This window comes from Rhipicephalus microplus, chromosome 6, assembly GCF_043290135.1.
Source record: "Rhipicephalus microplus isolate Deutch F79 chromosome 6, USDA_Rmic, whole genome shotgun sequence".
Lineage (NCBI taxonomy): Eukaryota > Metazoa > Arthropoda > Arachnida > Ixodida > Ixodidae > Rhipicephalus > Rhipicephalus microplus.
In genome coordinates, this window is record NC_134705.1 from 112,181,248 (window position 1) to 112,325,426 (window position 144,179).

The 144,179-nt window shown below is 47.2% G+C and overlaps 1 protein-coding gene across 2 annotated transcripts; it reads right to left on the bottom strand.

Annotated features, from left to right (window-relative positions):
* Window positions 1–21,694: 21,694 nt before the first annotated feature.
* Window positions 21,695–104,430, bottom strand: LOC119167413 (mitochondrial basic amino acids transporter). 2 transcript variants are annotated; one of them, XM_075866441.1, is made up of 6 exons: window positions 104,128–104,430; window positions 50,026–50,069; window positions 38,550–38,633; window positions 28,534–28,731; window positions 22,838–23,160; window positions 21,695–22,098 (listed from the first exon to the last, which is right to left on the bottom strand). In XM_075866441.1, exons 1-6 carry the CDS (start codon window positions 104,159–104,161, stop codon window positions 21,795–21,797), a joined length of 987 nt encoding a protein of 328 aa, XP_075722556.1. In that variant the 5' UTR covers window positions 104,162–104,430; the 3' UTR covers window positions 21,695–21,794. The 2 variants fall into 2 exon arrangements, with proteins under 2 accessions (XP_075722556.1, XP_075722557.1); XM_075866442.1 differs by lacking the exon at window positions 50,026–50,069 and having other exon boundaries at window positions 104,128–104,254.
* Window positions 104,431–144,179: the final 39,749 nt, after the last annotated feature.

The window sequence follows — 144,179 nt, forward strand, 5'->3', positions numbered from 1 at the left end:
GATCCGCTTCCTCCCTGTACGGTGTGATGACGACAGTGCTGACCACTACGGCTGACTGAAGACAAGAAAATGGTCCCGTGCCGCGTTTTCTAAAGCTGACATGGCCTCCGAAACTTGAAATATCATGTTTGCTTTCCAATTTTGGAGGCAGGAAAGGTATTTTAAAATTAAGCCACTAAGCTTAGTCATGCCGGCAGAAAATCCAACATGGCGGCGTCCATACAGGTTTATGGCACGGCTCAAAACAAGCGATTTAGTCTGAAAAATCCAACTTTATGAGGCGAATTCGTACAAAAAACGGTTGAAAGAATGCATTAGCCCTATGGGAACCCTGACAGTGCACTTTTAAAGTCCGAAATATCCAACAAGTCCGAATTTTCGGGGTCCGAAAAATCGGTCGGCGACTGTATGTAACATCCCAATTATTGTTCGGTTTGTGGCTGGTGCCATGTAGCTTCAATCATTGTGCAGCTGCTGAGTTAACTGTTCTAGTGGTGCGCAGTCGTGCGTACTGGGAATAGACACACGGAGCGCATGCAACTTCAGGAGGAAGCCCATGCTTTGTGTACCTGGATTAAAAATCCAGGGAGCTGACGTCTTGTATGCAGCTTGAATAAGAATACGGAAACGTTAGTGTGGGGCCTTTTTTTATTTGATTTGTGCATCCGTTTGTCGAACTGCGCTTAGCGCCGCTATTGTGTTCAGAAACCCTCGGTGTGTGCACTTTTAAAAGTGGTCAGACTTTTACAAACCACGCAAGCCGTTGCCAGGAAAACAGTGTTGTAGGTTTTATCAACGCTGGGTTGCATCTGTTGCTTATTTATGTGGATGTTGTTGGCATCAAATGCATCGTGAAAGGCTTGAGCCAAGATGATGATATAAAGAAAGAAAATGCAAGGTTATGTTGTCATGTGTGCAAGCTATGCTGTTGGGTCGTGGCGCGGCATTCTAGTTCGTAAGAGGTGCTGGCACAGGTTTAAGAAAGCATTTTGTTTAATGCTCAGAGATATTGTCTTGGTAGTCACTAAGTCTGCTTTGCCCCGGCTCCACCTGTGAAAGATGTTTCTGCGAAATGTTTGCTGCTCACCTTTCTCTCGCGCATCGGCATGTGCTCGCTACGCTTACATATATTTTGTTCCATGTGAATATAGAAAGTATGCTGCTTCCTGACGTGTGTTGGCTCTCTCGCCAGTCGTCGGTCATATTTAGCGCATCTCACTGTACATAGTACTCATGGTTTTTGACACCGGTAGTTTGCAGTACCCCTGCCCGCTCTGCCATTTCGTTTGTCGTCCACTGTAGGGGACGGTAGCGTTATAATTCCTCTTCTATAGGCGTGAGACAGTCCTTTGAGACATCGCTTTTGTTTGTTGCTCCTGTAGTCGATTATCAGATTTCGTTTGTCCCCAGCCTCTCTTATTTTACAAAATCAAGACGTGCACCTTACTCAACATTGTCACCGACACCTTCAGCGACGAGGGTTGCATTGGCTGCGGCCATTGCCAAGAGGGCTGCAATGTTTGGGCGCACAGTACAGTCAGCGTTGTCACGCCAGGGTGTACAGGGAGCTCGCGCGTGATTGTTCAAGAAAGCTTTGTGAATCGAGATGTGCATGTTGAATCGTCCAAGATGGCTCTTCACGGGCGGTCGGCGAGCCGGGTTTGCATTGTCGCCGGCATTGTCGACTTTTGTAGCAGAGAGGGGAATATTTTCAGACGGCTTCGTTCGCCGGAGAAGCGTGTACATAATCGTGTAAACAATTCCTGAATGGGCATTGACAGTGTCTATCTATACAGGTGGTGAAATATCGCCAGTTTTTAAGAATGCATGTTCTTGCTTTTGCTTCGGTTGATTGTTTTTTAAGTCTTTTTTTGCTCCGGTGGATCTAGAATTCACCTATCGTAGAAAAACGTTTGAAATTTTGTGTTTCGCAGCCGAGACCTCAGCACTGGAATATCTGTACGAAATGACCATAAATATATGTCCATAAATAACCTTACGCATATATATTGCACAAAAATTTTTTCCACTTGAATGACCAACATGTACCCAGCAAGGCAAATTGGAGTTTGCTTTTGTAAAATCGCTCTCGTTTTGAGTGGTAAATTTGGCAAATAGCAATAGCGAGCATTGGTTCAATCTGGTGCGCTGTTTCGTCCAATCATCGAAATGCCTGGGCATCCCGGTGTGCATCACTGCAGTTTGTCGAGGCGGCAAGAAGACATTGTAACCCCCCTTCTTTACTGTAGTTGCCTTAACCCATGTTGACAGCGAATAGTGTTGTCACAGTGTCACTGGAATGGAATTGTGAGTACCAAATCAGGTGTGCATTATTTCTCCTATGAATTTGTTAATAAATGGCAGCCTGTCACAGTTTTAGTATTAAAGTTCAAATAATCATTTCACTGAATGCTGTGCTTCGAGATTTGCTGTTGGATTTGCATTGAACTGCTTATGAATCATATTCCTGCAAAATGTACCGAGGGCTGCTGTTTTGTAGTGGTGCTGTTTTTGATGCCATTGCATACTGGTCAGAGGGTGTTATCACGTTATCAGCATCACCAGCCATCAGCAAGTGGCAAGTTGTAAAACCTGCACAGAATTCAGCCAAAAGAATTTTTGCGAAATAGCAGCCCAGTAATATGCTGCCCTTGTAGCCTCACAGGGCTTTCTCTTCAGCATTTGAATATTTAACATTTAGCTACTTTATCTAGTGCACATTTGGGTTGAGGCAAAACAAGATGTTTAGGGAGGCTTGCTGTGCGACAACTGTCATGTAAATAAATACATTGTTTTGTGTCCAGTGCTGGGTCTCTCTTCTTGCCTGTGTATTTTGCTTTTTTCACGTAGCAAATTGCTTTTTTGTTGATGAGTAGGTGTATATTGTGGGAAATTCAGATACGAGAGCCTTTGTATTGAGCTTGAGGGAAAAAAAAGTGTATTATTGGATATATGTACATACCATGCGCGTGTAGTCATAGTAAAACTCATCATACATTTTGTTTCCCTTCGATTTCCTTGTCTATTTCTACTGACTGCACACTGCTCGTTAGCAGGGTGTCTGATGCTGTGCTATTTTCTCGTTCGGCGCGTTCCGGAACTTTCTTTAGTTTGGTGTGTGTGTGTGTGTGAAGAGGCACGTTTGTCTTTTTCTGTACAGATTGTTTTGTGCAACAGTAAGTAATGAGGATAATAAAAAACGACTTTCTATTGTGACTGAGTGCTTGGGTGGCCACTTAGCAGGCACGTTTGTCTTTTTCTGTACAGATTGCTTTGTGCAACAGTAAGTAATGAGGATAATAAAAAACGACTTTCTATTGTGACTGAGTGCTTGGGTGGCCACTTAGCTCTTAATAGAGCAGTTGCTTAAGGTTAGTAAACACCGTAATGACAACAACAACAAAAAAACACTTAATCTGCCTTCTGTGAGCTATTCTTCTAAGCGCCGAGATATTTGTTCCACTTACTCGGCAATTCTTTCTACAGTCAAACCCCATTGCTACTGTGTATCATAGCTCACAGGAAAACACATTCATAACACTACATGGCGAGGCAAAGCTTCATTTATATATTTCGTTATGATGTAACCGATTGTTGCACTCATATATATTGTCCGACGTGAAGACAGAGGTCGTATTTGAAGAAGCTGAGAAAACAGCAGTGGGTAAGTCTTTTTATTTGCCCCACCCCAGAGAGTTCCTCGTCTTTCTCGTTGTTGCTTTCTGCATAAAAGAGTGCAGGCAGATGCACTTATTCCTTTGTTTGTAGCCTCTAATCCATGGCTCATACCCAATCTTGGGGATTGGCCAAGAGAACATATAGTACCATATAGAAAAGTTGTAAAATGAAGACACTATATTAAAAAAAAAAAACGAAGATTCAGAGAGTGAGAAAAAAAACAAGAAAATGGACACTAATAACTATACCTCGATTTTGGGAGCCGACCAGACAGCTGGTTTTGCCAAACACGATTAATTTGTTATGTCGCGGATTTATCCACATTTCGAAAATTACTTCTCGACCCGCTATTTCTTTGTATTTGTTAATGTGGGCTTTATGTTGTAAAACGTTTAGAGTATTGAATTGAATTACAGACCGCATCGAATGCATCTCTGTGGCAATTTCCAAAAACAGAGGCACCAAAATTTTGAACATTATCTGTGGTTAAATTTATACCTAGCTTTGCGAATGGAATAGCTAGACGTCGTTTTCTAATTACTGCATAGTTCCGACATCAGTAAAAATAACGTTCAATAGTTTCTGATTCTTCGCAGAACGGACAAAAGGGGGAAAGTGTCAGACCAGCTCTATGTAAATAAAAAATGGGAGAACACGGCACCGGAATCTGGAGATCATAATTTCAAGTTTTTTTGACTGACTCCACTGGGCTTTCCATGGAAATTCGAGGTGCTGATAATTTGTCCATTTTGTGATATTTTCCAAAGTATCTGTAAAAGCAGCGAATTTCTTATATCTAACCCCTGATAAGTATTCTAACTCGGGAAGTACCGAAATTACTGGTCCATCAAGTGATGCTCGCGCCAAGGCATCTGCCAATTCATTTAATTGTAATCTGCAGTGACCTGGGATCCACACTAATTTCAGGAGTTTTGAATGCGGCGGTGCTAATGTGTGAAAGGCTGCTAGGGCACGAGATTGTTCTGAAGTTGTCAGAGCTGCACACACCGAAAGTTAGTCTGTTAGGATGATTGCATTAGTTTCGGTCGTAGGAATTTTTCGAAGAGCTAAAACAATAGCTAATAGCTCGGCTTCAAATATAGCAGTGAAATCTGGAATCCTCACTGAAAAAGACCAGCCGAGGAAATCAGACGCAATTCTTACGCCTGCCTTTTCATTGTTGACAGAAGCATCTGTAGCTATTGCATTCTTTGTTTCTGCATGTACCAAGTAATCTTTTAATGTAGTGGTCAAAAATCTAAGAGATTGCAACTTGGCTTGTGGAGAGAAGATTTCATCGTAATCTATCTTAATGTTGAGGGTTGAGGAATTAGTTTCAATTACCGTGCTAATGTCTACATTTATGCAATCCAGTTTCTTTTTAACAAAAATTATCTGAGGGGTATGAAATCGAGGTTAATGTGCAAGAAAGAAAGAGTGAGGGTCGCTGATAAGTGCGTACTCTTATCTTCGCAATAAACAATTGTATCGGGCCAGTTGGTAAGGATCCATCTTGCTATAGGAAGCGCAGCCACTATTACAAAGAACACACAACACAAGCGCTTACTTCAACTAAACGTTTATTGCAAACGTCAGAGTTTATAAAGGGGGGTGAAAAGAGAAAAATAATAAAAAATGAAAAATGGTAGACAACAAAAAGCACACGTGCCAGTCCCGTACATTACTATCCGTTATTGTCTATCACCCCATCCAAAAAACATAGTTCTTTGCGCGTGAGCGAGATAGAGGGTGCACTAACACAATCAAAATCATCGCGTGTCATTTCAGCCGCTTCTACTATCAAACGGGCGAACAAATCCCTGTCCCGATACAGCACGCACGTGTTATCGAAATAAGGCACATAACCGCACTCCTTACAGTGGATCGCCAAGTGACCATCGGTACCCTTCTGCACTTTATTGTGGTGCTCTTTTAGCCTTTCATTAATGCATCTTTCAGTTGTTCCCACATAAACAAGACCACATGACAAGGGCACTCTGTAAACAACCGACTGCGCACACTCAACGTATTTACTGCGATGCTTAATTTGGCAACCTTTCTTTGTGTTGTGTGTTCTTTGTAATAGTGGCTGCGCTTCCTATAGCAAGACTGATCTTCGCGCCGGTAAACTGTAGAACTTTAAGAAGGTTTGAACCGTTAGGATGCGGAATCGACAGAGGACTGATGGCAATCGGGCTTCTTGATACAATACATTATTCGCCACGAACCTGGAAAGCACCAGGCATATTCGCAGGGCTTCTCACTCTAACATTACTAGCGGTTTGATATTATAACTAGCGACCCCCGAAAATAATACACACCTGAATTCCAATATTGGTCGCACATTCATTTTATATATCATTAACATCGTGCCTCTGCGCAGCCCGTATTTTCTGTTGCTTAGCCTGCATAATAAACCTAACGCCCGTCGTGCCTTTGCTGTTATATATTCTATGTGTGGGCTCCAATCTACAGCATCAGGTAGGTTCTATGTGTGATGTTTCTATGTGTGATGTTTTACAGCATCAGGTAGGTTCGGCCAGTAGTAACTGTTTTGCAGTTGGGACAATGTTCGAGTGTAGCCGAGATGACCGGAGGTGACTTCATCATGGCAGGCTTCCAGAATTTCTTTTCTCTTTCTCTCTCTCTCTCACACACACACACACACACACACACACACACACACACACACACACACACACACACACACACACACACACACACACACACACATATATATATATATATATATATATATATATATATATATATATATATATATATATATATATATATATATATATATATATATATATTAATGAGATCAAACAGACAGTAATGCCAAGTAATGTACAGGGGAAGTTATTAGAAATAATGGAATGTAAATAAGAACAAAGAAAAGTGGATGAAAAAATCAGCTGCCCGCTCATAATAAGTTCACGTGCTACGTGACGCCAAAACATGCGCATAAGAATGTTTTCACACTCGTCGTTTGGCTTATAGATGGCGCTGACTGTCACTCCTACTTCTAAATTCACATATAAACCCAAAAAAAGTGAATGAAGGGAAGGCCGCTGTGGTAGCTTAGTGGTTAGAGCATCGAACGCGTTATTCGAAGGTTGTAGGTTTGATTCCTGCTCACGGGTGGTTATTTTTTCATCCGCTTTTCTTTCTTCTTATTTACATTCCATTATTTCTAATAACTTTCCCTGTACATTCCTTGCCATTACTGTCTGTTTGATCTCATTAATGTTGTGTGAAAACACAGAAAAACGAGCCCTTAGGTATACACTTCTTTCCCTTATATATATATATATATATATATATATATATATATATATAGAAAAAGAGAGAGAGAGAGAGAGAGAATGTTAATGAGATATAACAGACAATAGTGCAAGGAAAGTTTGCGGGAAGTTATTGGACCTAATTGTAATATGCAAATGTAAAGAAAAGTGGATGAACTTGAAGATAACTTGCCGTGGGCAGGAACCGAACCTGTGACCTTTGAATAACGTCTTCTATGCTCTACAATGCAGGTTGGCCCTATGAAAGCGCCGAGAATCACAGAACTGTTAAAAGGCCAAACGTCAGAACAACAGAAAACTGAAAATCCTGAAAAGCGAAATGCCGGAAATTTCAAACGCAGTAGGGACACAACTCGGATACCACGTTAAAACAAAAAAAAAAGACACGCCTTGCGACTCGTTCGTTTTCCGCTGTGTGACTGTCCTCTGACAAGAACTTGTAATTCATTATGCAAAGCTCCGGTATCAGCATATTAATTAAACTTATGTAAACTCCCGTTTTTATTCTGTTGTAAAGGAAGGCGTATCGGTTAGACAATGAAGCTCTTGGGTGTCTGAAAAAAAAAAAAACTGCGCTGCCCATGTTCGGAGTAAGATCAGCAGTAGAGTGTACTTGAATAGAGGAGTGCCCGCAACGAGCTTGATTATATATATAAAAAAAACATGGCCGCCAAAATTACGGGTGTTTGCTGCGCGCCTGCAATCTCGGAGGCCATGCAAAAAGTGAAGCCCAAACAGGGTCAGCCCCTTGTGGCGCTGGGACCGGTACCCTGTCATCTTTCAAGAGTTGCGCGCAGCATGGCTCCTGTGAAGCAGTGCAGAGGTGGAATCCCCTCTTCCCACTCGAAAGGTGCGAGTTCGAATTTCGTTTATAATAGTTAAGGTTTCACTTTTTTTATTCTTACAGCTATGCCGCGGCTTCATTTTTTGCTTAAACTGGCTTCATTCGTTACGTATTGCGACAAAAAGTAACGTGACATGTGATGTAGGAATAGAATATTGACTACGATGCGTAATTAATTGTTGCGCCTCGACACAGCATTCAACAAAAACGCACAAACCCTTGATGACATCCGGTTTCGTCCACCGATGAGCCTCAAAAGCGTCGATGGGCAAGAAAAGCTTTAGAAAATAGCCCGTTCCTCTTGTACACTTTACTTCCATAATTTGGCAAAATATACATAAATAAATGTGCTTTTGAGCTACATAAAAATTACAAGAACTTTACGTACGTTCCTTTTATCTGAATAACTAAAAAAGACTTTCCTTACTCTTGAAAAAAAAAAAAAAAAGAAACTTGAGAACGTGCTTTCAGTTTCGAAGTTTTAAGAATAGGTAAATGAGGTGATCGGAAGCTTTTTTTCGGGCACAACGCTTGTGACCTTGAAACCGTCTATAATACGACTCCGAGCGGAGGCCATACTCGACGTTTTCGTTGATTGTCATGCGGCAGCGCTGCAAATAATCACGCTCACTGTCAAACTTCGTATGTTTTATTTCACATTTCAAGTTACTGCAGCCGTGGCCTCGTGGTTGAGTGTCCGCTTCAACTTCGGGAGGTCGTGGGTTCGAACCCACGTGCCGACACACCGGTTCCACAGAAATGGGCACAGGTGACCCCCGGCTTGACACTCGGCTACTTTGAGGGGCGAACCACCTGGGAAAGAAAGCCTACGCCATTCAAATCCCGTCGAAAAGTGTGGGCACAAAACGATCCCTGAAAAGGGGAGGAGACAGAGTTCAACTCGGTACATGTCAAGTTAGCTTTTGCGGCAATAGCTACCAACTGAAGTTAGTTTTAAGAAAAAAAGAAACACAATAAAAGTTACACTGAACAAAAACCCAACAGCGATTCGAGCCCTGGCTTTTCAAGTGGGAAGCGGGTGTTCTACGTCTGCTTTGGTGGAGCGGCGCGGAGCTCTTAAAACGGGGACAGATTGCAGGCTAGCGATCGCAGCGCCAAGTGACGTGATCCCGTTTGGGCTTAACTTTCTGTACATTGGTGCATCATGAGGCCGTTCCGAGTACTTCTCTGCTTTAGTACACTCTAGCAGCAGCAATGTTCGGCAGTTATTTCAATGGAAAAAAAAACAACAAAAACAAGACGCTGTTGTAATGTGCTCCCGGAAGGGAAAAACAAAACTCAGCTGCAAAGACGGCTATGGTTGCCTGCTTCACAAGAAAGTAGGTTATCGACACTATTGGAAGTGCAATAAGGGAGGTGAATGGGGAGCTAGCGTGATTGCCGACCTTTCTGGAGGAGCTCATCTCGAAGAAAGTGACCAACGCAAGCCATGCTCCTGATGTCTGCAGTGTGACAGCTCTTCGTACTCAAGAACGGATCAAAGCTCTAGGGACGGCTCCAAGCGAGGCCCCCGTGCGAGAAGTCACGGATAACACGTAAGCATCTTTCGCCTAATTACCAGCATGAAAAGAGAGCAGCAGGCTAGAGTCGAAGATGACACCGAGGCAGGGGCGACGCTAGCGGGGGGTCAATTCAGTACCCCCTCTCCCCCCAGAATTTTCGGCTGCCCCCTGAAGAGAATGCGTGAGTTAGCTTTTCTGTCGCCCTGGATGAAATCACATGTCGTAGGTGATTTCATCCCAGCGATTGCACTGTCACGGCCGCTGATGAAAAAAAAAAAACGAAGTTTCCATCGAGTGGTCATATTAGCAGTGAAGGGGTGGTGCCAGCGAAGGGTATAGGGGAGGGGCTGGAGCTGGAGTTCCCGTCTTTAGGCCCTACCCCCAATAGCAAGCATTGTCAAAGCACAACGCATGTGTTCCCAGTATTTCTGTCCGTCTGATGGAACTCACTTGCAGAAAGGGCACCCCCCCCCCCCCCCCGCCACCTTCCGGAAAAAATGCTGGTGTCACCTGTGTCAACTCTCCATCGACATTGCTTCGTGTGATTGTCAAGTGTGCTGTGGATTACAGCACGCATCATGCATGCGCGTAAGGAATGTAAAACGCTATCGTAATCGTAGTTGTGAACTGCGAAGTCATTCTGGTCGCCTGCCAGTATAGTGCCTGCAGATTAGATTTGGTTTCACCAGTGGATTTGGTTCCGCAGTAATCACCGGAGGCCGCCTTTTCGACATCTCGAAACAGGAATAGGGGGTTCGCCGAAAGGGTTTCAAATCTCTCGTTAGGCATGACCGCCTGTCTTGGCTAATTAAATAGTTAATTTATTTTGATTATTTCTCCCGCCCTTATTTACTGTCGCAATTTATGTATCGAACCATTCTAGACGTCTAGCTGCCACTACAGAAAAGGTAATTATTAGAAAATGTAATTAGAAAAAAAAACGACAGGATGAGCGCTAGTCCTGTCGTCTCTTTACTGTGTGTGTGTGTGTTGGCGTTATGCCTCTTTTAAAGCAAACAACCAACTAGCCCAAAAAGGAACGTTGACAAACAAAAAAAAAAAACTACCATCAGAAGGGCCATTACATCCCAATTACGAAAATTGATTGTGTCCACCCGAACTGAGCTCAAGTATAGGCACCTGGTGGACTGGGCTACTTCGTTGACGTGACGGCGACTCTGAGAGAAATAATAAGTATGGAAATATCGTAACTCCGGGAACAGTTACGCATTCAACAGAAAGTGCTATCAGGTATCTGCCGTAGAATTTAGGCGAGCTGCAAAATCACTAAGAGTCCACTAAAGATAGAAAGAAAAAAAGAAATAAATGTATAAAAACAATTAAGTAAATGGATAAGTGAATAAATAAATAGAATGCATTCTGCGCGTCTAGAGCTCGGAAATTGAGGGGTAAGTGCTTTAGAGAAGCATAAGAAAAATTTGAAAAGGAAATGGTAAACAAATTTATTGATAAATAAAGGAAATAACTAAAACAATGTGCTACACAGCTTCACTGGTCCTCCACCTTGAGTGTGTGCAATGGCTTACGATTTTTCCTTTTCTTTTTTTTAGTGTCGTTCGTCTGACTTTCTTTCGAATTTCTACCTGCAATGCCTTCCGGACTGTGCCCGGTGCCTGTGCATTGTGGGGTTCTAGAAATATGGCACGCTCCCGGAACACGCGGATACAGGAGACGCGGTCGAAGCAAACCAAACAAGACATTTATTGAAGTACTCTTACATGGACGATATCTTTAGCGGAATCGAGTACATCACTAGCGATCAACACGCTAAAACACAACCTTATAAAATATTCCAATGCGCTCAATCAACATAACACAAGGTAACGCGAAGGTGGCGCCGCCGATATTCGACGCACTGCTGGGCACCCACCGTCGCCGCATCCAGCGGGACTCCGTCAGGAGACAGTCATCCATGCCCACCGCCCCGATCGTGATCGAAAGTTAGCGCGTGACACCGTAATTAAAGCTAGAAGAAGAAGAAGAAGCGTTTTCCTTGCGCGAGCAGCTGAACTGTCCACAGTGCTCACACTAGGTCGTCGGGCCGTCCCCAAGTCAACATCCTCTCAGTGACCTTATACTAGCCTACCCCTCCCATAAGTTCTCACTGACCGTGAACTGACAAGAATAGGCCATGAGTTCCTCCGGTGAGCCGGACTGGTTTGAGGAGGAAGAGTCCCCAGCTGTCCAGCCCGCAGCTGTCGGGGGTGCCGTTCCGACGCTCGACAAGACTAACGCGAGTGCCGCCCAGCGCCTCAAAATGGACGCGAGCCGAGTGCATCAACGCAAGGTGAGCTTGCTCGTGGGAGCCGGGGTGCTGATCACACTGTGCACGATCCTGGGCGTCACCTGGACGGCGCTGTTCTCCGGCGCCGATCCGTACATCCCGTTCACTCCGGCTACCAGCCGCTTCACCCCCACGGAGAACGCGAGCCGCTTCGTCGACAACGAGACCGTCGCGTATCGGCAGGCGGCTCCCGACGAAGTCTACGATTACCAGGGGGAGAGTTCGCTGATCGACGAAGACGCCCCGAACGCCACCGAGACTTTCTGCGGGACCGCGGCCTGCCAGGACGTGGTTCGCTTCCTGCAGCGCCAGCTGAATGCGAGCCACGACCCTTGCAGCAGCCTTTACGACCACGTTTGTTCCCGCTGGCAGTGGCAGTACAATGACCAGGCAAGCGACGACGGCAGAATCTCCGTGGATGACGTCGTCGCTGGTGAGTACCGGGACAGATTGGCTGCCCTGCTGTTGGGTAAAGGTGACGCCTTTCCGAAAGCGCGTAGCCTGTTTTCCAAGTGCGTGCGTGAAGGCTTGGCTACAGAACAAGACGTGTCGCGCGTCCTCCACAGGATTCAGTCGATTGGCAACGACTCATCGGATGAAGGGTTCGCCAGAGGTATTGCTGGAATGGCGTCATTGGGCGTGTCTCCGTTCTTCGACGTCGTCGCCAACGTCACAAACGACACCGCGTACGTCAGGATTCTCGCGCCGTCGTCAGTGGACGGGAAAATTCCGAACTACGACGTCCCGAATACGAGAAATGGCGAACAAAAACGTGCGTTAAGTGTCGGTTCTAGACGCTCCGTCTTTCTGAGTGCCTTTAGGCGCCAGCTATGTTTCGAAGTCAAGCAGATGGCCAGTGACGTCAAACATTGCGTGCTCACGCTATCTCCGGACGTCACTGTCAATTGGAACCGGCGCTGGTTCGAAACGACTGGTGCACAACGCTTGCGCGAAAGCGCCGTGTCACTGTTTCAGCCAGTTTCACATCACGCAGAAGGGGCTGACATGGTAGACCCCAAAACACCGTTGCGCGTTAAAATAAAGAAGCAACGGTCACTGGCCTGCTTGCGCTTGACGGACGCTTACGACAGTGACTCTCTAGCATCTCTTGCCGCAAATACCGTTCCTTCAGCGTTCAAAGCAGTGGCCGAACGTTCACTGAGCGTTCTAAAGGCGTCTTTGGAGGGGATATTCCCTGAGGCGCCTTCAATTTCCTTCAAACTGGGCCCGCCACCGCCGCACGCATTCGGAAATGAGATGGCGATAACCGATCGCAACGATGTAAATTACGGCAATGTTCCAACAAATGAAGACTCAAAGCTGGAGAAGCTCCTGCGTGGAGCCACCTGGAAGAAGTGGTTGAACTATGGCACCAAGGAACCAGCGGCACTGTCTACGGTTTCGAGCTTCGTGGAAAGTTCATCCACACTGCACGTCCCTCTGCCAGTGTTCAACTGGTCGACTGGTCAAGATCCATGGCTGCAAAGTCTAAGCATGGCCAGGGTGGGGCCTCGAGCGTTGAGGGCTCTCTTCAGAGGCAGGCTCGCCGCGGAGATCAACGACTCCCAGTTGGCACGCTGCGTCTCGAGGCGTCAGACTGAAGGCCTCCTTAAGGTCGGGACGAGCGGAGACTTGGACGTTGAAGAAGTGGCCTCCTTCTACACGTCTCTGCGGGCATACCGTGGGCAGGTTGGAGACGCGGTGCCGAATATAGACTCCAACCTGAACAGCGACTCGCTATTTCTGCTCTTTTACGTTTTCAACAACTGCGAGGCTGTTGCGACTAGACCTGGCGCCAACGAGGCAACGATGGGCAACCGTGCTAGGCGGCGGGTCGACTCTGTCGCGGCGGTGTTCTCCAGTGCCCTGTTAGAGCGGTGCGAGGGACCACAGGAGGTTGAGCACTGTGACGCGTAACTTCAGACGCCGATACTTCTCGCCGCGAGAAGCCATAATAGCAATTAACACGCTTAATAGCACTTTATACAACACGACTACATATACTAATTACTGTTTTTCTATGATAAAGTTTTCAAAACCAATAACAACGCTGCTAACTTTGATAAAGGCTTCTTTAGTATGGGTATATCTAGAGATTTCGTTTGTTGCTTTCATAAAATTACTGAATTATGAAGTGTTGCACTCATTAGGTAAAAAAACATCAAAATCGTTCATATTGCAGACAGTGGGAGATTTACATAAAACATCTCCCAAAACACTTTATGCTTCGCCAGCCCCAACTCGCTTGCTGGATGCGAAGTAATCAGTACGATAGCAGCGAATTGTAATTCACACGAAGTTTAACCTTTAGGGTCCAATGTGGCCTAAGCCTGGAGAATACGGGCGTAACGAATACGGTCGCTCCAACTATATAGCGCAATAGTTTTCGTGCCGTCACCGACACGAAGTGAGCGGTGAAATGGCGAGAGTGCAACCCGTACGAAGGGATAATCGCGTATTGATTTCCTCAAGAGACTTATGGAGCACACGGTCGCAGGCCACAACGTCTGCAACAAGTACAATTGCTCATTTCTGTCGGAAAGCACGCAGCCCTCACCCCAGCTCCTGTACACCTGGACTGGGCGTTTCCTCTTTGCTGGAGAAGCTGTCGACAGCAGCACCACCCGTATAAGGCAATAACTTTGGCGATGTTGTTGCTGCTGCTGCTGATTAGTTGTGCAGGAGTCTTGAATAACGAGTGCGCTTTTAAACCATCTCACGTTGCGCAATTATTGCACAGATTTAGTTAGGGCGTCCGCACCAGCTCTGCGGACGCTGATTGCCATCCATTTCCCATGACAGGCTTTGTCCGCAAAGCTGTTGCGGATTCTCATCTAAATCTGTCAGTTATGTCAGAGGTTTAACGTCCCAAAACCACGATATGATTGATAGGCACCTCAGCGGAGGGCTCCTGGAATTTTGATTATCTGGTGTTCTTTTTACTTTGCGTTCCCTGGCATTTGTGCACTGACATTTCGTTGCGTATTTTATGCGATTTGCTGTCTGGTGTAATTCTACCATGCCGTGAAATACTGAACGCGTTAATGACACTCATCGCATATCTAACGCCTGCACAGGGTTTCTTTCCGAAGCATTTTTAAGCATTAGCGTAACTCTGTGGTTGCTACACCTAGCCACACGGAAGAGCTGTGTTTGAATACCGCTTTGAGGGGGCCCTGGCCAGGCAGAGGAGAACGGGAACTCGTGACCCGCAAGCGTGGGGCGCGGGAACCCAAGTATCCTCGGTCGGGTCAGGTTCAACCCTCGAGTTCTTGGCCCAGTGTTTCTAGGACTGCGTAGACTGGAACATTGCAAGGGTAGACCGCACCCTGCGAGGCCGGAACCTACCTCACGCAGGATCCTGTGAATAAAGTCTTTTCTCTCTCTTTCTGGAACCGAAACATGCGGTGCACCCAACTTCTTACAGTGGTTCTTGCCCGTGGTGCAGAAGACAGCCCACGCTTGCCCACATTACATGGGGATGTGACTTAAGATCAGGGAAAATTAATATGCCTCAGATTCCGGTGAAAAAAAAAATCACGACGGAGCATTGGGAGACCTTGCTCGCCAACAAGGAAAAGGAGGCCCAAGTGGCGCTTCAGGACCAGGCGCGGTGGGTATATAGACCAGGCGCGGCAGGCCAGTGTAGCCCTGTACTAGGGGCACCACCCACCTGCTATTAACCTTTATTTGAATATTTTTTGTAAACAATTTTTTTGTTCTATTGTGGAACCACACGCCCGTCACTTGGCAACGCTGATTCTTCGGTGAAAAGCAACGACTCTGACACCGACATCAGAATTTTCGTGGCGTGGGCTTGTTTTGCGTAACAAAAAGAGTGTTAAGGAAGCGAAAGCTATGCGAAAGGGACTGAAAGCATATAACTCTACATATGCATCAAAACAATCAAAGCGAATGTCAGTGACTAGTGGGCTAATCAGAGGAAGTGAATTGGTGCAAGTTAAAAAAAGAAAACAATGGATGACAAGTATATGTTGCTAAAGCTAACGGAGTACCGAGTTTCGTAGTGGGATATTAATCAGTGATTAGCATTTTTGGGTTACTTTTATATATTCAACGCCGACCTTAAGCGCACGATAAAGTAGCCACGGGGAAGTAGATTGAGGACGAAGCGGTGAACAATGCAAGTGTGTAACCTTAAGGAACGAAGAGACCGCGGAGTGGGTGAGGGCCCGACAGCTGGCCAGAACACGTGATGAGACTCTAGTAAAAATTAAAACAGAGTGAAATAACGTGACATATTTGAAAACCTTTTTCGCATTGTGATTAGGATATTTACTTTTTAATCGTGCTAGCAACAAAAAAAAAAAAAGGGGGGGGGGGGCTCAAGCTTCGCTTTTAAGAGCTGAACGCGATAGCGATATCCTGTGCCCAGTGCGCACTTCGAACACTTCATGCATGAAATCTTTCCGAACTTGTTGTGCACCCACTACGCGGCACACCGTTTGAGCATATTCAGAAAACGCTGCCGATTGGTAGTAGATGCTTCAGAGAACACGCGCGCGAAATACTATAGCGCTGCAAGTGGCCTGAAATTCACAACACATTATCAAAGTCTGCTAGAAATTGCTTTCTCTTCTCTCGAAAAATCACTCGTAAAAAGCCATCTATCAGTCATTGGCTGATTTGAACATGGCGCGCTCAGTAGTTACAGAGATCGCCGTGGGATGTCATGACTTGTCCACGCGTGCACGCGTGATCACACAGAGAAAGTCGCGCATTCGAAGAAAAAAAAAAGAAAAAGAAAAGGTGTTTGAGGTCAAGAGGCGTGTGTGACGCATTTTCTTTTCCCCTGCGATCTCATCCTGCTTAACTTCCGGTGCTTTCGTTGGGACGAGAGAAAAGTATGCGACAAATCTTTGTTACCCCACTCGCACTGGATGAATTCTTAAAATTATTGGGGCGTTGAATTCGGGATTGATTGATTTGTGGGGTTTAACGTCCCAAAACCACCATATGAGTATGAGAGACAACGTAGTGGAGGGCTCCGAAGATTCCTACCTCCTGGGGTTCTTTAACGTGCACCCAAATCTGAGTACACCAGCCTACAGCATTTTTGCCTCCATCAAAACTGCAGCCGGGATTCAATCCCGCGACCTGCGGCTGAGTATTTTACCATCAGCAGCCGAATAACTTAGCCACAATAGACCACCATGGCGGGGCGTCAAATGCGTGAGGCAATAACCTTTTCGAGTGATTTCATTCCATGGTTACTTGAAGAAGTGTTTCAGGGCCCCTTCAAGAAAATAGGTGCATTAACGTGTGTGCCTTTTGTAGTGCTTGATTGGCTCTAAAAAATGAAGTCGTTATGATCACATGTCCTGATGTGACCCGCCGCGGTGGTCTGGTGGGTAAGGTACTCGGCTGCTGACCCGCAGGTCGCGGGATCGAATCGCGGCTGCGGCAGCTGCTTTTCCGATGGAGGCGGAAATGTTGTAGGCCCGTGTACTCAGATTTGGGTGCACGTCAAAGACCACCAGGTGGTCGAAATTTACGGAGCCCTTTACTACGACGTCTCTTATATTTACATGGTGGTTTTGGGACGTTAAACCCCACATATCAATCAACACGTCCTGACACCCTATGGCAATGTACGGTTTATACCACGTCTTATTACGGCAATATTTCATGTTTCATTGTCAAGAATGTATAGACGTGTGTTTGTAAACTATTAAAGTTACTTTCACTGCCTTTCCAAGAAGAGGAAGTTACTTTCACATTGTTCACCGACAGGCGACTGGGGTTTCTCTCAGATTCGAAGTGTTTTATTATTTATTTGCATTTTTCAAAATTTTTCATCGCACAAAATGATTTTTCTCTAACTACCACTGACGCAAACGCCAGAATTTCTGCGAAACAAGCTCTTTAACGCTCTCGCGTCCAAACGGGTATATATACAGTAGGCCAAATGTTTAGCTACCTGCATGAGTTTCAGTTTTAGGGGCGAAGCTCCTTAAAGCGGCACCCGTTCGTCCCTCGTCATAGTCGTAGTGGGTAACCAGTCCTACGTTTTGACCTGCAAGCCTTGGTGCCGTTGGGAGATTTCTCCTGTGCGTTGTTGAACAATAAAAAATTCGCAGCGTGCGCGTTAACTAAAAGCCGAATTCTCGTGTCTCTCATTCCCCATTAGCAGCCATTGACATGTACATTGAGCCCTATCTCACAGGAAAAGGTTGCTATACGTTATACTCGCTTGGCGTAACCTCCTTGATTTTAGAAAGGTTTAGCGAGCGTTGGGCCGCCGTGCCATGAATACAGTGAACTAGTATATACCATGAACTCGAGGTGGTTAAAGTGGGAAGTAGACACGAAGCGCAGGCCGTAAGAAAGTGTGCGTGTGCCTCCTCTCGTTCAGTCCTTGGAATGTCCGCTGGATGGCGGTGCTTCTATGTGCGGAACATATGATGAAAAGATGCGAGATGGTGGTACTTGGAGTGTTGAAAAAATGGACGAACGGACACACAGACAGATACATGGACGGACTCATGGATGGCTGCATGGACGGATTGACGCATGGACGGACGCATAGACGAAAGGAAGCAAGAACGAATGGACGGACGGATTCTTAGCCCCACTCTCCATTATTCCCTACGTGGATATGCTGCCATTTTTTTCTTTGTATATTTTCCATACGACTGAATTAAGTTTCAGTTGAATTAAGGATGAGTAGGTGCCCACAAAGCGCATGTGCACGAAGCAATTTTCTGTAACTTTTTTCCATAATATGGCGCGGAGAGACAAAAAAGCGACAACAGCGCACAATAGCTAAAAGTTAGGGTGATTGTACGTCGCGTGGCCTATAGCGGAAGAGCCCTGAAGAACCCTGGATTATAAGGTCTCCTTTGCTAAATGTGCGTTATAATTAGTCCTGAAGATGGTAGAGCACAGGTATGTATCTTATCTATCACCGTTCTAATTTGTGCTGCTTTCGAGGCAAAAAAAAAAAAAAGTTGCACGACGAGGAGCGGCGCGACATGGCTCAGGAACCGACGCATGCGGAGTGCACGCATGCGCAGCGAATCGCTGTGCTCGAACAACAACCGCTCTCACGCTTACAATGTTTGCGGCACGCGTTGTCACTTGCGTGTATTTCATATTCGCCGTGGATAAAAAAAATAATGCGAATATTTCGGGGTGTTTTCCACGTGGCGATTTCTTGATTGGTCACTGTCACCGGTAAGCTTTCCGTGGCGCTAAATAAAATGGCCTTCATGAAAATTGGTTTCTTAGTCAATAAGAAGAAATGCGCATGGGACGGGTGTGTAGCGTCTTTTACAAAGTTCTAGCTTGACAACCGAAGAATACATTGGTAACGCCATGAAAATTTTACACAATCGATAACGGACGAAGTCGAGAAGAACGTGGAGCACATATTTAGTGTCGCACTTGGCAGAATCAACTTCGTAGTACAAAGACACAACGATGAAACGCAAAACTATGTATCAACTTTATGTAAGCCTTATGAACTCTGGTAGACATGTCACAACCCCACGACAACTGATAAAAGAAAAACAACTCATTTATTCTTAACTAAATTATTCCATGTTAGAAAGGCTTCGCGAAGCAAAGTTGAATCGCAATAAAAATAAATCACATATTAAAAAAGAAAAGGAGCAAGGACACATTAAGAGTCATAAAGTGATATAGGAAAGCACAGACATATCTCGAAAGATGAATAAGCGGACGATCCATCCATCCATCCATCCATCCATCCATCCATCCATCCATCCATCCATCCATCCATCCATCCATCCATCCGTCCGTCCGTCCGTCCGTCCGTCCGTCCGTCCGTCTGTCTATCTATCTATCTATCTATCTATCTATCTATCTATCTATCTATCTATCTATCTATCTATCTATCTATCTATCTATCTATCTATCTATCTATCTATCTATCTATCTATCTATCTATCTATCTATCTATCTATCTATCTATCTATCTATCTATCTATCTATCTGTCTGTCTGTCTGTCTGTCTGTCTGTCTGTCTGTCTGTCTGTCTGTCTGTCTGTCTGTCTGTCTGTCTGTCTGTCTGTCTGTCTGTCTGTCTGTCTGTCTGTATGTCTATCTATCTATCTATCTATCTATCTATCTATCTATCTATCTATCTATCTATCTATCTATCTATCTATCTATCTATCTATCTATCTATCTATCTATCTATCTATCTATCTATCTATCTATCTATCTATCTATCTATCTATCTATCTATCTATCTATCTATCTATCTATCTCTTCCTTTCGTACGTCCATCCTCTTAGCAAAAGTATATTTTTGGAGTCACTTCCTGACGAATTTTAGTGTCTTTCGCCAACGTATCACCAAATCTCGGCAGAATCGCCAGAGGGAAAGAGAGACGAGAGATTGAAGGAACGCAAACTCGTATAAAATCTTTATTGAGCGCACAAAACATTCACCACGATGGGGAAGTCTGTGTGGGAAGATCTGTGGAATCAATCACAACTTGGTGTGTGTTACACGCTTGTAAAGCACGGCTAGCAGGTATATTTTACATTTTGAGAAGCGCAGTTATTAAAACATGCCATGCAAAACACAACCAAACGTTTTCGGCCGGCCCATGAAATGGTCTCCGTTCATGAAGTTGCGCATCCTACAACTTATTATTCTTTTTCTTTAAAATTATTTTCGCGCTACAAACTTCGGGAAACTGTATTCGCACTTCAAGGAATCGAGGTCATGTGACTTGAGCTGAACCATCACGTGTGGCGTCAATAACAGAGCTATTAATCCAGGTGCACTGCCGACGCCGTCTCCGGCCTAATTGAGGCTGTCGAATCAAGGAGAACCATGAAGCTGCAGGGCTTACGTTACTGAGGCCCTAGTAACATGGCCCAACCATGGACACTGACAAATTGTGCTAGTTTGGCACACTAGCCAGAGCCTTTTGAAATTTTACGGTAATCATATGACATCACTCATGGCCTCCCCGCTTGAATCACGTTACCACATGCTGGTGAAATGCACTTTCCAGAAACTGCTACTATGATAAGTTAGTCGATATGAAGCGAAGGGAAACGTACCTTCATCCCAATGTTTTGATTGGGTTATCACATCTCAATGTGGTTCACAGTGCATAGACGTTTTCCAGCATGTGATCTGGAGCAATGGATTGCGTTGCCATCAATGAGGCTGACTTCTCGAATAGCGTGTATGCAGGATAGAGAATAACGCGCCAACGAAACGTCCTTCCATTAACATGCACCAGATAGCCCAAAAAGAGTTGGGCGTGAATAAAGCTTTGTACTACGTGTCGGAAGGCTCCGTAACTATCTTAGTGTTTCAGAATCAATAGAAACGTATAATCCGCAGTTTCTCATAAGCCCCATCACAGTTGGCAAAAATAAAAGGAACTTGTATACGCATCCATGTCCTTTTCCTGGGAACTGTATGTGGCGTCAAAGACGGGCTCTTCATTTACAAATTCTAATATTTTAGCTGAAGACAGCCACCCTCCAAAAACAAACGTGACAAAGCCATGCGTTTTTGACTGCGAGAGTCTTCGTTGCAGTAGGCTACGTCTGCAAACGTCACGTTTCCCGACGCATACCCGCACATAAAAAAACAACAACAATAAAAACAAGCTACATATACATTTTAAATATAGAGCAAGACATGGAATAGGATATAACTGGACGCTTAAGCTCAACACATGCCTCGCACACACAAAAAAGAAAGCCCTTACTTTAGGAATTCTCTTGAAAAAGAGAAGTTCAAACAGTCTTTGTGCTGGGCATATTAGTGGAGGGGCGAGCGGATATCAAAGAGCACTTAAGTATAAAAATCCCCGTGAATTTAACCCCTTGTCTGTGCACAACAGGGTTCGACCACTTGGCAAAATAATAATATATATATATAGCCGGTATAACGCAACTATTCCTTTCGCTATATTCCATTTCTTTCTTATGACCCTCAATTAACCAGCGTTATCTTCACCTATGATAACTTACGCGGAGGGTCACTCTGACCAATGACGAAATGGTAAAAGAAAGTGAAGTTTGAGAAAACAGAATCGTTACATTATTCCGGCCTTGTACACAACACTGAGGGTGAGGCAAGAAGCACCATATCTTATATATTGCAGATAGAGCTTAAGCTCAGAAATGATAGTGCATGTCGTCCCACGCCATGGCCACGACTCTGCTGACGTAAAGCTCGGGGTCGAAGTGCATGACATGTGGATGAAAGTGATGGTGGTGGGGCGTCATGGCCAGATGGGTGACGGGCTCCATGGCGGGCCTGGTGTTCGGGTCGCACAGCCGGAGCACCCACGTGACCACGGTGAACGTGGCGGCGTTGGTGGGAAAGGCCCGCAGGAGGGTGGAGTTCAGGCCACGGGTGAACACTCGCAGGCCTTCTTGGCGGTAGCTCTGGACGGCGCAGTCCCAGAGACCCTTGTATCTGCAGGGTGGTAAACCTGGGTGGTTATCTTTTTTACCCGGACGAGAACGAGGAAGGAAAAGGAAAGACAGGAAGTTCGAACAGATGCGCTTTTGTTTGCTGTTCTAGGCCGGAGGAAAGAAATTACCAGGCAGAATGATGAAAAGAAGTGAGAATATGACTAAAAAATGCTCAACACTACTATGTTCCACGCACTTCGAAGAGGATTGGTTCGTTTGCATCCCGTAAACTTGATACTTCTTGATAGGATCTTCGTCATATCGCGCTCGAGCTGTAGATATTGATACAAGTCTGGCCTTATTATTATAGACAGTGTTGGTCAGCTCATGGTGCCTATTCAAGAGTTTCAAGGACGAGACATATAAAACAGTATAGTACCTGTTGTACGAACCGAGCTCATGGTGATTATAGCTTGCTGATGAACACCAGAATTACATCTAAGAATGATTGCAGCACTGTGACCATGGGCTTGTGTTCTTCAGATAGCTTTTCCTCTGGAAGTCCGGAGTTCAATTTTGCCATGACGCAACTCAATTTGTTAAGCGTGGAAATTTTTCTGACATTCATTCGCCGAGAACCAGACAAGTTTGCTTTCTTGCCGTTGCGGCAACGAACATGCTCACACATTCAGTTCTACAAGTGTGCAGAAGAACTGTCTTCAAGCTTTAAAGACTTCGACGATGGTACCTCCCCCAACCCCCACGTTGTCGAGAGGCGTTATATTTGAGGGTGCACGTACCTTCGTGGTCCTCTCATGCCGTCCACCTGGAGCCTGGATTTGAGGACGTCCATCGGGTAACATGCCATCCAGGAGAACACGCCAGCGAGTCCACCGGCAGCCATCAAAGCGGCGGTACCTTTGGCACCGGTGAAGGTACCGTCGCCACCTAAGCGCACCATCTGCTCGTAGCTGGCGAAGTAGACTGCGAAGCCCGGTGCGTCCCTCAGTAATGTCGGTCCGAATCCTCGGAATGCACCTCGGAGGCCTTCCACTCTGAGTATCTGCCGCAGGCAGTCCACGGGGCCCTTGTAGAGGGCGCGAGCTCCGCTCTGGCCTTGGATCTGCGTTGACGTTGACGCGAAGCGAGCCTATAGTTTGCGAACTACAGGAAGCGCAGGCGCCACTTTACGTCAGTAAAAAAAAGAACTAGTTCGCCCTTGATTATTGATCATTATTATTACGTTATCACGAAAAAGAGAAAGTTACAGTGAAATGTTATTGGAGCTATACGTAATTATTGTTGCACATAATAAGTTACGCATTATATTTAAGACAGAAGTTGAGAGAAAAATGGAAGCTTGAAATTGTGAAAAATTCTTGGGCACAGAGCATCGCTGGACCGGGCGTGTATAAAGGTGGCTCCAGTGACGGGCACTCAAGCATATCTTTTTTTCGGCATTATTGTATGAGCTTGTTAGGTAATTATTCGTGTTCTAAAAAGACGCACAATCAAATTAAACGTCGAACATTGTACACTCGAGTAATGCTCTAATGTACAGGGAAGAATTAAGCAGGAACACCCCTATCAAATCTTCGGTGCCGCTTAAGTGCCTGGATAAGTTATCCGGGATTCCATGGAACCGCTATACATAGCAAAGTCTATAAAATTTGCTAGTGTGAGCGCGACAAGCGAATGACTCTTTATTCTCTTTGATATCATCATCACCTGTACATCTTCTTCATCTAAAAATATCATCACCAGCGTGATTTAGCTCGAGCCTGGCTGAATAAACCGGTTCCTCACAAGTGGTGGAGGTGCTGGGTATCGATCCCAGTACCTCTCGCATGCCGTACATGCCTGGGAATTCCCGTACGTCTCGCCGCAGGTCGCCTTCGCCAAGTCGCCGTTCAGTGTCGTCTCTACGGCCCGCCTCCCATTCCACGAACGCCCACGCGGAAAACTCCCCAATGCAGTTTTAGGAGGGGAAACTGCATCTCTTGGACAGCTAACAATTCCTCCAGAGCGGCCATCGAATTCGATAGCAGTGTTTGTAGAAGGTGTACGCGTTGAGGCTCTTGTAGACACTGGCGCTGCCGTTTTGATTATTCGTGCTGATTTTTGTTCCCGCCTTCGAAAAGTCACCACACCTTATGGCGGCCCACCTCTACGTGCGGCGACCAACACTCTCATTCGTTCACTTGCACAGTGTACCGTTCGTGTCTGCATAGAAGGCATTCGTCATCACATTGTTTTCGCGGTATTTCGTGAGTGCACCCACGCTCTCATTCTTAAGTGGGATTTCTTGTCTTCTGCGCCCGCTTTCATATCATGTCATCAGCGCCTCCTGCATCTAAATGCCACTGACTCTTCTCCGGTTGAACACGATGAACGCATCCGGCTTGTCACCAAGTCAGATTATGTACTTCGGCCATACATCGAAGAAATTATAAGTGTTAATTGCACCGACATTGTGGATGGTGACGTACTAATTCTCCCTTACGGTCATACCCTACGTAGGGGCATTGTGATCACACCAGGGCTTATTCGCTTCTTCGATGGGTCTACGTACCTAACCGCCATAAATCAAACGCCCGAGTGTGTACTGCTCCCCTGTGGCTCAACAGTATCTTGCGCGGTCGACAGTGAGCCTGTTGCGATTGTTACTCTTCCGAACAACAACCACAACGATGTTCCGAAGTCACAATCACTGCCATTCAATGCCTCTGCCACACCTGTGTCCGCGACAATAAGCAATGACTTAACACCTGATCAAACTGAAGATTTGCTCGCCCTGTTAAATAGACACCGTTCTCTATTTGACGTGAACTCGCCCGCCTTCAGCATGACTACCACCGCTACTCACAGCATCCAGACTGACGGCTCTCGTATTGTACATCGGCGTCCATATCGCGTGTCTCAGGTAGAACGTAAGATTATCGAGGAAAACGTCTCAGACATGCTACGACGCAACATCATACGTCTTTCCTCGAGTCCCTGGTCATCCCCAGTTGTTCTCGTTCAAAAGAAAGATGGGACAGTGCGTTTCTGCGTCGATTACCGTGCGCTAAACAAAATAACGCGCAAGGATGTTTATCCCCTCCCTCGGTTCAACGATGCACTGGATTCATTACAGGGCGCAGAGTATTTTTCTAGCCTCGACCTTAGGTCAGGCTACTGGCAGATACCAATGTCGGAGTCTGATAAAGAGAAGACCGCCTTTTCAACGCCAGATGTGTTGTACGAGTTCAATGTGATGCCTTTTGGACTCTGTAATGCGCCCGCCACCTTCGAACGCATGATAGACGGCGTATTGCGTGGTTTGAAATGGAAAACATGTCTGTGCTATCTCGATGACATAGTAGTGTTTTCATCCACGTTCTCGCAGCATCTACAACGTCTTGACGAAATCCTCACGTGCCTTGCAAAAGCCGGTCTACAGCTTAACACCAAGAAATGTACCTTTGCTAGCAAGACAATCAAGGTTCTCGGCCACCTTGTCAGCAAAGAAGGAATTCGGCCCGACCCCGAGAAGCTTGCCGCTGTTCTCGATTTTCCTCGTCCGCTACGTCAAAAGGACCTGCGCAGCTTTCTTGGGTTATCTTCTTACTTCCGGTGCTTCATACGTGGTTTCGCGAAACTTGCGTCTCCGCTCCACCAACTCCTCGCAAAGAACGTCCCCTTCATTTGGTCCGAAGACTGCGAAAGCGCTTTCACGGCATTGAAGCAAGCCCTCACGTCGGATCCGGTTCTGTGCCACTTCGATTCCACCGCACCCACCATCCTTCACACCGACGCAAGTAGTCATGGTCTTGGTGCGGTACTCTTGCAGCGTGACAAAAACTCACGCGAACGCGTCGTTGCTTACGCAAGTCGCGCTCTTACCGCTCCAGAAAAGAACTACACTATCACCGAGCAGGAGTGCCTTGCTGTTGTTTGGGCAGTGCAAAGATTCCGACCATATCTTCACGGCCGTCATTTTACCGTCGTGACCGACCATAACGCCCTATGCTGGCTTTCATCGCTGAAAAACTTAACGGGTCGCCTCGGTCGCTGGGCGCTTCGCTTGCAGGAGTATGATTTCGATGTCGCCTACAGATCTGGGAAGAAGCATCAAGATGCTGATGCTCTATCGCGCTGTCGTTTGCCCAGCAGAAGCCACTCACCATCGATACTCCAAAACGACAGCACCTCTCCGATCGCAGCGCTAAGTTCATCACCTGCCACCCTATCCGTCCTTGTTTCACAACAGCGTGTCGACCCATACTGCCGCACCATTGTTGACCGCTTGACCGGCTCTACTACTCCTCCAAACGCCAGACTCCGTCGACAACTTAAACAATTTAAGCTTGTCGACGATGCTTTATGTCGCTACATTTACCACATCGATGTCAACAAGTGGGTACCCGTCATCCCACGTTCTCTGCAACGTGAAGTTCTGGAAGCCTTTCATGATGATCCAACCGCCGCTCATCTAGGCTATCACAAGACTTACGACAAAATACGAAGTCGTTGTTCTTGGCCTGGCCTCTCTTCAACCGTCGCTAAGTACGTCGCCTCCTGTGTCCATTGCCAACGGCGAAAACGACCGACAACTGCTCCGGCTGGCTTAATGCAACCTCTCCCTTGCCCCGCCTCGCCTTTTGAAGTCTTTGGAATCGACTTGTATGGCCCTCTTCCTATATCATCCAATGGGAATCGCTGGATTGTCACGGCCGTCGACCACCTTACCCGCTACGCAGAAACAGCTTCTATACCATCTGGGACCGCCACCGAGATCGCCGATTTCTTTCTTCGCCACATCTTTTTGCTTCATGGAGCTCCACGCATTCTCCTCAGTGATCGTGGCAAAGTCTTCCTATCTTCCATTGTCGAGCAAGTTTTGCGTGCCTCGAACACTGTTCACAAGACCACTTCTAGCTACCACCCGCAGACCAACGGATTGACTGAACGGTTTCATCGGACCCTATCGGACATTATTGCCATGTACATTCACCCCAACCACACGAACTGGGATGCAATTCTACCCTTCGTGACATTCGCCTATAATACGGCTGCTCAACGCACTACCGGCTTTACTCCATTTTTTCTCGTCCATGGTCGCTCGCCGAGTTTCGCTCTGGATGTCTCTTTCGGCCCCTGCACCCTCGACGGCTCCTTTCTCTGAAGAATTCCTATCTCGTCTCGCACACTGCCATCACCAGGCCCGTGTTAACACCGGCCTCTCTCAAGACACTCGAAAATCTCGCTATGACTCGTCTCGCCGTGTTGTAAGTTTTTCCCCTGCTGACGAAGTTCTTCTATGGACTCCACTACGCGTCCCCGGCCTATGCGACAAATTCATCAGTCGCTTCATTGGGCCGTACACGGTGGTCGAACAGACATCTCCTGTCAATTACCGCGTTTCTCCTCTTAGCGCTAGTCCTGATAATCGTTGCCGAGGAACAGAGATAGTGCACGTATCTCGTTTAAAGCCTTATGCGCGACGCATTTCATAATACTGTTGAGCGACCAGGCAGCCGCTTTCACCGCGCGGGGGAATTAGTGTGAGCGCGACAAGCGAATGACTCTTTATTCTCTTTGATATCATCATCACCTGTACATCTTCTTCATCGAAAAATATCATCACCAGCGTGATTTAGCTCGAGCCTGGCAAAATGAACCGGTTCCTCACACTAGGTATACGTTAACACGGTGACAATTGTCTTGACTGGCTGGGGTTTTCAACAAGCCCTGTCATCTTTTTCTTGCCAAGTCTTCGGTCATAACGGGTCAAGAAGCGTTAGTTGGGTCGCTGTTCTCATGAGCTATAAATTTTCGCCTACTCTGAATGTAATAGGCACTAGTGCTTCTCCAGGTGGAGCTATCTATAAGCCTGGTTACTTTCCTCTGAGTTCTAGTCTTCAAGCGTCCTCCATCTTCACAAACATGGTGCGACCTGGTACCAAAAAAGCCTACGCAGGCAACGGAGGCTTTGATGTGCTATATTATTTAGAATTTATTTCAATTTATTCAGTATTGCAATCTCATGGTTCAAGAAAAGATGATCAATACAAAGAAAAAAGCAGTAGCAATAACAGAGCAACAATGAAAGTCGAAAACCGCTATTTTGCCGTCATCTGCATGGGTAAGGCAGTTCCACTCGCTAGGGGTTCTCGGGAAATATGGAAACGTGAATAGGCCAGTGAGATCAAACTATAAGGTTAGGATGTTATGTTTGTTGTGTCGGGTGGATCTGCTATTTAGGGGTGTCAAATACGGAGGTTGATCTAGAGCTAGTTTGTTATTCAAGAGTTGATAATGAAATGCCAATCTAGATTTTCCATTTTACGCCGTTAAGGTACCAAGGTAAAAATAACTTGTCCGTAAACAGACCTATAATTGCCTTATGTATGGTGCATAAACGGTCCTTAAATGGCCCATAAAGGGCCATGAATGGTGCATGGAGCAATGCACGTTCGCATTATTGGCCTCCGCACGTAGCCTGTATACGCACTTGTAACCGGGTCTTGGCCAACTCTACGGGACTGCTGATGACGCTCTGCACGGCTCCGGCCAGGACACCCGCTGCTGCGTGAGCCCAGATGCTGTCACCGAGGCGCTTCTGGGTGGTGCCGTACACGCCGAACACCACGGCGTTCACCAGCGCCACGCCAGCCATGGGAGATGACATGCCTCGGTAGAGGCCCGCCATCTGCAACAGGGCAGACGAGGATGAAAGGCTAAGGAAAGCCGCCAGTGACCATATCAATGAGGAATAACATACAATGATGCCAAGCGAGTCATAGAGGATGTTAGTAGAAGTAATGCAAATGGGAAGAAAAAAAAAGTGAGCGAAAGGTTAGCTTGCCACCAGCAGGAGCTGCGACCTTCGAATAATGCATCCGGTGCTGATAGTGGGACGTGTTCTTCGAAGGTCACAGGTTCGGATCCCGCCGGTGTCAAGTTATCTTTTCGTCCACTCTTCTTTCTTCCCATTCACATTACTTCTAATAACATCCTCTAAACGGCTCTTGTCGTCATTGTTAGTTCTCAACAGTATTGTGCATAACAAAGAAAATGAGCCATTAAACATACAATTAATCATCACCTGCATAAGGAGTAGTTGATCGTGTGCCACGCAATACCACTTGCTGTTCGGCATAGGCTTCGTTTTCGCGCACTCTAATAAGCGCAATACAACACCCACGAACGGAAACGTGGGAAATTCAGAGCTACACAGTACTCGTACTTTCGTTCGAGCGTTTTCAGATCATGTCGTGTCGGTGTAATTTTTCACTCGAACGCACGCATCAAAGCCGGCAGTTCTTGTAGCGTACACATATACAGCGATATGACGTGGGTTTCACGAGCAATAGCTTGCAGCCAGTCGTCGTACCTAGCCAAACAAAACAAAAAACAAACAAACAAACGAACGAATGAACAAACAAACGAACGAACAAAAATGCTTGTGACAGCTTCGCAGTCACACCATAGTGGTGCCAAACTTGAACGAACGGTGGAGCTGGGTGGACTCGCTTCTTTATTTTTTTTGTTTCTTTCTTTCTCTAATTTTTTTCTCTTTCTCTGTGTTTTTTGAATTTTTTATTGTCTTTTTTTCTTTTTTCTTTCGCCCTTTTCTCGCGCTTTTTATCTTTCGTTTAAGTTTCTCTCTCTCTCTCTTGTTTTTGTTACTATTTTTCCATCGTTTAATTTTTTTATGTGATACGCTTTCTTCTCTGCTCTCCCCCTCATTTTCACTTTCCTTTTTCGCACCCTTGCTATGGAATACTGTACAACGCTGTGTTGTGCTTTGTTTGCCTGCCCGCATAACCGAGTGGTTACAAAGCTCGCCTTCGCATTGTAGTCACGCGGGTTCATATTCCGCCTCGTCAAGAAATTCTTTCTACGCTAATTTCTCACTTACTCTTTGTATCTCTCTTCCTCCCCCTTTCTCTATTCACTTCTCTCTCTCTCTTTCTCTCTGTGCGTGTGTGTACTCGCTTTTCTCACCCATCGAGTCTTCAGAATCGTGCACCGGATAAAACGAGAAAAGCTCTTGCACAGTCTGTGGCTACTTTGTCTCGTATGCTTCGGGAGTGCGGGTCGTTGGGCCCGAATTTGGCCAAGGGAGGGTGGTCACACCTAAGTCCATATGTGAAGACCAAATCATGGCTGGCTGTTCGGCATGCCCGTGGTCAGACCAGCCGGCTAGACCTGTCGGTCCCGTCGTGGGATTAGCCAGGTGCTTGTATTATCGCGTTTTGCTGGACCCAACAAATGTTCGCTCGCTCGCTCGCTCGCTCGCTCACTCACTCACTCACTCACTCACTCACTCACTCACTCACTCACTCACTCACTCACTTGCTTACTCTTTGAGTGAAGCGGAAAAGAACGCGTGAGCCGGTTCATTATGCTGATAGTCCTTGTTCACAGATCACGGACTAACGCTCGTTTTAAATAGCTCAGCTGTTGAAAATACATCCTATGCGAATTCGTCTTCTTCAGAGCCGAACAACTCACAGAAATTGACTATTTGCACAGACGATTCGTTCTACTGCAATCCCTGCATGATACTGAAAACTCCATTGCGCAATACTGCATGCACTCTGTTACTCAGCGGTCGTGGAATCGAATCCCGGCTGCGGTGGCTGCATTTCCGGTGGAGGCGGAAACGGTGTAGGCCCATGTGTTAAGATTTGGGTGCACGCTAATGAACCCCAGGTGGTTAAAATTTCTAACGCTCGTTTTAAATAGCTCAGCTGTTGAAAATACATCCTATGCGAATTCGTCTTCTTCAGAGCCGAACAACTCACAGAAATTGACTATTTGCACAGACGATCCGTTCTACTGCAATCCCTGCATGATACTGAAAACTCCATTGCGCAATACTGCATGCACTCTGTTACTCAGCGGTCGTGGAATCGAATCCCGGCTGCGGTGGCTGCATTTCCGGTGGAGGCGGAAACGGTGTAGGCCCATGTGTTAAGATTTGGGTGCACGCTAATGAACCCCAGGTGGTTAAAATTTCCAGAGCTTTCCACTACGGCGTCTCTCATAATCATATGGTGGTTTTAGGACGTTAAACCCTACATATAAATCAAATCAATCTTTTACTCAGTCTCAACAATATACTGAACAACAATTGGACAATCTTGCGCGCATGTACACTTAAAATAATAGCGAACCAACATTGGCCTGAGGGAAAAAAAAAGACCTTTGTAGCGCCTTCAACGTGACTTCACCAGCGAATGGATGGCATTTGTAGCGCACTTATGACAAAATATCGGAGGACGTGGGACTATTCGGGTGGCTGAAGGCCTCCCCTGCATCTTGTCTGGACCAAAATAAAGTTTTTATCATCATTAGGATCATCATGCTTAAGCTTCTCAATCAAGAGTAGAGCGCGATAGCATAGTCGGGGCCCCATGCGCATCTGGCTCTGAATTGTTAGCCTGGTTTTGGTTTCCCGGTGCATGCTCCGACCGGGCCACGCTTAATCGCCATCCTAGAATGCCTACTGCAAGTACAGTTAAGTGCCCACGACGCCATAATTCTTTCTTTTGCGAGTCACGAAACACGCGGACCTACGCAACTGCTCCTTATGTGATATTGCTTTGGCGGCGGATTAAGAAGAAAATCACAGCATATTCACGGAGTGAATGAGTGGGGCGAAGCGTCCATCAGTCCATCCGTGCTTCCGTCCGTCCATTTGTTCTTCCTTCCGTCCATTCGTCTGTCCCCGCGTGCGTCCCTGCGTTCGTCCATGCGTCCGTACGTCCGTGCTGGCGTCTGCCCATTCATCCATCCGTCAAGCAGACAGGCAGACAGACAGACGACGTACGGACACGGCCAGCGGATGTTTCATGTTTTGCAGATAAAACCCTCCGAAGCTTCGCCCCCCTCATCATCATTCACTCAATAGATATGCTGTGAAGTGTTTACATACATGCATACATACAGGTGACGACCGACCCACGCCTTAAGCAGCTTCGCCCTCAAAATTTGGCCGGACGCTCTGCAGTGGGTCGGTATTTAACAGAACCACTCACTGCAATTAACATTTTCCGACGTTTCGCGCTCATAACCAACGACGGTGACACCAATAGTTACGCCAGAATTTCTGCGAAACAAGTTCTCTGCCTGCTTGTCAGCTCTTCAACGCTATCACATTAATAATTCCGCGATACGGGGAAAACAAAATTACTGATTCCAAAATATCGTACGCTAGTAGAGCAAGAGCCACTTTCAAACTCGCCTCTTTCGAATAAAATACGAATAGTTTATTTCGCCCATATATATCTATAGGTCTGTGTAGCTCGGTCATCCATGACTGAAGCTTTAACTCTAACGATGGCTTCACCCGTCTTCTACTTCCTCTCGAACCACTTGGGAGCATTATGGACTCTTGTGCACTTCCCGTGTCCACGTAGCGTGCTGTTAGAAGTCTTCTTCGTCATCGCGCGCCTTCCACCGTGGCTCTAAAAGGCTCGTCTATGGGGCCGGGCGACGCTTCTCAGCACGCTTCGAGTTCTCGCACGGGGTCGAGGAAGAGCGCCTGTAGAGGCCGGGCACGGTGGTGGTGCTTGCTGCGCCTTTTGTTTCTTCCCCGGCTCCGACTGGACGAGCTTTCACGGAGGGCAATAAGCGCGCGTCCGCTATGGCGACTGCGCGATGAGTGCCACGATCCGCAGCGGCTCACCTTCCTGCTGGGCACTGCGACGCTTCAGAGCGTTGATAGCCACGTCGTCGGTGCTGCTTGCGGAGGAGCTCCTCGAGCGCTTCCTGCGGCTCGCTCTCGGGGCGTTGGTCGCGACAGCCTTGCTGGTGGAAATGTTTCCACTCCTGGGCTGTGCCGCAACCGCTGTCTTCCGCAACCTCCGCGCCGCCGTGGTAGCGGTCGGCTTCGGTGCTTGCGGATCTCCCGACGCACCCTTGGGTGGTCTAGCGCGTGACCGCTTGGCAGCCGGAGCCTCGTTGGAAGGGCCAGTGGCATTGTCAGCAGCAGCTGCCTGGCGCTGCGCTCTCCCGGCCTTTGGCGGACCGTGGTTGGCCTCCGCCTGTTTCTGCACCATGACACCGTCGCTCCGAGTCACGTCAACCTTCGATCCCGAAGAGATCACTGCGCTCCTGAGCGTTGCCCCTGGCCGACAAGAAGGGCCCCAGGCTTTGGTAGAACAGCGGCGGGGGTCCGGAATGAACTGACCGAGTATACTAGACAGAGCAGAACCTTGGAACTGCGGCCCACAGCCAAAAATGGAGGAGTGGCAAAGAACCGAACGGCCGCGTTCGGTTCTCGTGCGCCGCGTGCGTGGGTTTCTTCTTCCTTGTTTCGTGGAGATCTTCAGAGCATTTCAATCCGCGGAGGTGCAACGTGCAATGTGAATAAAAACGTCGCGAAGTTGACTTATCAAAATTAGTGCTATTTATATAACCGACGGCATTTCATTAGCCGAAAACTTGATTTTCGATGCCCAAATCTTCAGATAAGTGGTTTCGGGCTTTTGGAAATCACTGACTGTAGATTATGCAAGTAATTCCAATGCAAACAACTAAAAATGGAACAACCTGAACATTCATGGAAGTAGGACAGGACAGAGTGGCTAACATGGACATATAAGAGGCCGACGAGAAAAAAAAATTAAGACAGCTTCGCTTTAGTGATACCAAGCATGAGGGAAGTTCCGAGCTGGGTGGCTTTTTTTCTCCGCATTTTGCTCTTTCTTTCTCATCTCCTTCCTTTCTTCTCTCTATATTTCTCTGCAAATATTTGCTTCTCTTTATCTCTCTCTATATATACTTCATTTCTTTCTATTCTTAATTCTTTATTTCTACCTCTATCTCATTATTGATTCTCATGCCTTTTGCTTTGTTTGCTCCTCTTATTTCTGTCTTTATTCGCATTCTTTCTCTCCACTCTTTCTCTTTATTTGTACGTTTTGCTTTACTCTCCCCTCAAATTTTCTCACCTCTTCACCCTCACATATTTCCTCCTCGCCCACTCACTACACAGGCTGTGTTTTTTCTCTGCTAGCACACCTAGATGAGCCGAGGGCGGGTTGCGATGCTCTCCTTCGGATAATGGATTTGCGGGTTCCGACCACGCGTCAGCGGGGATTAATTTTTCCTGGGGATTCCTTTTTCTCCTATTGATTCATGTACATCCAGCTCAGACTCTACAAGCGTCTCTACCCTCCCCCCTCATACATCACTCGCAGTGCTAGAAACCCGAACTTTACGGCATACATCAATTCAATAGCCTGATCACCCTCTCTCGTTTTTTTCTCTGTAACTATAAACATGACCCCTGCAGCCCCGAGTGTCCATCTGCATATGCCGACCTGTCACACTGCTTTTTTTTTTGCTCTACTACCCAACTGTTCAGCAATACAGCTTCTACCCTGCCCCTTCCCTCTCCATCACCACCTGAGATCGACGCCGAATGGGAAGAACAGCGGCGACTGGTCGCGAAGTGATCTAAAACCTCGTGGTTTGGTTTGTGGCTGTAATAAATACTACTACTACTACTACTACTACTACTACTACTACTACTACTACTACTACTACTACTACTACTACTACTACTACTACTACTACTACTGTCGCAAGTTGTTTCTGTCTTTTGTTTTCGCTACAACGCGACACTGCGGTGCCTTGTAGAGTGTTGCGGCGAGGGGGTGAACTCTGGAAGGAGGCCTCGCAAGCGACGACTGAAGCGATGCGCGGGAGTGTCGACAAGTGCGTCCGGGTTGGATGAACGGCCCCCTGTGGGAGTGTGGAGCATCAGGCGGGGTCGCGGGCCAGCACCTCCATTAGTGTCGCGGTGTAGCGAGAACAAAAGACAAAAACAAATTGCAACAGTGAAACAGCGTGTTTTAGAATCAAGTCAAGTCAAGATCCTTGACGTTGTGGCACATGCCCACGCTGGAGGATTGGCCAAGAACCGGATAGTTTTCATGAATTTCTTCTTTGATAACAGGTTAAAATTAATCTATTTACGAGAAATAAAAGAAAGATGTAACAAGAGGAGTTTGATGGTTGAATTGTAAAAAATATGTAGTGTAATGAAATAAAACGTCGTATTTGTTTTATTATGAATTTGGAAATTTCAAAATCTACCGAAGAATGTTTTCAACACTTAAACCTCTTTAAACTTTTGATGAACTCCTGCAATGCGTCAACAATCTTCCCGTCGCTGTGGTCGAGAGGCGAAGCCCCGAAAGAAAGCACATTTGGAGCATTTAAATCTATTCCGAGAAGGTGGCAAACGGCACCTACAGTGTTTTTACGTAAGGCAGAGAATCTATTACAATAAATGAGGTAATGTCCAATTGACTCATTAATTCGTCAAAAAGAAGAATGAGGGGAGGCTGCCAGACCAGCCCTGTGTAAATATAAATTTAGCTGGGGAATTTGACAGCGCAGTCTAGTGAAACTGTTGAGCGAAGGCCTTCTTCGTCTTCCTTTTTCGTGCCTCCTGTCCCGCTACCAGGAGTCTGCGAAACACCTCCATCGTCATTCTCTTCTACGTATACACACGTGTCACTATTTCTGACTAAAACAATTTTAATGCCCCTTTTTTAGTTTGTGGCTGAGTCTCTTTAGCAAATGCAACTTCGAGGTACGGTGGTCATTGCTCTGTACATCGCATTCTCCGAAAGGCTCTGGCCATAAAACGTTGAAGGCTTTCGGATGACGCAGTCCAACATATCTTCAGACAACAAAGTTTGTCCGTAACAGTGTTTTGCTGGCCTACATTGGCGGCTGTGTTTGTTGACGGACAACGCGATCTGGTGACAACAGGGCCATCAATGCGGGGAAAGTGGGTGGCCGCCGGTTGTCCGTCTTTGTTATCAGGGACATTTTGCTTCCTCGAACGATAACTGCCGCCGTGACGGCTGACGTGGCGTTTAGAAGTAGCAGCCGGTCGTTTTTTGCAGAACACACACATCGCATTTACGTTAAAGAAAGAGCTGCAGCCCTTTAGAGCATGATTGCACTTAGCTCCTGTGCATTGATTTAATCTCCTGTCACAGTTATTCTCATTCTAGCGCTACCATAGTATCCCATCCTCCAGCCCCTGGTCGAATCCGAAAGACAACAAGCTTCGTAATTAACAAAAAATGAATAAAACAAAGCAATGATTTGCTTCCCGTTATGGGCTGCCTCTGGTCATTGGTTTTCCAGCCTTAAAGACAGGAACTGTTATTTCAGCCGCCACAATTGCCGAAATCAGCGTGGCTTTATACGTACAATATAAAGAATAACAGGACAGGTCCGAGAGAGTAAAAGTGTCGGGAAGAGTTTGCCCCCTTCCCCATCATAGGGAATTAGGGGAGTTGGGGGCAACCAGTGAGTATGCCTTCAGACATCTTCATCCTCATTTCTCTTGCACGCGCCTATGCCTTCTCTTGCATACGGGCTGTTCGGAAGGTCTATGGAAACATGATTTGCCCTAGCTGTGATTCTTCTACGTTCACATAAGAATCCTTGATGAATACAGAGTTCATGGGTGGCACAGATACACAACAGGGCTCTGATTGGTAACTTCGATAAATGTCTGTCTAAAGGAATTGTCTGAGTCTGTCGTAATGCATCTGGATCCGGTGTTTTACCGCAAATTCAACTGGGACAAAGCGTAATTTGTGTAGCTCCGTCTGGAGCAGGAAAATAATAATAACTGGGGTTGAACGTCCCGAAACAACAATATCACTATTAGAGACGCCCTAGTGGAGGGCTCCGGAAATTTTGACCACATGGGTACCTTTAACGTCCACCTAAACTTTATGTACACGGGCCTCAAACATTTTGGCCTCCATTAAAATTGAAGCCACAGCATTCGGGATTGGATCTCGTGATCTTGGGGTTAGCATGTCTAGTGCCATAACCACTAACCCCCTACAGCCGCAGTATGGCCCTTCGGTGCCATACTGCGGCTTGGCAGTATGGCACCGAAGATGATTGATTGATTGTTATGTGGGGTTTAACGTCCCAAAGCCATCATATGATTATGAGAGACGCCGTAGTGGAGGGCTTCGGCAATTTCGACCACCTGGAGTTGTTTAACGTGTGCACAAATCTTAGCACACGGGCCTACAGTATTTTCACCTCCATCGAAAATGCAGCCGCCGCAGCCGGGATTCGATCCCGCGACCTGCGGGTCAGCAGCCGAGTACAGCCACTAGACCACCACGGCGGGGCGACAATAGAGGGGAGCAGCTCGAAATGTTTCGATAGGAAGGCGAACACTTGTCTTTGCCTTTGTATATAGGCATGTCTACTGGACTTCCATCGAATCGACAAGCACAATAGTTTGGATACACACATACATTCATGGTAAATTGGCTTGAGCGCGCTATACCCCCTGCTGGTGCGGGCTACCCGGTTGTCCTTTCAGTTTTATTTATACATGTGGGAGCGACACACACACACACACACACACACACACACACACACACACACACACACACACACACACACACACACACACACACACACACACACACACACACACACACACACACACACACACGCACGCACGCACACACACGAGCGCGCTCATTAAGAATAAAGCTTTGCTCGTTCTGAGAGTGTATGGAAAATATGTGTGCGTGTCTGTGCCTCATGGCCACGGGATAAAACGCGCCGCCGCGGTGGTATAGTGGCTAAGGTACTCGGCTGCTAATCCGCAGGTCGCGGGATCGAATCCCGGCTGCGGCGGCTGCATTTCCGATGGAAGCGGAAATGTTGTAGGCCCGTGTGCCCAGATTTGGGTGCACGTTAAAGAACCCCAGGTGGTCGAAATTTCCGGAGCCCTCCACTACGGCGTCACACATAATCATATGGTGGTTTTGGGACGTTAAACCCCACAAATCATGGCCACGGGATAAAAGAGATGCCACAGTGGTGGGTTTTCAAGAAACCTATAGAGCATACGTTATCTGTTATAGGAATGTCGGCCTGAATAGTGCAAGAAAACTATCTCCAACACTTACATATCACTGTGTAAGCATTTAGTTATCGAAAAATTTATCTATTTCATTAATTCTATTAAAGCAAGACACCCTTGCCTCATTATAGAGGTATCATTATGTAGTGAAGACGAATAGCGCACGACGTCGACTAGCTCATATCTTTTGCGACCAGAATAAAAGCTCTCCCCGCGACTTAACTAGGGAGTCTTCTGAGAAAATAGCAATAGTAGAAAGCATGTGTAATTAAGTACGTGGTAAAAACATGATGTCGCTATTAATCACAGTGGTATACTTGAATGAAACACCGCATTTGTGCACAACGCCTTTGTATAAATGATAGCTGCTGCAATATTTCAGCTCCGTAGAAAACAAACAAAACCTGTATAACAATAGAAAAATAAAGGAGAAGTTATAACACGTTACAAATTTAGAATGCTACAATGATATCCGCAATATTATTTATGCCCCTGTTCTTGCTCCTTGAACTTCACACATGGAAAGGGAAACATGAAAAAGTAAATGAAACTCAATGTGTTTCAATAGGGAAGAAAACACTCACCTTTTCTGTTCTTATAATGCTCCTGAAGCAGTCGATGCTCCCTTTGTACCTATGAGATAAACCATCTTGGGTCTGTAAGCGGACCTGCAGTAAAAGAGGCGAGATGCTATAGAAACGACAAAAAAAGGTTATGGAAATAATATTGTGTTAACTAATGATCTAGCCGGTATGACGGATCTCTCAATTGCGCTTTCTCAATTAGCGTAAATTAGGGTAAATGAAGTATGCCACCAAACGATTCCAGCATGAACACTCGCAAAAAGAGGTAAAATATAGCATTAGAACGGTTAAAACACAGCAGCAGGATGTTGTCGAAAAGTCTGCACTTGGAAGGAACGAAGGAAGAAATATTGAAGGGACAAGACAGGGTGGTTAGCCAGGCAGCAGTCCGGTTGGCTACTCTAAACTGGCAGAAAAGGGAAAGAGGGAGGAGGAGCAGAAAAAAAAAGAAGGACAGATCGATTAGCCATGTTCTCGGACTGGCTGGCTACCCTGTGAAAAGAGAAAGGGGAAAGGTATTGCGTGTAGGTACATGAGAGATGTGTGGTCATGTGATCAAAGTTCCTTCGGACGTTTCGTGCCCAATTTGAATAGAGCTCGCTTAGCGGAATAGCACGACAAAGAGTGCGGGCAGCTTCGGCTAAGTTACCGTATACGATTTCCTCTAACACGAGGCCGATTTCTGGTTTCTGAAATGTCGCTTAGCGGTCAAGTCTGACGCACAACAAATTTAGACGAAGATAGGACGAAAAGTTACCTGGACAGTCAGTGCGAATGAGTTATGGTTAATGACGATGCTAATAAGTAGCAATAATAAAAGAGAACTGAACACAGAAGTCTTCGATACCATTTGGGCTCCGAGATGTATATCGTTTCCTTTCTGAAGCCTTGCGTTGAATCATCTCTTGGACCTCCTTCGCAGGTCTCCCGAGTTTTAAGGTCGCGTAGGTTCGATATGCGCTCTTGTCGCAATTACACACCGAGACACAGTGATACAAGGGAGATGCAAAAAAAATAGCATAGTTGAAAGCAGTCTAATCACATTTGTCGAGTGGTAGCTCGGCGCCCCTTGCTTTGGGAAATGATGAGACCAATGGTTTCTGGAAATCCAACCTTGTTGTATGTCTCGGTTTAGACAAGGAACACGACAGGTCTACACGCCTCGACAAGGGAGCAAACATGTGGCACGCCAAGACAGAACACACGCGTCATCGCCGATCTCGGCTCGAACGTGTTGTGAGCGTGGATACAGCCAGCGTCTCTGGTAGTTGGGCAATGTTAGGTTAGGTTAGGTCAACAACTACTAAACGCTACTACTTGCAAACGACTATGACACTCCCATGCTTGAGTGTGTTCGTTTAAAAATATTATTTTGAAACCTTTCTCATTTTTTTCTTCTTTATTGTTCTGCACCCCCATACCTCTTTTCTGGTGCAGTGTAGCAGAGCGGAAATTCTTTTTTTTTTCCTGCTTGACCTAGCTGCATTTCACTTAACCAATTTTTTCCCTCTCTCTAGTCGATTTATTTATTTAATAATACTGTCAACCCTCGCTTGAGGGTCATAACAGGGAGGGAGTACAATATGAGTACAAACAGAACACCTAAAAAAAAACACTAAGCAATAAACACAGGAAAACAGAATGGGCAGTACTTCAACCATTACCAAAATAAGCATCAATTTCTCTGTCAAAAGTTTGCACATCGGTACTATTAATAACATGTTGGGGTAAAGAATTCCATTGTTTTATAGCATCCGGGAAAAATGACCACCGAAAGATGTCAGTGCGAGTGCTAAAAGGTTCAATGGGGGCATCATGATTCAATCTAGTGCTACGTTTTGCGGGAAGGCGTATGTACTCGTCTTTAGGTATTTTGAATATCCCTTGGATTATACGAAATAATGTTTTAAGTTTTTGTTTCCGTCTTGATGAAGTCTATATGATGAAGTCTATATGGCTAATATTTAAACAAAGGATGAAGAAGCCCGACTAGAAGATTACACAAATAAACAGGATGCAAAAAAAGAAGGACCTTCGGTATTTTCATTCTCGGTTAGGTTAGGTTAGACTTTCTAAAAAGTACTGCATAGCTGTAGGCCTTCTTCAGTGACGTCGTGGAGTGAAAACGTGCCCACACGATCGAGGGGCACGCGAATGCCCTCGGGGACACACGGGAGGACGTGGCCTGCGAACGAGTGCCAGGAAAGGTGGCATAAAATCATTTCGCTCGCACGTCGGTCCCAGCGTCACCGCATGCTTCGAGCGATAAGGAAGCTCGCCTCGCAAGAAAGGATAGACCTCCACCAGGTTGGTAATTGCTTCACAGCTCTATCTTCGAGGGCATGGCCCCTCGCATTTATCGCGAGCTGCGGGAATGCGATAAGGTGATAACGGACGCCCGGACAACAAAGGACGCGATGTGTGCTGCGCGAAAAAGTATGGAACGATCGTCGTCACCGTATAGGCTCAACGGCCTAGCCACGAGAGGCAAGAGGTATTATTGCGCGCTACCAGGAAAAGATTGTGAACACGACTTTGAACTTGCGGGGTATGCGTAAGTTTACGCAGAGTACAGGACAAGAGCATCGACAGATATGAACATATGATATGCAGAAATTCGATATTTAGGGCCTCCGAAGATGTTTTTTGAGTGATGGGCCCCTGGAAGCCAATCTGCAGCCTCTACTTGCAGTACATGCAGGGCAAATAAAGTTCATTGAGCTCCAGTACTCTCTCATGCTATATTCAAGGTCGATTTATAAGATGGGACAAGCTTGGCAGCAAGCCTCCGGGCTCCACCTGCAGTAACCGTAGGACTAATAAAGTTCATTCTGCTCGAGTGCTCTCTTCTGCGATCTTCAAGGTTGATTTATAACATGGGACAAGCCTGGCACTCCTGGATCCACTTGCAGTAAACGTAGGAAAAAGAAAGTTCATTCTGCTCGAGTACTCTTTTCTTCTATATATTCAAGGTCGATTTATAACATGGAAGAAGCCTGGGAGCCTTTCCCCGGGCTCCATATGCAGTTAACGTAGGAAAAAGAAAGTTCATGCTGCTCGAGTACTCTTTTCTGCTATCTTCAAGGTCGATTTAAAACATGGGACAAGCCTGGCACACCGGGATCCACTTGCAGCAACCGTTGGATAAATAAAGTTCATTCTGCTCGATTACTCTCTTCTGCTATATTCAAGGTCGATTTATACCATGGGACAAGCGTGGCAGCCGGTCTCCAGGCTCCATATGCAGTAAACGTAGGAAAAAGAAAGTTCATTCTGCTCGAGTACTCTTTTCTGCTATCTTCAAAGTCGATTTATAACATGGGACAAGCCTGGCACTCCGGGATCCACTTGCAGCAACCGTTCGATAAATAAAATTCATTATGCTCGAGTACTCTCTTCTGCTATAGTCAAGGTCGATTTATACCATGGGACAAGCCTGGCACTCCGGGATCCACTTGCAGCAACCGTTCGATAAATAAAGTTCATTCTGTTCGAGTACTCTCTTCTGCTATATTCAAGGTCGATTTATACCATGGGACAAGCCTGGCAGCCTGTCTCCAGGCTCCACTTGCAGTAAACGTTGGACAAATAAAGTTCATTCTGCTCGAGTACTCTTTTCTGCTATCTTCAAGGTCGATTTATAACATGGGACAAGCCTGGCACTCCGGGATCCACTTGCAGCAACCGTTCGATAAATAAAGTTCATTCTGTTCGAGTACTCTCTTCTGCTATATTCAAGGTCGATGGGACAAGCCTGGCAGCCTGTCTCCAGGCTCCACTTGCAGTAAACGTTGGACAAATAAAGTTCCTTCTGCTCGAGTACTCTTTTCTGCTATCTTCAAGGTCGATTTATAACATGGGACAAGCCTGGCACTCCGGGATCCACTTGCAGCAACCGTTCGATAAATAAAGTTCATTCTGTTCGAGTACTCTCTTCTGCTATATTCAAGGTCGATTTATACCATGGGACAAGCCTGGCAGCCTGTCTCCAGGCTCCACTTGCAGTAAACGTTGGACAAATAAAGTTCCTTCTGCTCGAGAACTTTCTTCTGATATCTTCAAGGTTTATTTATAACTCAAGGCAAGTTAGAGGTTATAAAAAGCAAAAGAAAGGGGCGGTAGCCAAATATTCACCAGTAAGGCAGGTCTACGATTATTGCTTACAATAACGATCATGAGATGAAATACTACGAATGTTCATTAACGTTCCATTTCACATTTTGCGTTCCAATCACTTTTGCGTTTCACTTCTGCGTTCCATTCCAACGATTTTGAAAATAATGCAAGAAACGTATTCGACTTGTTTATAAAATGGTGGTGGTGGAAGGATTTTATTACTGTACATGAAAACATCTCGGTAGCGTTTCTACCATTACGGTGCAATAATGCGTAATACCTTAGTCGTTGGGCGGCTCATCTGGCATAGGAGTTTTATGTGCGTTGAAGCATAGAATGATTCGTCATAACTACTTTGAGCATCATAATCATGTTGGTCTTTTTACAAAGCTTCAAATTATTATTATTATTATTATTATTATTATTATTATTATTATTATTATTATTATTATTATTATTATTATTATTAATATTATTATTATTATTATACGGTAGTCACTACGGCCGGCTGCTGCCTACATATAAGGTCGCCGGTTCGATCCTGCTCGCGGCGGCCGAATTTCGGTGGACGTGAAATGCGGGAGGCCCGTGTACAGTGCGGGGGCCACGTATACTAAGAGCATCACGTGTTCCAAACTTGCAGAACCCTCCTACGTAGCGTGCTTCTTAGTCATATCGCGGTGTTGGCATTAATATTTTTAGTTCGACGCTGCACAACGCCAGGAAAGCACTCTACTCTCCTCTAACTTGTACCCTTTCCACATTATGTGACTGTGCGACCCGTGTTATCGTGTCACTGTGCGATACTGCGGTGCAAGCGTCTGCTCTTGAGCAATGACTATACTGATAACACCTTTTGTGTCTTACTGGAGGTGGAACCTATACTATGAGGAACCTTCCGTGCACTACGGTTGGGAGCAATTGGAGAGCACTTATTTTAGAGAAATTCCTAAGCAGCACATCGAGCATTTTGTCGCGATCTTATGGGGTAGAACCTCTGAAATCGAATATACGTTGGGCGTCTAAGCACAGGTGTGAATTTCAGCAGCAGGTACATTATGGGAAGGCGGATGATGAGCGAATCTGTTTAGCATATCACAAGTTTATTTACTTGATTCGATTTTTTGTGATGACCAACATATATCATTACTTTATTATGTTTGCATTTCTTCTCTTCCTTTTGTATTGTGCTTTAGAATCTGGTGTAGCAGTACTCTATTCTATTCATTGTGTGTGTGTGTGTGTGTTTTAATTCACTGCCTTATACACCTCTGTCATAACTTTTTTTCATTTACTAACTCATTTAAAAGGTTTGAATGTAGAGCCCTGCCATGTGCACATTTTACCTCTCGGCACTTAGTACGTCATGTTTGCCAAGCCTGATCTAGGGCTTTTTTGTCTGTACCTGCCAAGCTCCATTCACTGCCTTTGAAGCTGAAAATAAATCCTGCTTCATTCATTGCATGATTGATAGACTGATTCGAACAGGACGCAGAATTCCGAACCACCACCGATCCCACAGCTTGCAGCTGACCCGAAATGTCTTCCAAAAAGTTTATCTAGAGTTTCGTGCATACTGAAGCTTTGAGGGTTTTCCCTGTGGGCAGCAGCGTCTTTCTCCTTTGGTGGCCTCAGCACACTACGGCATTGGTGTCAACAGCAGAAAATAGAGAACAATTCCTTCAATACAGCTTGCTATATCAACCAAAAACTTTGCAGATGATATGGTTCCACAACTCTTCACGAGCGCAATAGCATAAGTAGTTCGAAAACTCGCGTTTCCCAATAGTGGAAAACCACGGCAGCGACACAGTGGCCTTGAGAGTATCACTTTGATCAGGTGCGTAACCATAACTTTTTCTTCAAGGGGGGGGGGGGGGGGGCACCTATACTTGATTTCGGGACCTCGGAATCGCCATGGCGAAAAAAATTTTGGCGGGGGGAGGGGGCACGTGCTTGGTAACCGTAGAGTACATTTCGTTGCGACCATCGCCAAAGGCGAGGGCACGCCGGCCGTACGCCAGCGAAGGCAGTGGGAAGTCCGATGAGGGGCTATCTATACATTCTGTGATGATGATGATGATGATGATGATGATGATGATGATGATGATGATGTGAGGTTTAACGTCCCAAAATCACCACACCATGTGATTTTGAAAGACGCCATAGTAGAGGGCTCCGGAAATTTCAACCACCTGGGGTTCTTTAACGTGCACCCAAATCTGAGCACTCGGGCCTACAACATTTCCGCCTCCGTTGAACATGCAGCCGCCTCAGCCAGGATATGATCCCGCGACCTGCGGGACAGCAGCCGAGTACCTTAGCCACAAGACCACTGCGATGGGGCATACATTCTGTGAGCTAGTTCAGCGCTGAAATGTTACGCTAGTGAACAGCACATAAGGAAATAAATAAACTGGGGAAGGTACGCAAGAAACTGTACCACGCATAAGTGAGTGGTGCCTCGTTGACCCACAACGCGTCCAACTAAACCCAATCTCTGATTGCAGATTTCCTGGATATGCCCCCCCCCCCCCACATTTATGGCAAGCAACCAACAAATGTGGCTATCAACCATTTAGCCAAGAGTCAGATAATTCAAAGTTAAAGTTGTAGTTAACGTTAACATATTGAAAATTACGACTATTTAAAAAGAATATTATATTAAGTTTTTGATTTTAGTTATTTGCCCCTCCTCCCCTATAGTCGCGCTTCAATTGTCGGCAAGCGTCGATGCATGTGACAATAGGTTTTCGACCCCTTTCGTTCCAAGTTTCGCGACTCGTATAATTTAACCACGGCCATGTCCAACCCATATAGAGCTTCGCATTTAAGGAAAAGTACAACAGAAACAAGCTAACAGTGATGGTCAGGTCAGACAGAGTGAATTAAATGTATTTCAAGGTTTGCGCCCATATTATTATTCGAGTCGACCTTCGGTCAGCGTTGTTAAAGCCTGTCAAGCGTCCCGACGCACCTTCTTGCACCGTGACCTCCGCCGAAGCGCCCTGTCGGAGGTAAACGAAGAAGCCACGATTGCACGATGGAAGTTCTACAGCTTGTTCAATTTCGCCTCATGAAGTGCGAGTTTTTGGCAGAGTGGTGTAAATGTTAGGCTTCCGTAATGAAGGCCCGGCGTTCAAAGAAGCTTTTTTCAACAGTTTAGTTTATATTTGACCGTTGTACACATGCCCTGCGCTGGTGTCACCCCCCCCCCCTTTTTTTTTTGGGTGTGTTCGAGTACTTCGGGTCCCTACTCGAGGCTAGGCAGCTGGTTGACTGCTAAAAATTGCTGAAGGGTAAGTAAATAAATTCTACATGCGTTAAAAATATACATCGGTTTGAAGGGGTCAGTGAAAATGCAGTAAAACTTTGCGAAGTTTTACGTGGCAAGACCAAGAAATGGTCATGGGTACAGAAATAGCACTCCGACAGAGCCGCTCAAACTACTCCGACTGGACGAACACAACAACGTTTCTGTTGTAGGGCTGAGTCTGGGTCGCCTTGTAGGAAACTGCTGTTGTATGAACTTTCGAAACCTTCACTAATGGTCACATCAGAATTCAAACAGTCCATCTATCACTAGAATAGCAAAGTATGTCAAGCTTGAGTAATGGAAGTCGCAATCACCAGACTGCGTTGTTAGACTCCGCAGCTAAATTTATATTTACACAAAGCTGGTCTGGCAGCCTCCCCTCATTTTTTCTTTCTAATAAATGTTTTTTTTAGTAAATGATTCAACCGAACATTACTGTAATAGATACTCTGCCTTACGCAAAAACACTTTACGTGCCGTTTTCCGCCTCCTTAGAAGAGATTTGAATGCGCAAATTGTGCTTTTTATAGAGGGATTAGTCTCTCGGCCACGGTAACGGGAAGATTTCTGATGCATTGCAGAAGCTCATCAAAGGTTCAGAGAGGTTTAGGTTTTGAAATCAATTTTCACTAGATTTTTTGCTTTTCCAAATTAAATCTTAATTCAAATGCGCCACTTCACTGTATTCCATTTTATTTTTTATTCCATTATGAAATTCGTCTTGTTTCATCGTTTTTTTTCTTTCTTGTAAATATACCAATCCTAACTTTTATTAAAGAAGTATTTCATGAACACTACCGCGTTTCATATTCAAGGAACATATTCAAGGAACTTGACTTGTATTCTGTGTGCTCTATGCAGTGTCCCACAATCCTACTTTCCATCGATCATTGAAGTATGGAATAACCTCCCACGTGGTTTAGTTTCCTCAGAATCTGCTCACTCATTCGCTGCCGATCTTGAGATATATTTTGACCAGTAAGTAGCGACGTAGTGTATAACGGCGCAACTGTTCGCGGAATGTACTTTCTTGATTCTATGTCATGCGCAGTTTTCATTCGCAGAGTCGTCAAATGTGTGACTTCCCCTGTTATATAGTCTCTGTTGTGTTTTTTTTTTCGTTTTTTTAAATATGTAGTCAGACCTATCTAGTAGTCTGTGTATAGTTATCCTTTCTCGTTTTTACTTTTACTACCTTTTGTTATTAATATTATTATTGTTTTTTGGTAGATGTGTACATATCTATTACCACTCTGTATCCTTTTGGACCCACACCTGCAAGAGCCTGTTAAGGCTTACAGTATGAATAAATAAATAATCCTGACTGACGACCCCTAAAGAAATATCGTTACAAAATCGCCTGAGGAGGTATCTAAAAATTCAAATTACCCGGGGTGCGTTGATGTGCACCTAAGTATGCAACTAAGCATGGAGGAAGGAAAAACATAGGGAGGAGCACGACGTCACGCACCCAGCCTTGGCAAGCCAACCCGTTTTGAAGCCATTAAAGTCGGCCCTTTTGCCGTGAGATAACGCAATAAACGAGACTTGCCGAGATGTTCTTGCTTGGTTCTCGGTAGTTTTTAGTGGGAGAGCGGCAGTTTGGCCGCTTCACGGAGCGCCCAGCTGATCCGTCCCCGCCTGCACTTCCGATCGTGGTGTCGTTACGTTTTTCTCAGTGATGGTTCCGCTTCGTTCGTTCATGCAAACGAGAAATTCTGGCGAGCCGTGAAAGTATTCCGAACCAACGTTAGACGTGCACTTCAGTCGAATTAGCGAGAACATTGTGAGCATAATACGCATGTATTCCTCACACTTTTGTGATGAATAATATCATTGTGTATCCTTCCCGGTAGTGGATAATCGCCCGGCAGCCGGCAGTTACCGTGACCATTCTTTGCTCTATCTCTAGCGATGCTTGTACATACGGGCAATCAAAACCGGCGTAGCGTTCCGCAACGAACTGCCTTCCAGACGAAGCCAGTTGTTTCGCACGCTAGCTTCAGATCTCTTGTGAGTACTGGTCTCCGCTGTTCCCAGCAGTGGTTTCACTGACAACAGTAATAAGCGGTAGGTCATCGAAAGGAAACAATCCTCATTGCAAAGCCTGCAACATGCATCGGTGATTGATGGGGAAAAGTACACACCGACTCAAGATTTTGTTTGTCGCTACTAAAGGGAGGCTTAGAAACCGCGGTGTTTACCCTCGCTTTACAAGTTAAGAGTTTAACATCTTAAATGGCAACGTACACCACGTACAGAAACACGAGCCACAGCGCAACGTTACCGCAGGAACAACCCCACCTGCAACAGGGCACAGCCACGTAGTAAGACTTTCGCTCTTTAACTTCTCGCAATAATCTTGTGTCTACGTAAGATCACAGGCAGCGGAAATTCTTTTAGCTTCAAGGAAACACTGCGAATCCATGTCGAAGTACAGAAACGTGAGCACAGCATTCACGGTAGTGCTTCTGTGTGTAGCTCTGACTTACTGGACTTGTTCTATGCCATCTACCGATGCCGAAAGGATCTCTCACAGGTGTGCCCTGTCCTCGGACACCAGTGACCGTGCTACCATCTTTCCTATCTCTTCTATCCCCTCAGTTTGTCGTCGCACGCTCTGGCTTACCACCTCACGTCTCTTCCTCTCTTCTCCTTCTTCGGCTTTCCTCTATCTTTACTTCTACCCTTTTTATCCCTCCTCACCCCCATCCCTCGTGAGCTACTGTGGCGGTGTCGCTCACTGAAGCAGACAATAACGGGGCTCACTTTACTTTTCTTTTCTCTTTATAGGAATTACTTTTGTGCTACGAGGGATGAAGCACTTTTCAAAACATAACGAAACCGCGAGATCTAAAACCCACCGCGCGCGCTGACGTTTTGGTCACGTGTTGGGCCGACTTGGTGGGCTTCAATCGCGTTGCGCAACGCTCCCTTTTAAACATTTCCTTCCTCCATGCAACTAAGGTTGCATTGTTGAAAGTTAGCGCTGTGTTTGCGTTATGTGTCATCTTCTTTGTCCCGTCCCAGATGCGCCATATTTCAGATACTAAGTACGTGAGCCCGTATCATTTGCTTCCGTTGAAATGCGACCGCTGCTGCTGCGATCAAAGCTGAGACTTTCGGGTCAACAGCCGAGCGCAGCATTGATAAGAGTGCGTACCCAACTCAGCTACTTGGGGGCCGGGCTGACTCGGTTTACACGAAGTGTTGACACGAAGCTGAGGTACGATAACCACTGGAAAAACAATTAGTGATAGCAAACTGCAGAATAACACGCAAGCAACGGAATTACGACTCGACTACATGTCATCCATCTTGTCTACAGTGGAAAATTTTCCTTTGACGCGATTGGCTGCGGTACAAAAGCAAGTCGTCTGACTCACCCGAATCATTATCTTATCGCTTATGCGGTGGAAGTGAAAATGCGCTTGATAGAGTAGCAGATGGAGTCACGCTATACGTGATTACAGCCCACCAGCCGTAACCACAACATCCTCAGGATGCAAAGTCTCTTTTTAGAAAGAGATAAAGCCCTACGGATAAGTGATCGTCAGCTAGAATGACAGAATAGATATCGAGGGATCGGGACCGTAAGTCACAGGATGTGGGGTGCTGGATGAGTTGATGAAAGAAGTTTTTAAAGATAAAATGCAACCGATTCGTACAGGGCCGATCACATTCGATATTTTTGAGATAGACCTTCGTCTGCTAGTGTAGTAGAGTACAATGACGACGACGACGACGACGACGACGACGACGACGACGACGACGACGACGACGACGATGATGATGATGATGATGATGATGATGATGATGATGATGATGATGATGATGATGACATCTAGGTCTGCAAGTTTTTAAGTTTCAAACTTTCGACCGGGAACAGTGCTACGTGGGAAACATAAGTTCATTAGTTTCCAGACAAGATCACATATATGTTTTTGATAAAATCTAAAGAAATTTCAGGAATCATCCAAGTGCATCCGCTTTTTCGTGAAAACTGATGCATAAAAATTTCGGTGTGAAATATTTCTCACTCACCTTTATGGTGTCGAAAGGATGTCCAACTATAACACCAGCACACCCTGCAATTGACAAATAACAAAGAAATAAAAGGAATATTTCAGTCAATTAAGCTGTTCATTACCTGCACACTATACCAAAATTGAGAATTACACTCCACTGTGCTTTGTATAACCGTGTAATATATAAACGAAGTTTTATATATGAATATATTGTTAGGCTTTCTTTCTGATTACTGAGAGCATATCGTTATAAGACTCAACAATGAAATACTGAGCTGATACTTGAATACGACTGCGATGTACTAATAAGCACTTGACTGGGTGACCAATCTGCGAAATAATTCTTTTTAGCTTATCATAGGTGCTTCCTTTAAAGGTTGTGGCTTCGTTTCTCACGTAGAAATATCATATGTAAAATGCAGGATATTCAGTGTAACAGATGTAACATGTTTGACATTAGACTAATTAGAGTTAAGCACAATTTTTCAGGATTTCGAGACCGTAACTTTTTCCTCCCGTATCAACATCAAGAAGTTGATACAATGGGTAGCCAGACGAAGTCATTCATTTCAAGCCGCGTATATATTGAGCGTGGGCATCGCGAACACGGAGAAAACCATGGCATCGCTAACACATTATCCACACTTCAACCGCGTCGCTCGACCGTACGGGACCACAATCGAAAGCTTTACGTGAGGATGAATCAATTTTCATCTCGTGTAAAAGGTGTTCCATACGTTAAAATGACCCAAAATTTTTTTTTCACGCTCTTGAACGCACGCAGGAAATTTTTTTCTCGAATAACTGAAGTCTCTTTCAAAGCACCACAGTCACGCTAGCAAAGAGCAGACGCTTGGCAAGCAACAACATGCGCAGTAACAAAACGTTGGTCACATTGACACCTTGAAATTTCCGCACCAATCAGTGTGAGCTTGTAGACTACGACGGCGTCTACAAGTGCCTTTGCAGTTTTTATTAGGTGAAAATTTAGTGCATTGCCATCTAAGGGGGCTACAGGCTTAGCATACTAAGCTTGAATGAATATTTTCAAGCCAATGTCGCCAAAATAGGAAAACATCAATGTGAATTTCGGGACATCAAGCACGAAATTTAAAATTGATTTTTTTATCTTGATTTCCTCCCCAAGTATTATGTCTGTGGTGGTGCACTCTTGTTTTCATAGTAGAATTTGTAAATCTAAAACGATCCAGTGTTTTTTCTTAGTGTCCCATTAAGCTTTGTAGAATAGCAAGCTTGAGTTAATCATGCCATTTCTTTTAATGAAGCGTATGCAACAACAGGTTGGTGCCGATTTGTGACGCCGGCAACTCCTCGGCTCTTGCACAACAGTCCTCACCACATGTTAAAAAACACAAGGATAAAAAAGGCACATATTAAAACACTCACGCACATTTGTACTAATGGTACAATATAGTCTCATTTCTAGTTCAGGAGAGCAGATGTTTCGAGAACTATGTTGAACAACACACTTGGCACGCTGAAGGATTTGTTTTTTCCCCTCTTGTTGTCAGTGCGACAAAGCTATCGTGTTGTTTTGCGTGAAGGCATACAGTGCATCGTTATCAGCGCCCACCCCACTGTCGTTGCCGGCTCCTTCCTAAAAAGCCAATAACCAAAGAACACAACGGGCATAAACGATTCTCAAAAGTGCCACGAACTTGTCATTCATCGCAAAGAGCCAAAAATGTGATGCCGTTAAAGGGACACTAAAGACGAACGATGACTTGGTTTGTATTGATAAACTGCACTCTGAGAACTTCAATACCACAGGTTTCTCTGTCATAAGTTCATTACTACCGGAGAAAAATCAAGGTTGAATTTTTTGTTTCAAATATCGCGCGGAAATCTTCGCGTGACATTGAAATTTTGGAGGCGAAGGACGACCAGTTTCGATTTCGACAATCTCCACTGGAGATGCTGTTTGAACGCAGAAAAGGTTCATTACTGTAAATTTCTTGAGTGTTCAGTGATGATTTCTTAGCGGACAGCGCGGATGACTACAGCCATAACATGTAACTGTACAGGCATCTCTAAGCTACTATAACACTGTCAAAGTGCAGTACATGAAAGTTTGTTCAAATAATTATCGTTAATTAAGCATTTTCGGCATAATCCTTGTTTGGGTTAGACGTTTTATGTAAAACATAAATTTGCAATTTAAAAAAGTTTTTATGTGGGTTGCTTCAACAAAAACACATCGATTGAAACTTATCTACGCAGAGTAACGACAGAAGTAACGTCCGTTACTCTTTTTCGGTAACTGTAAAGGTTTAACGCTTTACTTTTTTTCAAGTAACGTAGGGCGGTAACACGTTCCTTTTTTGTTAGTGTAACGAGTGACGTATTTAGTTCCTTTGTTTTCGTTAACGCGTAAAACACTATATATCTGCTACACAGTGTTCCCTTCTGACTTTTTCGGTCCTCAGTCGCAGGAATCAATAATTAATCTATTTGCTTAGCAGCGCTAAACCCAAGGTGGCGGTGCGGAGGGCTCGCAATGCAGCTGCAGCGTGGGGTCGCCGCTAGGGCCTTTCTCGAACTTTCCAATGCACCCTATAATTAAAATTTCTGGCTTTGTACTTTACAGATAACAAAGCCGTTATACTACAAGTAAAACGTTTCTCCGAGCTTATGTGATCCGTTAATAAAATATTGATGAAAACGTATATACTGCATCAGTATGTGAATGTCTGTAATATGGTACATTGATATGTAAACAATAAACATTGTACATATAACATCACACCACAAGAACTCTCGTGTCACGTCTTGATATGATGATGATTGAGCATAGGAACAGGGTATTCATAGTTAAAGGTGGATTCGCACGAGGAAACGGAGGAGGAATGTTTGCAGTGGATGGCGCATCACGTGACGTGCGCGTCATCGAAACGTGCCGTCCTCGCTTCATCCGTTCGCGGCACGGATGGAAACGTGTCACCGCTATTTTGATCCCTCCGCTTGACGGTCGTCTGCCCTCGATCGAAAGGATTCAGCGTCAAATCTGTCAACATTGGTCGGATTGGCGTGGCTAAGAAGCCAGCAGCCGGCTTAAAAGCCACGTGTTTTATACTCGGCGACAACTTTTCTTCGCACTGAAGGGAAACCTATGGAGGCGGAGCTTCTCGACATGTAGCACTACGCGAAGTAGTTCGTTTTGGCACGCTTCTCGAAAAAGGCGGGACTTTCTCACGCTCTCAAAAATGCGAAGTCACGACAGATAAATTAACAGAAATGCAAATATTTTACTGTTGTCAGCTGCGTCTTGTCTCAAATAGCTGCACGTAGAAAATAAAGGCAGAACAAGCACGCTGCATAGTCATAGGAGTCGAGAGTATGCACGAGGATTCCGTGAGCGTAGCTCCGGCTGTGTGCATGCAACGTGTTCTCTACCGAGCAGGATTAAACTAATCACGTGACTATTCGGTCCGCGGAACAACGGGATTTCGCTCTCGCGTGTAAATCTATCTTCACGGATTGAAACTCTGGAGGAAGCTCCTTCATAATCATTCACTAAGTGGAGGAGGAGAAGAAATAAACTTTATTATCAGAAACTAGCAGGTTTAGGTGGCCGGGCTTGGGCCATCGACGAGAGGATGCCAAGGGCTTGCCTCAACGCTACCTCGCAGGCGTGCTGGATCCGCATTTCGTGGATATGCGGGATTTTTCTTTTCTCCCACGCCACTCCTTCCGCGTGCTACTCCTGCGCTTCTTCGTTTTTCAAGTCCTCCTCCTGCCAGAAAGACTTCTGGTGTCACAAGTTATTTTTCCTTTTCACGTTGTTTATTTTTTGCAGTCTCAACAGCGCTATGGAGACTTCGCCGTTGTCGTCTTCAGTTTATCATCGCACGCGTCACGTAACAATGGTAATGTACAGAAATGGGATGCGAAAGGTATGGAGGAGGATGAAAAGAGAGAGCAAAGGATGACGTAGAGAGAAAGAAAGAAATGTACACAGAGAAAAGAAAAGAAGAATACAGAGAAGAAAGAAACACAGAAAAAAAGATAATCAAAGAGGGCGAGAGATATATCGACGGAAAGATAGAGAAAGAGAAATCGAGAAATAAAGTGTGGGAAAAAAAAGACAAGAAACAAAAAAATCACAGCATATCCCCAGAGTGAATGATGATAAGCGGGGCGAAACGTCCGTGCTTGCGAAGTCCGTTCGTTCTTGCTTCCGTCCGTTCGCGCGACCATCCGTGCGTCCATCCATGCGTCTATCCGTGAGTCCATTTATCCGTCCGTTCGCGCGTCCATCCACTTTCTAGTCTGTCTGTCCGTCCATCCGTGCGTCCATCTAGTGAACACTAGAAGTACAGCCATCTTGAATCCCCTGTAGCACATATCCGCTCCGTGCGTCCGTCCATCCCTCCGTCCGTCTGCTAGTCTGTCTGTCTGTTCATCCATGCGTCTGTCCATGCGTCCATCTTGTGAACACTCCTATTACCGCTGTCTCGCATAACCTGTGGCACATACCCGCTCTAGAACGGGTATGTGCCACTGGTGGCTACACACATTAACGGAGGATGGCTAGACCCACGCCGTAAGGAGCTTCGCCCCTAAAAAAACACATATGTATCAGGGTGTAAATCAACACAACAATACAGACGGCCTTCCTCTTCCAACGTGGTGTGGCCCATTGCTGACCCGCCCTCTTGAGGGGATTCGCTCCTCAGGACAGTATATGAATGAAGTTTATTGACTGACGTATCCAAAAAAGAGGCGAAGAATAAAAGAAAAGAGAGAAAAGGAACGAAAGAGAGCAAAAAATAAAAATATACAGAGCCAAACAAGGGCAATCAGCTGTAAACTTCTTATGGGCCTTTCTTGTTTTTGCTTTCTTCGAGCTCTTTTAAGAGCGTGTTAAGCGCTCATTCATGCACCTCTCTGCTTCAATGTTGATTCGAATCGTTGGATAAAAAATTGTTTGCACAAAAATTGCTTACGTTAGGTACAATACCTAATGCCCGAGAGCAATTATCTGCGTTTAGGACATAAGAAATTCAAAACGCCGGAAACTTCTTTAAAAAAACGTCCATAAGAAAATAACAATATTCTTGATGAATCAAAATGGCTCTGCTCTTATTCAATTGTACGTTGCGCTGAGGGTTAATTCTCGAGATCTACCGCAGAAGAGGAAGAAGAAATAAAAGCACGTGCTGCAAACGCTGTGCAAGCACCTTAATGAAACTAAAATAATTAAGCTTTTAATTACGTGATCATTCCTACTGCAGAAATATTCCAACATAAGCAGGAGCTTTGTTTAACCACGCTAATTTCTATTCAAGGTAATTATTACATTGTCTGTTCTGAATAAGTGCCAAACAAATATTGCACTCCTTTCATTGTACCTAGGGTGCCTTTCTTTTTTTTTTTCTGGTGGGGGGTATCGATACTGAATATAAAAAAGTCTCACTGAATAAAATCATCGATTCTTGGCCGATCCCCCTGAGTGGGTACGAGCCATGGCTGTGGAATCATCATCATCAACGCGGTGCACGAGCACCGAACGGGAGTACCAGCTTCTTGGCCAATCCCGCATGCCTGCGCATGTACCACGGTTCCAAGGTTCCCTTTGGTCTACTCGCTCACTTCAGCTCGTTGTTCAATCTGAGCGCTCACCGCTGGTAAGCCTGGGGCCGTTCTTGCCCACGAGCGGCAACGCTGAGGAGCACAACAACAATTTCTTCGTAATCGAAGACTGACGTGGCATCGACACCCAGAGAGACGACGCCATGGCAAAGAAACAAGTGGAGGCCCACCACGGTCTGCCAAAGGCCGGGCGATCGAAGCGCCAGGTAGCTGCTTCTGACGATGCTGTCGGCTCTTTCAACGAGGCTTAAGCGGCCACGCGGTCGACCACCCAAGGGCGTGTCGGTGGAGCCTCTAGCAACGAAGCCCATCGCCACCACGGCGGCTCGGAGGTTGCGGAAGGCAGTGGTTGCGACGCAGCCCGTGACTGAAAACATTTCCACAAGGAAGGCTGTCGTGACCAACGCCGCGAGAGCGAGCCGAAGGAAGCGTTCGATGTGCTCCTCTCCAAGCAGCGCCAGCAGGAAGGTGAGCCGCGGTCGATCAAGGTATTCATCCCACAGCCGCCATGGCGGACCCACGCGTAAAGCCCGAGGCCGCGAAAGTTTAGCCCCGCGGTTGGAATAAAGGCACGGGAGAAAGAAGAGGCGCAGCAGGGTCCGGCTCCATGCCCGGTATGGGAGCTCTTCCTTGGAGCATGCGCTCGAAGTGCGGCAAGAGGCGTCGCCATACCCATTGTCTCACGTCCTCGAGGCACAGAGGAAGGCGCGTGAAAGCGAGGAAGGCTCCAAACAGCGCCTCTTCAACGTTACATTGCAGGCGCTCGAGGGTACGCAAGACCCCAAGGCTCATGGAGAGAATGTGGAGGACACGTGCAAGCATGCTTACAAGCTTCGGTCACGGCTGACCGAGCCGCGCAGCGTTACGCAATAAGGACAATTTGCGGATCTCTTGAACTTTCCCGATAAAGTGGCAAGTGCCTGTTACTGTGGTGTAGGGTGATATTGCGTAATAAATTTCCATCGTCACTTCTATATTGCCGAATGATTGTGTAGAGTAGGCTATAACGTGAATCGTTCGATGGTGAAACTTCGGGGAAGACTTGAGTGTGGTCTAATAGCACCAATTATGGTTTATTGGTAAACCAATATTCATGTACATATGATTGTCCAGTTACTATTGAGTACATTTCTCGGGTGCCGTGAAGTAGTGCATGCCGTATTACATGGTTTTCATAATCGTGGTGATGATGCACAAGGCTCGCTACGTAAATAGTAATTTAGTGTGTGGGTTGGAAGAAAGTGGCTCGCTTATACACAATGTTCCTTTTAAATGCGAAGCATTTCTTAGCGAACTTCGGCGACTTTGAGCGTATCTATCTAGCCCCCTACGACTTATAGCTCTCCTGGCCGTTTCGATAGTGGTATCGATTCCAAAATTGGTATGGCATAAAATATCTGCATGAAAAACATATTTGACTAGTTATAACACGAAAATCATGACATATATGTCATGAATATCATGACTTACATTTCATGGTCGCGCAGTTCTTGCGGTGGTTTCGTTCACATGGCATGTTGCAAAACTGGTATGGTATGGCATGATTGCATGGCGAACACAAGCGACAGACCCTAAGATGAAAATAATGACATGTGTGTCAGGTAACAACATGACTACATGCCACACTGATGATGCGCTCACTGCCGTTTCGATAGCTTCACATATGCCAAATTTGGTATTACGTGACGCCAATAGATGACGAAGGTATGTGACTGGTGCAGATACGATAATCATGAGATGTGTGTCATCTGAGAACATGACTGCATGTCATAGTCAAGGCGCCAATACATTTCGACATAACGAAGTGCACCTGCTCCCCGGCGTTCATTTCGTCGCGTCATGCCGGCGTTGCCACGTCAGGCGTCGGTGCTGCCATATACTCGCAGGCGCGCGCAGCACTGCGTTGATTTAACGCATGGGCGTTTCAGCGCTTCCAGTGTAGCTCTGTCACAATAGAGGGACACGCAGTGTTGTCTGGGTAACGCATCGGCGCGCATGTCGCATTTCACGCCGGTTTCCATCAGGCCGTGCCGACAGACGCTGGTGGCGCCTGGCGTCAAACTATAGAGTGCTCGCGTTTTGCTAACGTTGCGTCGCTGTGTCCTGCGTTCGGGTTCGTCAACGCTACATTGAAAAAAGCTTCTAGTACACTCTAATTGAAGTATATTGGGCCCTTCATGATGCGCTCGCAGCCGTTTTGCTAGCTCCGCATATACGAAATTTGGTGTTACGTGACCTCAATGGATGACGAAATATATGACTGGTGAAAACATAATAATCCTGAGACACGTGTCTTGTAAGAACATGGCAACATACCATGCTTATGGCGCGCTCACGGCCGTTTCGCTAGCTCCACATATACTAAATTTGGTATCACGTGATGTGAGTAGATAACGAAGGTAAACGACACATCGAAACATACATAATATTCATGACACGGAAGTCATGTACGGCATCATTTACCTCCAACTCGTAACGTTGTGCTGATTTTAAAGTTACATATCAACATTGCTTATACGTACTTCGTATATCATCGATTCCAACTGTACGTGGGATCGGCCATTTTTTTTTCTGAAAAGTCGAGTTGTTGAAACCGAGCATCCTAACTCGCACGCAATTTCTTCAGAAGCACCTTAGGGCCGTGAATAGTAGCTTGTCCGTTGTGTGGTGTCCATGCTCAGGGCACAACACCGTGTAACATCCCATAAAAAGTAACATTAGGCTACTGTCAAACATAATTGTGGGAGGATATAACGTATTTCCAAGCACCAGCCCTTAATACTAGCCGGTAACTTCACAGCATATCCACAGAGTGAATGATAACGAATGGGACGAAGCATCCGTCCGTCCATGTGTGCGTCTGCCTGTCAGTCCATCGATCCGTCCTTCCATCAACCATATGAAATCGTTGACAATAGGAAAACCACTAACGCCAACTATTGCTATTACTTCCAAGGACATATACACGCAAGGCCGTCTACTGAGCAATTCACAAAATAGAGGTTGCTACATATCACTACTATTACTACTCCTCCTACTGCTACTACTACTCTACTGCAGATGAGGGAATGATCCACAGCCTAGGGAGCTTCGCCTTTAAAAAATTGGACGATAGATGAACAACAATTATAGTTGTAAGAAAACGACATAAATTAGCTAGAAGCACACACTGTACTAGTCGGTGACTTCAATGTTGTTGTGCCACCGACAGGTTCCTCGTTCGGCAGCATGTCTCACGAGATCGAGCCCTGTTTCGACGAACTGTCTCCCCCCCCCCCCCCTCCCAGCGCCGCCTTCTGTGCAGGAGAACCGTGCAGTCCGGGGATAACGTCGTTTCCTCCGCCGGGCCACTTTGCAGTTCCGGGTATGGCTGGGACCCGCTACGCCGACTTCTACGGCTGGAAAGTTGGAGCGGATCTTGGCAGGCCCGAGGACACCCACGACACCACTCGACGGCAACGACCAGATGGCCGAAGTCACCCGCTCTAGTTGGGTGAGTGCCTGACGTTCGTCTTTTGTCGTCAGACCCTGTTAGCACAGAGTAGCCAAGTATGTTCTTTTAGATCTTTAGGTGGCTAGTGCTTGGCTGGTTCTCGACTTGCTTCACGTCGAAGAATATAGCTTCTGAGACAAAGCTATTTCAGAAAGGAACGTGCACGAGTTGCGGTACACAATGGAGAAGCTCAGAGTGAGGGACCTTCTCGATGTTTGTGAGCAGCTGGGTGTTTCTGTTGCTAGGACGAGCCGCAAAGGAAATATTCTTGATGTCATGAGAGCGGAAGGAATAACTGAAGAGGAGGTAGAAGAGGCTATGGAGACAATTAAAGAAAAACAGCGGGAGGCTGAGGAGCGTCAAAAACGCGAGGAGGCTGAGGAGCGTCAAAAACGCGAACGCGAGGAGGCTGAGGAGCGTCGAAAACGTGAAGGCGAGGAGGCTGAGGAGCGAAAAAGGCGAGAAAAAGCGTCAACATGCTCTTAGAATGAAAGAGCTGGAACTTGAGCAACTTCGCATAACATCGGCGCAGTCTAGCTCGCTATCCGTGGCAGACGAAATGCCAAGACAGAAAATCCAAGATTTGATTCTGCCGTTTAGGACGGGTGGAGACATCGCGCTTTTTTTAGTGAACTTTGAGCGCACGTGCGAGAAAATTGGGATAAATGAGGGTGTCTGGTCCCAGAAGCTTCTGTCAGTCATTCCGGGAGAGGCCGCGGAAGTAATCGCACGGTTGTCTAAAGAAGACTCTGACGACTACGCTAAGGTCAAAGCGGCCCTCCTTCGTAAGTACCGCTTGTCTGCCGAGGCATTTCGGCAGCGATTTCGGCAAGCAAAAAGGGGCAGTGAATCATGCACAGAGTTCGTGTACCAGCTTAAGTCTAATTTGAAAGAATGGCTTAGAAGTGCGGATGCTTACGGTAACCACGACAGGGTGATTGATTGTGTGGCCCTCGAGAAATTCTATCGTGTGTTGCCTGAAGATGCCAGACTCTGGCTTCAGGACAGAATGAAGGGAACAGACATTGACAAAGCTGCTGAGCTAGCTGATGAGTATTATACGCGAAGGAATTTCCAGTTGGATCGCGATGATACAAAAGAGAAGAGGGACTCCTCAAGGCGGCTTGCTGCTCAAAATGCAGCACAAAAGATGGCTCCGCCGCGTAACGAATTCAGTCAGGGAGCGACTAACAATGAGAGGGAAAGGAGAAAGCCAGGAGAGGCACCTGAGTCGACAGCAAGTGCGAGGGAACGCGTCGACACCGCTCGAGCTTTTGAATCAAAACGACCAATTGTATGCTACAATTGTAAAAAGGAGGGTCATATCTCATCTAGCTGTAAGCAAAAGTTTGTTTTCGCTGGCATTCGCGAGTCGGACGAGAACTTGAAGTTACTCGAGCCTTACATGCGCGAAATTGTGGTCAACGAAAAGAAATGCCGGGCACTCCGTGATTCAGCTGCGACGATGGACGTAGTACACCCATCTTGCATCTCCCCTGGCGACTATACTGGCGAATGCGCCTGGATCAGACAGGTTGCAGAAGAGCAAAGTGCCTGTTTGCCAATTGCTGCGGTTGTTCTAGAGGGAAGTTTTGGAAAATTGCGCACTGAGGCGGCCGTGAGCCCTAATTTGCCCCAATATTTTCCGTACCTTTTTTCCAACAAATCAGAGCAGCTCCTTAAAGAAAAGGGCCAGTCATTTTCATCTCCCCTCGCGTGCATGGCACTCACGCGATCGCGGTCCCGCGCTCTCGCGGGGAGACTTGAGGTCTCGGTTTCGAACGAGGAGGCGGACGAGCGTGAGGCAACTCCCCAGGGAGACTCGGGCCAAGAGGCGACTAGTGTATCACCGGACATCGAAGACAGTAGGGCTCCGGATACGGTAATGGCTGCCGAACGCGACGAGCCTGTGGAGGTGGATGAAAGCAGAGCGCTTCAGGAGAGCGTTCAGTCGTCCCTGCTTGGTCCAACATCCACTTGTTGGGAAGAGCTCAGTAAAGTAGACAGAAACACACTCGTCACTGCGCAGGCAAGTGATGATACCATTAAGAATCTGCAGCATAACGGGAAAGAAGGAGTAGCCCGAAAGAACATCTCATTCTACACGAAGGCAGGGCTCATGTATCGAAAGTATCGGGACGCTGAGGGTAGAACGTTCGACCAGCTTCTAGTGCCAGAGAAGTACCGACGACAGTTTTTAGAACTGGCGCACGGAAATGCCTGGGCGGGCCACCTTGGCATCAAGAAAACAAAGGCGAGGCTCGCACAGGATTTCTATTGGCCTGGATGCTGGAAAGATGTAGAAAACTTCGTACGATCGTGCGACACGTGTCAGAGAGTAGGCAAATCTACTGACAAACGGAAGTCCCCGATGAGATTAGTGCCTGTTATCACAGAGCCGTTCCGGAGGCTCGTAATTGATATTGTTGGCCCCCTTCCAGAGTCCCGTTCCGGTTGTCGCTACATTTTAACTATTTTGTGCGTGGGAACGAAATTTCCCGAAGCGGTTCCGCTAAAAGAGCTCACCTCTCCCTGCATTGTGGACGCACTTTTGTCCATTTTTGCCCGCGTTGGCTTTCCAGCCGAGATTCAGAGTGACAATGGGAGCGTATTTACCAGTTGTCTCACAACAGCGTTTTTTGAACGCTGTGGAATAAAAATAATCCACAGCTCTATAGGACATCCACAGTCTAACCCCGTGGAGAGGATGCATGCTGTACTCAAGCGAGTTCTGAGAGCTCTTTGCTTTGAACATAACAAAGATTGGGAGGCATGCATACCCGCGGCACTGTTCGCCATACGGTCCGCTCCCCACGAGACAACGGGACTCAGTCCCGCCGAGCTTGTCTATGGAAGAAACTTAAGATCTCCATTTCGGCTATTGAGAGACTCGTGGGAAGGATATGAAGAAGACCCACGCGTAGTCAGCTACGTTTTAGATCTGTTGGAAAGACTATCTAAAACCAGAGAGCTAGTTGAGGAAAACATGAAGGCGGCTCAGAGTTTAGCGAAGACTTACTACGATAAGTTGTCCCGGAAGCGCACGTTCAACATCGGCGACCAGGTAATGCTGCTACGACAGTGTAAAAAGAACAAAATGGACATGCAGTGGAAAGGGCCAGCTAAAGTAATGTCCAAGCTTTCAGACACAAACTACGAGGTAAAACTGGGCCGAAAGAAAGGTAAGGTTTAGCACAGTAATTTAACGAAGCCTTACATCCAGCGCCATGCCGTGGTTAACATGACACTGAATGCGGCGAACGAAGTGGAGACCGACCTTTTAAGTTTTCCACGTGAGAGCGACGCGCCAGCTAACAGGCTCGTACAGCTTATTGCCGAAGAGCAAAGTCTCACGGAGAGTCAGCGTGATGATCTCACGAAAGTAGTTAGAGACTACGCAGACGTGTTTTGCGACAAACCAGGGAAAACCTCTTTGGTAGAGCATGATATTCAGTTATCAAGTGAAGAACCGATCTCTAGCAAGGCTTACCGCGTATCGCCGAGGCAAAGAGAGATCATGGAAGCCGAGATCCGCCGCATGTGTGACTTGGGGGTCATCATTCCAGGTGAAAGCGATTACACCTCCCCACTCATAGTAGTCGAGGTTCCTGGAAAAGACCCTAGGCCATGCGTGGACTACCGCCGGCTAAATAAGATCACTTTAGATCAGACGTATCCGATACCTAATATCGAGGAGAGAGTAGAAACCATGGCAAAATCCACATATATCTCCCTCTTAGATCTGGTACGGGGATACTGGCAGGTCCCGTTGACGGAGCGAGCCTCTCGTTATGCCGCATTCATTTCCCCGTTGGGAACATTTCGCCCTTTAATGCTTGCTTTCGGCTTAAAGAATGCTCCCTACTGCTTCTCAAACCTCATGGATCGGGTGTTGCGGGGTTTAGGAGATTTCGCCCTGCCGTATCTCGATGATGTGGCGATCTTCTCTGATACGTGGGTCGAGCATGTGACTCACTTGAGGACCGTTATGGCTCGACTACGTGATGCAGGCCTCACCGTGAGAGCGCAGAAATGCCACTTAGGGAGCGCAAGCGTAAGTTATCTCGGCCACATCGTGGGTCGTGGCCAGCGTAGCCCGTCCGAGCTGAAAGTTGCGGCCGTTTTAGAGTATCGTCGTCCCACCACAAAGTCGGAATTGAGGGCGCTTTTGGGACTGGCGGGGTATTATCAACACTACGTCAAAGGTTACTCAAACCTCGCTAGTCCGCTGACGGACTCTCTCCGCAAAACCGAGCCCACCGTCATTTCGTGGGACACAAGAAAAGAGAATGCTTTCAAGAGCCTCAAGAGCGCTCTCGCAAAACGACCCGTGCTAGCGGCACCGGACTTTTCTCAGAGTTTTATTATTCAGTGTGATGCCAGTGACCGCGGCCTAGGAGCAGTTTTGTGCCAAAAAGACGCCGAAGGGCACGAGCGGCCAGTTTTGTATCTCAGCAGAAAGCTCAGTGTCAGAGAGGAAGCTTACAGCACTTCAGAAAAAGAGTGCGCCTGCCTTGTTTGGGCAATTGGTAAGCTAGCATGTTACGTCTCAGGGTCGACCTTCATAGTAGAAACTGATCACTGCCCCTTGACTTGGTTGCACAACATGTCGTCTAAAAGCGGTCGGTTACTTAGGTGGAGCCTGACGCTTCAGCACCATAACTTTAGTGTGCGCTATAAGAAAGGGAAGCTGCACACAAATGCAGATGGTCTCAGCAGAGCTTATTGAAGTGCAGCCCAGCTCCCTCATACAAGTTGAGGCACATGCTTCTGGTTTGACGTGTTTCGCAAAATTTTGGCGTCTATTATTTCATTTTGATTTAAACTGTATTAACAATGTCGCATTGCACTAACAGATGTAATTTTGTTTGAAGTGTACTCTGATATGTTACCAGGAAGCCCAGCCTCTACCATTCTGGTAAATTGTTAAAAAAAATGCACAGAATTGGTTTTGGGCTGCTTCAGCAGGTTCCGACCCGCTCGTATGGCATTGGGGATGGTTTCGCGTGGCCTTTCTTGGCATCGGGACTGCGCAGTGTAATCACAGCATTCGTTAGGGCCAGCGTTTTGAGGTCTCTAAGGGATACGTTTCTCGTGCTTTTTAAAACGTACAATAGTAGAGACTCAATAGATCTCTTTGCTGCCTTGGTCTGGCGCTATGGGAGACGTTCAGAGGGTGCTTGCTTCCACGAAAGTGGTTTAGCTTTGAGTTCAACTCCGTCGTCCCAGTGATTCCCTGCAGGGCTCTGAAGATCACCACGGAGTGGCTACAGCCTCAACGGTCAACCAGCATTCCTCCTTCCGAGCCGCGCTGACGGCTCAAAACTCCGGATGCATTGTCTGGCGGCGGGGGTGCTGTTGTGCCACCGACAGGTTCCTCGTTCGGCAGCACGTCTCACGAGATCGAGCCCTGTTTCGACGAACTGTCTCCCCCCCCCCTCCCAGCGCCGCCTTCTGTGCAGGAGAACCGTGCAGTCCGGGGATAACGTCGTTTCCTCCGCCGGGCCACTTTGCAGTTCCGGGTATGGCTACATCTCCCCCTCCGAGCCCGAGAACTGGTCCGAGAGAATGGACCAAGGACGCTATTTAAGGCCGAGCCGGCCCCATGTTAGAGGATTTTGCCCCAGCCGACGTTGTCGTGCTGGCCGGCTCTGTAAAACGACAACCTGCTACAGTAAACGCTACTTTTGTTGCTGTTTTCCAAACGGATTGCCTCCCTGTTTCACCTTCGGGCTAAGGCTTCATCGAAGTCCGCTCGACGGCTTGCCGCTCTTCGCCACCGCTACCATCGCGACAGAGCAAATTCATAACAATGTAGACATGCATCTTAGGAGCAACCTTTGTCGTAAATCCTTTGACAATCAGTTTACATTATACAAGGCTCGAGTAACATATGTGATACACAAAGAAAGAGATTGAACTGTACATTATTATCAATCATAGTTGCTACAGAACAATATAAAACTCCTACAAGAACAAACCGTTTGTACTAGTCGAAGACTCCAATTGATGTAGACCTTAAGAACCTTAGGACCTAGCTTCGCCACTCAGGATCATTCAATTCGTGAACATGCGTGGATTTTTTAGCGTCATCTGTGTCACTCACGGAATACGTGTGCACATTTGTGCGGCGCACGATTATTTTCAGTCTGACGGGTGAGGAACCAGTAGAGAGAGAGAAAGAGAAAGATAGCGGAAAAGAGAAAGAAAGACATGGAAAGGTGTAGCACAAAAAAAAAAACACTATTGGCACGAGAGTTGCGATGCGGGCTTGTTGGTAGCTCATCTTCAGTAAGTTTTCTTGTAGCGCACGTAAAGAATACAAAAAATTGAGGGCACATGCAGACAGACAGAGCACTCTATCTGTCTGCATGTGCCCCTATTTCTTCCTGTTGTTTACGTGCGCTACAAGGAAACACACTGAACCCTATTGGTATACCATTGCTAGGTATGGCGGGATTCGAAGCCGCGTGGACACAATGAGAAGGCGAGTATGGTAACCAGTCAGCCGGCCAGACACGCTAGCAGAGCGTATATTATATTTTGTAGTAAAGTATAATAAGGTACTGGGGAAGGGAATGAGCACGTAAAGGAGTGATGCGAGGCGAGAAAGGTGGAGTAGGCATATTATAAAAGGAAAGAGTGATCAGTGAGCACGATAGAAAGGGAAAGAAAGAGATACAACCAAGAAAAGAGATAAAAATAAAGGTGCATAGAGAGAAAGGAAAGAAAGACTAAAAGAAATGAAGAGCGAGAAATAGATAGAAAGAAAAGCAGATAGAAAAAAGGGGTGGATGGAGGAAATCAACACTAGCCGCGTAAAGCGAAGCTGTTTCATTGATCTCCTTCTATGTGTGGATGCATCTACTGCAAGAAGCAATCACTAGCCTCCTTATTATCGCGGCGCCTGACGTCAGCCAAAAATCCTTTAGGAGATTGCTCCTTTTGCTGGGGGATGTCCCTCGTGGTGGCGCCGGTGTGTACACTAGTACTCATTGCTCCCGCTAGAGCTGCAGCTATGCTCTTCGTTTCAAGAGCGCTCGCTAGGTGGCGCACCGCCGCTCAGCCGACACTCGCACTACTCTCGGCGCGTGCTCTAGTTTCGTAGGAGACCGCTAGTTGGCCGCGCCTGTAAAGAACACTCGCTCTCAGCGCGCTTCCTTCTTCTTCCGTCTGACATCACTCAGTGCGCATCGACACCGCTACCCACCATGAAGACTGCAGAAGCCAAGTTGGTGGCGTCGAGGGCTCGCAATACGGCTGCAGCACTGGCTCGCCGTCAGGACCCTTCTAGAAGTTTCCACTACATCCTGCAATTGGAGATCGATCCTCTGGCTTTGTACTTTATGGATCACAAAGCCATTATACTAAAGAGAAAACGTTCCTCCAAGTTTATGTGTTCCGCAAGCAAGCTCTTGACCAAAACGTATATTATATATACTGCATTGGTATGTAGATATCTGTATGTAGTACATTGATATGTAATTAAGAAATATTGTGTATATAACGTGTATATAATATCACGCCACAAGAACACTCGTGCCACGCCTTTATATAACGTTGATTGGGCGTATGCACAGAGGACTCATGGTTTACTGGATTTAACCTCTGGAGCAAGCTCATTCACTTCGTGGATATTTTTCTCGCGCGCCACTCCTTCCTCGTGCTCTTCCTCCGCTTCTTCGCTTTTTCATGTCCTCCTCCTGCCCCGAAGCTTTCAGGCGTCGCCCGTCACCTTTGTCTTTCTTGCGTCACTTATCTCAAAAACTCTCTTGAGACTTCGCCGTTGTCGTCTTCACTTCACCATCGCACGTCTTCACTTTATCGTAGCCCAGAAATTGGGCGCGAAAGGAAAGTTAGGAGGAGGAGGAAAGAAGAAAAGAATCGATAGCATAGAAAAAAAGAGAAAGAGAGGAATGCCGAGAGAAAAACGAAAAGAAAAAGAGAAAGAAAGAAAGAGACAAAAAGAGAGAGAGAGATAATCAAATAGTGTGAGAGATATGGACGGAAAGATACAGAAAAAGGAAGCGAGAAGTAGAGCGCGCAAATAGAAAAAGGACAAGAAACAAAAAAAAACAGACGTAACAAGGTATAAATCCACACAAAAATTCAGACGGCCTTCCTCTTTTAACGTGGGTGCGGCCGGCTGGTGACCCACGCTTTTGAGAGGATTCGGCTCCTGAGGACAGTTTTTGAATAAGGTTCATTGACTGACGGATCCAAAACAGAGAAGAAAAATAAAAAAAAGAGGTAAAAGGAAAGCAAGAAATAAAAATCAATGTTACCGAGCCGAACAAAGACATCCAGCTCCAAACTTTCTATGAGCCTTACTTTTTTTTCTTCGGGCTTTTATAAAAGCACACTAAGCGCTCATTCCTGCACCTCTTTGCTTCCTTGTTGATTCGAATTGTTAAATATGAAATTGTCTAATTGTCTGCGTAAAAATTTCTTACGTTAGGAACACCATCAAATGCCCTAAACCAATTATCTGCGTTTAAGACATAAGGAATTCGAAACGCCGGAAATGTCTAAAAACGTTTACTAGATTAGTAACATTATTCTTGATAAATAAAATTGCCTCTGAGCTTATTTAATTTTACATTGCGCTGTGGGCTAATAATGCTCGAGACGTACAGTAGACGAGGAAGAAGAACTATAAGCACGCGGTGCACGAGCAACGAACGCTGCTATTCGATTCTTGGCCATTACCGCATGCTTGCGTCGTTGCCACGGTTCCAGGGTTCCGTTTGGTCCTCTCGGTCAGTTCAGCTCATTGTTCAATCTGAGCTCTCAACACTGGTCCCCCAATGCTTTGAGTCCTTCTTGCTTACGAGCGGCAACGCTGAGGAGCACAACGATTTCTTCGGAATCGAAGACTGACGTGGCATCGACACCCGAAGCGACGACGCCATGGCGAAGAAACAAGTGGAGGCCCACCACGGTCTGCCAAAGGCCGGGCGATCGAAGCGCCAGGTAGCTGCTTCTGACGATGCTGTCGGCTCTTTCAACGAGGCTTCAGCTGCCAAGCGGCCACGCGGTCGACCATCGAAGGGCGTGTCGGTGGAGCCTCTAGCAACGAAGCCCATCGCCACCACGGCGGCTCGGAGGTTGCGGAAGGCAGTGGTTGCGACGCAGCCCGTGACTGAAAACATTTCCACAAGGAAGGCTGTCGCGACCAACGCCGCGAGAGCGAGCCGAAGGAAGCGTTCGATGTGCTCCTCTCCAAGCAGCGCCAGCGATGCGGCTAGCGAGGCTCCCAAGCGTCGCAGCGCCAGCAGGAAGGTGAGCCGCGGTCGATCAAGGTATTCATCCCACAGCCGCCATGGCGGACCCACGCGTAAAGCCCGAGGCCGCGAAAGTTTGGCCCCGCGGTTGGAATAAAGCCACGGGAGAAAGAAGAGGCGCAGCAGGGTCCGGCTCCATACCCGGTATGGGAGCTCTTCCTTGGAGCATGCGCTCGAAGTGCGGCAAGAGGCGTCGCCATACCCATTGTCTCACGTCCTCGAGGCACAGAGGAAGGCGCGTGAAGGTGAGGAAGGCTCCAAACAGCGCCTCTTCAACGTTACATTGCAGGCGCTCGAGGGTACGCAAGACCCCAAGGCTCATGGAGAGAATGTGGAGGACACGTGCAAGCATGCTCACAAGCTTCGGTCACGGCTGACCGAGCCGCGCAGCGTTACGCAATAAGGACAATTTGCGGATCTCTTGAACTTTCCAGATAACGTGGCAAGTGCCTGTTACTGTGGTGTAGGGTGATATTGCGTAATAAATTTCCATCGTCACTTCTATATTGCCGAATGATTGTGTAGAGTAGGCTATAACGTGAATCGTTCGATGGTGAAACTTCGGGGAAGACTTGAGTGTGGTGTAATAGCACCAATTCTGGTTTATTGGTAAACCAATATTCATGTACATATGATTGTCCAGTTACTATTAGGTACATTTCTCTGGTGCCGTGAAGTAGTGCATGCCATATTACATGGTTTTCATAATTGTGGTGATGATGCACAAGGCTCGCTAGGTAAATAGTAATTTAGTGTGTGGGTCAGAAGAAAGTGGCTCACTCATAGACAATCTTCCTTTTAAATGCGAAGCATTTCTTAGCGAACTTTGGCGACTTTGAGCGTATCTATCTAGCCCCCTACGACTTATAGCTCTCCCTGCCGTTTTGATAGTGGTAACGATTCGGAAATTGGTATGGCATAACATGACTGCACGAATGACATATTTGACTAGTTATAACATGAAAATCATGACATATTTGTCATTAATATCTCGATTTACTTTTCATGGTCCTGCAGCTCTTGCGGTGGTTTCGTTCACATGGCATGTTGCGAAACTGCTATGGTATGGCGTGATTGCATGGGGAAACATGCGACAGACCCTAACGTGAAAATCATGACATGTGTGTCGTGTAACAACATGACTACATACCACGCTCATGATGTGCTGTCGGCCGTTTCGCTAGCTTCATGTATACCAAATTTGGTATTAGCGGATGTAAATGGATGACGAAAATATGATACTGGTGAAACATGATCAATATTTGATGCGTGTCACGTAGCATCATCACTACATGCTACGCTTATGATGCACTCGCGGCCATTTCGCTAGCTTCACATTTACCAAACTCGGTATTAAGTGACGCGTACGGACGCATAGGCAAATGACACATCCGATCATGATAATCACGAAATGCGTGTCATGTAACAACCTAAATACACGCCACACTGATGATGCGCTCGCTGCCGTTTCGATAGCTTCACATATGCTAAATTTGGTATTACGTGACGCCAATAGACGACGAAGGTATGTGACTAATGCAGATACGATAATCATGAGATGTGTGTCATCTGAGAACATGACTACATGTCATAGTCAAGGCGCCAATACATTTCGACCTGACGCGGTGCGCGTGCTTCCCGGCGTTCATTCCGTCGCGTCACGCCGGCTTTGCCACGTCAGGCGTCGGTGCTGCCATATACTCGCAGGCGCGCGCAGCACTGCGTTGCTTTGACGCATTAGCGTTTCAGCGCGTCCAGTGTCCCTCCGTCACAAAAGAGGGACACGCAGTGTTATCTGGGTAATGCATCGGCGCGCATGTCGCATTTCGCGCCGGTTTCCATCGGGCCGTGCCGACGGACGCTGGTGGCGCCTGGCGTCAAACTATTGAGTGGTCGCGTTTTGCCAAAGTTGCGTCGCTGTGTCCAGAGTGCGCGTGCGTCAACGCTACATTGAAGTTTATTGGGCCCTTCATGATGCGCTCGCAGCCGTTTTGCTAGCTCCACATATACGAAATTTGGTGTTACGCGACATCAATGAATGCCGAAATATATGACTGGTGAAAACATGATGATCCTGACACGCGTGTCATGTAAGAACATGACAACATACCATGCTTATGGTGCTTGCGTTCGTGTCGCTAGCTCCACATATACTAAATTTGGTATCACATGACATGAATACATAACGAAGGTAAACGATACGTCCAAACATGATAATCATCACACGGAAGTCATGTACGGCATCATTTACTTCCAACTCGCAACGTTGTGCTGACTTGAAGTTACATATCAACATTGCTTATACGTACTTCGCATATCATCGATTCCCACTGTACGTGGGATCTGCCTTTTTTTTTTTTTTGAAAAGTCGAGTTGTTCAAGCCGAGCATCCTAATTCGCACGCACTCTCTTCCGAAGCACCTTAGGGCCTAGTAAAGTAGCTTGTCCGTTGTGTGGTGTCCATGCTCAGGGCACAACACCGCGTAAAATCCCATAAAAAGTAACATTTGGCTACTGTGAAACATAATTGTGGGAGGAGATAACGTATTTCCAAGCACCAGCCCTTAATACTAGCCGGTAACTTCACAGCATATCCACAGGGTGAATGATTACGAATGGGACGAAGCATCTGTCCGTCTGTGCGTGCGTCTGTCTGTGTGTCCATCGATCCATCCTTCCATCAACCATATGAAATCGTCGACAATAGGAAAACCACCAACGCGCCAACTAGTGCTATTACTTCCAAGGACATATACACGCAAAGCCGTCTACTGAGCAATTCACAAAATAGAGGTTGCTACATATCAGTACTACTACTACTACTACTACTACTACTACTACTACTACTACTACTACTACTACTACTACTACTACTACTACTATGAACGACAATTATAATTGTAAGAAAACTACATAAATTAGCTAGAAGCACACACTGTACTAGTCGGTGACTTCAACGTAGACAATATGCATCTTAGGAGCAACCTTTGTCGTCAATCCTTTGACAATCAGTTTACATTATACAAGGCTCGAGTAACATATGTGATACACAAAGAAAGAGATTGAACAGTACATTATTATCAATTATAGTTTTACAGAACAATATAAAACTCCTACAAGGACAAACCGTTTGTACTAGTCGATGACTTCAATGTAGACCTCAGGAACTTTAGGACATAGCTTCTCCCACTCAGCATCATTCACTGCGTGGACGTGCGTGGATTTTTTGCGTCTTCTGTGTCACTCACAGAACACGTTGGCAGATTTGTCCAGCGCACGATTATTGCATGTCGGACGGGTGAGAGAACCAGAATAGAGAGAGAGAAAGATTGAGGGAAATAGAAAGATTGATATGTGAGGTTTAACGTCCAAAAACCAACATATGAATTAGAGAAAGAAAGGCATGGGAAAGTATAGCTGGAAAAAAATTATTGTAACGGGAGTTGCTATGCGGGCTTGTTGGTAGTTCATCTTCAGTAAGCTTTCTTGTAGCGCACGTAAACAACAGGAAGAAATGGGGGCACATGCAAACGGATAGAGCACTCTGTCTGTCTGCATGGGCTCCCATTTCTTCCTGTTCTTTACGTACGCTACAAGGAAACACACTGAACCCTATTGGTATACCATTGCTAGGTATGGCGGGATTCGAAGCCGCGTGGACACAATGAGAAGGCGAGTATGGTAACCAGTCAGCCGGCCAGACACGCTAGCAGAGCGTATATTATATTGTGTAGTAAAGTATAATAAGGTACTGGGGAAGGGAATGAGCACGTAAAGGAGTGATGCGAGGCGAGAAAGGTGGAGTAGGCATATCATAAAAGGAAAGAGTGATCAGTGAGCACGATAGAAAGGGAAAGAAAGAGATACAACCAAGAAAGGAGATAAAAATAAAGGTGCATAGAGAGAAAGGAAAGAAAGACTAAAAGAAATGAAGAGCGAGAAATAGATAGAAAAAAAGCAGATAGAAAAAAGTGTTGGATGGAGGAAATCAACACTAGCCGCGTAAAGCGAAGCTGGTTCATCGATCTCATTCTAGGTGAGCACGCATCTACTGCAAGAAGCAATCGCTAGCCTCGTTATAGCGGCACCTGACGTCAGCCAAAAATCTTTTAGGAGATTGCTCCTTTTGCTGGGTGATGTCCCTCATCGTGGCACCAGTGTGTACGCTAGTGCTCATTGCTCCCGCTTGAGCTGCAGCTATGCTCTTCGTTTCAAGAGCGCTCACTAGACGGCGCGCCACCGCGCAGGGGCTTCAGGATATTCAGTTCAGGCTATCAAGGTGGATGGACGTGTTTTTTGAGCGCTCCGGATCGACTGCGCAGATAAGTGTTGTTGCATGTTTTGAGCTTGTCTCTATAATTATAAGGCAGCGGTTGAAATCTTCGTAGCACTTATTTTATGGTATGGCTTTTTCGGGGGCCAGTCACCAAGTATTTATTAGTTAGTGCGGGTGTGTGTGTTTGAATTTTTTTTTGTTGTTTTATTTCTTTTGCCACCCCGTTGGGGAGGTGCGCGTACATTGAACACGCACATTTTTGTAGTAGAGCTTGGACTTTCTTTTTTTTTTCGTAGTGCAGGGCTCGAGTTTAGTAATTATCGAGTATAGGGTCAATTGGTGTCAGAAAGGCATGGTTAAAAAGACTGTAAAGTGTTCAGGATGTGGAGTGGGTTTGAAAAGACTGTAAAGTGTTCAGGATGTGGAGTGGGTTTGAAAGTGGACCGAAGCGTAGAAGCGGATGGAGAAGAGGCTGACTGGAAGTGTAGGCAATGTGAGGTCGAGGAAAAAATGGAGAAAATGATGGTTGCCCAGAGTGAACTGCTGATGAGAATCGCCAAACTCGAGACTGCGTTGGCGACAGAGCAAGAAAAAACGAGGGCAATGGCAGAAAGACTGAAGTCCGCCGAGGAAGTGCTAGCGAAGCTGAACAAAGAAGCGACCTACCGAGAAAACAGTAGGGAACCGGCAACCAGAACGGTGGAGAGGGAAAAGCAAGCAAGCTTGTAAAAAACAGGTTTAGCCGGTTCAACTGTTGCAAGGCCCAGCTTCAGCGAGGTAGTGCTGGGGCAGGAAGGGAACAAAAGAGCCGGCGTCACAGGTGCAAGTAGCCCCCAGGTGCAGAACGCTCCAGCGGAAAAGTCACAGCATGTGATAATCGCCGGGGACTCAAATTTGAATCGATGCACAGAAGCCATCAAAGAGAGGGTAAGAGGTGACAAGAGGGTTGCAGTAGGGGCGTTCCCAGGAAGCAAGCTGGAAGCAGTCATGAAGCAAGCGAGCGCAAAGCTCAAAACGACAGCTGATAGACGCAACCTCGTGATAATTTCAGGCGGTTTAAACGATGTCCTAAATGAAGATGCAGCAGGACTAGCAGCCACACTGGCGAAAGGCGTCGATGACATGCGCGCCACTTCTCCTAAGGTGCAGGTAGTGATATGCACGATACCGGAGGTACCGGTGCGTGATAGAAACCTGCAAAGAGCGGTGGTCAACGCAAACCAAGAGATATAGCGGATGAGTCGAGAGAAAGGCTTTGAGGTGGTGGAAATAAACAGAGAGGTGCATAGGTGGGGGGGTTTTCAACGAGACAGAATTCACTTCGATGGGCGGCTAGGTCATGAGGTGGGTTGGCGACTTGCAGGACGCGCAGTAGCTTTTTTGGGGGGCAAGCGAGCCCTTCGGGGTGCAGGATAGCTAGTGACGAGAAAAACAACCAGGGAGACTCTTCGACAGGTGGTATGGACAGATACGATTCCAAAGTGGCACCAATATCTAAGATACGTAGAGTCCGGGGCATAAATAGACGTAGCCACGAGCGCCGAGCCAATTCAGACATAGGGTATATTAACATGCAGGGTGGTAGGAACAGGCTGAAGTGGGAAGAGATAGAAAAACAGCTAAGGGAAGAGAGGCCGATGGTATACGGTTTTGTAGAAACACATCTCAGGGACATGGAACAACCTCCGAACAATCCGGACTACGCGTGGGAGTATTGTAATAGAACAGAAGGCAGCAGAAAGGGGGGTGGTATTGGGGCATTCATTCATAAAAGTACAGACTGGCAAAGGGTCAAGCAGGAGTGCAAGGAACATTTATGGCTAAAAGGGAAAGTGGCAGGTCAAATGACACTCCTTGGTTTCATGTACTTGTGGACGGGAGCAAAGGCCAGAGAGGAAAATCAGGCAATGGTAGAGTGTATATCAAAGGACATTCAGGAGTTAGGAAGAGAGTGCGAGATAATTATACTAGGAGACATGAATGCGCACATAGAAGATATAGATGGGTATACCGACCCGACAGGCAAAATGATCATGGATATGTGTGAAAGGCTTGATTTGATCATTTGCAACAGTACCGAGAAGTGTGAAGGGCAAACAACATGGGAGGCAGGAAGGCTTCAGTCGACAATAGATTATGCACTGATGTCACATAGGATGTATGATAAGCTTCGGGAAATGCACATAGATGAAGGTGGCTCCAGAAGTCTGGGTAGCGATCACAAACGTATCAAGCTAAGTTTTGGAAGAGCAGTGAAAGTGGGAAGGAGACAAGATGAGCAACTACAGGAAAACTTTTATCCAGAAAGGCAAATTGAAATAGCCACTAAACAAATTGAGAAAGTAATCACGGAGGATAATAAGACAGTGTGGACATACACGAATCTAATTAGACTCTTTGAGATAGAGCTTGCTAAGACGCGTAACAAGTCACCCCGGAAAAGAAGACACAAACCAAAAAGTTGGTGGGATGAGGAAGTTAAGAGAGCCATAGCAAAACGTCAGGAAGCCTCTAGGGAACACAGACATGCTAAGCAGCGGGGTGAACCGACAGATGATGTGGAAAGAAAATGGGCAACTTTTCTAAGCTGTAGAAGGGATGCATCCCTTCTGATCAATGAAAAGATTAGAAGGAAGGGAGCTCAGTGGCTTGCAGAAGTACAGAAAAAAGATAGAAAGGCAGCTGCAAAATTTTGGAACCATCTAAACTCCCTAAGAGATGAGACGAGCCTAGAGCAGAACTTTATAACTACAGCCCAAGGTGCTAGGCTAGAAGGGGACGAAGCTATTGAATATATAAGTACAAGGGTGACAGAAAAATTTCAACAAAGAAGTATTTTATGCACCAAAATAGACAAAGACGAATCAAGTGGTGCAATGGCTCCATTTTCACAACAAGAGTGGGAAAGGGCTGAGAAAAGGGTTCCTAGTAGTACATCAACAGGCCCAGATGGCATTCCAATTAGGCTGATAAAAACATTAGGTCCGAAGTCTAAGCAGGCTTTGAGAGAGGCAGTGAGTACAATAATAATCGATGGTGAAGTTCCCGATGGATGGAAACTTAGCAGGATGAGCATGATCTATAAAAGAAAGGGGGACAAAGCTGACATAAACAACTACCGTCCTATAACAGTGACATCAGTGGTCTACAGGCTGGCGATGCAGATTATAAAGGAAAGACTGCAGCCATGGATAGAGGATGAGGGGGTGCTGGGGGAACTGCAGAATGGGTTTCGGAAACACAGGAGGTTGGAAGACAATCTGTTCTCACTGACGCAGTGCATCGAAATAGCAGAAAAAGAACACAGGCCCCTGTGGCTAGCATTTTTGGATATCAAGGGAGCGTACGATAGCGTGGTTCAAGGGGAATTGTGGGGAATACTGGACACACTAGGCGTGGAACATGTAGTCACTAATCTTTTAAAGGGTGTCTATAAAGGTAACAAGGTAGTTATAAAGTGGGAAAAACAGGTATCCAAGCCTGCAGAGGTAAAACGGGGGCTTAGACAGGGGTGCCCCCTGTCACCCTTATTATTCATGATGTACCTACAAGGATTAGAGGCAAAATTAGAGGGAAGTGAACTGGGCTTCAACCTCTCTTTAGTCAAACAAGGAAAACATATTGATCAGGCACTACCAGCATTAATGTACGCAGATGATATAGTGCTAATGGCCAACAACAAGGAAGATTTGCAGAGATTGATGGACATCTGCGGTAATGAGGGAGATAGGTTAGATTTTAGATTCAGTAGGGAAAAATCAGCAGTCATGATTTTCAATGACAACGAAGGTAGTGAGCTTAGAATACAGGAGGTCACGCTAGAGATAACAGATAAATACAAATATCTGGGCGTATGGATAAGCAATGGGACCGAGTATCTGAGGGAACACGAAATATACGTGACGACTAAAGGTAACAGGAATGCAGCAGTCATGAAAAATAGGGCACTGTGGAATTACAATAGGTATGATGTTGTGAGAGGAATATGGAAAGGGGTCATGGTTCCTGGGCTGACGTTCAGCAATGCGGTCTTGTGCATGAGATCAGAAGTTCAAGCAAGATTAGAAATTAAGCAACGTGGAATAGGTACGCTTGCTTTAGGAGCTCACGGGAATACACCAAATCAGGGAGTACAAGATGATATGGGATGGACATCATTTGAGGGCAGGGAAGCTAGCAGCAAGATAAAATTTGAGAAGCGATTGAGAGAAATGGGGGAAGAGCGTTGGGCTAGGAAGGTTTTCAGCTACTTGTACATGAAGAATGTCGATACAAAATGGAGGAAGCGAACCAGGAAGTTGACTGGTAAATACTTAGAAAACAGCAGGTGGCCAAACCAAAAAGAACTATCGGTTAAGAAAAAAGTGAAGGAAACGGAGACTGACATGTGGAGAATGGGCATGATTGAGAAGTCCGCACTAGAGATCTATCGAACTTTTAAGCAGGAAATTGCCAAGGAAAGGATCTATGATAATACTCGGGATAGTTCTCTACTGTTTGAGGCAAGGACGGGAGTACTGCGAACCAAGACATATCGGGCCAAATACGAAGGGGTCGACACAATATGCAGTGCGTGTGGAGAGGAAGAAGAAACTGCCGAACACTTGATAATGTTCTGTAAAGGGCTTCACCCTATAGTTCAGTATGATGGCGCAGAGTTTTTCAAAGCACTGGGATTTAGGGACAGCGAGGGCAAAATAGACTTTAAGCGGGTAGACTTAACTAGAAGGAGGTTATCTGATTGGTGGCTAAAGTCAAGGCACGAGTGAAAATAAACCCATCACTGCGAAGTACGAATCCTCAACTTCAATATTTAAAGGAAAAAAAAGATAAATGTAATGGTTAGTTCACTAAGCATTTCGGCTAGGTGGCGTTAGCCGCCGCCCGATCTAAAGGGTACAGCCCAATTCATCCATCCATCCATCCATCCATCCATCCATCCATCCATCCATCCATCCATCCATCCATCCATCCATCCATCCATCCATCCATGCATCCATCCATCCATCCATCCATCCATCCATCCATCCATCCATCCATCCATCCATCCATCCATCCATCCATCCATCCATCCATCCATCCATCCATCCATCCATCCAGCTTTACAGCCGACACTCGCACTACTCTCGGTGCGTGCTCTAGTTTGGTTGGAGACCGCTAGTTGGCCACGCCTGTAAAGAGCACTCGCTCTCAGCGCGCTTCCTTCCTCTTTCGTCTGATATCACTCAGTGCGTGTCGACACCTCTACCCACTGTAAAGGTTGGAGTAGAAGGAAGTTGCAGGTGATGGCATCCCACCGCTGCCACCAGTTGTTAAGTTCGAGTCGAAGGAAGTTGCAGGTGATGGCAGCCCACCGCTGCCACCAGTTGTTGCAGTCGACGAAGGAGGAGGTCCGCTGGAGGATACGGAAACAAAACATGGCTTTATGTCATTATTTACACATATTTACAGAAAAGAAGGGTTAGTGGTTTCACAACCCACGAGCGTGGTGGTTGAACGTTACATAGTTCAGAGCGACGTCCAGCACTCTCCGGCGTCGTTTTAAGCCCTGTCGGGCTCCTCCTCTCCGAGTGGAGCACCAATCACACACACACAACAGGTGAGGGGGACAAGCATGCACGGTCCACATGAAAACTGCACTGTGGTGGCACCAGCTGGGCTCTTCCTCGTCGTGTGTGCGCCGCTATTCGAGGGTTCCCACGATCCTGGCAGCATATATCAAAGGGTCCGCCGCACAGCTCGCCCAATTAGCGGGGCGATCTGCGGTGGCCATTGCAGTCTCTTTCAGGAAGACGTCGTCCCTGTTGCCCTGTTTCGTCGTGGCGTCGCGGCGACACGACGTCTCTTCCTCCGGCCAGCAGGGACAATGCCTGGCGGGCATAGGCAGTCGGCCTGTCGGCTACTTGACTGAGGATTAAAGAAGCGCCGCTCCGCCGTCAGCTCTGTCGCCGGTCACGCCAGCTTTTCCGTTGCCCGATGAGTCGCCGAGTCCATTAGTCACCGCTTCTGCTTGAAGGGACGACAAAAGGGTCTGCATTTGAAGGACGGGAACTCGCCTTTGCTTGTCGCATGGTCTGGGTAATTACTCAAATCTTTGACAGCGTCTGGCAGACTGGGCGCCGAAGGGATTGAGAGCCTTTCCATAGGACCAGCTTACTCACAACGGCGACTGCCCAGATGATTTTCCAGGCCAAACTTAACTCCACCATGAAGACCGCAGAAGCCAAGTTGGCGGCGTGGAGGGCTCGCAATACAGCTGCAGCGCTGATTTGCCGTCAGGACCCTTGTAGAAGTTTCCACTACATCCTGCAATTGGAGATCGATCCTCTGGCTTTGTACTTTACGTATCACAAAGCCATTATACTAAAGAGAAAACGTTCCTCTGAGCCTATGTGATCCACAAGCAAGCTCTTGACCAAAACGTATAATATATATACTGCATTGGTATGTTGATATCTGTATGTAGTACATTGATATGTAATTAAGAAATATTGTGTATATAACGTGTATATAATATCACGCCACAAGAACACTCGTGCCACGCCTTTATATAAAGTTGATTGAGCGTACGCACAGAGGACTCATGGTTTACCGGATTTAACCTCTGGAGCAAGCTCATTCACTTCGTGGATATTTTTCTCGCGCGCCACTCCTTCCTCGCGCTATTCCTCCGCTTCTCCGCTTTTTCATGTCCTCCTCCTGCCACGAAGCTTTCAAACGTCGATCGTCACCTTTGTCTTTCTTGCATCGCTTACCTCAAAAACTTTCTACAGACTTCGCCTTTGTCGTCTTCACTTTACCATCACACGTCTTTTCTTTATCGTAGCACAGGAGTTGGGCGCGAAAGGTAAGTTAGGAGGAGGAGGAAAGGAGAGAGGAATGGATAGCATAGAAAAAGAGAAAGAGAGGAATGCAGAGAGAAAAACGAAAAGAAGAACAGAAAGAAAAAGATACAGATTCAGAGAGAGAATCAAGGATGGTGAGAGATATGGACGGAAAAATACAGAAAAAGGAAGCGAGAAGTATAGTGTGGGAAAGATAAAAAAGGCCAGAAACAAAAAAAACAGACGTAACAAGGTATAAATCCACACAAAAATTCAGACGGCCTTCCTCTTTTAACGTGGGTGCGGCCTGCTGGTGACCCACGTTTTTGAGAGGCTTCGGCTCCTGAGGGCAGTTTTTGAATAAGGTTCATTGACTGAGGGATCCAAAACAAAGAAGAAAAATAAAAAAAAGAGGTAAAAGGAAGGCAAGAAATAAAAATCAAAATGACAGAGCCGAACAAAGATCTTCAGCTCCAAACTTTCTATGGGCCTTACTTTTTTTTTCTCCAGGCTTTTATAAAAGCACCCTAAGCGCTCATTCCTTCACCTCTCTGCTTCCTTGTTGATTCAAATTGTTAAATATGTAATTGTCTGCGTAAAACTTACTTACGTTAGGAACACTATCAAATGCACTAAACCATTTATATGCGTTTAGGACATAAGGAATTCAAAACGCCGGAAATGTCTAAGAAACCGTTTATTAGATTAGTAACAATAATCTTGATAAATAAAATTTTCTCTGAGGTTATTGAATTTTACATTGCGCTGTGGGCTAATAATGCTCGAGAGATACAGCGGACGAGGAAGAACTATAAGCACGCGGTGCACGAGCACCGAACTGCTCCCCGTTTCTTGGCCAATCCCGCATGCTTGCGCCTGTGCCACGGTTCCAGGGTTCTGTTTGGTCTACTCGGTCATTTCAGCTCATTGTTCAATCTGAGTACTCAACGCTGGTCCCCCAAAGCCTGGAGCCCTTCTGGCCCGCGAGCGGCAACGCTGAGGAGCACAACGATTTCTTCGGAATTGAAGACTGACGTGGCATCGACATCCGGAGCGACGACTCCATGGCGAAGAAACGGGTGAAGGCTAACCACTGTCTGCCAAAGGCCGGGCGATCGAAGCGCCAGGTAGCTGCTTCTGACGATGCCGTCGGCTCTTTCAACGAGGCTTCAGCTGCTAAGCGGCCACGCGGTCAACCACCCAAGGGCGTGTCGGTAGAGCCTCTAGCAACGAAGCCCATCGCCACCACGGCGGCTCGGAGGTTGCGGAAGGCAGTGGTTGCGACGCAGCCCGTGACTGAAAAGATTTCCACAAGGAAGGCTGTCGCGACCAACACCCCGAGAGCGAGCCGAAGGAAGCGATCGAGGGGCTCCTCTCCAAGCAGCGCCAGCGATGCGGCTAGCGAGTCTCCGAAGCGTCGAAGTTCCAAGGGTAAGCTCAGCCGCGGCCGATCAAGGCACTAATCCCGCAGCCGCCATGACGGACCCGCTCGTAAAGCCCGAGGTCGCGAACGTTGGGCCACGTGTTCGGAATGAAGCCGCGGGAGAAGGAAGAGGCGCCGCGCCGGAGGGAAGCAAGAGCCGTCACCACGCCGATAGTCTCACGTCCTCGAGCCATGGACGAAGTCGCAAGAAGGCGACCAGGGCTCCGAGCAGCGCCTCCTCAGCTAGACACGGCAGACTCTCGAGGGTCTGCAAGTCCTCTACGAGTGCAAGCATCGTTAGAAGCTAGGTGGGATCTGTCCGAGCTATATATGCTGCTCTACGAAAAAATGGATGGTTGGTGTATGCCTGGAGCAGTCCCAATAACCTCGCAAGTTTGAAGGTGGCTTTCGTTCCCCCAGAGCGTGATATTTTGGAAAAAATTTACTTATTCGCTCCTGTATTACCGAATTGTCTGAAGTGTGCTACAATGTAGTTCACTTGCCGGTAAATGTGCGGGGCAGACGCGGTAATGGTTTCATTTTCAGCCCACCAAGAATGGTTCATTAGTATTGTCAACATCCACGTGCGCAAGATTGTCTAACTATAGAACATCGAGGCTGTGTAAGCGGCGCATACAGTTGCGTACATATTTCAGAATCGTGCCGAGATATCAGAACAAGAGGTTGCCAACAGAAATAAAGTTAACACAATTGGGCGGGTTGAAAGAAAACGAAAAAAAAAACTAAAATGGGTTCGTTTTTCTTTAAGTTACGGAGCTGTTTAACGGAGCTGTTTTAGCCATGTTTCAGTGCGCAATCTTTAATAGCTTTCGCCATCATGAAACGGCACCCGCTCGCTGCTGTTTATTCTTTTTCGCTAACCCAACACGTGCGCCGATTTGTTTGGCATACGGTTCTGTCAACTCTGCTGAGTGAGGGTGAAGTGTTCAATGAGAATTGAAGGGTAAAAGTAAGAAAGAAATGAATAGAGAGATTGGAGTAGTAAGAGTAATAACCACTTCGCTAGAATATGCTTTCTTGGCCAGTCCCCCAGAGTGGATATGTGCCGGGGTATTCAGGCTACAAACAAACAAAGTTGTTTGACAAGGTGTGATTCCAACCCTCGAAGCCATGATCAGAAGGCGAGCATCGTAACGCCTCCTCATTTAAAGCACGGTAGCTGCGCATAACATGGGTGGCGTAAAATAGCGAGGAGCTGGGAAAGGTAAGTGACCTTGAAAAATAGGGAGAGTGAAGCATAGAGTTCTAAAATTAACCAGCGGCGAATCTGGCCCTGCGATTGCTCAGCAACTATGGGAATGATGGATAGTACACAAATTTGCCATGTCTCTCGTATAGTTTTCGTGCTTGCGGGTTTCGAACGCACCCGTGGCTGTGTTTATTGCTGTGCTTAAGTTTCGTTTCGAGTAAAAGAACGGACTGTTTGCGGCTTCGTGACCCGATTTGTATTCCAGTAAAAGAATGAACTGTGAACGTCGTGAACCGATTTCAATCCGTTAGCCTAAAAAGTTCAAAGAGGTGAAGCGTAACTGCTGAACCTTAGCTGAACTTTGTGTTGCGGCAAAGCAGATTCAGGCAACATACAGCCAAATGTAACCGAAAAAATGAAACTAGGCAAATCTGTGTACTACGCATCATTCCTATACTGCGGCTGGCTGAAGCGCCGCGCGTTGCAGTTTGCATATACTAGCGCCAGACTATTCACTGTATTCATATGAAACTCTGTGGAGTAAAACATACGACAAAACAAGAGAATTAAAAAGAGAGAAAGTTAGACAGAAGGAGCAAAATAGTAAGTGAAAAAAAAGAGAGAAAAAATAAAGATAGCGAGAAAGAAGGAGGAAACGAGAAATAAATAGCGATGAAAATCAAGAAAGAATAGATGGCAAAAACATCCTTATCCCCTCCCTTAGCAGAATAGACATAACAGGAAAGTGAAAGGCAGCTTACTGTGCATTGACTTAAGAGGACTGGCACCATTTTTATTGGTGTTAGGCGATTATAGTACCGCATGCACCCACGCTGAGGCTTGGTTGTAGACCTCCAAGCCGACGACTAACGTCCATAATAAATCACTAAGCAAACCATTCGTGTAGCTGTAGTGAACGGTGAGAGCGTAATCGGAGAAAGTGGTGAGACTGTCAGACGAGCATCTCTGATTGGATCCAGAACTGGGGATGAGGTCACCTTGAAGCCAGAGTTCTAACTCTGCCTTGCAGCGGCATGTTGAAAATCTCCATTGATAATCGCATCCATACACTCCCAAAAAAGTTAGAAAAAAGGTAGCAACTGCAAGCAAATAGGTAGTAACTGCCTTTCTTCGACCGTTACTACCCTTTTGCCACCTGTTTACTACCTACGTTAGTAAAGTTACTGGCTGCAACTGTTACTAACTTTTTGCGACCTGTTCACTACCTACGTAAACAGTTAGAAATGAAAGAGGTAGTAACTGTAGCCGTTACTACCTTTCTTGCCCCGTTAATACCTCTTTGCTACTCGGCTATTGAGTATCTATTCTAAAATAGTGTGTGAATGAGATTCTGATAATCGAGAGGAATTGTCCCGACGTAATATCATTAAACGAAATAATGACGCAGAAGGTATCCAGAGATCAAGAAATAGATTTTGTTTTAAATTATGCAATCGAGATATGTAAACGTCATTATAATATTGTCGAAACGGCGAAGTACAAGTTAACAAACCATAAGGAAGTGCTACACGCGTCGTAATAGACAATTACAACAAACTAAGTAAATTACAGCACACATTAACAAGATTGCCAGATAAAAGTAGCCAGATGGTAGCAATTAGCCCCGAGGACAGTCACCGTTAATCCACTGCGGCATGTCTCTAAATATTATCGTTGTTTTGGCGCATCGAACCCCCAAAACGATTATTACCTTTTAAACGCTGATATATTAGTAGTGTGAAGCATTCAAATGCACTGAGAATGAATTCAGTACCATTTTTTGGCCACTGTTCATAATCCCTTTTTGTGGCCATTTTTAAATAAATAAACATAACATATAATTTCTTATAAGTAAGGCTGATTAAATGTCTTGCAAAGTAAGGGTTATATATACCCCATGCTTACTTCTTACTACATGTATACGTAAAAAATAGTGAACTTGTTTGGTCTATGCATTCTTCGAATTCATGGCACAACACCCGAATTTGTCTAGTAATAAGACAATGATTAGCCAACATTAGCAGTGGAGAAATAATATGCCGAGCCAGGTGGTCAAAATTTCCGGAGCCCTCCATTACGGCGTCTCTCATAATCATATAGTGGTTTTGGGACGTTAAAACCCACAAATCAATCAATCAATCAAATAATATGCCGAAATGTATGGACTAGGTAGTATCGGTTACTACTTTTTTCTTGAAACCATTAGAAGTTACTACCCATTGTTGGTAACGGCTAGGGTAATAACAGTTACTAACTGCTGGTAGTAACATCAGAGGTAGTAAGTGTTAACGTCTTCGCCATTACTAACTGCGCTTACTACCAGTGTTGTAAAGTATCTGACATACCATTACTACCCCAAAGTTAGCAAGTACTACCACGTTTTTTAAAGACGATAGTCTTTCTTAGGAACCATTGACGCACAAAAACTTGTCTGTCTGTCTATTTGTCTGTTTGTCCTTCCTAATGGCACCGGACACTTCAAACGGCACCACCGGACACCCCAAAGGGCCGACCTGATCCGCAGCGCCCACCAATGTTGCTCAAGGTTCAGCGTTCGTACTTGTGCAATTGTCAATTAAAATCAATTATCGCGCATATCCGAGGCACTATAACAACACGTATATATTCTGGGTGTGCCATTTTTTACTACAAAAGGCATACATAAGTTAATCTAAGGACCGTAGCATTTAATCGCGGCGCTGACTACGCAACGCTTGCACGATAAGGGAAGTGTTTCCGACGCTTTTCTACGACGACACCTACCCGTCGCCTTGCGTTCTACACCTTAGCGCCTCTTAGACGGGCCCGTTTCACAGACGCGCGTTTCGTTTTCCAAGATAACTCCCAGATATCACTCATGTCTCACATGTGAAGTGCCTCGATGCGCTCGTTCACCTCCGCTGCACGCTCGAGGCACTCGATGCAGCGCCTCCAGAATACCATTCGCCCATTTTCTTGTGCAGAACATCAAATAAACGTTCCGTTGGATCTAGACGCAAGGCTATCATATTTCGACGACATTTGCAGAATAACATGCAGATACGGGGCCAATTTTTCTAAGAGTGTACTAGAGGGAAACGCGATGCGAGTCGTCTCTTTCTTTTTCGACCATTCCAGCGACCATAGCCGGCGCAACGGTACATCAAAACGGTGGACGAAACAGTGATGTCGCGAGCGTTCACGTAAGCGTCGCAGAGCGTGAAGGCGCGTTCATTGGTTCATTACTAGTGAGAGACCGAACTGCGTCGCAGATTATCACCGTGTGACAGCTTCGGAGCACGGCTGCATGGCGCCGCCTGCGTCGCTGGAATGACCGATTAGTCTGGCCGAGATTTTTCTCGGGGTGAGCATAAGAGGGGAATGCGGTGTTACAGCCAGTGGAGGCAGGCGCGCGTCACAGAGATATTTTTGGTATCAATAGACGCCATGAGCGTGGTCGCGTTTGGGCTGTGCCCTTAAAGCCCAAACTCCATAAGCGCGAAAATGCACGCGACAGCGACGAGCGACGCTATGAGCGACGAAACAGGGCGTTCGCGCGACGTGTCGCGTGCTCGTTTTCGCGCGATCGCTCGGTTCTCCAGATTTGGAAACCGTCGCTCATCGCCCGGAAGTGCTGGGCTCAAGCAGCCAATAGCGAAAAACCGGAAAAGACGAAGACTACATAGGTGCACGTGACCCTGCCCGAGTCACGTATGCGCAACAAGAAATAACGCAATGTTTATTACGCATGCGCATATAAAAAATGCTGCAAGGCAATAATAAACACTTTCCGTTCCATTACACAACAATATATCTTATTTTTAAATTAGAAACCGCTCGCTACGCGGTTTTCTTGGTGCGAGTTGACGGCCTCATGCCAGCAACAGTGGAATTCGCTCGCCGAAGTCGTCGCGTGAATGAGGTTTGCCTGCGCTAGCGACTGATCGCGCGACGCCAATCTACGTCGCGTCGCTCGTCGCTGTCGCGTGCATTTTCGCGCTTATGGAGTTTGGGCTTAACGCAACGCCTTTTCGCGATGTGTTAAGGCGTTGTTAAAATTGTACTTAACCATTGCGAATGCGATGCTTTTGATGAATGCGTAGCAACGACACGTTGCAGAAGCTGATTGGGCCACTATCAAATATATTGCATTATTTTATCGCTGCCGAAGGGCGATGAGGCCCGGCCGACAAAGAACGCCGTGAGAGAAAGTGTAGACATAAGAGGCGCTATCTTGTTGTCCGGAAAGCGTGTGGCCGGAGCGCAGTGACTGGCGTGCCGTGCATATGTTGTCGTGAACCATGCGGTATTGAAATCGAACCCAAAGTACGTAAAATATTTTTCCTGATTATCTGACCGTGTCCATATTTTCAACGTCGTTTCCTTGGTGAATATGCGTCGCAGAAGTCTCGTTGAACACCTGGATAAAACACTTTAGTGTTAAAAAGGACGCGTAAAAAGCCAAGAGGGAGAAAAAATTACTGCAGGTTCATCAAGTGAGAGCTGATGATAAAGTGAAGCTACGTCCTGATGTCCGTAATGTCTACGCTGAAGCCATCGACTAGTATGGAGGATAGACAGATGCACGCACGGATGGACAGATACATGCATACGGATGGACGGACACATACAGACGGACATATGCATGGCTGGTGGTCGTTCGTACAGATGTACGGGCAGAGTACAGCCTATTCTTAAACCATAAACGCTCTATGTATTATATATTCAACACCCGTGCTCAGTTCGACAGGAAGCTTCGACAACGGCGCCAATGGACATCGTGGAAACCTAAGGAGCTTCAGTGAGCTAGCGCAAACTAAGAAAAACAGAGATGAGAGAAAACCAAAAAAAAAAGTGGCAGCAAATGATGGAGAGTGGGGCGAAGCATCCGTCCGTCCACTCATTCTTGCTTCCGTCCGTCCATGCATCCGTCTGTGTGACCGTCCGTGCGTCCATTCGTACATCCGTGCGTGCGTAGATCTCTTCGTGCGTCCGCACGTCCATCTGTGCGTACGTCCCTGCGTCCGTCCATGCATCCACCCCTGGGTCCGTCCATGCGTCCATCCGTTGCAGCCATCCGTCGGTGCAGCCATCCGTGAGTCCGTCCATGCATCTATCTGCCTGTGTGTCCGTTGGTTCATCTATTCAACACTCCATGTGCCACCATCTTGGATCTTTTCATCATATATTCCCGATATAGAAGCACTGCCATCCAGCGGACATTCTAAGGACTAAACAAGAGGTGGCACAGGCACACTTTCTTACGGCTTGCGCTTCGTGTCTACTTCCCACCTTTAACCACCTCGAGTTCATGGTATATACTAGTTCACTGTATTCATGGCACTGCGGTCCAACGCTCGCTAAACCTTTCTAAAACGAAGGAGCTTACGCCCGGCGAGTATAACGTAGCAACCCTATCTTGTCAGATGTTTCTCAATGTACATGCCAATGGCTGCTAATGGGGAATGAGAGACAGGAGAATTCGGCATTTACTTTCTTACGGCTTGCGTTTCGTACGTACTTCCCACCTTTAACCACCTTGTGTCCATGGCATATACTACTTTACTGTATTCATGGCACTGTGGCTCAACGCTCGCTAAACCTTTTTAAAACCAAGAAGGTTACGCCCAGTGAGTATAACGTAGAAACCCTTTCTTGTCAGATAGAGCTCAATGTAGATGCATACGGCTGCTAATGGGGAATGGGAGACAGGAAAATTTGGCTTTGAAGTAACACGCACGCTATGAATTTTTTTATTGTTCAACAACGCACAGGAGAAATCTCCCACCGGCACCACTTTGCAGGTCAAAACGAAAGACTGGTTACACATTACGACTACGACTACGACTATGACTACGAGGGACGAACGGGTGCCGCTATAAGGAACTTCGCCCCTAAGGAATCACAGCACATTCACGGAGTGAATGATGATGAGTGGGACGAGACTATTTGGCTTTTATCGGTAAAGCATGAATCCACCCGGCAATTTTTAATCGTGCCGAAATTGTATCGTGTAGAAGTATTTAGGGTGCGTTGCTTTGTGGAATACACAGTCAGCAGCCCCTACTCTATTTTAATGCTTTTAGTGGGCTCCAGTCTCAACCCCAGTGGCAATATTTATCGAGCTGATATTTCGCGATTTTTTTTAAACAGACAGGGGCCCGAGTTGAACAGCAATGCGACGCCACATGGCGATAGGTCTGTTCCGTCCTGAACACGATAAAACACGCTGTCGCGACATGCACGCACAAGGGCAGCGGCGTGATTCTTCTTTGATCAGTCAACACAGAAAGGACAAAGGGTTTTATCGATTATCACTTACGACCGCGATAAATCGATCGATTGCAAACGCGCCGTCAGCATGCGTAGAACTCTTGCGAGCGGCCACAAAAGCGTCATGTTTAAAGTTGGCTATGCTATAATGAGGTATGATGAGGCACACGTACTGGAGTGCAAGGGGAAGGTCTCCCCCCCCCCCCCCCACTACTCCCCGTTCCTGATTATCGAAGGGGGCACTACGTCGGCCCAGCGCCTTTAATCACTCTAAAGTGTCACATCTTTGCTTAAAATGCTTGTTTATAACTCAGGTTTAACGCAGTACCGTTGAAGGGCTCGTTTCATAGAAATTGAGGTCATAATCGACGGTGTTGGCAGTGGTGTCCTTGGTTATGAGACCAAACGAAGCTTTAGCCGAGAGCGAAAATTCGAGAGAAATGCGATTGGGAATTTTATAGCGTGTGTGTGTGTGTGTGTGTGTGTGTGTGTGTGTGTGTGTGCGTGCGTGCGTGCGTGCGTGCGTGCGTGCGTGCGTGCATATCACCATCACGTTCGACTCTCGTGATTCATATGTAGGGTTTAATATTCCAAAACCACGATATGATTACGAGAGATGCCATAGTGGAGGGCTTCGGAAATTTTGACCGCCTGAGGTGCGACCAAATATGAGCACACGGGCCTACAGCATTTTCGTCTCCATTGAAAATGCAGCCGCCGCTGCCGGGATTCGATCCTGCGACCTGCGGGTCAGCAGCCGAGTACTTTAGCCACTAGACCACCGCAGCAGGGCCGTTAGACTCTTAAAAAAAAGCTTAAGCCCCCCCCCCCCCCCCGCCCCAAACTTTTTTTGCACTAAGGGTGGCAGAGTGCTCTGGATGTTAATGGCATTGCAAGGGCTATTCACATAGTTCTACTCGTAAAGCCGGGGACCAATAGGACGTCGTTTTCACATACGTCATTGTTTCATTTTTATTGTTGCATGTATTGCAAAGCTCCTTTTAGGGGCGAAGCTCCTCCTGCTCGGGACGAGGTCCTAGGCGCGGCACGCCTACTAGTTCTCGAGAGCAGCGTTAACGTTGCTCAAGAGAGAGTGAAGACGGTTGGAGGGGTGGAGTTCCTGTTTCGGTACGAATAAATGCTTTTGGCGAGCTTCCTTTCGCATCGCCGGGAGCTCAGTTAGGGCACATCTCCAGGCTGCTACTTATCAAGAACACATTGGAAGTGAAGGCAGCGGCGTGCACAGCTCGAAATTGCGACTTTCTTGCGAACCCGCCGCCAAGACACCGCGGTGAGAGCTCGTGAGACCGAAGAAGGGCGCCAGCGTCGGCAGCATTCGCAATCCAGCACCAGCGTCGATCCAGAGGCGGCGGCAGCGGAAATTGTTCACGCAGATGAAGCTAAGCGGACTCGTCGACAAGCGGATCATTAAGTGAGAGCTCGCGAAGCAGAGGCGGCACGCAAGCAGCGGCAAGAGAACCTCGAGTAGGAGTGGGCGTAAGAAACAGCGGTCAAGCTCCGAAAGCGGTCGATATGTACGTGACCTTAGTGGCACCAACGCGTGCTTCAAGCACAGCGTTATCCTTCTCTCGGTTGCCACAGCTGTAAGGTATGAGGCCACTTGTGGTTTGAGTAGATCTTCACCATTATCACCTTCATTCGCAATGACCAGTTCCGCGCTAGCCCTACAACCTCCCAGATAATCTCTCCACGTACTTGTAATCTTAAAGAAAAACGCGTCCCCTAGCTTAGCATTCACCAATGCGATCCTTGTATATATAATTTTATCGATATGTAAATAATAAGAATTGTTTATATTGTAAAGGGGGTTTATTTAAGGACTCAGCAAGCGGGTGGTAGCTCTAAAGGAAGGCAGGCGAACCCAGATGACGGTGCTTGATCGCCGATCTCGTGCCTTTTTTCTTGTGCTGATGATAGCTGACCTGATGGTATCAACGTCTTTCTTATTCACTACAATTACCCCCGGCGAAAAAGTTGAAGCCATCCTGGCGATCTAACACGTGGGGACAAGCGGGTCAAAGTACGGCTTCAGACGGTTTACGTGAACGATATCACGTCCACGCCGACGACGGTCGCTCGGTGGCGTGAGGGGTTCAATGGCGTAGTTCACGGGTGAAGTACGCTCGACCACGCGGTAGGGACCATGATAATTGGAGAGTAGCTTGGGTGATACACCAGGGGCGCAGGGCGGTACATGAAGCCATACAAGTGCTCCAGGAACGAACGTTGGTGCAGAACGATGGTCGTCGTCACGGATCTCCTTCTGGCGCTGTTGGTCGGATGTAGTAAGGCGCTTGGCTAGCTTGCGGCACTCTTCTGCGTAACGAGCGGCTTCCGAGACAGGCTTGTATTCGGAGGGATCTGGCGAGTATGGCAGTAAAGTGTCGATGGTGTGTGATGGTTCGCGACCGTACAGGAGAAAAAATGGGGAAAACCCGGTAGTGACTTGCGTAGCGGTGTTATACGCGTATGTAACAAATGGGAGAACGAGGTCCCAGTTTGTTTGATCAGAAGCGACATGCGTAGCGAGCATGTCTCCCAGAGTACGATTAAACCGCTCAGTCAAGCCGTTCGTCTGTGGGTGGTAGGCTGTACTCTTCCGGTGAACAATATGGCACTGTTGAAGAAGTGCTTGTATTACATCGGAGAGGAAAACACGCCCTCGGTCACTGAGGAGTTCTCGAGGAGGACCATGACGAAGCACAAAACGATTGAGTATGAAAGTTGCGACGTCTTGTGCTGCAGCTGTGGGGAGAGCAGCAGTTTCCGCGTACCGTGTTAGATGATCCACTGCCACGATAGCCCATCGGTTGCCTGCCGTTGTTAATGGTAGTGGTCCGTAGAGGTCAATTCCTACTCGGTCGAATGGGCGGTCTGGGCATGGAAGTGGTTGCAATGAACCTGTTGCAGGATGTGGCGGGCTTTTCCGCCGCTGACATTCGTGGCAGCCGCGAATGAACTGGCGGACGAAGGTAAACATTCCACGCCAGTAATACCTTTTTCGTAGGCGCTCGTAGGTCTTGAAAACACCGGCGTGAGCACATTGCGGGTCGGAATGAAACGACGCGCAGATGGTAGAACGCAGCGTTCGGGGAATGACTAGTAGCCATTTCCTACCATCTGCTGAATAGTTGCGCCGGTACAAAAGGCCATCCCGAATACTGAAGTGCGGAGCCTGGCGGCGCAGGGTTCGAGTGGTTGGAAGTGTCGGTGCCTCGGATAACGCTTCAAGAAGCGAAGCGATCCATGGGTCATTGCGTTGTGCAGAAGAGATGGTGTCCTCGTCAAGCGCTGACAACGTGTTGTCCGAGGAAACAGATGCGATGTCCGGGGATAGGGGAGATCGTGACAGTGCATCAGCATCGGCATGCTTGTGGCCGGAACGATATACCACGCGAATGTCATATTCTTGAAGCCGAAGAGCCCAACGGGCAAGACGACCCGATGGGTCTTTAAGCGAAGATAACCAGCATAATGCGTGGTGGTCCGTTACTACATCAAAAGCACGGCCATAAAGGTATGGGCGGAACTTGACAAGCGCCCAAACGATCGCCAAGCATTCCTTCTCGGTGACGCTGTAGTTCGATTCAGCCTTGGTAAGAGTTCTGCTGGCGTAGGCGACGACATACTCGGCGAATCCAGGCTTGCGTTGCGCGAGAACCGCACCGAGGCCGACACCACTGGCGTCGGTGTGGACCTCTGTTGCTGCCGTAGGATCGTAGTGACGCAGTATTGGTGGCGAAGTGAGGAGACGACGAAGGGTACAGAAGGCTTGGTCACACTCAGAAGACCATGACGAAATATCAGTGGTGCTGCCTATAAGTTTGGTCAAAGGCGCAATTATAGAGGCGAAGTTGCGCACGAACCGGCGAAAATAGGAGCATAACCCCACGAAGCTCCGTAACTGCTTCATAGTTGTTGGTTTGGGGAAGTCGGCGACAGCACGTAACTTAGCCGGGTCTGGAAGTATACCATCCTTTGATACGACGTGCCCGAGAATCGTAAGTTGCCGAGCAGCGAAGTGACACTTCTTGAGGTTTAGTTGGAGCTGAGCATTTTTCAGGCACGTGAGGACGTGTTTGAGGCGCTCGAGATGTGTTCCAAAGTCTGGCGCAAAGACGACTATATCGTCGAGATAGCAGAGACAGATTTGCCATTTCAAACCCCGAAGAACCGAGTCCATCATGCGCTCGAAGGTGGCAGGCGCATTGCAGAGGCCGAAGGGCATGACATTAAACTCATACAAACCGTCCGGTGTCACGAAGGCTGTTTTTGGTCGATCGGCATCTGCAAGGGGGACCTGCCAGTACCCTGAGCGCAAATCTAATGATGAAAAAAACTCGGCACCTTGTAAAGTGTCAAGGGCATCATCAATCCTGGGTAAAGGATACACGTCTCTTCGAGTGACCTTATTTAGGCGCCGGTAATCCACGCAGAAGCGAACGGAACCATCCTTTTTTTTAACGAGCACTACAGGTGAGGCCCATGGACTTTGTGAAGGTTGAATGACGCCACGTTGCAGCATATCGTTCACCTGTTCGGTAATAACTTGGCGTTCGGTTGCAGAAACACGATATGGTCGCTGTCGTAGTGGCGCATGGGAGCCGGTATCGATGTAATGTAGAGTGGTAGAAGTGCGGCCAAGTGAAGGTTGAACAACATCGAAAGATTCGCGGTACTGGTACAGCAGTTGGAGGAGTTGAGATCGTTCAGATGGTGACAGTCCGTCTGCGATCACCGAATCGAACACTTTCGAAGCCTGTACATCAGAGTGGTTAAGAGCACTGACGGCGGAGAGGTCACTTTGGGATGATTCTTGCGGCACGGTAAAAATTTGTCCGTTATCAATGGGCTGTACGCATCCAAGAGACTCGCCTTTAAACAGTTTGATGGTATGCGGAAAGGGATTGGTAAGGCAGAGAGCACTGGCTCCATTAGAAATAGAGAGGGCTGAATAAGGGAGCAGAAGTGGTTTCCGACTTAGAAAGAGGCTTGATGGCTCGAAAAATGCTACTTCATCACGCATGCCATCGGAGACCACAGGGAGCAAAACAGCTGTTGTCGGTGGAATGTCAGTGTCTTCTTTGACAACTAGCTTGTGCGCGGCTTGATTAGTGTGGTCGTAGGGCTGGTCGAAGAACGGAAGCAGTTCAAGTTCGGAACGGGCACAATCTATAACGGCACGATTACGGGATAGGAAATCCCAGCCAAGTATGATGTCATGAGAGCACGAGGAAAGGACGATAAACTCAACAATGTAGTGGTCCTCCGCAATTTTGAGTCGGGCAGTGCAGGCGGCTATAGGTCGAACGGGTTCTCCATTTGCTGCACGTAAGAACATATCAAGCGGCGTGGTCACCTTTCGGAGCTTGCGGCAAAGTTTGACGTCTATAACAGACACAGCGGCACCGGTATCCACAAGAGCGTATGCATGGGCCCCGTCTACAAAAACTTCGACGATATTTGACGGCAAGGTGCGAGGACTTGAAGATTTCGATAGCGCAGTTCTTGCCCCTTGAACTGCGACGGCTAGTTTCCCTCATTTTGAGGGGCTGGTCGTGGACGCATGGGTGACAAGGAGCGTCGATTGGGTGAAGGTGAGCGACGAGAGGAAGTTGCTGGATAGTCACGGGAAGACGTGTTTGACTGACGATCCGAACTTTCATAACCAAAAGGTGGTCGGTCCATGTAGTTGCTTCGTGGTCGGATGTCTGTGTAGGCGGGCACGCGACGACGGCAGTATCGGGATATATGGCCAGGTCCGCCGCACGCAAAACAGATCGGCCGGTTATCGCGCGTTCGCCAGGCATTTGCAGCAGGGGGCGCCGCCCACGCGGCATACGGCTGAGTCGAGGCTGCGGTAGCGAGGGGAGGAGCCCATGCGACGGAATACTGAGTAGGAGCGGTGACATGCGCCAGTCCATTGAACGGCGAGGGCTGGTGTGGCTGCTGCCTCTTTACTGCGTCAGCATAAGTAAGAGGCACGGCGACAACTTGCTGTTGAAAGGGCACTGGCATAGCCTCGGCAATCTGGTCCTGAAGTGCATGTCGGAGCATGGGAGCTAACGGTGTCGGTGGTTGCTCTTGCTGTTGCTGCAGCGAGTGGTTGGTTAGACTGAAATGGACGACGGGTGAGAGCTCGTTGCCGTCGCAATTCGTCGTAGTTCTGGCACAGAGTTACCACTTCAGACACCGTGCCAGGAGACTTCGCCAGGAGCATTTGAAAGACGTCGTCATCAACACCTTTCATAATGTGCTGGATCTTAGCACTTTCGCTCATTGCGGCATCGACGCGCTTGCACAGATCGAGTATATCTTCAATATAGGCGGTAAACGTTTCGCCAGGTTTTTGTGCCCGTGAGCGCAGGCGCTGTTCGGCGCGCAACTTCCGCACGGCAGGGCGACCGAAAACCGAGGATATTGCCTGCTTGAAAGTGGCCCAGTTCTCGAACTCTGATTCGTGGTTTGTGTACCACAGTTTCGCCACATTAGCCAAGTAAAAGTTGACGGTGCTCAACTTAGCAGCGTCATCCCACCTGTTTGGTCCACTGACTTTTTCGTAGGACGACAGCCAGTCCTCGACGTCCTGGTCTTCGGCACCCGAAAAGATCGGGGGGTCTCGCTGGTGAACCGGGCCGGGGCAAGTAGGAGCCGCGAGAGGTGCTGTCTGTTGGGCAGCGTCAACTTGCATGGTCGACGGCAGAGTGCGGGATCGGAGTTCCAGGGTGTAGGTGATGCAGTTACCCCGCACCTCCACCAAATGTAAAGGGGGTTTATTTAAGGACTCAGCAAGCGGGTGGTAGCTCTAAAGGAAGGCAGGCGAACCCAGATGACGGTGCTTGATCGCCGATCTCGTGCCTTTTTTCTTGTGCTGATGATAGCTGACCTGATGGTATCAACGTCTTTCTTATTCACTACAATATATATATGTATATACAATCACCCCTACAACATCTCGAGTCTTTATATGATCTGTCGGCTATTGTATCACGGCTTTACCGATAAGCATTGCAGTTTCACCCCACTCATCGTTCAGTTCGCGGAGATGGCAGGATTTTTTTAGGCCTTGACCACTATGAAATGGTAGGGGATGTTTGCCTCGGTTCCACATGACAGCATCAGGGCTGCCAGAGTCAAAAGCCACGTGCAGGTCACTCTAGCCACGTGTCACTCCTCCATTGACGTCATGCGTGGCGTTTCCGCCGTGCATGGTCACGTGACGCCGGAATGTTGAGGTATAAGCAGACTCTTCACTGAATCAGTGCCGATGATAAGCTATAGTTGGGTAGCAAATTAGACGATTTCAAAAACACCCCTGACGGCCAGTGGACACGGAACACCGCACGAGCAATGGAAAGGATGACACAGGCACTTTGTCGTCCTTTCTCAAAATACTTCCCAATGCGACTTAGCGCCTGTATTTCATGAAAGTGACGCACTATCCGTCCACCGAAATCAGATCACCACGGAAGTCAATGAGGTGTTCAACTTCACACAAAGGGGCGCGCGGAGCAGTAGCTCCCCTTCCATTGTCTTAAATGAAAGCGGACACCTATATAGTCATTTTTTTATTTGGCCGTACACGTGCAAGTGACCAAGATTATTCTGCCTATTTTTTGTTCCCCCTTTTTATTCGGCATGTGGATTTCTCACGTCCTTTGGTCGGATTGGTCAAATGGCTAATAGGTTGTCAGTATTTAGGTGAGCATGCAGCGCTAAAGAAAACACTGTCTGGAGTCAGCACTGTGAAATATCCTTAAATTTTATCTTTTCTTTAATTAAATGTATATTTAATTAAAAAATTGTTCACACTGTTATTTACTCGGACTGGTATAGCGCATTACGGGGAAGAAGAAACGGCCGAGCAGACCGACACAAGAGGACAGGTCTGCTCGGCCGTTTCTTCTTCCCCGTAAAGCGCTATACCAGTTCAAGTACGACGAACCAACTCACCCAACCTTCAACACTCGTTGTTTAGTCACCTCGCGCTGCTTTAAGGGGCTCAAAAGCTATTACCATCTAATCTAGCTGGCCAATCCCGAACGTTTCGAACGGCATCGTCCCACGTGCTAGTGGTACGACGCCGTTGGAAACGATGATGTCGGCTCTAGCATTGAAATGACCTTTTGCGCGAAAATCCGGGCAAGATTAGAAAGAAAGAAAAAAACGACGCACTTCGCTTAAACGCCTTAACGTTCCAGCTAACATTTTCTGCCCTGCGCAAAAGTGCAATCAACCCACCAGGCAGTGCACCTGAATCACTTTAAAGTACACCGTCAGAAAACACAGCATGAAATGAAACGTGTCTCATGCTGCGTAAACAATAAGCGTCGAAACGACCGTAGTCCAGTTATCAATGAGATCACCGATCTGAAGACTGTAACTAAATAAATAAACGAATAATTAAACAAATATATATATATATATATATATATATATATATATATATATATATATATATATATATATATATATATATATATATATATATATATATATATATATATATATATATATATACATAAATGAGATAGCATAAATCTTAACCACAGGCGCGAAGGTAGAATACTTTTTGGAGAGGGTGACAATGCCTGATCTAAACCATGGCCACCCTCAAGCAAATGTTCATTTATGCCATGGCGAAAAACAATTTCGGGGTAGGAATCGGTCCAGTATGCCAGAACTTGGCTACGCAACTTCTTAACCATGACCATAAGTGTCAATAATTCTCTGTCACAGAGCGCTGCTTGATAAGTAAGCAATCGGTTCACACAAAGAAAAAACAACAACAAACATTTCGAGTTAACCATGGAGAAAAAACAATAATGCATTAAAGTACTTTGAAAGATACTACACAGGGATATCACGAGCACGAAATGGGGACAGCAACAGCAGCTGCATTTCCAAGAAAACTCTATTGCAAACGCTTTACAGATGTGACGAGTGAAAACCACTGGACGCGTAACAATTCCCATGTTTAACGTTGGCTGATGGTTGCCTAATTAGAATGCTAATAATTTTGACTAGAGGTCACTACTGGTCGATAACATTGACTATAAGCAATAAGGAGTAACGCCCTTGTTCGCTAGCCACTTTTAATTAGTGTTGAATAGCGCAAAGAAAACCCAGGGGAGACATAGGGCTCTATTTGAAGAATTTTTCATCACTCTTTCACTCTCCAGTCACCCTTCCCCAGTAGGCCAGAGCAAACTGTAGCTCAGACCGACCTCTCCGCCTTTCTGTAAATAAATTATCTTTCTCTATCGCTGTTTCAGTAAGACAAAGTTTTGGAGATGTCGCCTAAGGTGCGCGCTGATGGACTGGTTAACATGAAAGGCGGACAAGTATTCGTTCCAATTTGGCGTTATCGGAGAACAAGATGATGCGTCATGCGAAGTGGTTACCCGCTCAACACTGTCACAGAAAGTGATCATTTGATAGTACGGTCTACAGACGATGACTCGGTGTCATCTTTTCATCGAGTCATCTTCCTCGTGTCTACGCATATTCATGTTTCTCCACACGTTATCATGTTGGCTGCAGTGCTGATTCATAATTCACTGAGCGATATGCCCGCAAGCTAAAAAAAAAAAAGACACCAGATGGTCGAAACTTCCGCAGCCCTTCACTACGGCGTCTCTCATAATCCCATCGCGGTTCTGAGACGCAAAACCTCAGATGTTATCATTCTCAATTTTGTTGGTGATTCACAACTGCTTACTGACATGATTTGGCCGCAAATAATACGCAGACAAAGTAAAGAAACACTCAACGACAAGCACAAGCGGCTTACCAACTATGCCAACAATCAGTATTGATTCACAACTGGCCGTGCAGCACAAAATGCACCGTGCTGATACACCGCGAGTGGCGAACTGCCCAACTATAGTTTATAAGTTTTCATCTTTTATGAGCAGCGAGTTGGTAAAACAACTACAACTCGCCCGACTGGTAGTCCTGTTTTGTTAAGTAATGAAAACTGTGGCCAGTTAGTTGAACGGGAACAGCTGACGTTATAGGCGCACATGACATCATTGCAGAAAGACTCGCATGTCGGGACCGCGGAGAGCGGCACGTCATAGAGGCAATTTGTGACGTAAAAGGGTGGCGTAAAATGGTGGCCCAGATCTCTATCTCGTGAATTTACAACGTAGACAGATAAACAGAGATCCCGACTCCGATGGGGTCGTATTTCAGAGAAGTTTGTAGTCACCGAAAGTTGAGTGCACTGATAATAATAAAACAACATTAACAATAATTTCACAGGCGACCTCTAGATTTAAAGGTGGAACTTCTGCAAAGAAGGAAGAGATATACAGTCGCGCAGAATGTGAATTGCAACATGTTGGCTCCAACCGTGAACCATATAGCCTACAAACGTTAAATTGTTTCAGAAACCGGAACTAATTGAGAGTGCATAAGTCACCAATATTGTTTGTGTAGGTACCAATTTGTGGTCTCAGTGCCATTTTGAGTATAGCAGCATGTTGCACCTCCATATTGAGCGGGGCTGCAGTAAGCAACAAGCATGACTTGCATTGAGTTTATTCTACAACTCTGAGGTTGAGAGGATGACCACGCAAAAAAGCTGCGTTGAGCAGCTTGCGGAGAACGTGGCCACCTAATACCCTGGGAGACTTCATAGCGGTTAAACAAAAGCACATAGTGTACATAATGCATAGAAGAAAACAACGGAACGTAATAGCGGAAAGGAAACATTATTACACAAGTATCGCAGAAAAGCCCTTCCGTTGGTAAACAATATCATCATCATCATCATCATCATCATCATCATCATCATCATCATCATCATCATCATCATCATCAGCCTGACTACGTCCACTGCAGGACAAAGGCCTCTCCCATGTTCCGCCAGTTAACCCGGTCCTGTGCTTGCTGCTGCCAATTTATACCCGCAAACTTCTTAATCTCATCTGCCCACCTAACCTTCTGTCTCCCCCTAACCCACTTGCCTTCTCTGGGAATCCAGTTAGTTACCCTTAACGACCAGCTGTTATCCTGTCTACGCGCTACATGCCCGGCCCATATCCATTTCTTCTTCTTCATTTCAGCTATGATATCCTTAACCCCCGTTTGTTCCCTAATCCACTCTGCTCTCTTCTTGTCTCTTAAGGTTACACCTACCATATTTCTTTCCTTTGCTCGCTGCGTCGTCCTCAATATAAGCTGAACCCTCTTTGTAAGTCTCCAGGTTTCTGCTCCGTAGCTAAGTACCGGCAAGATACAGCTGTTATATACCTTCCTCTTGAGGGATAGTAGCAATCTACCTGTCATAATTTGAGAGTGATTGCCAAATGTGCTCCACCCAATTCTTATTCTTCTAGTTACTTCAATCTCGTGGTTCGGCTCCGTGGTTATTACCTGCCCTAAGTAGACATAGTCTTTTACAACTTGAAGTGCACTATTACCTATCTCGAAGCGCTGCTCTTTTCCGAGGTTGTTGTACATTACTTTCGTTTTCTGCAGATTCATTTTAAGACCCACCTTTCTGCTCGCCTTGTCTAACTCCGTAATCATGAGTTGCAATTCGTCCCCTGAGTTACTCAGCAATGCAATACCATCGGCGAAGCGTAGGTTACTAAGGTACTCTCCATTAATTCTTATCCCAAACTGTTCCAATTCTAGGCTTCTGAAAACTTTTTGCAAGCACGCGGTAAATAGCATTGGGGAGATTGTGTGTCCCTGCCTTACACCCTTCTTGATTGTTATCCTGTTGCTTTCTTTATGAAGCACTATGGTAGCAGTTGATCCTTTGTAGACTTCTTCCAGGATGTTTATATATACTTCATCGACGCCCTGATTCAGCACTGTCTGCATGACGGCTGATATTTCTACTGAGTCAAACGCGTTCTCGTAATCTATGAAGGCTATGTATAGTGGTTGGTTATATTCTGAGCATTTCTCTATTACCTGATTGATAGTATGAATGTGGTCGATTGTTGAGTAGCCTGTTCGAAATCCTGCTTGTTCCTTTGGTTGATTTAATTCTAATGTTTTCTTTACTCTGTTAGCAATTACCTTTGTAAATAGCTTGTATACTACAGTGAGCAAGCTAATGGGTCTGTAATTCTTCAAGTCCTTGTCATCTCCTTTCTTATGTATTAAGATCATGTTAGCGTTCTTTCAAGACTCTACTCTTCCCGTCAGGAGACACCTCGTAAACAGGGTGGCTAGTTTTCCTAACACAATCTGTCCTCCATCTTTCAGCAGATGTGATGTTACCTGGTCTTCACCAGCAGCTTTGCCTCTTTGCATGCTCTGCAAAGCCTTTCTGACTTCTTCTATCATTACTGGTGGTGTGTCGTCTGGGTTACTGCTAGTTCTTATAGTATTAAAGTCATGGTTGTCCCGGCTACTGTACATATCTCTGTAAAACTCCTCTGCTTTTTTAACTATCCATATTGGTAGTTATTTTGCCTTCTTTGTCACTTAGTGCATACATCCGGTTTTTGCCTATCCCAAGTTTCCTCTTCACTGCTTTGACGCTTCCTCCTTTTTTCGGAGCGTGTTCAATTCTCTCCGTGTTATACCTTCTTACATCGGATACCTTACGCCTATTAATCAACTTCGAAAGCTCTGTCAGTTCTATTTTGTCTGTTGTACCTGAGACTTTCAAGATTTGACGCTTCTGGTAAACAATATACGCTATTAAAAATAGAGGTGTAGACACTGGGGCTTCCCAACGAGGCCTACACTGCATGCGCAAAGCGCCAGGATTGAATTGGTTACAACATACTTCATCTGCATTCTGACCCCTATTTTCTAATCTCACTCAAGTCCGCCAGATAGATCTTCAGTAGGGACAGCTCTGAGCAAGTTCGATGCTTAAAAATGCTGGCAGGCTATTTTAGCTTGATATTAAAATAAAATTTCTCACGGTGCACCTATTGGCATCAACACGGGCATGAAGTCGGGCTGGAGTATCAATTGTGGTGATTTCATGCCACTGTATGACTATAGCTGTGATGACGTCAGGAATCTAAATATGCAAAATGGTGCCTTGCGCGCCACCTTCTAAGCCTCTGAGTACATCTTGTGCGCGAATTCAATCTTGTGCACGGAGTCCATCTTATGCACGGAGTCCATCTTGTGCACGGAAACCCTCTTGTGCACGGAGCCCATCCTGCGCACGGAGTCCATCTTGTGCACGGACGTGACCAGAGTCTCATACCGTGACGTGACGTCAGGGTCCATTATGAACAGAAGTGAGTTTTTGAACATACATGCCATTAATAACTTCGGGACGTGCTCGCACTTACATGTACTTTTTCTAAACTCTTCGACCTTTCGTCCGAACAAAAAAAAAGAAATTAAAATTTTTGTATAATCGCCTTTTCGTGTCAGAAGCAGAAGTCGGTGAACTCACTCATGAGGCGATCAAACCATGAGTCTGAGTCTGAGTGAGTTCGGTTGAAGAAAATTCTGGTGAGTGTGAGTCCGAGTGAGTTCTGCTCAGAAAAAGTTTGGTGACTGTGATGTGAGTTCGAGTGAGTACAAAGCGCAAAATACATTTCTTGAGTGAGTCTGATTGAGTTTCACTTTCATTTGCCGACTTAAAGTCACTGGATAGAGTCTATCCAGTGATCTCCAGCCCTGCTATCATCCTTACCTGAATTCACGTTTATACTGACGCCTACTTACAGGTATTCCACAGCAGTGTTCTTCTCACACCTTTCCAATATTTATTATTTAAATGCATGGATTACGTAGGGGGGGGGGGTGCCTTTACGCGCCCCCACCTACTCCTTTATGAAATTTCTTCATTATTATATCTCACGATGTCATCTCTTTCAAGAAAAATGACCTTACCGGTTCGGATGCTCTGAGTAGTCTCGTTAGAAAATTATATGCCAAACTAAACCAAAAAGAGCACCGCCTACGAGAGATATTGGTGCAACAGAGCATTGACATCATGATCGAAGAAGCTACTTTTCGGCTTGTGGAAGAACTTCTTGTTGAGCTAGTTGGTACAACACTTCAATAAATCAATTTGAGCGTGAACACGCGACACAGTCACACACACACACACACACACACACACACACACACACACACACACACACACACACACACACACACACACACACACACACACACACACGCACACACACACACACACACACACACACACACACACACACACACACACACACACACACCGGGCATCAAACACGCCGATCGTTGTGCGTGTTTGATGCCTGGGTGTGTGCGTGTGCGTGAATATGACGTGCGTTCGCGCTCGAATGAATTTTTTTGTAATTATTGGCTGACGTAATAACGAGTCCACTCACCCGGACCCACTCAGACTCAGATCGAGCCGTGAGTCTGAGTCTGAGTGAGTCCGGGTGAGTAATGTTTTGGTGAGTTGGAGTCCGAGTCAGTCCGAATAAAGAAAATTTTCGTGAGCCTAAGTCCGAGTGAATTCAAAGCTTAAAATACATTTCGTGAGTGATTCTGAGTGAGCTCCACAAGTTTTGCTGACCTGTGATCAGGATTGAAAGCTTTCCATTTGTTGTAGCTCATATGACCAAATTTTTTTTTCGGATTTATTGAGCTTAGAAGGATGGTGTGTCACTGGATTCTTTCAGATGCCAAACTGCGCTCGCATTGCCCCTTTCATCGTATGGTTTTCACCGTTAAGTCACGAGCCAGAGAAATATTCTTACACTGTGGTCAAAGCGCATGCTTCTAGCGTGGCAGGCGAGCAATCAGCGAAGGACACAAACATATCCCCTCCCCTTCCCCTAGAAATGCGAACACTAGCCAAGCATCCGTTGGTTTCATGTCTCTGCTATCATTTATTTGCGTAATCTTCTGTATTTGTTATGTTCGTGTCACCTACATAAAGATTAACGTTATCAGGTAGCACATAGCGGTTCGACTTGTCGCCGCTGTGCGACAAAAAACGTGCTATGCAGACCCCAAATCGTGCAAGGCGCCGCGCCCTGATAAACATTTTACCAGAAATGTATTGCAGTTTTTATCTGGTGGTTAGAAACGCACTGCAACACATCTCAATAGCTGGCATGTTATGTTTTGGAAATGTCGCCTATGTGCGCGCTGATGGTGTCATTGACAAAAAAGACACTTTTCTTGGTAATTGAAATGGCAGCTGAAATGTGCTAAGTTCAAAAGGAATGCTACAGCATCGGGCATTTAAATACCTGAACGTGACCTACATACCGTGCGATCACGACATGAACTCAAATGCGATAAGCAATGCGAGATAACCAGTTGGAAAACTTGAATGTGCTATACCTTGGTCGAGCGAGTACGAAGTACTTCCCGGCAGTTAAACTTTATCATAACTACCAACGCTTAGAAAGATACTTTTAATAAATTTCCCATGGATGGTTTTCGTCGTTTTTGCGTTTTTCAAGTTCACTGAACCACGTGTCATGCATTGTACTCGAAATAGTCCCGAGGTATAAACAATGTTCACAGTCACCAGCGTGTGTGGTTCACTAGTATACTTTGTCATTATTCACGCAATGATTGACGCACACACAATAATTACTACACACCAGTAACATTGGTGTACCAGCATCTGCCTCCACCCCACGTATTGATGAAAAATTCTTTAAGATAGGCAAAGAGGAGGGCAAAACACCTCACAACACGCGCTACGTGCCAGTACGACGCCTAACGCCCCCAACCTTTATACGATATCGTATAGCAGACGTTGCTGCACATAGGCTCACCTCCTAAGCATCCGGCTGCAAAGTCCAAAGCCATGGGTCCTGAGGTTCTGGAACTGGCCAGAGGGCGACGTCTTGACAAGATCCCCGATACGGGGTGCAGGCCTTGTGACAGAAACCTCTTGTAGCGTCGAAGTTTGAGGGTCCGAGGTCTCCTGAAAGTTCTGGACAACTAGTAGGCCTAGCAGGTCACAGCAGACGACGCGAACGAAATGAAACAGACGAACGCCGTTTAGAAAACAAGAACGGCCACTCCGGTTCAACTGACAGTGACGACGTATAACCGAACTCACGAACGGACAAATTGTTCGAACCGACTGAACCCTCTAATGGAGATTCCACAAAGCCTCCAAGCACCTCCTCCGCAAAGAAAAAAATCGCGCGAGGAGGAACTAAACTGTGATTACACAGCTCTCTCGATAACGCACTAATCTGTTTTGTTTCCTTTGTGGAACAGCCCGCCTTCGGCGCCTACTGACAAAGAATCGACTGCTGTCTGGAGCGCTCGCGTTGTCAGACAAGTGAGAGCAGACGGCAGCTGCAGAAACAAGGGGTCGCGGCACGTCGTCTGCTAACGAGGACGGAGCCGATTGCAGCGCTCTGGGAATTGTACGTTATCGCATGCCCGTACCTTATCCTAACTCATAAAGGCTGTTATCTATCTGCATGCGAGTTCCCCCTCTTCCCTTCGTCCAGTACGCTTAATTCGCGCAACCGCTCGCTGCTGCGCTCACCTTTCTTTTATGGCTGCCATGGACAAAAGGTGAAAATATTCCGAAACAACTGCTTGGGCCAATGGTATAACCAGAAGTTGCTAGATGCTGTACAAGCAGGGGGGAGGGAGAGGGGGGCAAGCCTCGGTTTTGTTATCAGATAGAAATGGCAGCTTTTATGACCCTCCTGCGGGGTTCACAACAGGCGGAAGCGCGCCTTTTAATCACCTGTTTGTCCCGGGAGCTGTAGAGGATAGCGTTCGCGACACCAAATTCACACCTCCGGCACCACAGCCGCAACTAGTCGACCGATGCCATGGCATGTTGTCAAGTGTCCTAGCGGTGGAACACTGAAACCATTTGACTCTCTCTCTCTCCCCGTCTTTAGCTCGCAGCGCGCGAAAACGTGTACACCTCTGCGGGGTTCTCTAAATGGCGACATTTATGGTGTAATGCTCGCGTGATGCGACTGGAGGATGCGAAAACACCCTGGAGTTGATGGTCGCGTGGAATAAACGGATGTATGCTTGTCTGGTTTCAAGCAGAGAAAGCCTAGCTTCCCACACGGCCTGCAGAACAAGTGGAGAAATGGGCCCTCATGCTCATAGGCGAGCGCATGGTTGGAGCCGTGGCAGAGGGGCGGGGAGGTGCAGCCGGAGACCGAAGACAGGCTTTTGTGAATATTTGCGAAATAAATCAGTGCGAAAGATGGGACGAAAGACGAACTACAACATCACGAGTTCTGAAAACAATACGAGAGGTGAATAGCCCATCATTTGACATATGCCTCGACAATTTCACCTTCATCAGAATTCGTCTGCCACGACTGGATTCAAACCCGTGACCTTTGGGTCAGCAGTCGAGGACCGTAACTTTTGGTTGTGGGTGGCTGGAAGCATTGTCCAAACATAACAAGCGTGCTATGTGAACACATTTCTCTTAAAAATCTGAGCGTACATTCAAAACAATATGCACCGACGCAGGGATAAAACTGTTTTACGATGGCCACGAAAAATGATTCCAAAAGCACACTATCCACAATGATGGTAAAGATGAAAAATATAAAAATATCTCATAATTATTGGTAGAAAAATGCTTCATCGAAAGACTGTACGGCCCAGAATACAAGACAGTCACTATATCTAGAGGCGATCCACTGTTTCAACTGCGAGACGGTAGACATTGTTAAAACTTGATCAACTATCTGGTTAACCTCCCGGCCTTCATTTCTCTCTTTCTCTCTCTCTATCTATATCATCAACATTACGTTTATTTGAAGTGCTTTAAGTCGCAGTCACCCCACATCTATGCGTGAGCATCAATCTTGGTGTCGTTCTTGAAGGTAGTGAAACCTGGCCATGCTATAAGATGCAGCGTAGATAATATTCTATTGGTGGACTTGCAATACACCACACCTAAAATGCACGCTGGGCGCCACAATATGACTTGAGAACCACGCTGGCGTTTGTTAAAAGTCTTAATTACTGTGTTACTTTTTTTAGGGGCGAAGCTCCTTAAGGCCTCACCCGATCATCATCCTCTGTGGTAACCACCTCTCTGCCACAGGAGAGTTTAGTTCTTGGAATTTCCACTAGATGGCAGTACTTGTATATAATCAATATATGGTGAAAAGATGCGAGATAGCGGTACTTGGAGTGTTCACTAGATGGACGGACATGCAGACAGACAGACGGACAGACGCGCGGACGGACAGATCGACCCACGGTTGGACGGACGGATGAATGCACGAGTGAACACATCTACGCTTCGCCCATGCACTGATCATCAGTCCATGGATATGCTGTGATTTTTTTATTTATGTGCCATCATCCCAAAAACAAGGTAAAAAGAGATTATGAAAAAGGCAGATGTTTCGAGGGCAGCCTTAAATTAAGGCTCTTTCAGAATGACTTCCACACGTCATAAAAGTAAGTGCATCTTGTCAGGTATTACGTTCAGTTTCCTATGCGACAATGTACTCTCGATCATCTGGTCTCTTCACAGTGAGCATAATTTCGGAACAAGGAATTCATGTGAAGCCACCATCACAACCCCAATGTGATGTTCAGTTTAGTTTTTATTTATTTTTTGACGAAACCAAAGAGCACAGATACAACAATGTTCAAGGCACAGATATGGAAACGCGACGCACCGTACAGATCGTGGTTGTGGTGGTGGTGGTGATATCACCACACATTTCCTGCCGGCTAGTATTTTATCAAGATGGTTGGTGCAGTGCAGGACTTGACAGCTGGAGCTTGTTCGCGCCCATTTGCTGTGGTGTCCTCTTGGCGGTTTGGGTGGTAATATTTTAATGAACTTGGTGTTCAGCCTCGAAACCATGATATCATTGTGATGAACGTCGTAGCGGAGGCTGGCTGGCAAATGCTACGCCCGAGCGTCTCTTTCCATGTCTCCTCATGTTGATTGATTGATTGATTGATTTGTGGGGTTTAACGTCCCAAAACCACCATATGATTATGAGAGACGCCGTAGTGGAGGGCTCCGGAAATTTCGACCACCTGGGGTTCTTTAACGTGCACCCAAACCTGAGCACACGGGCCTACAACATATCCGCCTCCATCGGAAATGCAGCCGCCACAGCCGGGATTCAAGCCCGCGACCTGCGAGTCAGCAGCCGAGTACCTTAGCCACTAGACCACCGTGGCGAGGATGTCTCCTCGTGTCTCCTCATGTCTACCTTATGCACACTCCTCATGTCTACGGTATACGCATACGGGATACATATGTCTACCGCATACGGAATACGCAATCTCTTCAAAGCATCCGGGGGGGGGGGGGGGGGACTCTTTTTTTAACTGTGCCCATTGTAGTCAATCCTTTTCAGAGCAAGAGCGCTCACCGGACCAGGTGTAGCGATGTATATACCCAACATCATTGCACTAAGTGCATAAAGGGGATGCAGCACCTTTTATTTTGAACCAGGAGTCGGCAACGTTTTCAGGTGGAGGGCCAAGTTGCACAAAGCCGACACAGCATGGGGCCGTACAGAAAATTGGGACGGGAAGGTGTGATAGCCTTTGCGTACAAATCGTAAAATTTCGGCAAATCGGCACTATATTGTGTAACTGGATTAAAAATCATTCTCAATGTCAGCACGCGCGTCACAAAGTTACATTGTGAAGTATGTTAGAAGCGAAAATCCCAATCAAGGTCAAAACTGCCGCGTCCGCCTACAGATGGCAAGTGGCAAGGCTAAGATGGAGGAGGGTTTGACGTCGTGGCAAGCACTGCATAACACTGCCACGCGGGCCGCACTCAGCCCGCAGGCCGTAAGGTGCCGATCCCAGTTTTAAACAACCGCACGAGAGTGTAGGCCTATCGTGTTTTTGCTCTATACAGAAGCGTTGCGTGACCATGCCCTGTTGTCAATTCCGTAAAGAGCGCCAATTACGTCAGATTGTCTCTTCTTGTAGCTCAGTACTGATTCACAAGAGCTATCACTGTAGGTTGTCTTGAAAGTGCTTCGTTGGCTACAGGGCATCTGCTCTTTCGTTGTAGATGCCACCAATACGGATATGCAATTCGTCGATATGCGGTAATTTTGTTAGTGTTTAATTTCATGCACTAATTTTTGCACCATAGAGACAAGAGCGTACGAATATGATGGTGAAATAGTGAAGTCGTGAAGGCTGGTTATTTCTCGAAATTATACAGAGCCATCTGCGAACGAATTAATGTGGGACGAGACACAAGAAGGTAAAACCTTACCGTTGACTAAAACGAGGAGAGGACCGAGTACCGATCCTTGTGGCACATGTAGCATATCCATGGAGTAAATGATTATGAGGGGGGCGAAGCGTTCGTCCGTCTGTCCATCCGTCCGTCCGTCCATCTAGTGAACACTCCAAGTACCACCATCTCGTATCTTTTCATCATATATTCATCATATACAAGTACCACCACCCAGCAGATATGCCAAGGACTAAAGAGAGGTGGCTACGGCATAAACACTGGGCGTACAACCCACGGCCTAAGAAGTTTCACCCCTAAGACACTCGAGCCATGCAAGAAGTTTAGAATCCAAATTTAGCAACTGTAACTTATACAAGTGCAGGTTATGGGACATTTTGTCGAAGGCTTTCGAAAAATTGAAAGATATACAGTCGGAGATGAACAATCATGGACTGCGTGAAGATGATTGGTAAAACATACAAGTGGTGTTTCGCACAGGAATGTCTTGTGGAAACCATGTTGCACAGAGGAAGAATAAAGTAATTTGATTAAAGAAAAGATACAAGATTCAATAGCAAAATACGCTCTATGACTTCACATAGAATACTAGTAAGGGAAAGGGGGCGGTAGTTTGTAGGGCGAGTGCTTGTTACCAGACTTGTGAAGAGGAACCACCCTCGTGATGTTTCAGTCAGTTGGAAAGTAGCTTCAGTAGGATTTAAAACGTTCGGCACATGTCGTCTACAATGGTAAACAGCTCAATTATCTCCCAATACCGATACCTTTCCTAAACAATACTATACAAGTCTACGTCATGCCTCACTCTGCCTCTTCCCCTCACATGTCCCGCCCCCTTTGCTATATTATACAATGCATGGCTTTCGCATCGTCCTGTCCTCTCTTTGAAGGGGCCCTGAAACACTTCTTGAAGTAACCATGGAATGAATTCACTGGAAGAGCATATCGCCTCACGAATTCAACGCCGTAAAAATTTTAAGAATCGGTCAAGTACGAGTGAAGTTACAAAGATTTGTCACACGCATCAATCACATTATCTCGTCTCTCGTCCCGACGAAAGCGCTGGAAGCTAAGGAGAGAGGGATGGCAGTGCCACAGAGAAACGTCACGCGAGCCCCGTGACCTTGAGCACTTTTAAACGGGAAGCATTTGTTAGTGAACTTCGGCGACTTTGAGCGTATCTATCTATCTATCTATCTATCTATCTATCTATCTATCTATCTATCTATCTATCTATCTATCTATCTATCTATCTATCTATCTATCTATCTATCTATCTATCTATCTATCTATCTATCTATCTATCTATCTATCTATCTATCAAGCCGCTTATGACTTTTAGCTCTCCTGGGCATTGCGATATTGGTATCTACACGAAAATTGGTATGGTATAACATGACTGTATGAAAAACATAATTGCCTAGTCATAACATGAAAATAATGACATGCATGTCATGAATGTCATGATTTACTTTTCATGGTCCTGCAGCTCTTCCAGTGGTTTCATTCACATAGCATGTTGTAAAACTGGTATGGTATGATATGATTGCATGACGAACACAAGCCACCGACCCTAACATGAAAATCATGACATGCGTGTCATGTAACATTACCCCATGCCACGCTCATGATACGCTCGCGGCCGTTTCTCTAGCTTCACTTAGACCAATTTTGTTATTACAAAACGTAAATGTATGACGAAGGTATGTGACTGGTGCAAACATGATAATCATGAGAAGCGTGTCATGCAACAACATGACTACATGCCACACTCAAGATGCGCTCGCGGCCGTTTCGCTAGCTTCACATATGCCAAATTTGGTATTACGGGACCTCAACGGATGACGAAGGTATGTTACTGGTGCAAACATGATAAGTTTGGGATGCGTGTCTTGTGAGAGCAAGACTACATGCCACAGTGAAAGCGCCAATACATTTCGACGTGACGCGCTTCGCGTGGTCACCAGCGTTCACTTCGTCGCGTCTCGCCGGCGTTGCCACGCCATGCGCTGGTCCAGCCATATACCCGCAGGTGTGCTCCGAGACTGCGTTGCTTTGGCGCATGCGCATTTCAGCGCGTATGGCGTCCCTCCGTCACGAAAAGAGGAAGACGCAGTGTTGTCTGTGTAACGCACGGCGCGAAATGCAGCGTCTCGCATTTTGCGCCGGTAGCTGCCGGGCCGCGCCGATGGACGCTGGTTGCGCCTGGCGTCAGACTATAGAGTGCTCGCGTTTTGCTAACGTAGCGTCGCTTTGGCCAGCGTGCGCGTGCGTCAACGCTACATTGGAGTATATTGGGCTCTTCATGATGCGCTCACGGCCGTTTCGATAGCTCCACATATACCAAATTTGGTGTTACGTCACGTCAATGGATGACGAAATATATGACTGGTGCAAACCTGATAATCCTGAGACGCGTGTCAAGTAAGAACATGACAGCATACCGTGCTGATAGCGTGATCGCGGTCATTTCGCTAGCTCCACGTATACTAAATTTGGTATCACGGGACGTGAATAGATGACGAAGGTAAACGACACATCCAAACATGATAATCATGACACGGAAGTCATGTACGGCATCATTTACCTCCACCTCGTAACGTTGTGCTGATTTTAAAAAGACATATCAACATTTCTCATTGTTGCTTCGCACATCATCGATTCCCACTGTGCGAGGGACCTGCCAATCGTTTCTCTTTTTTTCTTTGAGTGTGCGGCTTTTCAGTGTGATCGCGCGCGCACGCGTGGACAAGTGACGGCCTTCCGCGGCGACCTCTTTGACAATCGAGCACGCGATGTTCAAATCAGCCAATGGCTGATAGATGAGCTTACTACGAGTAATTTTTGGGTATATTGTGTGATTTGTAGAGAGTAGTGAAAGCAATTTTTCGCTGACCTTTATAATTTATTGTCTCTTCCAGGCCGCGTGCTGTGTCTAAAATATTGGGCTCGCGTGTTGTCGGGAGTCTTTACTACCGAGCGGCAGCGTTTTCTGACCAGGCTGAAAAAGATTTGTAGGGGCCCCTTAACAGGAAAGAGTTTTATACCGTGTTCATACGCGTATTCCCGCCACGGAATTGATGTCAACAACACATATGATGAAACAACAAAGAAAAAAGTTTCGTCAACGGGAGTCGAACCCATGACCTCACAGCCCGCGGCACGGTATCCACTTCGCCGAGCTCACACACTCCAGAAGTTCTACAAACGTGTCTGTTATATCTACCACTGTCTTCTCACAGTGCTCTTTTTTCGGCAGGTTGTTGTAGGCGTCTGAGAGCAGCAAAGTGAAGTAATGCGTCATGACCATGAACTCTTCGTTCAATTCCTGCAACGTCCGTCCTATTCGACGCGTTTCTAAGAAATACAAGAACGCGCAGTTGAGGTGGCTACATTGGCCGTAGCCTCAGCCACACTCGTAGCGTAAATGCATACTAAATATCGCTCTTCTACACGCGCCTTTTAGGGCCGAAGCTCCTTAAGCCGTGGGTCGTGCGTCCGCGATGTATTAAGATGTAGTTGTAATAAATGTCGTTGTCGTCGTAATAGTAGTAGTTGTAGGTAGCCACCTCTTGTTTAGTCCTTGGAATGTCCGCTGGATGGCAGTACTTCTATATGAGGAATATATGCTGAAAAGATTCGAGCTCGCGGTACTTGGAGTGTTCACTAGATGGACGGACGGATGCATGAACGGACAGACAGAGAAGCAGACAGACGGATGGACGGACGCATGGTCAGGCGGATGGACTGATGCACAGCCGGACGCACGCAGGAGCGGACGGGTACGCAGGGGCGGACGGAAGCAAGAACGAACAAACTGACGGACGCTTCGCCCCACTCATCATAATTCCCTCCGTGGATATGCTGTGATTTTTTCGCCTGGTTTTGTCACTGCTTTCCCTGCTTACCCTTCCTCCGAAAAATCGGCGCGGCTGAGTTATAGAGGAGATAGGACACTTGTTGCGTTTCCTTCCAGTCCGGCTGTTGCGCTCTTAAGCAAGACGCGCGATGGCTGCCTTAGCCCAAGTTCCGCGGCCAGTCAACGACGCTCTCCTAGCTGTCGCACCACTCTGTGTGAATGCGCTCTAAACGGTAACTGCTACAGCTATCGCAACTGTTTTAGGGGCGAAGCTCCTTATAGCGGCACCACAGAACACCTGCGGCACCCGTTCGTCACTCGTAGTCGTAGTAGTAGTGTGTAACCAGTCTTACATTTTGACCTCAAAGGTGGTGCCTGTGGGAGATTTCTTCTGTGCGTTATTGAACAATAAAAAAAAAAATCGCAGCGTGCGCGTTAACTAAACGCCGAATTCTCCTGTCTCTCATTACCCCTTAGCAGCCATTGGCATGTACATTGAGCACTATCTGGCAAGAAAGGGTTGCTACGTTATACTCGCTGGGTGTAACCTTAGAAAGGTTTAGCGAGCGTTGGGCCGCAGTGCCATGGATGAAATACAGTGAACTAGTATATACCATGAACTCGAGGTGGTTAAATGTGGGAAGTAGACACGAAGCGCAAGCCGTAAGAAAGTGTGCGTGTGCCTCCCCTCGTTCAGTCCTTGGAATGTCCGCTGGATGGCGGTGCTTCTGTATGAGGGATAGATGATTAAAAGATGTGAGATGGTGGTACGGGGTGTTGAATAGGTGGACGAACGGACACACAGACAGATGCATAGATGGACGCACGGATGGCTGCACGGACGGATGGATGCATGGACGGATGCAGGAGTGGAAGCATGGACAAACGCAGGGACGGACGCAGAGATGGACGTGCGGACGCACGAACAGATGCACGCACGGACGGATGGATGGACGCACGGGAGGTCACACAGGCGCACGCATGGACGGACGGAAGCAAGAACGAATGGACGGACGGATGCTTCGCCCCACTCTCCATCATTCACTCCGTGGATAAGCTGACATTTTGCACTCAGTTTCGTGCATGAGTGAGCAATGTCACGCATGGTTTACGGTAATAACGATCAGTGCTTTGCCCACTCGTCATGATCCACTTCGTGGAAATACCCACATTTTTTTTTCTGACTATGCCATTGTTGCAAAGCCGGATCTAAGGGTGCTGACGTAAAGATCTCCTCATTGGGTAGTTTTAGAACACCGTTCACAGCAGCACCACGGACTCCTGGTACGACCGTATAAAGGCAGCCCGGTTTTGCACAGCTACACTGAAGGCACTAAAGGCGTCCATTCTGTCTACCAGCCTATACGCGGAACAACATAGGCCACGATAGAGCGAGTCATTTTGCTGCAAGAGGGTGTCGGGTTTTCATTTGAATCCAGTTCATAATTATTCGAGCTTCACTTGACAAAACCACGGTGTGTCGTCGAGACAAGCTTCTACCGTTCCACGTAGGAATGCCCCAAACCATCCGGTAAACTTAGAATACCCCGCTCTCTCCCCCTCCCAGTGAGAATACTTTATTTCCAGCACAGACCTGGATGCTATAGAGCACTGATTGAGCGGGCGAGGTGGATATAGCAGCCGAAACGGGGGCCCTAGACGAGGGGCTCCGTCCATTTGGACGTCGCGAGCTAAACGAGTAAAACTCTTACGACCAGTGCGCCGTAGTGCGGAACTTCCGGTTGAATTCGACCACATGAGGTTTTCTAACGTACGGATAGGTATAGACCAATTCCTACACCATGGTATAGACATTTCCACTGAAGGCCCCCTAGGCGTTTCCATAGTTTTCTCTGGGATGTTGTTAGCGTGTTTTCTAATATTGCACTGTCAAAGAGGGGATTTGCCTTTCTGGTAAAAAGGTCTATAAATGCCGGCGTCCTCACTGCATTTCACCCCCATCGAAATTCGGGCACATTGACTGGGAAATCGAATGAGCGCACTGGTTTGCATAAGAAAACCTTCGCGTGTGCAAGAGACATTTTTACGCAGAGGCATTACGAAAACGCCAACATTGAAGTACTCTGTCTGCATTGTATGCTGTGTAATGTGCCTTATTTCTGCGTCTTTACTTTTCATATTTCAATCTCTCCCATCCTGTACCCATGTGTAGAGTAGAAAACGGCCTTTCCTAAACTCGCAAACCCTCGTTCTCCACCATTTCGTCTCTCTCATTTCTTGAACTGATACCACTGCGGCACTAAGAGTGAATAGGCGAAAAACAATGTTTAGCCCAGACGAACTGAGCACTGTTATAAAATTTGCTTGCAAGAACTTTCGGCTGAAAACTGAAAAGACTGCGTAGATCCAGCAGGTGCAGTTAGCCGAGGCTGCTGCAATTAGTGCGAGACGACTTCACGTTCAGATTTGTTTGTTCTCAATGGTAACACTGCGGGTAATTAGCGGGAGAATCAGCGTTGTGTAAGAACAGCACTCGTTATAAGGCCACCTGCAGCTCCCCGAGTCGCAGCCCCTCTCCCTATTATGTGTCAAAGTATTGGGCCGACTTCACGCCCTTCCCCCCTCCGGTGGCTAAAAAAAGCTGCCCCCCCTGCCCCCCCCCCACCGCGCATGTCTATGCTTCATATATATGAAATTTCCCGTGAACAATGATTGGTCGATCACCCATTGTGGGTGCGATTCATCTGATGATGATGATGATGGCGATGATGAGCAATCTTCGGCTTTGCTGTCACTCGCCCACAAAGGGGGATCGGCCAAGAAACGGGCGGCAGGATCATCAAGTGTGTTAAGTCAGGCATTCAGGTAGTCTCGTAGCCGTAAATAATAACAATAGGCTAACAGGGTAATCTCTTTGTTGCCCTTATGTACTCGCACACAGCAGAGAAAACCTCCCTGTGGCTATAACCTAATGTAATCCCCCCGAAGGATAAAATTAGTTCCACGTTTATTTTTAAACCTAGCTTCTCAATTGGTTCGACCAGGTATCTTTTTCTTTGATAAGCATAACGTTTACAGGGTAAAAAGAAATGATCTATTGATTCCTATTCCTTGCAAAAGAGACACAACGGAGATGCTGTTAGTCCAGCTTTATGTAGGTAGCGATTCAGATGCGGAATTCTGCATCGTAATCTGGTGAGTGTAACTTATAACTGTCGAGATACACACCACTGTTTGTTCCAGCAATATCTTAGATGTCTGCTATGGAATCTGCTATGGAACATCGCCATCGTCTTCATCATCGCTCGAGCACCTCGAGTGCATGAGAAGGTGCGAATGCGAAGAAGAAGAACAGCTCGAGTTGGTGCGCCACGTCATTCGTGCCACTGCTCTCGGAAAAAAGCCTCGACGAGCCAGCTCTTGGCGTCAAAAGAAGAAATCCCGCACTCACACTTGGCCTTGCAGGATCTGCCGCCCGCAACGTTGGAATAGCGTGAGTGGATCGATTAGCAACATCGCCGATCTGCTTGTCTTCTCTTAAGCCGTCACTGACCGCACAGGCGTCGGCGGTCCTTAGCCTGTCACACCAGGATATCTGTATTCTCGAAGTGCATGGATATGCTACCTGAGCGTCAGAATACTGGATTCAGTAAACTTAATGCATTCGTCAGAAATATATTTAGTTCCAAAGCCTTATCGCTAGCTGTCCTCTGCCTCTGTTGTCGGGAACTTCGGATTACATCTTATAACATCGTAAGTAGAAAGCGTTGAACGGCACCCGAAGCAAGAAATTTGAAACAATACCTTTGCATTGTTCTATGTGCATGTCGAGGCACACGTTCTGCACATTCCCTTATACAATATTTGCGGCATTCGTGCTACAAAGGCAGACATCAACGACCAAGCGAAGTGAAAATTTCATGCCGCTATGCATTTCTATTTCGAGCGTATGTAATCAGCACCCATGCCCCTGTACGAACTCAAAATGCAGACATCTTACAGAAAGCGTAGTTTGTTATTGAATACACTTTTTTTATTTTCGGAAAACCAAAAGGACTGCAGGGCTAAAGGCGCTAGCATGTGCCTAATGCCCTGACCCTTGTAGAGTGAGTGCTCGGCGAACCAACGTAACAAAAAAGAACACTATAAACACACACCAACACTAGAACACGACCATTGTGGGGAATACTAGAATTAAACATATGTCAATTTGTAGGGGTGATAAAGTAAGAAAAGCAACATAAAGTAAACAAGTGTAAATATGCGACTTCGTTTGCTTTGTTAGTCATAATTAGAACAGAGAATATATAGTCAATAGCAACTGACCATAGTCTAAAAGGTCTCACTAAAAGCAAAATAAGGAACATAAGCAACATAAAGAGCCTGTCATTTTTGAAATAGAACGTTGGGGTATTGTTAGAAAACGGCGACATTCTCCACAACGCGTTTTCTCTTTAGCGTTGTTGACAAACGCTTTTTTACAGGTACCAACGTCCGAACCTGTGGATACATTGAAGCACCATGGCTAGCAAGGCTAAGCCAACCGCGGACAAACAGAAGCCGAAGCCCTCGAGGGGTACGTCTATTTCTATTATAAGCAAAAGCTTTTGAAACACGTCGGCATTAGTAAAGTGTCTTTTTTTCTGGGTGTCAACTAATCCTTTTAACTTAAACTGAGTGTAGAAAATTTGATGCGATGTACTTTACGCGCTGGGAAGCTGCAAGTGTGGCGTTTAGGTGTGTGTCATCGGAAGCATAGAGTCGGACACAACACGGAGGCGTTTTTTTCACAAAGGCTGATGCACAAGTAAACAAGAAAAAAAGTATCTTTTGGGATGCCTCAATATCGCGTCAATACTGCTTTAACATAAAACCAATTTATACGCTTGATTTGCCCGTTCAAAGACGACAAAAAGATTAATGTAAAAAGTAACACGGCTTCTTATGCACTTGCCTAAGACCACGCTAAAGTAAAACTAATTTTTTCTTTCTTTATCACTTGATTCCATGGGCTCCCCCCTCCCCTGAAAGCTTCGGTCACCTAACGTGGTTTTGAAAGAAAATAGTCAACCACCCGTTCGTAGCACGAAGCCAATAGGACGCAGTTGTACCTAGTTCAGAGATCGAAGGCAGAGCAAACTCTCTGCGCATAGCGCCGACTCGCATTGCCTTCGAGATCGGCTTACTATGGGGGCAGTTTCAAACAGCCTATACGTATGTGCTTACGTATATTCGTGTGTGTGCATGTACACATGCAAGAGTGAAATTTCTGAGGAGTGGGAGGATTCGGGGAGGTTGAACTCCCTACTTCCCCTTCGCCACGTCGATGTATTCACATTGGACCAAGTGATCATGACGTCACATGAAGTGACACGTTTTGGAATTTGTGACGCCAGCGACTTCATCACGGGGTGCTGGTTCCTTGTATCGGCGCCGTTGACTGTTTGTCCTGGCGTTTAATGAGGCACTTGAGGCTTTCGCCTCAAGCATTGGATAGATATTCGTTCAATTAACGAGTTAAACAGGTTCTACATTTGTATGTATGTTACATTGCTTTCGAATCATGCAGGCCGTGTTATCGGGAAATTGCCCGGCTCACCAACGCCGGTGAAGGCTGGCAGCACCGGACGCGCAAAAGAGGCTGCCACTGCTGGTCGCAACATCGCCTCGGCCGACGAACGCTCACGACATTCGGGTCACAAGTCCGACATTGGCGTATGTTCACAACTGTCACTTTAATGTATTACTGGTGCTCTGAACGATACTCAAGTACACGAACGGCCTACACAGTGCCACGCCGCTCGTGGCACTGCGATCGGTAGCCTGCATCGTGCCGTATAGGAGTTGCGCGCAGCGTCACCTAAGTGGTGCAGTGATAAATGCCCGTTTTTCACAGATGCCCGGGTTTGAATCGGGGCTGCAGATGGAGGGATCTTACTTTTGGTGCTTCTAAATTTTATGGCTATACTGGTTTTCTTCTGTTTCCCCAATTCCTCAGCTCCTTATTAAGAAAAGCATCTTCGGTCGTGTATGCGGCCCAGATTTCATAAAAAACATGAAAGAAAGAACCAACAAAATGAAATCCCGCGGCATCGGCGTCCGCACTACGCATGCGCAACTCTCTGCCTTCCCTCCCTCCAAGAGCTGCGCGTTACTTTCTCGCCTCGCAACGCCGACACGAATTTTTTCTCATTGCCTATTAGCAGCGAGATGCATGTTCCAGTACGAAAGGCAGGTCCATCACTGAGTGCTTTTGGCCTCCCCAGGTTTCTTTCCTGCGCGAAGCCGCGATGAGCGCAAGCGTCAACGTTGCCGCCAGTTAAGCGATAGCGCCCACTGCTTCGCGTCTTCACATGGTTCCCTTTGGCTGAACATGTTTTTCTTTTTCTCTTCTGGTCTTCCGTTGTCCTCTCGTCGAGTGCGATTTACCGACGCAACTTCCATGACGGAAATGACGTTAGTGAACTCTTTAAGGACTCCGGCATAAATCAATTTTGTGTAAAAAGTTTGGAAAAGGCGTGGCTAGCGTTCACAAAACAAGCTCCTCCGAAGCCGCTGCATAATACGCAAAGGCTAGCTCCTAGAACTCGCATCACGCGCCCGTTTCATTTGATTCTTTTGCCGGGTTCATAAAAATAAAAGTTGACGAGAACACGCACCGAGGTGCACGTTCTCCGTTGTCTTGGTAGAAATCCGAGCAATCTCGTGCCTCATTTCTCTTTCCTTTTTGCGGGGCTTGAAGATTTCACGTGACACTCCTGCCTAGGTGTTTCCCATCAAGGCCTGTAGCGACCACTCTAATGCCTAGTTCACACTGAAACATCCGCTTCCTAAAGCGACCGAAATTTCCCTGCCGCCGAAACGCAGCGTCGTTCGCACTGGACGCGCCCCGCGCCGCCGAATATACCATTTACTACGGGGCGAACGTGGGATGGATGCACTGTCACCCGGTTGTTGCCGCGGCTCGCGAACGCTACTACGCTATCCAGTGGTGTATACTTCGACAATTCTCGTACGCAAGAAGCAAGAAAAGACAGTACTGCTTACTTTGCTGGCAAGTGGCTGTCTTGTAATGCACGAAGAGCAGAAAAACCCCCGACGCCAGCGGCGTTGGTGGGTTCGTTTTGCTCTGCAAGACCGCAACAAGCTCGCTCACGCCAACAGCAAGCTCGGTCACCTCTTTCACGAAATACGGAGGCGAAGTAGGCACAGAGTAGGTTAAACTCCCATTGGTTTCAACATTCAGCTACGTGCACTGCGGCATAACAAATGAGTAGGGCTTGGCCACCGATTTTCGAAATTCCTCGACTAGCACTCCTATTGGTCCGCGGTGACCGATTCGGCGGCAGACGCCGCAAAAATCGGTACGAGAGCGATCGGCGCGGAGAGGGCCCTTTCGGCGGAACTCGCCGCTGCCGAACCGGATTCGGAGCACTTTCGGCCGCCGGAATGCTCAGTGTGAACGCGGCCTAATGCCACTAAACCGAATCTGCCTGTGAAACACGCGAAAGCTCTGCGTGAGACACCCACTGCCGACGCCATCCATGGATGCAGAAGGTGCACTTGCCCTCATCAAGCCTCACCGCCTCACCTAAGCTGTACCAGTGTTTTTCCTCTCCCTCAGCCACCATGCAACACTGGTTCGCACCAGAAAAGAAAATGTCCTGCTGACAACTATGAATCACGCCGGAAGTTCTATATCCATACACCACGTAAACTGGCTCCCGAAACGGTATTGCACTAGAATATTCTCATTTGGGTGTGCTGAGGCAAAACGTTAAAAACAGATTACTGTAATAAATGCCTCATGCGAGAGCGTCAGTAACCGAGGTGCCAATAAGTTGGGGGTCTCAAGCCTCGGCCTAAAAGGGCAAATTTGGGTATTTTAGAAGGGGTCCTCTCTACCCGAAACTATCGCAGCTTCTGCTCGGTACGTTTCGATGTGTAGTATTGCTCGTAACCGACATGAGCGACCTATGCCATTCGTCCAATTTCCGAATGAATCGGGGACCTGCAGTGGCGGAGTACACGAGAGCGATCCGGTGCGGATCGAGTTTCTCTGAGAAGGCCAGTGGAACGCGTGAACCCACTTCGGAACAACCGACTGTTTCCTTTTCATTGTCCCTTGGTTCCACAGAAACTAGTGCCTCGGGCAGCGTGGCGCCCTCCAGTTAGAGGAGGACAAGGTTCTGGATAAGCTCTCCCTTTTGTTCGCACACCGAATCGGCCGAGATTCACTAGTTTTCGCAGAGCCTCGGGTCGGTTTTCTAGCAACTGAACACTTCGCCTATTGCTGTCATATTTACGGCCATTTAGGTTGCGAACAGAGATTGTTCATAAGTTGGGGAACAAGGCTCCCTAAGTTGAGGAGGGGGAGGACAAAACGGGAAGGTAGTTGTGTTCTTTTTTTAGTATGTGCATTCTTTCGCGTTTGCACTGCATTTCGCTGGCCAGACGGGTTACCTTCGAGGTTTGAATATCATACAACCATTTCCTTTCTATCATGCTCTTGTGGTTGCAGTGCGCCGTCATCGTTGACTTGCGGCACATCCCTTCCCCCACTGTTCGTTCTCCTCTCCGCGCACACGTTCTCGAACAGCGGGAACGCATGGGCGCTCCTTGCTTCCGTTCTTGTAGCTTCACGAAAAAAAAAAAAGAATTCTATGCTTGTAGATTGCTGAGTGAATAACGAAACTTGAACGGAACCGGCAATTATTCGCCACCACCTGGCGATCGCAGATTGAATTATTCTATTTCTTGTTTATTTCCCGTTTTCTTCTATAGGTTATTATTTATTTTCTTATCCTGTCTTTCTTCTTCGAGATTTCTTTCTCTCTTCTATTTTATTATCATCCTCTTGACTCCTTTCCCTCCTCCGAACCTTCACATGACTGCTGCCTACCCATACTTTTGTTAGTTACCCCTTGCTATGCTATACTGTACATGATTATGCTGTCGCTTGATCTCTTGCCTCCTTGTTTCCTCCTCCTCCACAATATCTTACCTTGTCGCCTCCCCCCCCCCTCTTAAGTTATACATAGCTATGCTATCCTTTGCACACAGTCTTTGTTGCACATTGTATGGTACCGGCCACTAACCACTTTAAGCTATCGGTGCAAGTAACCATTGTATTTTGCATTATTCTTTTTAAGAAAATAAAGTTCAATTTGGTATTGATTGATTGATCAACTGAATAATTGATCGACTGGTTGATTGATACCCGCTTTCGGTGGCGCATACCATCCGAGTTTCGTGTGGACGTCATCGGCATACGTCTAGCTAACAACAGCTCTCCTGTTAGGAAAACGAAGTTTCGGCGAAGGGAACGCCATTGTACGGTACTGCGTTATTAATCCAATCACACTGGCGTATCTGAACAAATGCCAGTCCGACCTGTCATATTTCATTAGTCGTTCTCGTAAAGGGGTTTGCCCTCGCTTCTCGAGCCTCATACGGCGACAAACTAACGTCTCCTTGAATAAATGGCATCTGGTGCCACTCGTCCGAGGCAGCCCAAGGTCTGGTGACCAACCTATCGCTGCCCTCGCTTGATTAACTGTATAATACTTCATAGGAAAGCGAGTAGAGCACTGGTAAATGAAAGGCGTGCTCGCGCACACACTTTCCCCATTTCTGAACCAGCAGAAGGCGGTTGCAGCCCAGTAGGCTCTTCGCTTGCGCGTCGTGGTTGCTACTTCGCGCGCTTTTTCTCGTGGATGTCGCACGGATGCCTGGATCGGGTGCGTGCGGTGGTGTTCCTCCAGCCGTATCATTCGGTCGGAGGAGGCGCAATTGCAAAACGGTGCGTGGTCACTCCGTTTGCCACATAACGGGGCGGGCTTACTACCCCTCCCTTTCCTTCGCTGTCTATGCGGGATGATTTGCGGAGCTTGAAAACGTCGCTTTACAGAAACCGCAGACCAATGGTTAGCTGTGCACCTTATATTTTCTCGCCCCCCAACCACCCCAAACAAAACAAATATAAGAATTGATGGTGGATGGCGCTATATTCTTTTCTTCTTCATTTCCCAGCGGCTGAGCGGCTGCCATGATCGAAGCGAACACATCCGTGAGCTAGTTTTCAAGGAAATTTTAGGGCCCGCTTGTGCAGCACATGAGATATAGAAAGTTCACAGGAGAGTGATGTCAGCAGATTGATTTATTATTTTTTTTTGTTGACCGCTTCCAGAAAAAGGAATCGATTCGAAGAATAGCTGAGCTGAATGGTGGATGTTGGCGGAGATACCTTGGGGTACTGAGGCCTTCAATGCCTTAGCTTATCAGCTTTACTCGCAGACAACTGTTTTTTTTTTCGGCAATGAAGGGAAAGCTACGGGAGTGGAGCTTTCTGCAAACGGGCCCCTACGCGAAACAGTCTGGCTTGGCGCGCGTCTCGTAACTCTGTGGAGAGTGGTGGCTGAGCGCCACCAGCGTTAATTTGCATAGACACAAGCGACGCTTAGCGTTTGAAGTACACGTAGAAGGCGCTTTTTTTATACGCGTGGAAACACGCAGTGACACAAAAACACGCAAAAAACACTCGCAAACGAACACATACGCACACAGACAGACGAGCGCGCTCACGTACATCCGCACACACACTCACGAAAGAGCGCACAAAGACACACATTCGCACACATAAAAGAACATACGCGCGAGCGCGTGCACTCGCTCACACACTCAAGCACGCGCACATACATACACGTACATTCGCACATAAGCGCACCAAATAGCACTCACATACACGGCGCGCGCACGCACACACGCGTACACACATACGCACTCACGCACGGAAGAACGCACACACAATCGCCTCCCCAGTCGCTAGCACTAAGCCCTCACTTCTCGGTGGAGACCCACACTTTACCGTATAAGGAAGGCCGAAGTGCAACTGCCATCTTCTTTGCATGTATACACCTCGAATTTTCGCTCATAGCCAACGCAGCTTTCTCGCTCACACACAGACGCCGACGACAAAATTTCTGTGAAACAAGCTCTTTAACGATGTCGCGCTTTGAAACGACAAGATTCACCTAAGCGAAAGAAAGTACTTTGGTGATGGAGTGAACGATCCCTGGCGTTCTATAATTCGAAGCGACAAGCAACGCCCATCATTTTCACGTTCATGTTTGCCTACATGTGACACGCGCTTGGATAAGAATGTCGCATTTACAACACTGTCGTACCATGGGAACTTAAAATTGCTAAGTGTCGTGTACATAACAAAATTTCGCCAATCGTCGTGAAGGTGAAAACGACTGTACTATTACCCGCACTGCGGTTCGGTTTTCCAGCAATGTGATGCTGTGACGACCGAGCTAGTATGCGTAACATAGCTATATATGCAGAGTCAAAAACGACATAAAGCATTCTTTTTAAGATAACAAGGACGCCTAAATTGACGGCGGCAGCAGGAAAAACGATCGCTAAAACAAAGAATGAAAAGCCCGGCAGATCACGTAGTCAGTCTGCTTAACACATATTTCACGGAGGCGAAATTTGTGAACCAGCTGCGGCAGACGCAGTCACCTCACACTGCTTGGCTCTGTCTCAGTCATAGCATGCTACAGAGAACAACGCTCACTCTGTCGAGCCCGATTAAGAACACTTGTTAGCGTTCCTTTATTCTAGTCGCCACGTCAACGACGTCCAATGTGCATTTCTCCAAGCACTTCTACGGCGCGGCGTGGTCCATCCATCCATCCATCGATCCATCCATCGATGGATGGATGGATGGATGGATTGTGGAGAAGCCGCCGAAAACTGAAATGGGTCGCACTCTCAAGTGCTTTCTAGTGGGTGTGCCCAAAAAGAACGCCGCTCGCGCGAGAGTCCGTGCTTGGCCGTTACTGTCGCCATTTTGTAGACTCACTGTGTGCCGGCTAATAAACGCCGTAACAAATTGGTGGAGAGTGCTACGATCCCCTTCGATGCCCTTGGAACTACGCTCACGTACCCTGCAATCTACCATGTCCCACGACGCCTCTCAGCAAACGCCTCCTCCCATGCCACCCACTTGTCCCGGTGTCCCCAGGATCCGCGATCCACCCATCTTCACGGGCGCCAATGGCACTGACGTGGAGGACTGGCTCGCCATTTACGAGCGCGTGAGCGTCCCCAACAAATGGGACGAGGACGGCAAGTTGACAAACTTGGTGTTTTACCTAGCGGGCGTTGCAAGTTTGTGGTACACCAACCACGCGTCCGAGTTCGCAACCTGGTACGATTTCAAGACTGCTATCACCAACGTTTTTGGCCGCCCTGTCGTTCGCAAGCTGCAAGCCGAGCAGCGCTTACGCGAATGCGCTCAGCAGGCCGGTGAATCATTCACCAGTTACATAGAAGATGTCCTGGACCTGTGCGAGAAATCCAACGACAGCATGTCCGAATCAGACAAGATCCGGAACGTCATGAAGGGCATTGACGATGATGCCTTCAGGATGCTGCTAGCCAAAAACCAAGGCACAGTAGCTGAGGTCATCACGCTGTGCCAGAGCTACGAAGAGCTCCGCCGGCAGCGTTCGATGACCCGTCGCTCTACACCACGAGAAGCAGGTCTTGCTGGCTTGGAGGCGAGATGTGATCAGGTTGCGCTGCTGGCAGACCTAAAGTCCCTCATCCGTGAGGAAATCGCGCCCCAGTTCTCTCTCCTTCCCTTTGCCCACCCACCGGCTGTTCAACAATCGGCAACTACTATTATTCCACCTATCCGCCGAGCAGTTGAGGAGGAAATAGCGGAGGTCATGCCCGCGTACCACCCACAACAACTTCCGCCCCCGCGATCCGAAGTTACGCCCAAGTGGTCGCAAGGCCGCCTCCAGTCGTTCAAGCACCTGCACCACTGACTTACGCCGAAGCTGCCGCACGACCTCCGTCCTTTGCAGCGGGTATGCCGACTGCGTATGTTGGCGCAACCCCTCAGCCTCATCTTCAGCCCACAATGCAGCCTTTACAGCCACCGTTCCGGGCGAGACCCACCCCGGCAAACCGATGGCGCACACCCGACAACCGGCCCATCTGCTTTGCTTGCGGTTACGCCGGTCACGTAGCCCGTTATTGCTCTCGACTACAGCCGGCTCCCATTTCTTCTCATGTTGCTGGCCACCTTGCCGTTCGTATAACGTCGAACTGCCGTCTGTGCCACTGTCGTCTCGCCCAGGTCCGTCTGCTCGAAGGTCGCCGTCCCCACGACGTTGGTCTCTGTCCCCCATGCGGCCAAGTTCTTCTGCTCATGAGTGGGAAAACTAGCCGTCGCAGTCCCAGAGGCAAGGACTGCGACGCTATCGCATTGTGAAAGCCCTCAGAGCCACCCATCTAATGTCATTGACGTGCTTGTGGACGGTGTTCATGCATCTGCTCTTATTGACACTGGAGCTGCGGTACCAATTGTGAGCGAAAACCTTTGCCGTTTGCTTCGAAAAGTGACGACGCCGATTTCTGGACTGTCCCTTCGTACCGCTAGCTCACATCATATTATTCCTACAGCAGGCTGCACAGCCCGCGTTGTCGTTCAGGACGTTCTGTATGTCGCCCAATTCATCATCATTCCTGCATGCTCTCATGACGTCATCCTGGGATGGGAATTTCTCTCCCGCAACGACGCCGTCATTCATTGTGCCGCTGCCGAAATTGAACTCTCGCCCTTCTCGCATTTGACGCCAGAAGATGGTCCCTCGACACTGAGCAAGATTCTTGTGAAAGACGATACTATAGTGCCTTCAAGCTCGACGATGGGTGTATCGGTCTACTGCACCGGTCTCTCCGACACAATCGCACTCGTTTCGCCATCCTATTGTGCTTTCAGAAGGAAAGGGTTGCTAGTACCTTTCGCGACCATGCAAATCACCCAGGGCGACGCCGCTATTTTCGTGACCAACCCATCCCCGTACACTGTTACCTTGGTTCGAGGGGAATGTCTCGGCAGAGTGGAACCAGTCGACGACGCACAAGTCCTGGACGTACCCGAAGACTAGCGTTGTCCCGATTCGCGTACCATCAGTGCTGTTTGTACTTTTGACCCATCATCTCCTAATGTATTTGGCCCACACATTGATGACGACCTAACGTCAATACAGCGTTCCCAGCTTCTAGACCTGTTGCAAGAATACCGTTCTTCTTTCGATGTCGGACGAAGTTCTCTAGGTCGCGCGTCCACTGTTACGCATCGTATCGACTCTGGTGCCCATCCACCATTACGGCAACGTCCATACCGCGTGTCGCCTGCTGAACGCTGGGAAATTAACGAGCAGGTTGACGATATGCTCCGACGCGACGTCATTCGGCCCTCGGACAGTCCATGGGCGTCTCCTGTTGTTCTTGTTGCGAAGAAAGATGGTTCTGTGTGGTTCTGTGTGGACTACAGACGGCTCAATAAGATCACTCGCAAGGATGTCTACCCACTGCCGCGTATCGACGACGCAATTGACAGCCTTCACGGAGCCCAATTTTTTTCTTCTCTCGATCTGCGCTCGGGGTACTGGCAAGTACCCCTGGCTGATGACGCTCGACCGAAGACTGCCTTCATCACACCCGACGGCTTGTATGAATTCAACGTCATGCTGTTTGGTCTGTGTAATGCACCTGCGACATTTGAGCGCATGATGGACACCGTTCTGCGCAACTTGAAATGGCACACGTTCTTGTGTTACCTCGATGACGTTGCTGTCTTCGCTCCAGATTTCTCCACCCATCTCCAACGTCTAAAAGAAGTTTTCGCACGTGTGAGCAATGCCGGCTTGCAACTAAATCTGAAGAAGTGCCGCTTTGCAGCACGCTAACTCACCATCCTAGGGTACGTCTTGTCCAAGGATGGCATTCTTCCTGACCCAGCCAAGCTTCAGGCCGTGGCCGAATTCCCAAAACCTGCGTCCGTCAAAGAACTGCGTAGTTTTGTGGGCCTGTGCTCATACTTTTGACGCTTCATACGAAACTTAGCCACGATTATATCACCGCTGACGAAGCTCCTTGGAAGTAACGGGCCCCTCAATTCGTGGTCGTCAGAGTGCGACAACGCGTTCTTGAAGCTCCGCCATTTGTTGACGTCCGCCACTACGATCATACGGCCCAAACAGAGGTGCACACGGACGCCAGTGGTGTAGGCCTCGGCGCTGTCCTGGCGCAGCGCAAACCCGGATTCCCTGATTATGTTGTGGCATATGCAAGCCGTACGCTCACGAGAGCCGAGACAAACTACACCGTCACGGAAAAAGAGTGCCTGGCGATCGTCTGGGCTATTAGAAAGTTTCGACCTCATTTGTATGGTCGCCCATTCGATGTCGTCACCGACCATCATGCACTGTGCTGGCTGTCACCATTGAAGGATCCCTCAGGCCGCCTCGCCCGTTGGGCTCTACGCTTACAAGACTACGACATCCACGCGCTCTACCGCAACGGACGCCAGCATGCTGACGCCGACGCCCTCTCGCGCTCCCCTCTGCCTGAAGCTGACGGGCTCTGCTCAGTATCCTCGGTTGCTGTTTCTGCCATTGATGTTGACATCATCGCTACCGAACAGCGAAAGGATAATTGGATCGCCCAACTGATCGACTTGCTCTCTGATCCGTCCGCAACGCCATCCACGCGTGCCTTGCATCGTCGAGCTCACCATTTCGCCATTCGTGACGGCCTCCTACACCGACGCAATTACGACGCCGATGGCCGGCAGTGGCTACTCGTGATACCCCGCAGTCTGCGGTCGGAGATATGTGAATCCTTCCATTCTGATCCACAGTGCCCGCACTCTGGGGTATTCAAAACCTACCATCGCATTAGACAACGCTACTTCTGGCGCGGGATGTACCGCTACGTCCAGCAGTTCGTTCGCTCCTGTCTCGCTTGCCAACGCCGCAAACCGTCCGCACACATGTCACCAGCCAGTCTGCGACGGTTACCTTGCCCTGACCATCCGTTTGGGCGCATAGGTATCGATTTGTATGGACCACTCCCTCTGACGTCCACTGGCAACCACTGGGTCATCGTCGCCGTAGATCATTTAACGCGATACACCAAAACCGCTGCTCCCCCTGCGGCTACTGCACGTGATGTTGCGTCCTTCCTACTACATCGATTTATACTGCGCCACGGTCCACCCCAGGAGCTTCTCAGCGATCGAGGCCGTGTCTTCTTGTCAGAAGTCGTCGACGCCATTCTCACATAGTGCCATTCTGTCCACTGCAAAACTACTGCTTACCACCCGCAGACGAATGGCCTGACCGAACGCTTTAACCGCACCCTCGGTGACATGCTGTCGATGTACGTCACCGCCAACCACACGAATTGAGATAATATACTGCCCTTCATCACCTACGCCTACAACACCGCCCCTCAGAGCACGACTGGTTTTTCACCGTTCTATTTGCTGTACGGAAGGCACCCGTCACACACCATCGACACGATACTCCCGTACACGCCGGATCCATCTGAGTGTACACCTATTTCCGAGACCGCCAGGCTTGCTGAAGAGTGTCGCGAGCTTGCGAAGACTTTTACGACGAATGAGCAAGAGTGGCAGAAGAGTATTCGTGATGGCTCCGCCACTTCTGAGCCCACGTTCCTTCCGGGTTCCCTTCTATGGCTCTCAATCCCGACCTCTGTAGCTGGCCTTTCTTCCAAACTACTCCCGAAATATGAAGGTCCCTACCGTGTGATCGAGCGCACATCTCCGGTCAACTATCTTATCGAGCCAATTGAACAATCTTCGGACATGCGCCGCCACGGGCGCGACATAGTCAACGTGGAGCGCCTGAAGGCTTACTATGACCTGCTGGTAGTGACAAGCTGTTAGGTCGCCAGGCGGCTCCCACTTCGACCCCGCGGTAATTGTGGAGAAGCCGCCGAACACTGAAATGGGTCGAACTCTCAAATGCTTTCTAGTGGGTCTGCCCAAAAAGAACGCCGCTCGTGCGGAGAGTCCGTGCTTGGCCTTTACTGTCGCCATTGTGTAGACTCGCTGTGTGCCGGCTAATAAACGCCATAACAGGATGGATGGATGGATGGATGGATGGATGGATGGATGGATGGATGGATGGATGGATGGATGGATGGATGGATGGATGGATGGATGGATGGATGAATGGATGGATGGGTGGGTGGGTGGGCGGGTGGGCGGGTGGGCGGGTGGGCGGGTGGGTGGGCGGGCGGGCGGGTGGGTGGGTTGGTGGATAGATGGATGGATGGATGGGTGGGTGGGTGGGTGGGTGGGTGGATGGGTGGACGGACGGACGGACGGACGGACTAGTTAAGTCTACCCACTCAAAGTCTATTTTGCCCTCCCGGTCCCTAAACCCCAGTGCTTTGAAAAACTCTGCGCCATCATCGTGAAGTAGAGGGTGAAGCCTTTTACAGAACATGATCAAGTGTTCGGCAGTTTCTTCTTCCTCTCCACACGCACTGCATACTGTGTCTACCCCTTCGTATTTGGCCCGATATGTCTTGGTTCGCCGTACTCCCGTCCTCGCCTCAAACAGTAGAGAACTACCCCGAGTATTATCATATATTCTTTCCTTGGCAATTTCCTGCTTAAAAGTTCGATAGATCTCCAGTGCGGACTTCTTAATCATGCCCATTCTCCACATGTCAGTCTCTGTTTCCTTCACTTTCTTCTTAACCGATAGTTCTTTTTGGTTTGGCCACCTGCTGTTTTCTAAGTATTTACCAGTCAATTTCCTGGTTCGCTTTCTCCATTTTGTATCGATATTCTTCATGTACAAGTGGCTGAAAACCTTCCTAGCCCAACGCTCCTCCCCCATTTCTCTCAATCGCTTCTCAAATTTTATCTTGCTGCTAGCTTCCCTGCCCTCAAATGATGTCCATCCCATATCACCTTGTACTCCCTGATTTGGTGTATTCCCGTGAGCTCCTAAAGCGAGCCTACCTATTCCCCGTTGCGTCATTTCTAATCTTGCTTGAACTTCTGATGTCATGCACAAGACCGCATTGCCGAACGTCAGGTCAGCCCAGGAACCATGACCCCTTTCCGTATTCCTCTCACAACATCATACCTATTGTAATTCCACAGTGCCCTATTTTTCATCACTGCTGCATTCCTGTTACCTTTAGTCGCCACGTATATTTTGTGTTCCCTCAGGTACTCGGTCCCATTGCTTATCAATACGCACAGATATTTGTATTTATCTGTTATCTCTAGCGTGACCTCCTGTGTTCTAAGCTCACTACCTTCGTTGACATTGAAAATCATGAGTGCTGATTTTTCCTTACTGAATCTAAAATCTAGCCTATCTCCCTCATTACCGCAGATGTCCATCGATCTCTGCAAATCTTCCTTGTTGTTGGCCATTAGCACTATATCATCTGCGTACATTAATGCTGGTAGTGCCTGATCAATGAGTTTTCCTTGTTTGACTAAAGAGAGGTTGAAGCCCAGTCCACTTCCCTCTAATTTTGTCTCTAATCTTTGTAGGTACATCATGAATAATAAGGGTGACAGGGGGCACCCCTGACTAAGCCCCCGTTTTACCTCTGCAGGCTTGGATACCTGTTTTTCCCACTTTATAACTACCTTGTTACCTTTATAGATACCCTTTAAGAGATTAGTGACTACATGTTCCACGCCTAGTGTGTCCAGTATTCCCCACAATTCCTCTTGAACCACGCTATCGTACGCTCCCTTGATATCCAAAAATGGTAGCCACATTGGCCTGTGTTCCTTTTCTGCTATTTCGATGCACTGCGTCAGTGAGAACAGATTTTCTTCCAACCTCCTGTGTTTCCGAAACCCATTCTGCAGTTCCCCCAGCACCCCCTCATCCTCTATTCATGCCTGCAGTTTTTCCTTTATAATCTGCATCGCCAGCTTGTAGACCACTGATGTCACTGTTATAGGACGGTAGTTGTTTATGTCAGCTATGTCCCCCTTTCCTTTGTAGATCATGCTCATCCTGCTAAGTTTCCGTCCACCGGGAACTTCACCATCGATTATTATTTTGCTCACTGCCTCTCTCAAAGCCTGCTTAGACTTCGGACTTAATGTCTTTATCAGCATAATTGGAATGCCATCTGGGCCTAATGATGTACTACTAGGAACCCTTTTTCTCAGCCCTTTCCCACTCTCGTTGTGAAAATGGAGCAATTGCACCACTCGATTCGTCCTTGTCTGTTGTGGTGCATAAAGTACTTATTTGTTGAAAGTTTTCTGTCACGCTTGTTCTTATATATTCAATAGCTTCGTCCCCTTCTAGCCTAGCACGTTGGGCTGTAGTTATAAAACTCTGCTGTAGGCTCGTCTCATTTTTTAGGAAGTTTAGATGGTTCCAAAATTTCGCAGCTGCCTTTCTATCTTCTTTATGTACTTCTGCCAGCCACTGAGCTCCCTTTTTTCTAATATTTTCATTGATCAGAAGGGATGCATCCCTTCTACAGCTTAGAAAAGTTTCCCATTTTCTTTCAACATCATCTGTCGGTTCACCCCGCTGCTTAGCATGTCTGTGTTCCCTAGAGGCTTCGTGACGTTTTGCTATGGCTCTCTCAACTTCCTCATCCCACCAACTTTTGAGTTTGTGTCTTCTTTTCCTGGGTGACTTGTCACGCGTCTTAGCAAGCATGTTCACACTTCTCGGTGCTGTTGCAAATGATCAAATCAAGCCTTTCACACGTATCTATGATCAGGGACGTAGGAGAAGAGCGCGGCGTCGCGGTGTGCGGTGGAACGTTTACGTTACACGATGGACTCTGAGATTGCAAGCGTGCAACGAAACTCGCCGTGCACCCGCAATCTCAGAGACCATGATTACATTTTTTCAATGGGGCGCCCGCCGAATGGAACGGCCGGAGAAACACCGCCGCGCGTGCCCGATCCAGGCGACCGTGGTCTAGGGTACGGCTCACTGTTCCCAGCTGCTTTCCGAAGTACCTGTACACTTTTTTTTCATGGTATCTGGCCACCCACAGAAATTCCCCGAAATGACACTGCCCACGTACCCAAGTAACCCTGATTTTTTTTGGCATCGAAGCCGAGCCCAAGATTTGCCATTATTGAAAGGAGGTGCGCAGCTGGGCTGGCTGTCGGAAAGTGAAGGGTGGAGATGGCGAATGCTGCGTCACAAGCCCACTCTCGCAGCCGAGTGGTTCGAATCTGGCTAACTGTATTTCCTTGGTACAAAACGATGCCACAGGATTTCTGGAACGCTATTTCACAATCCACGATACCGAGTATGCGCTTCTGGCGTACCTCTAACCCTTGCAGCGCAATCGTCAACAGTGGCTGTAGTCTGTTTCGTTTAATTCGTTTGCGTTAATTCGTTTCAATACACCAGTACAACAGTTCCAATAACAATGTTCCGCTGTGACCTGGAGTATGCGCAACCCTCGGGCGTCTTCAACTATGCTACAGCCATAAAAAATGCCGTTCGTCGTTTTTTTCAACACTATGATGCGGCTGCGTTGGTGTCTTCATTAATATGGGCAGTCAACACCGGTTAACGCGTTGAGTACAATTTGGTATATGCTGCAGTCGGATGAGTTCGGAGATTCGTGCAAGGATCTGTTACGTTTTTCTTTGTGTGCATTCAACATAAATGGTAAAAAACGTCGCTAGAATAATTGAATCTTTCTTGACGAGTTGATGCACCATATTTGTGACAAATTATGACCATTTATACTCAAACAAGATATGCTACGTGAAATTACCATGCGAAGAAAATGCCACGAAATAAATGTGTACATGTAGTGGACTGCACAGTTTGATGAGTACAATGCTTGATTTGTTATGAGGAATTCATTGGAGGCGAATATATCGCGAATTTGGTGTTGCTTGTCTTAAATGTATCACAGTTCTTTGTTACCTGCATTGGTCCCCATTCACAAGAAACGTCTTTCACTAAGAATGTTCTCAAGGAACTATTTTAGTCATGCTAGACGCTGGACATATGAGAAGCCGGCTGACCAAGAGGAATAATAACTTGCCAAATAGAAGTTCGGGGAATGAGGGCATTGACTCCGTATGGGTTCCTCGATTTATCGTTCCGCCATTCGACGTTGTATACTTCGTGCTGTCGAGTGGTCTAAGAAAAACCAATACAATTGGGTTTTGAATAAGAGACCATACGATATGTTTATTAGTACGTCATTAAAGGGCATGTGGCACTTTTTTTTAAATAGCTTAGCGAATTGTCTGAAACAACAAATGGCCTCCAAGATAGAGCGCCAGTGCCCATATTGAAGGTCATGTACAGTTCAAACTACTTCTACGCTACTTACAATATGCGCATATGCAACGCGCATTCCGCGGTAAGACTATCCTCACACGTCTTTCCCACACGCAGGAACGCAAGCACGAAGACGTTAGGACTAAGTCTAAGCCTAAAGGCGGTGTCGCTAACCCGAAACCCGACGAGAATGCCGTGAAAGCGAGAGCTGCCGGCGCGCGACCCAAATCAGCCGGGAAGGGCACCACTTCTAGCTCCGAGCACGAGGAATCTGGTATGCCAACGCGTAGCCCCAAGCTCACCCGCGCTACGTCGGGAAAGTCGAACCCGCAGGTGTCGAGTACCGCCAGGAAGACTGGCGCCACCAGTCCCAAAAAGAGCGGTGTCGTCAGTCCGAAGGTGGCGGGGAAAAACGCCCCAGTCCGCCTTGTGGGTAGTTCTCCCAGGAATGTCTCCCATCTGTCCTTGGAGAAGCACAGCAAGACCAAGTCGCGCAGTTCGCCGCGCGTCTCGGCCCCCGAGGAAGAAAACGTTGAGAAGGCCGCTGCCAAGAAACACCAAATCAACAGGCGCAAGTCGGTGGTCGCCGCGGCCTTGGCAAGGATCCGCAGGACTCTCAGACCCGACCAAGGTGAGCTCCACATTGGAAACGCTCCTTTACTTTTTTAAACCTTACGGATTTTTTTTAAATATTACCCGTGACATCAAGACGTAGCGAAAACAACGTTTATATATATTTGCCGCAAGCTTGGCTTACCATGACAGTGCTACGAAGATTTCGTCAGTCACACTATCGTCCAAAAAAGGCATGAAAAGAACTTTGCTGAGGTTTAGCTCAGCCGGCGCTTAATATCTTTGCGATACGATGACTAACCATGGAATACAGGTCGTAACAGAGTTTTCACTCCACAGAGACAATGTTACACATGCTAGATACCCATCTGGAATAGTCGTTACTTGCCGATATTTCTGAAGCTCAGGGAATTTTAGTGCAGCTTAGGGATGTGCGAATAGTAAAAATGTCCTCTCTAATCAAATTAGAATCGAATAGTGCCGAATAGGGGCCAAGAATGTTGAATATTGAATTGAATATTCAATACAAACCCAAAAACCGAAAGAAAGACTAAACAAAATATAATTGCTTATCTTCTGAAACAAATATTGTGGTCAGTAACAGCTACTGATACAACCGTAAGACTACAACGATTATCTTGAGTTTCCCCGACCCGAGGGCTCCGGGCCCGAAAATTTTCAGGCAGCCGTTCACAGCAGCGTTGTAACTGCGTGCCAGAGCGATGGTTATGAACGAGTGGTGCTGTGAGGTAAGTGGTGACTGCATCACGTTAACAAACTTTCACTTCTAATGCCAATTACGAAGGTTTTGTGGCTAAATTTCGGGAAGTATTACGATGCTTGTGGACCACATACACGACCGAACAGCCCAGGAAGGCGGTGCCTCTGTAACATTTGTTTCGGAAGCGAAGTTGTGAAAGGTTTGGCAGATTTTTCTTTCACACATATTTTATACTTGCTGGAATGACGTAATGTTCTTCAGAAACATGCAGCCGCTTTTTTTAACAATGACATTGGGGAAAGTTTTAATGAAACGTGTATTACAAAGTTGGTTTTACTTCTAGCCAGCCAAACCTAACCAAGTTGCACCTGTAGTAGTACCATTGAAATTGGCAACGAACTCTCCCTCCTCAGTTGGAGCGATCTGTGCGCCTTAGTGTCTTGATGCAATGCTACGTAGGGCATCACACGTATGTCGTAGCGCTTTCCCATGGTGATGTGTACGGTAGACAGACGGCCTCTCCGATATCACGCGTCTGTCATATTTGTTCTTTCGTGCTCCTTTATTGCGGCTCGAATCATAGCCACCGCGGTTTCAGAGCTCTAGTACCCCTCAGAAGCAGAGAATGCAGCAGCATCGCAATGATTCCTTCCCATTGGTTGCCCGCATAGGCCCCGAATGGCGACGCTCTATCTCAAAACACCATGTCTCTTACAGAGCCAGCATGACCACCAACGTAGGCTGTGTTCCAATTCTGGACAGCATTGTAGACAGCCTGCGGTGACAGCTTCGAAGATAGCATTGATCCCGAATTGTTCGACGAATGGGACGCATCTAGAAGACGTTCACGCAACGTCATGCCACCTCTCGTCGACGTACATGTTACTTCTCTGAACTCTTTCGCGCTCGAATGTTAAAAAATTTGAACGTAGCTCACAATAAGAGCATGGAAAAGCGTTTGAGTGTACGCAGACGGCCATCGCAGCAAGATTTGAGCTATATCCGAGGACGTCGCTATAGCCACAATCTTCTTCGGACAGCAAAGTAGCCTCTATGGTTCTTGTTTCCGATGCATAATCTAGAAGCTGTCTATTTTGCCGGCTACGTGATATTTTGAATAGGACTTAAGATGGCTGCCGTGTACTTAGCTGTTTTCTTAGCCATCTATACATGGTGAGTATTGGAACTCGTCGTGCAAGACGCTGCTCCGCGGATCTGTACTCAACTGAGCGAAAAATTGCTTCTCTGGTTTCCGCCGTGAGGCATCCCGAAAAGGGTACTCTCCCCCATGAACGAAGCACACGTGAAGGCTAGGCAATGGGCGAGAGTAGGAAAGGGCTAGGGGGGGAGGGGAGGGTGGCAGACTCGATCGGGCGCATCTGGCTGGCATTGAAAAAAATGGAGGAGGCCTTGGTCGCGTTTTAGATATTCCTCCTGTTGAATTATTCGAACCTTCAAATACAATCACTATGCTAAAGTCACGGCAGATTGTTGGGTAAGGTACTATTCAGTTGGAATTCTAAACTCGAATATTCGCGTAGCATTACTGTAATAACCTTGAACGTACAAGTCATGCGGCACGAGTGCAAATTTTCTCGGCTGTCACTTTCGCACGCTTCATCTGGATAGAAAAAGTCATTCTTGAACAGGGCAATAGGCGAGAGGAAAATATTCTATTCACGTTCATCGTTTTTGAATCCGAATGACGCTTTTATTTTGTTAGCTCGGGAACTGTCCCCACTTTTTTGTGGCGTAATTCGTTGGAGTGTAGTGTAAAAAGCGCATAGTTACCACTATAAATGTGTGTCCACATATAATTCACTCGGAAGATCGTGCTTGTGTCGGTCACGTTCTTTTTGTCGGTTGCTGCAGAAGTTCTTTTTGTTAAAGACACACTAAAGTGAAAACAATGACTTGGTTTAGGTTCATAAACAGTACTTCAGCCCGCAATTTCTCAAATTTCAATAATTTATTTTTTCGTATTTTTGTGACAGTGGTTTATTGAAAATTTCTGAAACTTCGTATTCTAGGTCTATGACACCCACAAATAAGAATGCACTTTAATATTATCGATTAGAAGCTACGTAGGACAAAGGAGACGCCTTCAAATGTTATGACGTCACAATATTTGTCACAGTAATCTCAAGGTGGCGTCTACACCCGCATTTTCTTTTCACGTGTTTTCTAGCCCGCGAAGATTCGTGTGGCGGTGGTGTGTTCGGGATCGTGAAATTGGTACTTTATTAATACGCGAGAAGTGGGGTTGCCCTTCAAAAACCCGCTGATAAATCATGAGCGACCGACTATTCGGAACACGCTGATCGCTTCAGCCTCCGGCACTAAACGCGCGATTCCAGTGGACGGCTCTAAAAGCGACACGGAGACCACGCTGAGCAGCAAAGACCAGATGTCGCTGTTCCTGGTGTGGGCGGTGGCCGCGTTCCTCTTCGTCTTCATGGCAATCCTGATGTTCGTGTTCTTCCTCGGAGGAACCAACATACCGGAGGGAGTCGCATGCATCACCGACGGTGCGTCGCGACAACGCGAGTCTATTTTGGAACACGCCGCGAAAGAATGGTGGACGACTGAATCATTCATTTGGGAATGTGTGAACAAAATGTCGCAATTTCGCCGTCATAATCACATATGAGAATATTAAGTTTTGAGGCATGGGCGAAGCCAGGAATGCGATAGCAACACATTTTAATGTTATCCGCAGCAAGGCCAGTCACTAATTCTTTTGAATTTGATCTCGCATAACTCTCAAAACTGCTTCTGCAAGGGAATATGGCTGCTCCGGGGTAAGTAGTGGTTTTCATCGTGTCTGTTGCCTGAACGCAAAGTAAGTGGTAGTTAATAACACAGCATATACGAGCCGATTACTGATGTTTGTTGAAATAGCGCGCCCGAACATGCATTTCTGATCAAAGTTCAACGTTGCTCCTCGAACAAAGCAGCACCAACTCCCCCCACCCCTCCTTGGTAAGTCTTCAAGCACATTTGCCCGACGAAATAATGGTCGGAGCGTTTTCTCTCCGCTTGAAAGGCGACCGACGACACCAGGCCTCGTGTGCAAGACGGTGTTATCGCATTCACCCCTCGGGCGATGCCGATAGTCTTCACCTCTGTTTCAGCCGTGTTCAGCTCCCGATTTCGCACGCCTTGACGCACTGGTACAACATGCGATTCACGGCGTGATAGTATCAATTTGGATTTTGTACGGAACATAACGGCGACGGTGAACGGCAAACACCAGCCGAAAGCATCCAGGTAATTTCTATCGAGATAACAATGAAAAAAAATCACAGCATATCCACGTGGTGAATGGTGATGAAAGGGCGAAGCTCCTGAGGAGAAATCATCGGTAAAACCGTGACTCTTCAGTTAAAGTTCGCCCACTACATCACCAAGACAGACGTGAGAAACACTGTGTGTGTATACGTACGGCAGGGTCCTCGCGCCGTTGCCGTGACGCTTCGGCCTCCCGCTCTAGTACGGCAGGATCTTGGCGGCGGCGTCGCGCAGCTTCACGGAGCGCTCCTGCCTCGCGGTCTTGCACATCAGGATTCTGTCTGCGAGCACGCGCTCCCACTGCTCTGCGGCCTTATCCATCGGACAACTCCGAGCGCACGCCAACAGCGAACGGATTTTATTACAATGGTCCCCTTCATCTAGTAAACAATCGAAGAACTAAACTAGAGGTAGCCACGCCATCTAGTAAACAATGCAAGGACTAAACTAGAGGCGGCTACATACATACGCCGAGGATGGACAGACCCACGCTTTAAAAAGCTTCGCCCCAAATAAACTCGTGTGCCTCTGATGCATTCGCATGAGACGACTACGAGGCAACAGTCGCCTTTTCTCCCCAGTTCACGTACTAGTCACCTCCTCAGTAATGTTTCTGCGCTTTACCCAGTTTAGCAATACCTCAGGCATCGGCCCACACTTGACCAATCGGCAACATACTGCGGTGGACGTCAACACATGACGTCACGTTATATGTAATCTAAGTGACGGGCCATAGTTTAGCGGTCTCTGACGTCATGATTTTTTGCACCACTTGTTCTGACGCCACCCTGCGGTCATTTTTTGCATTTTGGGTTGCATCCGCTGAGATGTAATTGTTGCTCAGCTCATGGGCTACAACATCGTGCTATGGTTACGTTATTATCAGCACCGCAGTTATGTTTTCTGTGTTAATTTCAACAAATTAGGCGTCACTGACTTAGCCAGAGGCCCCAGACGACTGCGCAGGCGTCTGCTACTCAATCAGCGAGCGTAGTTTTGATTGATATGTGGAGTGTAACGTCCCAAAACCACTAACCCCCCCCCCCCGTATTTACTCGCATAATCCTCGCACTTTTTTTGCCAGAAAACCGATGCAAAGTTGGGGGGTGCAATAATTACGTGGGGAAAACTTTTTACGAAAACGCAGAGAGCGAAAAAGAAAACGAAGCGGCCGCAAATTGGAATTCTCACAAAAGGACCTTACAGCAAGCTTTAAGAAGTACTAATTAGAACTTCTTATTCTAATTAGAAGTTCTAATTCTATTCTAATTAGAAGTTCTAATTAGAATTAGAACGGAGCAGAAACCTGGAGACTTACAAAGAGTGTTCAGCTTAAATTGAGGACGACGCAGCGAGCAATGGAAAGAAAAATGGTAGGTGTAACCTTGAGAGACAAGAAGAGAGCAGAGTGGATTAGGGAACAAACGGGGGTTAAGGATATCATAGCTGAAATCAAGAAGAAGAAATGGACATGGGCAGGGCATGTAGCGCGTAGACAGGATAACCGCTGGTCATTAAGGGTAACTGACTGGATTCCCAGAGAAGGGAAGCGGGTTAGGGGGAGACAGAAGGTTAGGTGGGCAGATGAGATTAAGAAGTTTGCGGGTATAAATTGGCAGCAGCAAGCACAGGACCGGGTTAACTGGCGGAACATGGGAGAGGCCTTTGTCCTGCAGTGGACGTAGTCAGGCTGATGATGATGATGATGATGATGATGATGAATTAGAACTTACCTCAACAATAAAAGCAGATGTTTAACACAAGGCAAGATTTATTTGAGACACAAAAAGTGAAAGCAAGTAGTCGAGAATCAGAATACCATACGCGGAGCTTGCGGGCGTTGCGGGCGTAACGGTAGCGGTCGGCGCTCAACAGGAGCCCTCAAAAGGTAAGCGTAGGACGTCAGTATTGGGCTGATGGCTATTTAACAGAATCTTCCGCAGTTCCCTTTTCAAGAAATAAAGTTTACCATTAATCCCAGTTTTAGGCACACGGCAGGCCCAATGCGTCTTGGTGGCTTTCAGCTGCAGTCACCAGTAGCAAACACAAAACTCGTAGGCTCCGAAGGGCCTACCGGCGGCCCTGTTGCCGTTGTTTGGCGCATGATCTATCACTTGCAACTCGAAGCAGCCGTGTGGCTTCACTGTCACCCCATAACGTGCCAAGATTACCGACACAACACACAAAACACGCCGTGACGCGCACTGACCACTTCGGCTTGGATTGGATTAGATCTTCGTGCAATAGTACGCTTGATGCTTAATAGAAGTCGCCAGATGGTGTGCGCTATCATCATCAATGACTGGAACGAGTAGACGACACTATTGCAGCAGTTTTCGGGGGTGCGATAATTACTCGAGAAAAAAAATCGTATTTTTGGGGGGCGATGTGGGGGGGTGCGAGAATTATGCGAGTGCGAGGAGTACGCGAGTAAATACGGTATATGATTATGAGAGGCGCCGTAGTGGAGGGCTCCGGATATTTCGACCACCTGGGGTTCTTTAAGGTACACCCAAATCTGAGCACACGGGCCTACAACATTTCCCCCTCCATCAGAAATGTAGCCGCCGCAGCCGGGATTCGATCCCGCGACCTGCGGGTCAGCAGCCGAGTGCCTTAGCCACTAGACCACCGTGGTGGGGCCAGCGAGCGTAGCGGCTGGGGGGAATACGCACGTTGAGCATGGGGCTGTATCTAACTGACTCTAGAGCAGGAGCAGCCTTTTAGCCACCGCCACTTAATGTTGCCAAACTGACATTTCTGAGCGAAAAACCTTAGGTGGCCTTGCCGGCGCTCTCCTTTTCGGGACATGCGCGGGCCACCTCTAATACCCGCTCGCCCTTCTCCAAGCGAGCGATGAGTTAACTGGATGACGTCATGTGACTTCATCAACTGACAGATGAAATGTGTGACGCCACCATGGCGTCATGCTTTGCCATCATACGCCACACATCTAAATTTCTGACGTCAGCATGACGTCATCAACTCATATTGTTGACCTATCAATGGTGGGTTAATACCAGCAACGGAACCATATGGGCTTTTAGGAGCTAAAGCCAGCATTCGATTGTGCAACACGCCACGCAGTGGAGGGCCCCGGAAATTTCAACCACCTAGGTTTACTCAACGTGCACCTATGTCTAGGTACACGGGCCTAAACCATTCTGCCTCGATCGAAAAGGCACCGACACGACTTTCAGAACAGCATCCTAGCAATTTTACCGTGAACCGGAAGGTAGTGAAACACCACGTCAGGTGCACGAACCTATGGGGCATGGGGGCACAACATTGAAATTGACTGACAGCGCTGAATCTATAGCGTGTATTTCGCACTGCGGCTGGCCACCTCTTGTAGGCAGCCTCATGCGTCGACAGCGTTGCTTGCGCAATGCAGCAAAATATTCAAAAAAGCTTCCTCTGTTTACATATTTCTCATCGGGTCGCAGTGTGAACTTATAAAGGCGCTAGATGGAAAGGTTATCCAATAATATAGCATCCGCCGGTGCGCCTATCGCTTGCGCAGAATGCCAGGAAGCCAAGCAGTATTTGGACAGCCTGCTGAACGACACCCGGGACCCATGCACCGACTTCTACGGCTACGTGTGCGGCTCGTGGCAGGCGAAGGGAGGCAGCTTCCACGGTGACGCGTCGATTGGAGCCCTCTTTAGGCTTAACACGACGCTCCTTCACACGCGGATCATCAAGCGCAAGGAGGAGATACGCCAGGGGATGCACCTCCTCAGACCCATATACAGGCAAGCACTCGAGCTGTATGCATGAGTTCATAGGTCGGCAAACAGGAGTGGAACTCGCTCGGACTCACTCAGGAAATATATCTCGTGCTTTGGACTCACTCGGACACTTTCCATAGCCGGACTAACTCGGGGATCCATCTGAGGCTAAGCGAGTCCGAGTGAGCAGACTCGTGGGTGAGTTCGCTCACTTATGCATGAGATCTGCATATTGACCGAGAATGGAATCTGGACTAGTTGGTGATAGTTTTTGCGTGCTCGTCCTTTCCTGTGCTGTAAGCTGATCAAAAATGAACCTATTGAGGACCATGCTACAGTATACAGCTTTTTCATGTACGGCTGTCGAGATTCCACCATAATCCCGTCTGTGTTGAGGTGACCCCTCAAAAATTCAGTGCCGAAGCAGCGTCGTTAGTGTGCGCCAGCTTTTGCAGTAACCTGAAAATTTGGACGAGTTGGTGATACATCGTGAACTACAGCGCAACACCGACACAACGATTATAGAAAGAGGAATACACCAGTGTTTGTTTCTTTAAGAGCGAAGCTCCTCAAGCCGTCGGTCGTGCGTCCGCTATGTATGTAGTAGCTGTCGTCATCGTAGTAATAGGTAGCGACCTTCACGGCCAGACTAGAGGAGCGGCACGCGCGCACTTTTGAATTGAGGAGCGAACCCGCGCACGTTAATCATAAGTAATTTTTAAAATATAGTTGTTTCTGATGAAACAACCTATAGAGACAGGTATCGGTGACTTGAAATCCAATAAAACTTGCCTTGAATTTTATGCTTTCGAAAAAAAAAACTAGTAACATGAGGACGCACTTTGATCACTATCTGATGAGAAAGGGTTGCCACGTTAGACTCACTGGGCGCAACCTCCTTGGTTTGGACCACACTGCCATGAAATAGCGGCGGTGAAAGGTGGGAACTAGACACGAAGCTCAGGCCATAAAAGAATGCGTGCGTGCCGCTCCTCTAGTCCGGCTGTGCCACCTTTCGTTTAGCCTCGTTTTGTCTGTCTGTCTGTCTGCCTGTCTGTCCGTCTGTCCGTCTGTCTGTCTGTTTGTCCGTCCGTCCGTCTTTGTCTGTCTGTCCGTCCGTCCGTCTTTGTCTGTCTGTCCGTCCATCTGTCTGTCTGTCTGTCTGTCCGTCCATCCGTCCGCCTGTCTGTCTGCCTGTCCGTCCGTCTGTCTGTCCGTCCATCTGTCCGTCCATCCACCTGTCTGTCTGTCTGTCTGTCTGTCTGTCTGTCTGTCTGTCTGTCTGTCTGTCTGTCAACATTCCGGCGTTCTCGTGGCCCTTTCGGTATACCTCGGTATGTACCAAAATTTGATGGCAAGGCAGGTATAAGATAAACATGAACGAAAGGTCATGCTGTCTTAAGCAAGTTCGCTTTCTGATAGTGTATAGGGGTAATGTTTCTTGTGTATATATAATCTGACATGGCACACACACTTCGATTTGTGACGCGAGAGAACAGCTGCGTCGTTGTTTTGCTTTTCTTTCTGGTTCACACGCAGTAGCTGCTACCGATACATGTCGAAGCCGGCGCAGCTGAAGGACGCCTTGATAGACGCGCAGAACTATCTCGACATCTCGCAACTGATGAAGGCCTCCAGCTTCTTCGACGTGGTGCGTTACCTCGTGCGACAGTCCCTGCAGGTGGGTGCAGGCAGGTTACCGGTTGGAGAGACGCATTTTTGTTAACGCCTGAATACACCACAAGATGGCTATAGTAGGCCTCGCTCCTATAGCATCCATCCACGGCGAAAGCAGCTCCGTGACGCGCGCCTGCCTAGCCTAGCTGTAAAACGATGTTTCTCGCTTAACGCTATCCGATTTCCGTACTCGATAATGGAGCAAGTCCTGCTGAATTCTAATTCTTCGTCCTAAAAAGAACTGCGTAAGGGACGTCGGGTTTGAATGACACCTTGCGGCTGCAGGTTGGCGTGTACACGCTGTTTCACGTGCGGTTCATCTACGAGGCCGGCCGCCCCTTGCTGTACGTAACCGAGGGCTACACCCTGGCGGAGAAGCTCGGCCAGTCGTTCGACTCGGGCGACGCTCAAGAAACCTTCGCCAGAGTTCTCAGGGTAACTTTAAGCCGAACAGGCTGTTGGGCTTTGTAGGCTGTTCGTTAGCACTGAAAAAGTTAGCGCGAAAACGACGAGCACTCTTTACTTTCTTGTTTTCTCCGCTCCTATCACCCTTTCCCGCGCAGCGCCGTTGCATTAGCCTCGTCGCGAGAGACAGTGACGGTGCTGCAGTCTCCGCTATTTTCTTGAAGGCCGCCCGCAACACGAAAGCTGGGC

Excerpts from the sequence above, each read along its gene's own strand:
- LOC119167413 (XM_075866441.1), bottom strand. The coding sequence starts at position 104,161 with ATGGCTTTGGACTTTGCAGCCGGATGCTTAGGAG. Across the intron at positions 28,732-38,549 it reads GCATTATAAGAACAGAAAAG|ATGGCGGGCCTCTACCGAGG; the intron begins GTGAGTGTTTTC and ends GCCCTGTTGCAG. Across the intron at positions 22,099-22,837 it reads GGCATGAGAGGACCACGAAG|ATACAAGGGTCTCTGGGACT; the intron begins GTACGTGCACCC and ends ACCACCCTGCAG.